We start from the raw sequence: 134693 nt of genomic DNA, 5'->3' as shown, positions 1-134693 counted from the left end.
TCTTACGTTTAGATCTTTAATCCAGTTTTTTATTTTTGTGTATGCTGTTAGAAAGTGCTCTAGTTTCATTCTTTTACAAGTGGTTGACCAGTTTTCCCAGCACCACTTGTTAAAGAGATTGTCTTTAATCCATTGTATATTCTTGCCTCCTTTGTCAAAGATAAGGTGTCCATATGTGCGTGGATTTATCTCTGGGCTTTCTATTTTGTTCCATTGATCTATATTTCTGTCTTTGTGCCAGTACCATATTGTCTTGATGACTGTGGCTTTGTAGTAGAGCCTGAAGTCAGGTAGGTTGATTCCTCCAGTTCCATTCTTCTTTCTCAAGATAGCTTTGGCTAATCGAGGTTTTTTGTATTTCCATACAAATTGTGAAATTATTTGTTCTAGCTCTGTGAAGAATACCATTGGTAGCTTGATAGGGATTGCATTGAATCTATAAATTGCTTTGGGTAGTATACTCATTTTCACTATATTGATTCTTCCAATCCATGAACATGGTATATTTCTCCATCTATTAGGGTCCTCTTTGATTTCTTTCACCAGTGTTTTATAGTTTTCTATATATAGGTCTTTAGTTTCTTTAGGTAGATATATTCCTAAGTATTTTATTCTTTCCATTGCAATGGTGAATGGAATTGTTTCCTTAATTTCTCTTTCTGTTTTCTCATTATTAGTGTATAGGAATGCAAGGGATTTCTGTGTGTTGATTTTATATCCTGCAAATTTACTATAATCATTGATTAGTTCTAGTAATTTTCTGGTGGAGTCTTTAGGGTTTTCTATGTAGAGAATCATGTCATCTGCAAATAGTGAGAGTTTTACTTCTTCTTTTCCAATTTGGATTCTTTTTATTTCTTTTTCTGCTCTGATTGCTGTGGCCAAAACGTCCAAAACTATGTTGAATAGTAATGGTGAAAGTGGGCACCCTTGTCTTGTTCCTGACTTTAGAGGAAATGCTTTCAATTTTTCACCATTGAGGATAATGTTTGCTGTGGGTTTGTCATATATAGCTTTTCTTATGTTGAGGTATGTTCCTTCTATTCCTGCTTTCTGGAGAGTTTTTATCATAAATGGATGTTGAATTTTGTCAAAGGCTTTCTCTGCATCTATTGAGATAATCATATGGTTTTTATTTTTCAATTTGTTAATGTGGTGTATTACATTGATTGATTTGCAGATATTGAAGAATCCTTGCATCCCTGGGATAAAGCCCGCTTGGTCATGGTGTATGATTTTTTTAATGTGTTGTTGGATTCTGATTGCTAGGATTTTGTTAAGGATTTTTGCATCTATGTTCATCAGTGATATTGGCCTGTAGTTTTCTTCTTTTGTGGGATCTTTGTCAGGTTTTGGTATTAGGGTGATGGTGGCCTCATAGAATGAGTTTGGAAGTTTACCTTCCTCTGCAATTTTCTGGAAGAGTTTGAGTAGGATAGGTGTTAGCTCTTCTCTAAATTTTTGGTAGAATTCAGCTGTGAAGCCGTCTGGACCTGGGCTTTTGTTTGCTGGAAGATTTTTGATTACAGTTTCAATTTCCGTGCTTGTGATGGGTCTGTTAAGATTTTCTATTTCTTCCTGGTCCAGTTTTGGAAAGTTATACTTTTCTAAGAATTTGTCCATTTCTTCCACATTGTTCATTTTATTGGCATAAATTGTTGATAGTAGTCTCTTATGATCCTTTGTATTTCTGTGTTGTCTGTTGTGATCTCTCCATTTTCATTTCTAATTTTATTGATTTGATTTTCCTCCCTTTGTTTCTTGATGAGTCTGGCTAATGGTTTGTCAATTTTATTTATCCTTTCAAAGAACCAGCCTTTGGCTTTGTTGATTTTTGCTATGGTCTCTTTTGTTTCTTTTGCACTTATTTCTGCCCTAATTTTTAAGATTTCTTTCTTTCTACTAACCCTGGGGTTCTTCATTTCTTCCTTTTCTAGTTGCTTTAGGTGTAGAGTTAGGTTATTTATTTGACTTTTTTCTTGTTTCTTGAGGTATGCCTGTATTGCTATGAACTTTCCCCTTAGGACTGCTTTTACAGTGTCCCACAGGTTTTGGGTTGTTGTGTTTTCATTTTCATTCGTTTCTATGCAAATTTTGATTTTTCTTTTTATTTCTTCTGTGATTTGTTGGTTATTCAGCAGCGTGTTGTTCAGCCTCCATATGTTGGAATTTTTAATAGTTTTTCTTCTGTAATTGAGATCTAATCTTACTGCATTGTGGTCAGAAAAGATGCTTGGAATGATTTCTATTTTTTTGAATTTACCAAGGCTAGATTTATGGCCCAGGATGTGATCTATCCTGGAGAAGGTTCCATGTGCACTTGAGAAAAAGGTGAAATTCATTGTTTTGGGATCCATGTCCAGTTCTAACTGTTGCTTCCTGACCTGCATACAGGTTTCTCAAGAGGCAGGTCGGGTGGTCTGGTATTCCCATCTCTTGAAGAATTTTCCACAGTTTATTGTGATCCACACAGTCAAAGGCTTTGGCATAGTCAATAAAGCAGAAATAGATGTTTTTCTGGAACTCTCTTGCTTTTTCCATGATCCAGCAGATGTTGGCAATTTGATCTCTGGTTCCTCTGCCTTTTCTAAAACCACCTTGAACATCAGGAAGTTCACGGTTCACGTATTGCTGAAGCCTGGCTTGGAGAATTTTGAGCATTACTTTACTAGCGTGTGAGATGAGTGCAATTGTGAGGTAGTTTGAGCATTCTTTGGCATTGCCTTTCTTTGGGATTGGAATGAAAACTGACCTTTTCCAGTCCTGTGGCCACTGCTGAGTTTTCCAAATTTGCTGGCATATTGAGTGCAGCACTTTCACAGCATCATCTTTCAGGATATGAAATAGCTCAGCTGGAATTCCATCACCTCCACTAGCTTTGTTCATAGTGATGCTTTCTAAGGCCCACTTAACTTCACAATCCAGGATGTCTGGCTCTAGGTCAGTGATCACACCATCGTGATTATCTGGGTCGTGAAGATCTTTTTTGTACAGTTCTTCTCTGTATTCTTGCCACCTCTTCTTAATATCTTCTGCTTGTGTTAGGTCCATACCATTTCTGTCCTTTATCGAGCCCATCTTTGCATGAAATTAGCTTAGGTGTGGTGTTTTGGTTTTGCTAAAGGTGGCTCCCCACAAGGGACTCCATCTGGGGTCGATTTAAAGGGACCTCCGTGACCTCCTTGTAGCTCCTCGCTGAGCTCAGGTAACCCCTATTATTTGCATAAGTGGCTCCTGTGTTTCCAGAGAAGTGCATTTGGGGAACACACTTGGGGTGGGGGTGTGGGCACACAGCTCCCGGCACACAGTTCTAGAAGCTTGCGCTCCTCAGGTGCAGGATCCTGGGGTTTAAATCAACTACCAACTGATTTGCTAAAAGAAGTAGAAACCCAGCCTGCATTAATTCCAGACCTCAGCTCTTTTCGTTACTTGCAGGAGGAGGATGTCTTTAGGTGCGGCTGCTAAAATCCGAATGTGCCTTGGCCTCCAACTGTGTTGACTGAGGGAATAATAAGACCAGCCACATGTGGCCTTGTCACCTTGGCCTGCAGGCCTAATTTAGCAATCTCACTCGGGCAGGACTAGACCCGCCGCAGCCGCACTTGCGGCGGTGCTCCCGCCCCGCCACCGTCACCCAGGCCGCGTGGAGTTTCTGCTGCTTCAACCCTCGCTCCCTCTCTCCCGCCGGCCGGCTGCCCGCGTGGAGAGAGCTCAGCCGCACACCCCAGCGCCCGCTGCACACTCACACACACACATCGCCACGCTCTTCCGCGGTCGGAGGTGCGTGCCACCGGCCGGGACCCGCTCTGGGCTCTGCAAGCCCAGCGGCGCGTGCCCCGCTCCATGAACTGCACTTGGCCAGGCTCGGAGTTTAATCACAGTGTCAGGTTTCCTATCCTCATCCCCTACCCACCCCCCACCAGCTCCCGCCCCATTTCCCTGGCCCCTCCCTCTCCCCGGCCAGATCCGCCCGCCGGCTCCCCCTCCCCCCATGCCTAGGGTCCAGGGATGGGGGGCCCGGTGAGGCAGGCACAGCCCCCGCCCCGTGGCCACCCGTTGGATCCAGATGCTCCAGACGTGGAGGGAGCGCCGAGAGGAGCCCGGCACCGCCCTGCTGGCCCTGCTCATGCTGGGCCTGGGCCTCCTGCTGGCCCTGGTCAGCCTGGGGAGCTGGGCATCGCTGTTTGCCCAGGTGAGGCCCGGCTGCACACCCCTCCCTGGGACTGTGCCGAACATCTGATGGGGCCGGTGGGCAGGGGGGAAAAGGGGCCAGGAATGTGGGTGGAGGGTGAGATGTCAGGTGGAGAAGGACAAGGTAACGCTGCCTCCTTCCCAGCAGGAGCCTTCCCAGAGGGACCTGGTGGCAGAGGAAGACCCGGACCCAATGGTGAGTGGGAGGTGGGTGCTGACTCCATGGTTGCTCGGCATGGGAAGTGTGTGCCCTGCTTGTGCCAGCCATGTGTGTGTGGGGGGTGTGCATCAGCCCTCTCATGCCTAGGTACATGAGTGACAACTGTGTGTAAGGGGTTTGTGCCCCCTTGGTGTCAACCAAGTACAAAGTGTTTATTGGCCTTAGGGGATGTGGGAGTGTGAGATGCAGGAGCCTGCTATGGAAGAGGGATGCTGGCTGTGTGCGCAGGGTGTGTACTCATTTTGCACACTTACTGGGTGTGGGCGTGTGTGTGTGATGTTCCAATTGCTGGTTGAGGGGAGCAGACTAGGGGGATGTGGCTGGTTTTGGGGAGAGGGGTGAGCCCTGACCCCAAGAACTTGCCTCCAGGTGGCCTCGGCCGCTCTTGGCTGAGACTCGGTCCTTTCGCTGACTGGGCCTCTCCTGACGGGCCCCCTGTTGGTCTTAGCTTGTGTCTTTGGAGTCCCTGGTGAGATCCTGGTTTAGCTCTGCCCTTAACGCCCTTAGGACCTGAACCCCCAGCCCGAGGAAAGCCAGGATGCTGTTCCTTTCCCGAAACTGGTTTGCTTTGCAGAAATGGTGAGCAGCCCTTTATCCCAACCTTAGGAATCATATCATGGTGGCTTCTGGACTCACTGTTTTGTTCATCATAACAGCCCTGTGAAGCAGGCAGAGCAAAACCCATTATCCTTGCATATGGGTAGAGAAACTGAGGCACAGAGAGTAAAAGAGGGGTTCGGAGTCACAGAGACTCAAACCTAGAATTCTGACCCTCCCTCTGAAGCTCCTTCCATTGCATAGACCTGCTTCTCACTCAGACCCCACCCTGAATATGAAGGTGGGTGGCCAGGAGTTAGGAGAGCTCCTGAGGTCCTGCTGAAGACAAGGTAGGGGAATCAGAGGCCCGAACCCCCTAAAGCAAAGACTTATGACTGGGATGACCCCGTGACCATGTATCCAGGCTTGCAGGCTTACACCTGTGGGCTCAATGTGATGATTAATAATCCCCTCTTGCGCTCAGAAGCATCCCACTTTGGATGATAAATTATCAGTGGCTATAACTGTGGAGGAAGATACAGCCTGAGGTTCTGAGACCGGGAGACTGAACAAGAATAAAGATGCCAGGGTACTGGGGGGAACAGGGCTGAGAGAGTAGCTCCTGGCCACCAAGCCCCCAGAACTGGGGACTGCTTGGCCCATCTGTCTTTCCCTGATCCTCAGCATCTAAAGGCCAGAAACCACGGGCGCGCAGAGCAGTTGCAGCCCACTATGAAGGTGGGTGATGGGGAGCCATGCCCAGGGAGAAGGGGTGGCTGGGCGCAGGGCAGGGCTCACCACCCCTTTCCTGTGTCTTACAGTTCGCCCACGACCAGGACAAGATGGAGCACAGGCAGGTGGGGCCCCGCCCCACCTCTGAGCTCTTCTCTTACCCTCACAGCCCTGGCCTTCTGGACAAGGGACCCCCTCCAAAACCTTGATTCCCAGCCCCATCCCCACCTTCAACATCAGAAACTCCAAAAGCCAGTTCAGGAAAATGCTTAGGGCTCGCTTCTCTTGGCTCCCCAAACTGGACTTTGTCTGCGACTCAGACATGGGACCCCAGGGAGACCCCTTCCCCTTTCAGAGACCAGGCAGATCCCCCCAGCAAAACACCAGCTGGGCTTCTCCTCCAGTCCTCGCTCATCTCCAAGAAGCATCCTTGATTTTTTTCACTCTTCTTTCCCCTCCATATTCCAAGAGTTTTTGTGCTCTGATCATTTTTCTCTAAATATTTCCAATCTCTGATCTTCTTTTCCATCCCCACCCCACCCCACCCCCACCTCAGCACCATGATCTCAAAACCTCAAACTCAGTCTCCAGCTCCTTCCCCATTCTAGACTTTCCCCACCCCTACCATGTCCCACCTGTGTTGCCAAGTTCAGCCTCCTTAAGCCTGTCTCTCATTCTTCTATTGCTTTTCTGCTTGGCTTTCAGCCTCTCCACGCTCTGGTCTCAACCTCCTTTCCTGGCACATCCGTATGCCCTCTCCACACTTGTTGGCTGACACCCCCTCCCCACCAATGTGCTTCTTCTGGACGTTGGACATACTGTTCGTTCACCTGGAATTCCCTTCCATGTGACAGGCCAGGAGCCAAGATACGAGAGTGACTTAGTCTTGGGTTGGCAGCTGAGACGGAGAGAAGTCAATGGATTGAGTGTGTAGTTTGAAGAGAAGGACTTGGTGGAGCAGGATTAAGGGGTGGGGGGGAAGGAATGACTTCTAGATTTTTAACTTGGGCATCTTTGAGAATAATGGTGTCTTTTATTAAAGTGGTGTTAACCAGGAAGGAAATAAGTTGGGGGGGGCATGTAAATTAATAATTGAATTTGAGAGCTAATAATAACTAAGTGGATAAATAATAATAAACAAGTGAGTTTCACAAATAGTTAGCTGGACTTGGTGAGTGGCTCAGGCCTGGGCAGGGTGTATAGAGTCAGGAGTCATCACCAGATGGATGGTATTTAAAGCTACAGGACTGGATGAGACATCCACGAGGGAAGGGGGCTCCGCAAGGAAAGCCCTGAGGCTCTTGGGGCAGAGTGGGAGAATCCAGCAGAGACTGAGAAGCAGCCAGAGAGAGGGGAAGAAACCCAGGGAGGGCAGTGTCCTGGAGTCTCAGAGAAGACATAGTTTCAAGGAGGATGTGGCTGTCTATGTTGAATGCAGCTGAGTGGTCACATGAGATGAGAACAGAGAAATGACCGCTGCATTTAGTAACATTCAAAGTCAACTGGTGACCTTGACAAGGGCGGTGGCTGGTGTGGTTAGGTTGGAAGCCAGTGTGGACTGGGTTAAGAGAAAATCGGAAATAGGAATCAGAGACAGTGACAACTCTCTGCACAAGTTTCTCTGTGACAGGAGCAGAGAAATGGGCCAGGAGGTAGAGAAGGATGTGAGTCCAGGCAAAGTTCAGTCCTTAAGCAATACTGCCTAAATCATAGCTACCTATTCAGGTTTTAATCTCACCTAATCCTTGAAAGAGTCCTAAAAGGAAGATAATCCAGCCATCTGCTTTTTACAGAGAGATGACGGTAACCTGTCCAGGTCATGATGATGCTAAGAGGTGGGGCCAGGATTTGAATCCAGCTATCTGTGCTTGTGTTCCAGACATTGCGTGAGAGGCGATTGCCAGTGCAGGGGTGGGGGCACCTGCAGGCAGCATCCAAGGAGGTGGGAGGGGGTGGACTCCAGAAGGAAGAAAGGCACGGGACGTGTCATCTCATCTCCATAAGAGGGTCAGTGGTGACCACGAGAACAAGTCGGTTTGTGGTTTGGGTGGGAGGACAAATGGTAGCCCTTACCTGATGCCTTCGGGGTCCTCTGGAGATCAAGGGAGATGGGCAGGAGGGACAGTGAAAAGCAAGCCTAGCAGGGAAAAAAGGATGGTTGCTGGGCAATAAAGAATGAAATTGAGTGATACCATGGTCTCAGGCACACCATGCCCTTAGCCACAATGAGCTCACACTAGTTCCCTAGCCAGGAATGCCCTTTCTCCTTCTCTCCCCTACTCTTCATGCCTCAGGCCAGCTTTCCTCCCTTCTGACTGGACCATTATTTCAGCAGTTACCCAGACATTTACTTATTCGTTGACTCAGCACACATGAGCTGAGATGCTACTGTTTGTATGGACCCAGCTAGGTGCCCACACGGAGTAATATCCAGACCTATTTGCAAGGAACTGCTGTCTAGGAGAGGAGGCAAGCATATACATTTGTAAATTACAATGTGATATGACAAGAATAATAATGAAAGTAGCAAGAGACACATGGCCAGTACAGAGGAAGACAACTTTACAATGGAGTCAGGGACTCTTCCCCAAGGAGGCATGGGCTCTTACCCAAGTGTGAGTATAAGATGGACAGAGGGGCAGGGCCACTTGTACAAAAGCCCAGAATTTGCCAAGAGTCTGATGAGGCTGGAGGACGGGGAGCAAGCGGCTCGATGTGATTGAGGAGACAGATCCAGAAGAGCAGGATGGGGTGAGGCTGGAGAAGCATATGGAGCCAGGTCACAGTTGGAGTCTGGAGGTTATTCTGAAGTCAAAGCAGGACGAAAGTCTCGCGTCTGCATTTGAGAAACATCACTATGCCTCTGTGTAGTGTGGCGAGTAAACTGGAGCAGGCAGTTTACTCCCGGTGGAAACAGGGAGCCTAAAGAGGAAGGAGCCTGAGAAGAGTCCCAGTGAGAAATGGCCGAGTCCACACACACAGGGGAAGGAGACAGCTACTTAGGTGGCAGGCTTGCTAGGAACTGGTGATCAGAGGATAAAGCTGGTGAAGGAGAGAAAGGCTTGGGTGCTTGATAAGAGGTAGGACCAGGAGCCCAATGTGGAATGCAGACAGTCAAGCAAATTTGGGGTTGGGGGTGGGCAGGCTCAGTTTTGGTCTAGGTGAGTTTGCAGTGGGGAGCATGGGGAGGTTACTCTAATGGCAGGCAGGTAGCAGTGTCAGGAGGGGCAGGCAGGGGCAGAGCTGGAGACTCAGATTGGAGTCTTGCGAAACAAAAGCCAAGGCACCCATATAGGTAGGGATGAAAATGCCCTGTGAGCATTATGTTCTTGAGAAAGGAACCAGGAGAGCGCCCCGGGGCAGGCAGAAGATGGGGGTGCCGGGAAGGAAGCTTCCCAGGCTACTGAGACGAGGTGCCGGAAGCCCCTGAGAGCAGCCTGCGGACCCAAACAAGAGACAGCTGCCTCTACAGCCTCTTCCTCCCCTGTTTTCTTCCCACCAGCATGTGCTTGGTGTCTGCTCAGAGCAGGCCCAGCTGCAGGGCCTGGGGTGCGGTAACCAGACCAATTCCCCTGCTCCTTGGGGGAGGCAGACCCCAAACTATCACAGAAGGAAATAAAGATGATTTCTGTCCTTGGTGACTGCTATGAGAGAGATGCGGTGAGTGGAGGAGAGTTTAATGGAGACTAGCTATTAATATTTCAGACTGGGAGGCCTGCGGAGGTCACTCAGAGCGACCAGACTGAAGGGAGGGTGGAATCCTGCGGGGAGGCAAGAGCAGTAAAACCCTGTGGAAACAGTGAGCTTGGTGCCTGGCAGGAACAGAAAGTGGGCCTGAGGGCCTGGAGTCTTGTGACTTGGAGGAATGTGTGAGATTAGATCTGAGAGGTAAACAGGGGCGGCTCATGGAGGACTGGGAAGTCACTTGAGACCCTGCTTTGTCATTTGATTATTTGTCTTCTTTACACTTTGCAATTACCTTTACTCTGGTTTTGTTGTTGTTAACGGCTTTATTGAGATATAATTCACATACTATACAATTCACCTTTTAAAAATGTACAGTTACGCTTTTAGTATAGTCACAGAATTGTATGACCATCACTACAGTAATTTTAGAGAGCTTTCATTACCTCAAAAAGAAACCCTGTATGCTTCACCCACCACACTGTATTTCCCTGATCCCCTCCAGCCCTAAGCAACCACTAATCTACTTTTTGTCTCTATGTATTTGTTTATTTGGAAATTTCATGTGCATGCGTGTTCAGTCGCTTAGTCATGTCTGACTCTTTGCGACCCCATGGACTGCAGCCCTCCAGGCTCCTCTGTCCATGAGATTCTCCAGGCAAGAATACTGGAGTGGGTTGCCATTTCCAACTCCAGGGGATCTTCTAGACCCAGGGATCCAACCCCCATGTCTTGCGTCTCCTTCATGGGCATGCAGATTCTTTACCATTGCGCCACCTGGACAGTCATAGAACATGTGATCCTTTGAAAGATCCTAGCTTCTTTCACTTAGCACGGCGTTTTCATGTTTCCTCCACATTGTAGCATGCATTAGTACTCCATTTCTTTTTATGGCTGAATAATATCCCATTGTATGGACTTAACGCAATTTTCCTTATCCATTCACTAATGGACATTTGGGTACCATTTTATTATTTTTAATTTTTTGTTTTTATCTTTTTCCCTTTTGATTATTTTTTATTTTAGTAACCCAAGTTATATATGATTTAAGTAATGCATGCATACCTTCTCCAAGTAAAAGAGCAAATGGTGCAGACACAACCTATAAAAGCCCCCGTGCTTCTTGAGTCCTACTCCTCTCTCCAGAAGCAGCTGGTGAGAACTTGCTGTCTATCATTCTAGTCCTCTAGGTCGGGTTTCTTCCCTTCCTATCACACTCCCAGCTCCCCAGGCCGCGGCTCCTCCCTTGCCCTGGGCCTCCTAGGTATCTTCTGGGTACAGTGGGCCCAAAGGTTGATATACTCAGTGTCTCACTGGCCAGTGTGAGAAAGTTCTATAGAGGGATTTCCCCCTGTCTCTGAACACCCACATTCAGGTGTGGACGGGACGGTGAGTGGCTGGGAGGAGGCCAAAATCAACAGCTCCAACCCCCTGCGCTATGACTGCCAGACCGGGCAATTTATGGTCACCCGGGCTGGGCTGTACTACCTGTACTGTCAGGTAAGCCCCACCTGGCTCCACGGGTAAAGCCGGAACTGAAGGAGAAGGGCTGGGCTTCGGGGTTGGGGGCAAGTTAAAGGTGGGGAGGGGAGGGTGGGGTTTGGGCTGAGAGGAGCCTTGGGCCTCTAAGGACACCTGAGATGAAGCCCAGGGCCAGCAGAGGCCTGGACTCCGCCCCTCCCCTGCCCGCCCCAGGTGCACTTTGATGAGGGGAAGGCTGTCTACCTGAAGCTGGACTTGCTGGTGGATGACACGCTGGCCCTGCGCTGCCTGGAGGAATTCTCGGCCACTGCGGCCAGTTCCCCTGGGCCCCAGCTCCGTCTCTGCCAAGTGTCAGGGCTCTTGCGCCTGCGGCGAGGGTCTTCCCTGCGGATCCGCACCCTCCCCCAGACCCAACTCAAGGCTGCCCCCTTCCTCACCTACTTTGGACTCTTCCAAGTTCACTGAAGGGCCCTGGTTTCCAGGTGGCTTGTCCCCATGGCCGCTCTCTGAGCACCCCTGTCCCCTCTGCCCAACCCTGAGCTGCTCCTCCCCCAGACCTGCCTCTCTCCCCGGAAGGCTGCCAGGGCTCACGTGAGGTCCATGCCACACCAATATTCCCAGCTCTTCCCACCTCCAGCTCTCCACCTCACTAGCTCCCCAGCCCCATTTATCTCCTGACTCCCCAACCCCGGCTGCAGCCCCCCAGGACACTGTGTTGACTGTACTCTGGGTGATGATGGGTCCTCCATACCCCCTCTTCAGCCACTAAGAGGGGCCGGATGCCAGAGAGACAGGGACTAGGCCAGGAGTTCCCGAATGTGAGGGGTCAGAGACCAGGACAAGCTCCTCCCCTGATAATTCCCTGTGAATTTTTAAAACAGATACTATTTTTATTATTATTGGGACTAAATGTTGATAAGTGGATATTGAAGAGAATAAGTCATGGTTGCTCTCTTTATTGGGGCTTAGGGGGTATCCTCAGGGTAGCTGAGGGCCAATGGAAGGGCGGTCTGGGAGGTGGGGGTGTGGGGGCGACAGTCACCTGAATTCCAGGTCGACATCCAGGCTTGGGCACGGAGACCTACGTGCCTTGAAGCCCCAGGCAGGAGAAGAGAATCAAAAGGCAAACTGCCAGGGGAAAACAAAAATCAATTCTCTGCCCAAGGTCCAGCAGAAGTGGCCTGATTTACCTAGGAGGCGGGCTTCCTCCTGTGGGGAATCGCTGGGCTGGGAGGAGCAGCGGCCCTTCCCTTGGCAGCCTGGGCACCTGCAGCAGGTGCTGGCACCAGCTTAGGCTGGGACTTGGCGCAGGGAGCGGGGGGGGGGTGGGCAGGGAAGCAGGCGCGATGTGGGGGCTCAGGGTCAGGAAGTGGGACACTAGGGCCCAGGAACATGGGAAGCTGCGCCCCAGGGTCCAGGCAGGAGTCCTACAGTGGTGGGGCGCTCTGGCTGTCTCTTTCTCATTTGTCCAGAGCCTTATGTAAGAGCGTTTCTGGGGAAACAGGAAGTCCCGCTTGCCAAGTTCAGCAGAGAGAGTAGTGCAGGCCTCCTTCCAACACACCCGGCCTGGCCCTAACCCCGTAACTCAGCCAGTTCCTTGCTTCCCCGACCCTGGTTCTCCTCCCCACTGACCCCCTCTCCTCCCCTCCTCGCCCACCTTCAGTCACGGTGAGCAGACTGCCCCGGAGATCTCACCTGTGCCTGGGCGCGAGGGTCTTCCACTCTCCGCCCTTCACCCTCGGTTTCCCTTTTTCTTCTTCTTCCCCCGAAACCTTTTCCTTTCCCTTCCTCATTTTTGTCTTTTTGGGAGGCGGAAAAATCTCCGGAAGGTCGGAGGAGAGCTCCTTTCACCCCTTAACGTTCCCCCGCCTCCTTCCCTCCCCGACCTTTCCCTCCTCCGGCTTTTTCTTCCCAAATCGGGTAGATACTACCCAGCCGCCGCCCGGACGAGGTCTGAGCGCTTAAGTGGAGGCGGCGCAGGCTTTTTGTACTGAGGTTTGCGCCTGCGCAGCGCGCCTGCGTCCGCCATGCATGGGGGGTGGCCCCCGCTCCGGGGGCAGCGCATGCCCGCTGCGCACCATCAAGAGCGTGCAGTTCGGAGTCCTCAGTCCGGATGAACTGGTGTCCTCCCACTACTCCTCCCTCCCGCGTTGCGGGCGGGGCTTGACGATAGCCGTGGAAACTTGGCACTTCTCCTGCCCAAGGGGACCGGATGGGTTAGTGGCGCCAAGGCAGTGCTGGGTCCAGCTTTGGCTGCTGCTGCTGCTGTTGCTAAGTCCCTTCAGTTGTGTCCGACTCTGTGCGACCCCATAGACGGCAGCCCACTACGCTCCTCTGTCCCTGGGATTCTCCAGGCAAGAACACTGGAGTGGGTTGCCATTTCCTTCTCCAATGCATAAAAGTGAAAAGTGAAAGTGAAGTCGCTCAGTCGTGCCGGACTCTTAGCGACCCCATGGACTGCAGCCTACCAGGCTCCTCCGTCCATGGGATTTTCCAGGCAACAGTACTGGAGTGGGGTGCCATTGCCTTCTTCGCCAGCTTTGGCTAGCCAGAGTTAAATTTCCTTGGGGGTCAGCAAACTTAGTGCTGTGTCCGAGCTGGGGGCCTGGCAACAGGAGGGGCTGGAGGGTGAGCAGGAGGGAGAGAAGTGGGGGTGATTGGCTCCACACCCCAGACACCAACGTTAAATGAGATGACACGAATGCTAAGAGGTCTTTACAAGTTTGGATGAGAAGTCGAGCCCCCAATTTTTTTCCCTCCCCCTGCTACAAATATTAACTGAGTACCTGCTACGCAATAGGCAGAACAGACACTGGGGATACAGAACTGAAAAAGATGAGGACCCTATCTTCTAGAATCTAGAGCACTTTCTTTGAGAAGGGCCAGGGAAGACAGACGATAAACACGAATAAATGAACAAGATAATTCTGTTAAGGGCAAGTGCCTTGAATAAAGTGAAACGGTGTTATGCGATGGATAGTGAATGAGGTGAGGCTTCTTTAGATGGGGTGGTGTCAGGGTCTGGAAAGGCCTGAGATGACATTACCCGAATAATGAGAAGCAGCCAGTCTCTTAGTCCATAGGTTCTCGGACAAGAGCTTTTCAGACAGAAGAAAGAGTAAGTGCAAAGGGCCTGAGGGAGGGTGTGCCCCGGAAGCTGAAAAGTGACCAGGGTGGCTGGGGTTTAGTGGTGAGAAGGAGAGTATTATTCAACCATTCCTGAAGACGCATGAGGTGGGGCAGGCCAGGTGGGATATTGTAAATCATGGTAAGGAATCCGGATTTCATTCTGTTTTCTATTGGAAGCTATTGGAGAATTTGTAAGCAGGAGAGGGATATCAAATTTACATTTAAAAAACAATGACTAGTTTGATTGTTCTGTGACTGGGGAGGACAAAGAGTGGAAGCAGGAGGGACCAGGGAGGAGGGAGGGCTATGGGCGAATCAAACTCCTTTGTGGAATGAACTGGAGGAAGCCAGCGAGCTGGAAAGAATGGAATTGAATAGCTCTGTGATGGAGACAATTTTGCTAGAGGCAGGGGCCCAGCTATAGAAAAGTTGTGTCAGGAATTAGAACATCCTGAACTCAGACCACACAGAATACATTCCAGATGGAGTGAGGTTGACGTCTAAAAAGCAAAACTATAAAGCACTCAAAAAGTATAGACAGCTTTTGGAGGATGATACCAGGGGAAAATCCTTAGAAGGAATGAGTGAATTATGGGTAAATTTTATTGAGTGCCTGTTATGTGATAGGCACCCAGCTAAGCATTTTATCTACAAAAAAAAGCAAGGCAAACTTCACTACATAAAAACAAGAGCCACTTCTGTTTGTCAGCGACACCATGAACAGCTGAAAAACAGATTGGGAAACCGTATTTGCAACGTGAGGGACAAGGTTAGGTTCCTTAATGTATAAGGAACACTTAGAACTCAGGAAGGCACAAATCTAGATAAGAGGGTCAAAGATAGGAATAGGCAGTGCGTAGAAGTACTACAAATGGCCAATAGAAATATTCAACTTACTAATAGAAATATGCAAATTAAACACAAACTTTTTTTTTCTTACCTGATTTTTCCCTGTTGACAAAAGCACTGGGAAGTAGGCATGCTTACACAATTTTTGGTAGGGACAGATGGGTGTATAACCTTCTTGGAGGACAGTCTTGACAGTATGGATTGTTTAATATGCATATTATTTGGCCCAGGGCTGCACTTCTAAACATTTATCCTTAAATAAAAGACTATTAATGTCTCTCCTCAGGTATGCCCCTGCCCCAGTCTTGCCTGGTTCAGCAAGCAGGGAGGGCTCCACAGTGCCTCCAGTGGCTCCCATCCTAAACCCAAAAGCCATCTTTTTGACTCTTCCCTTTCTCCCAGCCTCTGCTCAGTCTGCCCGCCAGTCTGTTGGTTCTGCCTTTCCAAATGTGGTGGAATCCAGTCATTCATGACTGGCTCAGCCACCATGGTTCACCCCACCGTCGTCTTTCCCACGGGGTGCCATGGTAGTCCCCGACCCTAGTTGTTTGTGTTAGAGTTTGCAGAGCAGCTAGAGACATCTTTTAATCGTATCTCTCCCCTGCATGGAATTCTCTTCAAAGGATCCAGACTCCTTACTCTGTTCTGTGAGGTCCTGTGCTTTCTGACCCCTGCTGACCTCTCCATCACATTCCTAATCTCCTTTTTGCTCTTTAACTTCCCTGACCTGCTGGTTGATCCAGAACTAGGAGCTCATTCCTGCCTCAGGGATTTTATTATTCACTGTTCCTGCTGCTTAGAAGAACATTGCTCAGACCTCAGCAGGTCTGTTCCTTTATGTCAGTATGTGTTCTACTCAGATGTCGTATCCTTAGCCGCTGATCCCCAACCACCCTATTTAAGTAGCATCTTTTTGCATTCTCTAACCCCGTCTTGACTTTATTCTACTTCATAGCTGCTCAGTACTTGAAAGGATTCGTTTTTTTTTTTGTTTCTTACTTCCTGAATAGAATGTAAATTTCAGTCAGCTCAGTCGCTCAGTCGTGTCCCACTCTTTGCGACCCCATGAATCGCAGCACGCCAGGCCTCTCTGTCCATCACCAACTCCCGGAGTTCACTCAGACTCACGTCCATCGAGTCAGTGATGCCATCCAGCCAACTCATCCTCTGTTGTCCCCTTCTCCTCCTGCCCCCAATCCCTCCCAGCATCAGAGTCTTTTCCAATAAGTCAACTCTTCGCATGAGGTAGCCAAAGGACTGGAGTTTCAGCTTTAGCATCATTCCTTCCAAAGAAATCCCAGGGCTGATCTCCTTCAGAATGGACTGGTTGGATCTCCTTGCAGTCCAAGGGACTCTCAAGAGTCTTCTCCAACACCACAGTTCAAAAACATCAATTCTTCGGTGCTCAGCTTTCTTCACAGTCCAACTCTCACATCCATACATGACCACAGGAAAAACCATAGCCTTGACTAGACGAACCTTTGTTGGCAAAGTAATGTCTCTGCTTTTGAATATGCTATCTAGGTTGGTCATAACTTTCCTTCCAAGTAGTAAGCGTCTTTTAATTTCATGGCTGCAGTCACCATCTGCAGTGATTTTGGAGGACTTTGTTATTCACCTCTCTTCCTCCAGCATCTCAAATAGTGCCTGGCACATAATAGGCATGTAGTAAAAGTTACTCAAATAAATGGGTGAACGAATAGTTGGATAGGTACATAAAAATACACATAGAAGGATTTGTACTGCAACATTGTTTCTAAATGATACTGTTTGAAACTATAAGTCACGTAAGTATTTACTAATTCAGTTCAGTTCAGTCGCTGGAATTCTATTTAATAACACAGGGTTTATTATAATAGAATAAAACTCTCTTAATAGGTTAAGTCCCCTGACTCCCTATTGGCAAACTCCTGAGGCACCGCAGCACCCACAGGGATCCAGTGGGAGATTTTTAAATTTTCAGGAGAAGCAGAGCTCATCTGCTTGATGCCTTGGGAACCACTCGATTGGGCAGCTTTCTTTTCAGCATTAGATGGCGCCAGATCCCTTTCGATGACGTCATATCTTTGTGAAGCTGGGGTTTTAGCTGTTGCTAAATACTGGGCAAGAATCAGTGTGGAACCAGAGATAAGAGTGGTGTCTGATTCTAAGATTTGAGAAGCATGGTGCGCAACAGGTGTCATACATAAGTAATTGTGGTTATTCTGGATAAGGAAAAATGTTATTTTTATTTTAATACATTAAAATAATATTTGTCTCAGTTTTTGTGTATTGTTTTTTCAAAGGGCTGTTAAGTTGCTCTCATATAAATCGTTACTAGGTTGTTTGGATCCGGGTATTTAACAAGTGGATCTCTCTTGGCTGTGAGAAGTAGTGAGGCAGTAAGGGCATTGTGAACCGCTAAAGTTTAGGAATCTGGAAAAAGGAAAAGGTTCCTCAACAGTATGCAGAATGAGGCTCCGTTTATGGAAGAATGGGAATATATTTGTATTTTTTGAAAAGCATGGAAGGCTGTGCACAAAATTTCACAGGCATCATCTCTGGTGTGTAGGCTTTATCGAGACTGATTTTGGTCTGCAAGGCTTACTGGCTTACCATTTATATCATACTTCGTCTTAGAGGGAATAACAAAGTTCCACCTAGGCCTGGAGAAGCCTCTTGGGGCACAGATAGTATTAAAGGTAAATATTTTCCAGACGTCTTGACAGTAGTGTATGTGTTGAAATAGACAGGGCTCTTAGGTTGACTGTAAGAAACAGCAGTCTTTGCTGTTTGAGGAAGGTTTTGGCTGTTGTTGCCAAGGGCTTCCCTGGTGGCATAGAGGATAAAGTGTCTGCCTGCAATGCAGGAGACCGGGGTTCAATCCCTGGGTCAGGAAGATGTCCTGGAGAAGGAAATGGCAACCCACTCCAGTACTCTTGCCTGGAAAATCCCATGGACAGAGGAGCCTCGTAGGCTACAGTCCATGGGGTCACAAAGAGTCGGGCACTTGGCTGTTGCCAAGTGAGGGGAAGGAAGCAAGGAGGGTTGCTGCTGAGGCTTTATGCAAAGCTTGTACAGAGTCCAGGGAAGTGGGCTCTTGATTACTTGAAGGCGTTTCTCCCATTCATTAAAAGCAGTTGTCCACCGTGGAAAGCATAAGTCAATTTGTTAATCCTCCAACTTATTCCAAGAAGAATTTAAAACAGTATAGACTCTTTTAGGTGGAGTGTGGGCTACAAGGGTGAATCAGAAGGTTATCCTGATCCTCAGATTGTTTATAACTCAGTGAGGGGTTTCCTATACATGCAGTAGGTGTTCACTGAGCCCCTACCCTGTGCTGGTTACTTTACCAAACAAATGAAACGTGATCCTTGCCCTCAAGGATTACAGTCCAGTGGGAGAGACAGATGTGTAAACAAGTAATTAACGTTGGGCTGAGAACTTTGCTGGGGTGTAGATAAGGCTAGGAAGAGTTGAGAATGCTCTCTAAAGAGGTGACATTTGAACTGGGCCTTGAGCATAAGTTTGCTGGAAAGGAGAGCATGTGAAGAAAAGGAATTTTGAGAACTCTATTGTAGTTGGAGCAGAAGTGTTGAGCCCTTAGAAGTCAAACCTTTACCATATGGGCAGTGCGAACCGATAGATGAAGGATTGGGGGCTGAAGTATTTTGTGTGTAATCCAAAGTATAACTTAGGTAGAGGGGCTAGTCCAGAACATTCCAGGACAGCCCCTGGCCCACTCTCAATGCCTGGAGGCAGAGGGAGTCTTTAGAAGGTGGCTGGCTTGGTGAGCATGGACTTGGAGCAGAGGGACGTGAAAAGCCTTGAGTGTGATTTCCGTTGGGCCTGTCTCTAGTGACCTCTGGAAGCCAGATTTAAATCTGCTCCTGCTTCGATGTGTTTGATTCAAGGCAAGCAAACACTTCTGTTGTGTTTCTCACCGGACACGATGCAGCTGATGGGGTCTGGCTTCGTGAATTTAGTCAGCACAGGACCTGTCTCCTTGAGATTTCATCAGGTCATCTGGATGAACATTGTGGATGTTCAGAACCTCTTAGCCCTATATCTGTAGAGCACTACCCAGCAGTGGCTAATCAGATTTCATTATGAGAGGATCATTGGTTTGACTATAAGGGAACAACCTTTCTCTTTTCAAGTTCTTTGAGGGCACTTCCCTGCAGTGGAGGGTCCTAAGCAGTTTAGATCAGTTTCACATGATCCAGTATAATAGAGGAATGCTACCTGCCCAAGAGATGCTTAGAATCTATGAGGAAGACAAACCCCAGTAGATAACTTCATTGTGTTATGAGATGTGCAGTGTTGGAAGGGTGTGGAAGCATGGGAGGGGCACCAGTCTGCCTGGGGAGACTGTGTAAAGGCTTTCTGGAAGAAGTAGTGCCTGAGCTGAGTCTTTTATTTTTTTAATTATTACTTTTTGGTCTTTGTTGGCGTGCACGGGCTTAGTTGCCCGGCAGGATGTGGGATCTTAGTTTCCCAACCAGGGATCGAACCCGTGATCCCTGCACTGGAAGGTGAATTCTTAACCACTGGACTACCAGGGAAGTCCCTGTATCATATTTTAGATTCCACATATACGTGATATCATATGGTATTTGTCTTTCTGTGTTTGACTTCACTTGATATGATGATCTTTAGGTCCATTCAGGTTACTGCAAATGGCATTGTTTCATTTTTCATAACTTAGTAATATTCCATTATATATATGTATCACATCATCTTTAGCCATTCATCTGTTGATGAGCATTTAGGTTGTCTTGGCTGTGGTGAATCGTGCTCTGGGTGACCTTGAGTTTAATTGTTTCCGCTGCAGTACCGTAGGATGATGAGCATATGTTTGGAATCAGAGAGAGCTGGATTTGACTTCTGCTGGCTCCTTGAGATTGAGGCCTTGGGCAGTCACTTTATATAGCCTCAGGTTTCTCATGTCAAAGAGATGGGAATTTACTTACAGCAGGTTAGTGGTTAGGGTTAGACAAACAAGGTACATTAGGTATGTTTAGTGCCTGGCATGAAGTTGACACTCAAACTAGAAGCTTTTATTAAATTCTTCTGAGTTATTCTCTGTGCAAGTTTAGTGGACCAAAACTTAACTAATTTTAAAGTTTCTGGTTTTCAGTGTGTGAAAAGTTGCCATGGGTTTCCTTGAACAGCTCAGAGCAGAAGTCTTTTCTTGAGGTTGTACCTGTTTCTGAGCTCTGCCTTCTCTCCCTTTCCTCCCCTGAATTGGTCCCATTGAGTCCTGGCTGTACCTTCCCCAGGATTGTCACCAAGGGCCAAAACTCTCAAGCCATCTCTTGAGGCTCCAGGGTTCACCCTGAACACTTTTTGTGCTCCAGACAATTTTCACCAACCCTTTGCTCTAGTGCTCCCTCCTTCTGTTTTATCTTAAAATGTCTGAACGTAGAAGGGATTCAGGCTGGCCCAAACCCTTGAGAAAGAGGAGGTGACAAGGATATAGGCAGAGTGCCTAACTTTAGAAGGTGAGGTTAGAGTTGACAAGGCATGTCTTGGGGCAGCACACCTAGGCTGTCAGGTGTGGTGGCCATACGGGAAGTTCCTGCCAGGGACCCCAATTCTGGCCTTGGTTTCAGCTTTGGGAAACAAACAAGACATTGATTTTTTCCCTTTTCTTTCCCCCTTTGAAGCAGCTTTATTTCTTTTGTGGTTAAATTCTATGGATGACAGTGGCCTAGAATTCAACCCAGAGGAATGAATAGTGTGTGTGGAGCCCAGAGCTGCCCACACACTGGTCTGCATGCCCTGTCTCACTCAGAAGGTGACTGGAATGAGCTTCTGACTTGTGGTATCTGACTTTGGCATTTTCAGAATCAAATATCACACACACTGACCTCCCACTCCTCTCACTCCAAGCTAAACCTGCTTAGTTCTTTTGTAAGTAGTTGAGGGTCCTTTGAAGCCTTGGTATAGAGCTCCCCAGCCATGAAATCTGAAAACTAGGGATTCAGTTAAATATTGGCCTTTCTTTTCCACAGAAGCAAATGTCTGTGACAGAGGGCAGCATAAATACCCAGAGACGACCGAGGGAGGCCGCCCCAAGCTCGGGGGGGCTGATGGATCCGAGGCAGGGGGTGATTGAGAGGACAGGCTGCTGCCAAACCTGTGCAGGTGAGCAGAGGGGGGCTGGCATGGACCCTGGAGGGAGGGAGAGGCTTGACCTCACAGAGAACTGGGGCTGAGGGTGGAAGCACAGAGACCTGGTCTCTGAGGTGAGTGCTGGAAGGAACATGTCGCATATGTTTTCCCAGCTACTCCCCGACATCGCCTGCCTATGAGCCCCGCTCCCCTGGAGGCTACACACCCCAGAGTCCCTCTTACGCCCCCACTTCCCCCTCCTACTCCCCTACTTCTCCGTCCTACTCTCCAACCAGCCCCAACTACAGCCCCACGTCACCCAGCTACTCCCCGACCTCTCCCAGCTACTCACCCACTTCTCCCAGCTATTCACCCACGTCTCCCAGCTACTCTCCCACTTCCCCAAGCTACTCTCCCACATCACCTAGCTACTCACCCACATTACCCAGCTACCCGCCCACCTCTCCCAGCTACTCGCCCACTTCGCCCAGCTACTTGCCCACTTCGCCCAGCTACTCACCGACATCTCCAAGCTATTCACTGACATTGCCAAGCTACTCTCCAACTTCTCCAAGTTACTCACCCACCAGTCCTAACTATTCTCCAACCAGTCCCAATTACACCCCAACATCACCCAGCTATAGCCCAACGTCACCGAGCTACTCACCTCCTAGTCCCAACTACACACCAACAAGCCCCAACTACAGCCCAACCTCGCCAAGCTACTGTCCTTCAAGCCCACGATACACACCACAGTCTCCCACCTACAGCCCCAGCTCGCCCAGCTACAGCCCGACTTCACCAAAGTACACCCCAACCAGTCCTTCCTATAGCCCCAGCTCACCAGAGTACACCCCCACCTCCCCCAAGTACTCACCTACCAGCCCCAAATATTCCCCCACCTCCCCCAAGTACTCACCTACCAGCCCTACCTACTCCCCCACCACCCCAAAATACTCACCCACATCGCCTACTTACTCACCAACCTCTCCTGTCTACACCCCAACCTCCCCCAAGTATTCACCCACTAGCCCCACCTACTCCCCCACCTCCCCCAAGTACTCACCCACCAGCCCCACCTACTCCCCCACGTCCCCCAAAGGCTCTACTTACTCGCCCACCTCCCCCGGCTACTCGCCCACCAGCCCCACCTATAGCCTCACCAGTCCAGCCATCAGCCTGGATGACAGTGATGACGAGAACTGAGGGTGAGCTGTGCGCAGTGGCACCTGGCGAGGTGGAGGGCGGCCCTGAGGTACCCTGCCGCTCCGCTCCCCTGTGGGGTACAGCCCCAGTCTGGCTCCCTTGTACATAGCTCCTTGTGACCGTCCCCTGTTGAGGTTCCAGGCCCATTTCTGCTGGGGATTTTGTTTTGTTCTCTACTTGCGCTATCTCAGAACCCACTCACCCTCTGTGGTGGTCTCCTTCCTGCCCCACTACCCCAGGCCTGTCCCCAAATCAGACATCCTTCTCGCTGTGGCTTGAATGGGGATAAAGGGTATTTTCACTTCTTAGGGGTAGGTCCAGCTCTGGATCGTCACATCTGATCCTCGGGAAGAACAAAGCGAAAGCTGCCTTTTGTCTGTTATTTTATTTTTTGAACTTTAAATAAAGTTTACTAGTTTTGACCAAAAGTGTGTCTGTTGAGTGGTTTAACGGGAGGCAAGAACATCCAGGCTGCTATTGCATTTCCAGTGTCAAGGCTGATCCCTGCTAATGGGCAGGAGCAGGAACCAAACACAGTGCATTCTTTCATCGAACAAACTGTGCACCAGGCATTGCTCTGTCTTGGCTTTGGGGTCGAACAAATAGGCCTCGTCCTGCTTTAAAACAATATTGACATAACATCTTTTTCAGCAGTTCTACTGATTGTCTTATTATAAGGGCTTCCCTGGTGGCTCGGTGGTAAAGAATCTGCCTGCCGATGCAGGAGACAAGAGTTCAATCCCTGGGTCAGGAAGATACCCAGAAGGATATGCAACCTACTCCAGTATTGTTGCCCGGGAAGTTCCCTGGACAGAGGACCATGGTGGGTGATAGGCCATGGGGTGGCAAAAGAGTTGGGCACGACTTAGCAATTAAACAACGTAATTTTAGAAAAGTACAGAGGTGTAGTACAGAGGCAGAAAAGTTATTACCCTTACCATCGCCACCAGGAGGCATATTTTCTTTGGGTATTTTTCTTAGAGGGTTCTCAAGTCACTTCTGATGAGTCTTTGTTTTGGCCTCAAACCAACAATGAGATTATGAATACTATGGTATTTTTTAAAGCTGAAGTTAAAGGAGTTGCTGATAATTTTCTATTTTCAGTTGGCCATGTCATATTTTGTTTCATGAGTTCTTTTTTAAATTCTTACTTTGGCCTCACAGCTTGTGGGATCTCAGTTCCCTGACCAGGGATTGAACCCCAGGTCCCTGGCAGTGAAAGGCCAGAATCCTCACCACTAAGCCATCTGCGAACCCTCTGAAGTATTTCAAATAGTTTGGAAAGTAACATGGCCAAGATCTATTTACTAAGATTATAGATGGTAGATACCATTTTGCAATATTTAATCCAGGTCTTAAATTGTTTTGATAGATGACTTTTTAGTGACTTTAAAATTTATTTTTTATTGAAGGATAATTGCTTTACAGAATTTTGTTGTTTTCTGTCAAACCTCAATATGAATCAGCCATCAGATCAGATCAGATCAGTCGCTCAGTCGTGTCCGACTCTTTGTGACCCCATGAATTGCAGCACGCCAGGCCTCCCTGTCCATCACCAACTCCCAGAGTTCACTCAGACTCACATCCATCGAGTCAGTGATGCCATCCAGCCATCTCATCCTCTGTCGTCCCCTTCTCCTCTTGCCCCCAATCCCTCCCAGCATCAGGGTCTTTTCCAATGAATCAACTCTTCGCATGAGGTGGCCAAAGGACTGGAGTTTCAGCTTTAGCATCATTCCTTCCAAAGAAATCCCAGGGCTGATCTCCTTCAGAATGGACTGGTTGGATCTCCTTGCAGTCCAAGGGACTCTCAAGAGTCTTCTCCAACACCACAGTTCAAAAGCATCAATTCTTCGGCGCTCAGCCTTCTTCACAGTCCAGCTCTCACATCCATACATGACCACAGGAAAAACCATAGCCTTGACTAGACGGACCTTTGTTGGCAAAGTAATGTCTCTGCTTTTGAATATGCTATCTAGGTTGGTCATAACTTTCCTTCCAAGGAGTAAGCGTCTTTTAATTTCATGGCTGCAGTCACCATCTGCAGTGATTTTGGAGCCCAGAAAAATAAAGTCTGACACTGTTTCCACTGTTTCCCCATCTATTTTCCAAAGGTATACATAGATCCCCTCCCTTTGAACCTCCCTCCCATCTCCCTCCCCATCCCACCCCTCTAGGTTGATAGCACCTGTTTGAGTTTCCTGAGCCATACAGCAAATTCCTCTTGGATATCTATTTAGTGACTTGTTTTTATAAAAGGAAATGTTCATTATCGAAGATGCAAGCATGGCAGAACATCTCCCGAATCCTCTGAATTACACTTGGTTGTTGGTGAACATAATCCCAGACAGGTCTTTCATCATATGGAAGGATAGGAATTTAAATAGAAATGGCTCGTTTTTAGGTGGTAACTCAGGATTTACTCTTTTTTTTTTTTTTTTTTAAGATTTATTTTATTTATTCTGGTTGCCCTGGGTCTTTGATGATGTACAGGCTTCTCTAATTGCAGCGAGTGGGCTTCTCATTGCTGTGGCCTCGTTGCGGAGCGCGGGCTCAGGGCGCCTGGGCTTCAGTTGTTGCTTCATGTGAGCTCGGTAGTTGAAGTTTGCAGGCTCTGGGGCTCCGGCTCAGTAGTTGTGACACCTGGGCTCAGCTACCCCGCAGCGTGTGGGATCGTCCCAGACCAGGGTTGAAACCCATGTCCCCTGCATTGGCAGGTGGATTCCCAACCACTAGACCACCAGGGAAGCCCAGGATTTACTCTTAACAACTTTCCAGTATACCGTATAGCCGTCGCCATGTTGTATACGTGACATTCCCAGTACTTTACTTACAACTGGAACTTTGTACCTTTTGACCACTGTCATGTAATTCCTCCATCCCCCTGGCCTCACCTGGTAATCACAAATCTGATTTCCTTTTTGATGAGTTTAGTTTTTGTTCTGTTTGGTTTAGATTTGGCATGTAAGTAAGATTATGTAGTATTTATCATCATGACTTTTTTGGGCTGTGCATGTGGCATGCTGGATTCTAGTTCCCCATCTAGGAATCGAACCTGTACCCCAACCTCTAGGAAAATCCCTACATAATATTTCTGTTTGACTTATTTCACTTTGCATAATGCCCGCAAGATCCATCCATCTTATTACAAATGGCAATTAGATAAGTGAACTCTTTGCCAGGGCCAACCTCAGGAGAGGCAAACAGGGCACTCTCCACAGAGACCAAATTTAAGGGACAACAAAAATCTCATAAGTAGTACTTTAATGCAGTATTTTAAAAATTAAAATTAATGTAAAAATCCATGATGGAGTAAAGAGTACCAGTTTTTAAAGATTTTTATTTTTTTTGGATGTGGACCATTTTCAAAATGTTTATTGAATTTGATATAGTATTACTTCTGTTTTATGTTTTTTGGCCCCAAGGGGATCTTAGCTTCCTGATCAGGGATCAAACCTGCACCCCCTACATTGGAAGGTGAAGTCTTAACCACTGAATTGCCAGAAGTGGAAGTTGCTCAGTTGTGTCCTACTCTTTGCGACCCCATGAACTGCAGCCTGCCAGACTCCTCTGTCCATGGAATTCTCCGGGCCAGGATACTGGAGTGGGTAGCCATTCCCTTCTCCAAGGGATCTTTCCAACCCAGGGGTTGAACCCATGTCGCCTGCATTGAAGGCAGATTCTTTACCATCTGAGCCACAGATCAGATCAGATCAGATCAGTCGTTCAGTCGTGTCCGACTCTTTGCGACCCCATGAATCGCCGCACGCCAGGCCTCCCTGTCCATCACCAACTCCCGGAGTACGGGGATGCCCCTAAAATTGCCAGGGAGGTCACCAAATAGTAACATTTGAAATTTTGAAAGGATCTATATGAATCCCCCACCACGGCCCCATCTTTGCCTCTGGCCCCACTGTGACTGGACACAGCGCTGGTCTTCACAGGTGTCATTCTGTGGTCTCTTGTCTCCTGCGATGACTCTTGATGCCTCATTTAAGGCTTGTGTGTGTTTTTTCTTTAGATTGTGCGCTGCTCTCTTTCCTTGGAACTTAATCTTTGGGAGAACTTTGAATCTTTGATGGAAGTGGCCTACCTATAGAGAGAATGTATATTTGCTTTCTCCCAGCCGGAGGCTGCACTAGCAACCTGGGAACCCTTTGCATTTTGTGAAGGTTTTCTTAAGCTCCTCAAGTGGGTGAATTGCAGCACAAACTATGGAAGGGCTGGGTTGTAGTTTCAGGTTTTCGAGAAAGATTATTTTTTCCTTCCATTCAAGGTTGAGCCAGGCAAGTTCCCTTGCTCCTTCCTTCCTAAAATGGATTTTGGATTTGGTTTTCCTGTGTCTTTATACTGAGCTTGCAGGAGGCCCTGATTATGTGCCGAAATCTCCCACTATCTTGGTGGAGCCTTGGGCTTTAGCTCCTGTCCCCTGTAGCCCAGAAAACAGTCTGGACAAAACTCAAGGTCTCCTGTGTTTCACAGAAACCCTTGGGGAGAAAAGCTGACTTAGGTGCTCGCTTACCTCCCAGGCTTCCTGAGTTTACTGCATTTTCGGCCTCTGTAGAAATATTTCTATTTATTCCAGCTCAGTAGTGTTTATTTTCTGTTTTGTTTTGTTTTGTTTTGTTTTTTTACAAAATATTTAATCCACAAATTTAGTCTTTTCAATTAGGAAAGCCATGTAGGCTAGCTAGTCAGCTGATGGCCATCCTACCTCGCAAGTATGGCTTTTATCCTTTTTTGGTCAGGTTTTATAATATTTACTTTCTGTTCTGCAAATATAATCCCTGCAGTTATGCCCTCTTATTGATGTATTTAAATGGCTCATCTTTAACTTATCACGGCTCCTTCCCTATCATCTTTTTTATTCACCTCTCTAGGATGTTTTTCAGAAAGGGCTCATAACTGCTTCATTATAATCCCTGAATCTTTTATTTTTGAAACTCTTCTGTAGCCTTCAAAACTGAAAGCATATCTTGGCCGGATATTTCTTTCTCTCATACTTTTGTGGACTTTGCTTGATTTTTGTATTGGTCAGAGTTCGCCAGAGACTCAGTAGCATGAATATGTGTGTGTATATGTATATATTTCGGAGGCTGAAAATGGATGATTTTCATGAACCTCCACTTGCAAGTTAGATACCCAAGAAAAATAGGGGTGTAATTCAGCCCAAGTTCAAAGGCCTGAGAAGATTAGATGAGATGTCCCAGCTCAACCAACTGAGGCTGGAAAGAAAAGGACTGAATTTCTCCTTCCTCCATCTTTTGTTCTATTCAGGCCTTTGATGGATTGAATGATGCCCACCCACACTGGGGAGTGCCATCTGCTTAACTGGGTCTACCAGTTCAAATGCTAATCTCATCAAGAACACCTTTACAGACATACTCAGAAATAATATTGAACCTGGGCACTTTGTGGTCAGTCAAGTTGACACATAAAATAATCACGACCAGTCTACCCCTTTTCAATTTGTACCCCAATGCATCTCTTTAAACCATATTTAATCTCCAAATAAAGATAATAACAAGATCATAATTCCATGATACAACTGTCATGTGTACAGCTGAAAATACACTAACCCCTTCCCCGGCAAAAGAGCTAAAGTCCTTGAGTGGTATTTACTCTTCTTGATATGCCCTAACTTAAATACTATGATGTAAAATTAACAATACTTAAAAGCTATGATAGCTTCCCTGATAGCTCAGTTGGTAAAGAATCTGCCTGCAATGTAGGAGACCCCGGTTCAATTTCTGGGTCAGGAAGATGTGCTGGAGAAGGGATAGGCTACCCTCTCCAGTATTCTTGGGCTTCCCTTGTGGCTCAGCTGGTAAAGAATCCACCAGCAATGTGGGAGAAATGGGTTTGATCCCTGGGTTGGGAAGATGCCCTGGAGAAGGAAAGGCTACCCACTCCAGTATTCTGGCCTGGAGAATTCCACGGACTGTATAGTCCATGGGGATGCAAAGAGTTGGACACGACTGAGCGACTTTCACTTGTCACTTAAAAGCTATGATGTAAAGTCAATACATCTTCAGTTACATGATAAGACAATAAGAGAGGAAAGAAAACAGAGATACACATACAAACACATATGCATCAAAAATAAAATATTCACAACAGTTATAGCTATAACTAGCCATGTGTTCATGTGAAGTCGCTCAGTGTTCATAGCTGGCATTTATAACTACCTTCTTCTAACCATTCTGTAATGTCTACCTTCAGCAAGCACCTCAGGTGGTTGTGATTCTTTATTTAGTAGGATGACCCAAACCTTCATTTTTGAATATTTTTATTTATCTATCATATTTATTTATTTATTTATTTTGCCACACCACACAGCTTATGAGATCTTAGTTGCCTGACTAGGGATTGAATCTGGCAGTGAAAGCTCTGAGTCTTAACCACTGGACCACCAGAGAAGTCCCCAAACCCTCATTCTTGAAGGGTTTTAGACCATTACTAATCCTTCCTCCGTTGGATTGTTGTCATTTTCCGTTGACTTGAATTGCAGGACATGGTAATACTAAGAGATGCCCACACACACGCTTCCTTACCTCCATTGTCGATAGTAGTCCAATTTCTGCTTGGCAGTCAGGATCTATGACTGTAGCCAGCCAACATCATAACTCCCTTCTTTGCCTGTTGAGTCATGAGATGCCCAAAGTGGCTGGGTGGCAGTCTTAACTTCAAGTGCAATGAAATCTTTATTGTGTCTCCTGGTGGAAGCATCCTTCCCTCTGGAAGAAGGCCTCTAGGTCAGCAGAGCATAAAGTCACAGGAACAGGAAGCAAAGGTCTTGCTGCTGAGTCATTAGGGGAAATAGGGTGCCACTCCCTTGATTCCTGGACCCATGAATCCTGGCTATCAGAGAATCAGCACCATATATCTAATGCTGATTCAGAGCACACACAGCCTCCTGGAGAACCTTGCCCCAGTCCCAGAACTGTGAAGTGAGTTCTTCTTTTTCTTTTCTTAATTGTATTGTTTATTTTTGCCTGTGCTGGTCTGTGGCTGCATGAGGGCTTTTCTCTAGTTGTGGTGAATGAAGGGCCACCCCCTAGTTGCGATGTGTGGGCTTCTCATTGCAGCGGCTTCTCGTTGCAGAGCAACAGCAGTAATTGTGGTGCCTGGGCTTAGTTCCCCGTGTCGGGTCTTAGTTCCTGGACCAGTGGTTGAACCCACGTCCCCCGCATTGGCAGGCAGATTCTTTACCACTAGATCACCAGGGAAGTGCCCCACCACAGTTTAAACTCATCTGACTCTGGTTTCCATGCTTGCTCTGTCTCTTCAAACTGTTTTAACTTTTAGTATGCCTGTAAATTGCTGCTGAAAGCCAGACAAGATGCACTGGATAAAAGGAATTGCTATAAACAAGGCTTCAGTGATGTTGCCTTGAAGTCTGTGGGTAGAGGAAGGGAAGCATTCTACAGCCTATGAGTAGGTCTCACTATTTTAGTGAGCCGATGCCCTGGGCGACAAACTTCACAGGTGTTTCTCCAGTTTTGGGGATGGGATTGTTAGAGAGCGCTGCTGCTGCTAAGTCGCTTCAGTCATGTCTGACTCTGTGCAACCCCACAGACGACAGCCCACCAGGCTCCCCCGTCCCTGGGATTTTCCAGGCAAGAACACTGGAGTGGGGTGCCATTTCCTTCTCCAATGCATGAAAGTGAAAAGCAAAAGTGAAGTCCCTCAGTCGTGTCTGACTCTTAGCGACCCCGTGGACGACTACAGCCCACCAGGCCCTCCATCCATGGGATTTTCCAGGCAAGAGTGCTGGAGTGGGGTGCCATTGCCTTCTACAGTTAGAGAGCGCTAGGATTGGGTATTTCCTTTCTCCCAGGTGGGTTAGGCTCTGGTAAAATAGCTTCTCTTGAGGGCAGATCTCATTAAGAACAGAATGCTCTGAGGGTGTCTCAAAATGGCTGCTTTTCCTCTCCTCCTGACAGAAGCAGATTTCTTTCTGATCTTCACTTTAAGAATCTGGTGGAGTTCCTGGAGGTAAAACTCACAAAGAAAGGGCCACTCCATCTAAGCCTGGGCCCCCTGGAGTTTTAAACCCTTAGGTTTGTCCACACTGAGCCTCCAGCAATTCAATGGCCAGGGGTGTTTTGTTTGTCTTTCTTTAAAATTTTGGCTGCATTGTTCAGCATGCAGAATCTTAGTTTCCGTACAAAGATTGCACTCGAGCCCCCTGCAGTGGAAGCGTGGAATCTTAAATTCTGGACCGCCAGTGTTTTGATATTCCGACCCTAATGGGGTTCTAGTGGAGGCGTCTGTTCACATGTTTCTGCTCTGGTTAAGTTGTAATTCTTTGTATGTTCCTGTCTCTCTCTCCAACTGGGAGGGTGGGCAGGCAGAGGTTTATGCTCTGACCTCAATTCTCTAATGGATCTAAAAAAAAGGTGTTGATTCATTTTGTTCAGCTTTCTACTCTTTAGGATAGAGTGACAACTTCCAAGCTCCTTACATGCCAGACAGGAAACTGGAAGTCTCTCTCTCTTTTTAAATGACAGCTTTATTGAGATATAATTCATATATAACAAAACTCACCCTTTTAGACTGTAAAATTCAGAGGTTTTTAGGATAGTCACAAAGTTGTGCAATCCTCTCTGTTTTGTTGTGCTCAGTTGTGTCCAACTGTTTGCGACCCCATGGACTGCAGCCCGCCAGGCTTCTCTGTCCATGGGGATTCTTCAGGCAAGAATACTGGAGTGGGTTGCCATTTCCTACTCCAGAGGATCTTCCCGACCCAGGAAGATCGTGTCTCTTGCATCTCCTGCATTGGTAGGCAGATTCTTTACCACTGAGACACCTGGAAAGCCCTTCAGATCAGATCAGATCAGTGACTCAGTTGTGTCCGACTCTTTGTGACCCCATGAATCGCAGCACGCCAGGCCTCCCTGTCCATCACCAACTCCCGGAGTTCACTGAGACTCAAGTCCATCGAGTCAGTGATGCCATCTAGCCATCTCATCCTCTGTCGTCCCCTTCTCCTCCTGCCCCCAATCCCTCCCAGCATCAGAGTCTTTTCCAGTGAGTCAACTCTTCACATGAGGTGGCCAAAGGACTGGAGTTTCAGCTTTAGCATCATTCCTTCCAGAGAAATCCCAGGGCTGATCTCCTTCAGAATGGACCGGTTGGATCTCCTTGCAGTCCAAGGGACTCTCAAGAGTCTTCTCCAACACCACAGTTCAAAGCATCAATTCTTTGGCGCTCAGCCTTCTTCACAGTCCAGCTCTCACATCCATACATGACCACAGGAAAAACCATAGCCTTGACTAGACCGACCTTTGTTGGCAAAGTAATGTCTCTGCTTTTGAATATGCTATCTAGGCTGGTCATAACTTTCCTTCCAAGGAGTAAGCGTCTTTTAATTTCATGGCTGCAGTCACCATCTGCAGTGATTTTGGAGCCCAAAAAATAAAGTCTGACACTGTTTCCACTGTTTCCCCATCTATTTCCCATGAAGTGATGGGACCAGATGCCATGATCTTCGTTTTCTGAATGTTGAATTTTAAGCCAACTTTTTCACTCTCCACTTTCACTTTCATCAAGAGGCTTTTTAGTTCCTCTTCACTTTCTGCCATAAGGGTGGTGTCATCTGCATATCTGAGGTTACTGATATTTCTCCTAGCAATCTTGATTCCAGCTTGTGCTTCTTCTAGTCCAGCATTTCTCATGATGTACTCTGCATATAAGTTCAATAAACAGGGTGACAATATACAGCCTTGACATACTCCTTTTCCTATTTGGAACCAGTCTGTTGTTCCATGTCCAGTTCTAACTGTTGCTTCCTGACCTGCATACAGATTTCTCAAGAGGCAGGTCAGGTGGTCTGGTATTCCCATCTCTTGAAGAATTTCCCACAGTTTATTGTGATCCACACAGTCAAAGGCTTTGGCATAGTCAATAAAGCAGAAATAGATGTTTTTCTGGAACTCTCTTGTTTTTTCCATGATCCAGCGGATGTTGGCAATTTGATCTCTGGTTCCTCTGCCTTTTCTAAAACCACCTTGAACATCAGGAAGTTCACGGTTCACGTATTGCTGAAACCTGGCTTGGAGAATTTTGAGCATTACTTTACTAGCGTGTGAGATGAGTGCAATTGTGCGGTAGTTTGAGCATTCTTTGGCATTGCCTTTCTTTGGGATTGGAATGAAAACTGACCTTTTCCAGTCCTGTGGCCACTGCTGAGTTTTCCAAATTTGCTGGCATATTGAGTGCAGCACTTTCACAGCATCATCTTTCAGGATTTGGAATAGCTCAACTGGAATTCCATCACCTCCACTAGCTTTGTTCATAGTGATGCTTTCTAAGGCCCACATGGAATGAGGTTCGTGACATTGTACAGGAGACAGGGATCAAGACCATCCCCATGGAAATGAAATGCAAAAAAGCAAAATGGCTGTCTGGGGAGGCCTTACAAATAGCTGTGAAAAGAAGAGAAGTGAAAAGCAAAGGAGGAAAGGAAAGATATAAACATCTGAATGCAGAGTTCCAAAGAATAGCAAGAAGAGATAAGAAAGCCTTCTTCAGCGATCAATGCAAAGGAATAGAGGAAAACAACAGAATGGGAAAGACTAGAGATCTCTTCAAGAAAATCCGAGATACCAAAGGAACATTTCATGCAAAGATGGGCTCGATAAAGGACACAAATGGTATGGACCTAACAGAAGCAGAAGATATTAAGAAGAGATGGCAAGAATACACAGAAGAACTGTACAAAAAAGATGTTCACGACCCAGATAATCACGATGGTGTGATCACTGACCTAGAGCCAGACATCCTGGAATGCACCTTGCTAATTCTTACTCATTTTTTTGTGGTTGCTCTTGTTAACATGTATTTTCTTTCTTTTTATTTTTGCCTGTGCTGGGGCTTCGTTGCTGCTCGGGCTTTCTCTAGTTGCAGAGAGCGAGGGCTGCTCTCTAGCTGTGGTGCAAGGGCCTCTCGTTGCAGTGGTTTCTCTTGTTGCCCAGCGTGGGCTATAGAACGAGTGGGCTTCAGTAGTTGTGGCGGCTGCTGCTAAGTCGCTTCAGTCGTGTCTGACTCTGTGCAACCCCAGAGACGGCAGCCCACCAGGCTCCCCTGTCCCTGGGATTCTCCGGGCAAGAACACTGGAGTGGGTTGCCATTTCCTTCTCCAGTGCACAAAAGTGAAAATTGAAAGTGAAGTCGCTCAGTCGTGTTGGACTCTTAGCGACCCCATGGACTGAAGCCTGCCAGGCTCCTCCGTCCATGGGATTTTCCAGGCAAAAGAGTACTGGAGTGGGTGCCATTGCCTTCTCCAGTAGTTGTGGCACTTGGGCTCAGTAGTTGCATTTTGCAGGCTCTAGAGCACTTGCTCAATAGTAATGGTGCACAGCTCAGTTGCTCCGCGGTACATGGGATCTCCTCAGAGCAGGTATCGAGACTGTGTCTCCTGCGTTGGCAGACGGATTCTTTACCGTGAGCCACCAGAGGAGCTGCCTGACTCATTTTTAACAAGTCAAATCAAACATCTTCCTCAGTGGTGCCTTCCCGACCATCCTGCCTCCCTCTGCACCCAATTAGTTAAGGCTTTTGTAATGTCATCCCCAATCCTGGTTCACAACCCTCTGTATGTAATTATTTACCTCCCTCCTGCTCCATGTCTGACTCTGTAGATTCAAACCCTCTGAAGTCACTGTAGCATTTGAGTGCCCTGTATCTGGGTCCCTATAGGATATCCTCAGCTCTTTTTTTTTTTTCTTTTTTTGGTGCAGGATCTTGGTTCCCCAACCGGGGTGGAACCTGCACCCTTGGCAGTGAAAATTTGGAGTCCTAACCACTGGACCACCAGGGAATTCCCAGCTGCTGCCCTTTTGAAGGAAGGTTTTCTTTGTGGATCTGGTTTTGCCTTTCTGGGGTGACCAGATCGTCTCTATTTCCCTGGCACTGGAAGTCCGGGGTCCCAAGGAACACCTCAGTCCCAGGCAATGTGGGTGGTTGGTCAGCTGACCGTTCGTGCTCCAGGACAGATTTAGGTCCTGGGTGGAGGCTCTTGCGCCCAGGCCTGAGTCCTTGTCATGCTCCTCAGCTCTCCCCGGAGTCTGTGAACCTGACTCCTCCTCCATGTCTGTAGAAAGCAGAGTCTATGCTCCACTGACCACGGGGTTTCCTGGTGACCCTGTCGCCACCTCACTGCCACTTGTCAGGCTCCAAGGTCTGCAAGAGACAGAATCCGAGAGGTAGAATTCCTCGTACACCTCTTGTTCTCCTAGACCGCCCGGGCCAAACCCAGAGTCAGCGAGAGGTCAGGGCTCATCACTGATGTCCAGGCTGCATCTACCAGACTGTGCTGCAGGCCACATGGAGGGCTTTTTAAGAACTACCCATGATTCTTCCTCTCAAAGCTTCATGAGGAGGTCAATTCCTTTTTTTATTTCTACTTAAAAAAATTTTTTTAATTCAAATTGAAGTATAGTTGACTTACAATGTTGTGTTAATTACTGCTGTACAGCAAAGTGAGTCAGTCATATATATATATATATTCTTTTTTATATTCTTTTCATTATGATTTATCATAGGATATTGAATATGGTTCCCTGTGCTATACAGTAGGACTTTGTTGTTTATCCGTTCTCTATATAATAGTCCCCATTTGCAAACCCTCCCCTCCCACACCATCCATTCCCAAGCCCCGTCTGCTGTGGCCACCACCAGCCTGTTCTCCATGTCTGTGATTCTGTTTCTGTTTCACTTAGGCTCGTTTGTGTCATATTGTGTCATGTTTTAGACTCCACATGTAGGTGATATCATATGGTTTTTGTCTTTCTCTTTATGAATTAATTTACTTAGTATGGCCATCTCTGGTTGCATCCATGTTGCAGCAGATGGCATTCTTTCATTCTTTTTGAGGGCTGAATTGTATTCCATTGTGTATATGTACTGTACCTTCTTTATCCATTCATCTGTCAGTAGACATTTAGGCTGTTTCCTTGTCTTGGCTATTGTGAATACTACTGCTAGGAACACAGGGGTACATGTATCTTTTTGAATTGTAGCTTTGTCCAGATATGTGCCCAGGAGTGGGCTTGTGGGATCATCTGATGCTTCTATTATTAGTTTTCTGAGGACCCTCCATACTGTTTTCCACAACAGCGTAGGAGGGTTCCCTTTTCTCCACATCCTCTCCAGCATTTTGTTATTTATAGACTTTTTAATGATGGCCATTGTAATTGGTGTTGTACCTCATTTTAGTTTCAATCATATTTCTTAAAAAATCAGGAATGTTGAGCATCTTTTCATGTGCCTGTAGCCATCTGTCTTCTTGGAGAACTGTCTTTTTAGATCTTCTACACATTTGTGAATAGAGTTGTTTGTTTTTTTGTTCTTGAATTGTGAGCTGTTTATTTATTTTGGAAATTATGCTCTTGTCAGTCTCATCATGCAAATATTTTTCCCATTCTGTAGGCTGTCTTTTTGTTCTGCGTATGATTTCCCTTACTGTGCAAAAGCTTGTAAGTTTAATGAGGATCCATTCGTTTATTTTTGTTTTTATTCCTATTGCCTTGGGAGTCTGACCAGGAGGTCAGTTCTTTACCCAACCTGCTAGGAGGATCTCAGGAGAAATGTCTCCATGGATTGATCCTAAGACCAAGAGCAGAAGTTTCCTGAGCAGTTGGTTGGTTATTAATCTCAGAGACTCTTAGAACCGTGTTATTGAGCGAGTCATCCTTCCTTCATCAGCTGTGGGGGATGTCTGGAGCACACTTGTGTTCCACTCCCCCAGTGCAAAGCATTTAGGACATCGTGGTCCCCACTTTGTCCTTGTTCCTGGTGTGTGATGGCCCCACCTTACTATTTCATTCCTCTTTCCCCTTCTTTGCTTTATTGACATAAAATTACATCCAGTGAAAATGCACACATCTTACGCATACAACTGGATGAGTTTTGACAACTCAAATGTTGACACCCATGTACCAACGCCCAAATCAAGAAAAAGCACATTTCTATCACCCAGAAAGTCTACTCATATTTCTTTACGGCCAACTTCTCACCCTGAAACTATCCTTTCCCTGCTTTTAATACATTTTCTTACTGCTTTTCATGTAGTCTCCCCCACCCCCACTGGTTGTAGTTACTTTATATATATATATATATATATATATATATATATATATATATATTTTATTTCCTTTTTGGTAGTTCCCTGACTGGGAACCAATCCCAAGCCCCTTGCAGTGAAAGTATAGAGTCCTAATCACAGGACTGCCAAGGAAGTACCCATGTAGCCTTTTGAATATCCTAAATCTTCTCTTGCAATGAGAAAGAGCATGAGTAAGGAGGGTATTGTAATGAGGGTGATGTCCCAGCCCTGGCTCAATATTGTACAGACTTCCCTCCCACCTGGGAGAATGACAGAGCGTGGAGTGCTGAAGAAGCTCAGATCCCACCATCTGAGGCCTTCTGACCACATTCAGGTTCCCTGCCACACCCTCCTCCCCTCTGTGTGTCTGGAAGCCTCCTCCATGTGGTGCTGCCCAGCCTGGGGGTGCTTCCCAGGACTCCTCCTCGTGGGTGACTTGTGTCTTTGTTCACTGTCTCCCCCCTTGATAACCATCATGGATGCTCCCCTTCCTTCAATCCAGCCCCAAACTAGTCTTCACATTTCATCCTGCACCAGTGCCTGCCACTGTGCTGAGTGAGGGAGACGCATAGACAAGGCTGAGATGGTTTTGGCCCTCTGGGAAGTAAGGGGCTTGCTCACGCATACATGGAGAAGTCACCTCACAATACAAGACTGCGTGTGACCTCAGGAGAGGAGAATTACTGTGCATTTATGCACACGAATGTCTGCAGCAGTCTAAGGTCCTCGAATTTATTAAGCCATTCAAAAATATTTATTTAATTTTGCTACATGCAAAGCACAGTTCTATAATTTTTTTACTTTTTTTGGCCACGTGGCATGTGGGATCTTCATTCCCTGACCAGGGATTGAACCAGCAGGCCCTGCATTGGGAGGGTGGCATCTTAACCACTCAACCAGGGAAGTCCCCAGGCACAGTTCTAGACACATCAGTAAACTGTGAGGTCCCCTGCCCTTGGGGAGCTTGTACTGTCATGGGAGAAAATACACAATAAATGTGAGAAATCAGTAAATCGTGTAGACTGTGAGAAAGTAACCATTGCTATGGCAAAAAGGAAAAGAACAGGATCAGGGATCAGGAATTTGGGGCGGCGGGCCTGATGCAGGATTAAATGAGGTGGTCTGGGTAGGTGTCACGGAGCAGGTGAGATTTGAACAAAGACTTGACGGGGGAGGGAGAAAGCCAAGTGGGTATCTAGGAAAGCCCATTCTAGGCCAGGGGTTCTCAGTCTGTGGTGATTCCTCCCTAGTACTCAGGAGACTTTTTGCCAACGTCTAGAGACATTTTTGTTGTCACAACTGTGTGTATGTTTGGGTGCTGCTGGCTTCTACAAGGGAGAGGCGGTAAACATCCCACAATACACGCAGGACAACTCCCACGACAAAGAATTAGCCAGACAGCCAATGGTGCCAAGGTGAGGAAGCTGGTCTGTAGCGGAAAGAGCCAGCGCAAAGGATCTGTGGCAGAAGCATGCCTGGCATCCATAGAAGTGCCGGGAACCCATATGGCTGGAGGGCGGAGACAGAAGCCAAGGTGAGAGGCAGGCATGCCAGCTGACATAGGGCAGGGAAGCAAGAGATGACTGACATGAGTCGTCACTGCAGGGTTTGAAGTGGAGGTTGATGTCATCTCACTGAACATGTTTGAGTCTCCATCAGGCTGCTGTGCTGGGAACAGGCTGTGAGACCGAAAGCCAGTGACCTGAGAGCCAGTTTGGACTTTCCCCTCTTTCTTCCCCATCGTCTGCCCCCGCTCACTCCCAGCTGCCTCAGAGCAAAAGCAGCAGCTGTGAGATGTGCCCCCCTCCCCGGTCCCCACCCCCGTCCTGTCCTTTCCCGGCACAGGGCACAGGCCAAGCCCCAGGCAAGGGCTCAGGATTCCCCTCCAGTGCATCCCTTCAGTGCGCAGGCGCACGCCCACGTCTCCCGGATGAGAGAGACACTGCCCAACCAGCCCCAGACGCAGAGCTGTCCTTCAACGCAGGAGAGTCTGGGAGGGGGTCACCATCATCAAGTGCCAGCCTTTCATAAATTGAATCTCTTTCTTATGAAAGATCCTAGGGGTTCCCTGTACCTTACTGTATGACTTCTTTATGAGCAGCCATTCCTTTTCCAGATAAAACAGAAGCAAAGAATTAAAACTATGTAACAAAAATAACTAAAAAACACCCTCCACTGGCCCTGGAGCCCCTCTTCAGCTACCATCCCCCCTCCTCTCCTCCCTACCCCTTTGCATCAAACCTCATCTTCACCCACTGCAGTCTGGTTTCTGCCTCCCCCACTGCACCCAAACTGTTCTAACCTCTGTGTCCTTAAATCAACACAGTTGACAACCTCCTTGCTCCCTGACAGCCGGTCTTCTCCTCCTGCCCTACCTGGGCTCCTCTTCTGGTCTTCTGGAGTTCCTCAGCGGGATCTTAGTCCATGACAGGGACTGAACCCAGGCCTCCTGCATTAGCAGTGTGGAGTCTTAACCACTGGACCGCCAGGGAAGTTCCCAAACAGCCTCTACTTCTCTCCCTCTGGGTGATCACCTCCCACAGATCCAAATAGCATTTACATTCATTTAAAATATCATTTATAGGGGCTTCTCTGGTGGCTCAGTGGTAAAAAATCTGCCTGTCAATGTAGGAGACAAGGGTTTGATCCCTGGTCGGGGAAGATCTCACATGCCTCGGAGCATTTAAGCTCGTCCACCACAACTAGTGAGCCAATGCTCTAGAGCCCAGGAGCCACAGTGACAGCCCATGTGCCGCAACTACTGAAGCCCACGCACCAAGAGCCCATGCCCCACAGCAAGAGAAGCCACTGCAGTGAGAAGCCCGAGCACCACAGCTAGAGAGTAGCCCTGGATTGCCACAACTAGAGAAAAGCCCGAGCAGCAAGGAAGACCCAGCACGGCTTAAATAAATAAACATTTTTTAAAAATATCATTTATAGCATCAGCCTGACTCCAACCTGAAATATCCAAGCACTAGGCTTCCCTGCTTGGGCATCTCACGGGTACTTCAGACCTAGCAGGATGGGATGGAACTCTGTCTCAGACTTGTTCCTCCCTGGAGGTCCCCATCTCAATGCATTGCACCCACATCCACCAGGTGCTTGTTCTGTCTTTATGATTTTGAGTACTCTAGGTCAAAACTAGTTGCTGCTTAGCCTCTTGGGGTGATCCTGTTTCTGGCACCAGTCACGCAGGTGAGTTTGGCCATGAACACACAACATCTTTGTTCTTGTCATCTGCTGTCCCCACACCGCACTGCTGGACGCACAGCAGCTCCTGAACTGACAGGTCAGGTGAATGAAAGCTTCAATGAGGCATTCTTCCTGCTCCCTGAAAAATGGGGCCTGCTCCTCCACTGCAGGGAGAAGCCTGAAATGCTTTTTCAGAATCATGCCTCGTCAGACTACAGAGTACATTTCTTATATCCAACTACAATTTCCTCTTTGTATAATGAAAATTGCTTTCAATGCTCCTTGCATCCAAATGAAGGCTCAATAACTATTTGTTAGCAGTGAACAGAGAGTGATACCTCAGTGATTGTTAGCTGATGGGCGTGAACATGACTTAAGTATAAGCAAAATGTAAAGAAACAAGCCTTAACCTCCACCAAAAGGCTAAGGACAAAGCTGCCACCAGCGTGGGCATTAGGTCTCATTTGGAAGCCAAGAATCTGATCATCCTGTCTGGGCAATTTCCTACCATAGGCACGTTGCTAGGAGGTAAAGCCTTCCACCCTCAGTAGAGACCCTATGGCCAGAGGTTCACTTTCCTAGCACCCCTTGCAGCTGATGGGGGTGACACATGACCCAGGCTGAGTCAGGTGGACCACTGCCCCCTGAGATTTTGGTTTGAAGACTAGAGAAACAAAGCCACATGAAGCGTATCCATCTCAGGGCCAGCGGCGGCCTCCAGCGTCCAGGGCCAGTGGTGCTGGCAGTCCTGGCTGTGCATCTGTGTCCTGCAGGGCCTGTGGCGGGCCTGCCCTCAGCAGGCCAGATCCGCAGTGAACGTTGGTCCCTGTCCATGCTGTGACTCCCTTGACTAGGTTTGTTTCCTGAGCCTGGCTATCCAACCTTCCCGGAGATTCTGGGAGCCTATGGCCTTCTTTCTGATTGATTTTTGCTGCACCGCACAGCTTGTGGGATCTTGGTTCACCTACCAGGGATCGAATCTGCACCCCCAGCATTGGAAGCTCAGAGTCTTCACTACTGGACCGCCAAGGAAGTCCCCCTATGGCCTTCTGATAAACTCCTTTCCGGCTTGTAATCACCAGGGATGGTTTTTATTGCTAAAAACTCTAATAGCTCGCCACAGACAAGAACTTAAGGGTGAGGTGGAGGCCTTATGTCCTGCTCATCTGAGAGCCACGCATCAACTCCAGGCTCAGGCTCTGACAGGGGACTCCTCCAGCAGAGCCTGAGCAGGACCCTGAAGTGGTGGGGTCAGAGGCTGAGAAAGTCCTTCCTAGAGTGAGGTCCCCAACCAGCAGTGGAGGCGTTATCAGAAATGCAAATCCCCCTTCCCGGATCAACAGAACCAAAGGTGCCGGTGGGGGCTTCTTGGTAGTCCAGTGGTTAAGACCCTGCCTTCCACTGCAGGAGGTGTGGGTTCGATTCCTGGTCAGGGAACGAAGATCCCACATGTCACAGGGTGCAGCCAAACATTAAAAAAAAAAAACAAAAAATGCTGGTGGTGAGTCCCAGCAATTGACACTTTAAGGAGCCCTGTAAGTGACTCAGATGTACCCTAAAACTTACCCTGGAACTTCAAGGAGGAGCCATGTGCAGCAGAAAAAGCATCAGATAGAAACTAGAGACCTGGTTCTAGCTCTTGACTAGTTGACTTTGGACTCATTTGCCTTTTCTGAGTCTAGTTTCCTTTCATCTATAAAACGGGGCTTGTGACATCACCACAGAGGCTTTGTGTGAGGATCAAATTAAATAACACTGTACACATACGGTGCCAAGCCTGATAACGGGCCCCAGGAGACGCCCAGGAAACGACAGCCGTCACTGTTCAGAATGGTTGCAACTCGTTCTCTTAGTAGACATCTGTGCAAATTTGGGCGGGGACCCTAGTGTCTCAGCCTCTTTTTCTCTCTGTAACATGCAGATAACAAGCCTCTCCTCCTAGGCTGGTTAGGAGAATCAAGGAAGATAATATATGAAAGGAACGTTTTGTCCAAACTGAAACATGAAACTGTGAAAACGCAAAATGAAATAAAGTTCAGATATATTCTACCTAGGGGACGTCCCTGATGGTCCAGTGTCTAAGATTATACGCTCCCACTGCGGGGTTTGATCCCTGATCAGGGAACTAGATCCCACATGCCACAGCTAAAGATTTTGAATGCCACAACAAAAATTGGAGGTCCTGTGTGCCACAACGAAAACCTGGTGTAGCCAAATAAATAAACAAAAATTTTAAAAATAAACCAAAAGTATTCCACCTAGACAGCAAGACACCAACACAAGGCGAGGAAGGGCTTTCTTAAGGGTTTCTCATGAGGCCTGGGCTCCCACTGTGGGTGGAGGCTACATTAGGCATGGAGGATCCAGCAGTGAACTGGCAGATAATAGTCTCTGCCCCTGAAATTGTTCATAATTTAACTTTCAACTCATTCAGGCCAGAGTGCTGCTCATATTTCTACAGTAAAACATTCATGTAGAGTTATGCCGGAGAATTGATGCTTTTGAACTGTGGTGTTGGAGAAGACTCTTGAGAGTCCCTTAGACTGCAAGGAGATCCAACCAGTCCATTCTGAAGGAGATCAGCCCTGGGATTTCTTTGGAAGGAATGATGCTAAAGCTGAAACTCCAGTACTCTGGCCACCTCATGCGAAGAGTTGACTCATTGGAAAAGAGTCTGATGCTGGAAGGGATTGGGGGCAGGAGGAGAAGGGGACGACAGAGGATGAGATGGCTGGATGGCATCACTGATTTGATGGACGTGAGTCTCAGTGAACTCGGGGAGTTGGTGATGGACAGGGAGGCCTGGCTGCTGTGATTCATGGGGTCACAAAGAGTCGGACATGACTGAGCAACTAAACTGAACTGAACTGATGTATACGTGTGTGTGTGTGTTAGTCATTTAGTTGTGCCCAAATTCTTTGTGGCTCCATGGACTGTAATCCACCAGGCTCCTCTGTCCATGGAATTATCCAGGCAAGAATTACTGGAATGGGTTGCCATTCCCTTCTCCAGGGGATTCTCCCAACCCAGGGATCGAACTGGCGTCTCCTGCATTACAGGCAGATTCTTTATTATCTGAGCCACCAGGGGAGCCCAACATATTTATATATACACACATGTATATTTATATATATTCATACATATGTGCTTGTATGTGCTCAGTCGCTTCAGTCATGTCTGACTCTCTGCGACCCCACCAGGCTCCTCTGTCCATGGGATTCTCTAGGCAAAAAGACTGGAGGGGGTTGTCGTGGCCTCCTCCAGGAGATCTTCCCGACCTAGGAATCAAACCCGCATCATCTCCTGCATTGCAGGTGGATTCTTTACCCACTGAGCCACCTGAGATAACATATAAACCTTTGTTTCTCTGCATGTGAGTGTCAAATTTGTGTGCGTATATATAATTACATAGACGAGTTAAATTTAAACTGAAGAAAGATTTGAAAACACAGATTTTAAAAACTGTGGTGCCAACTCCTTCCTTACTGTATTCATTTGTTTAGACCAGATGACACATACACATGGCTATAGAAATCTATGGCAAAAATTCTCTCTCACTGCTGACACTCAGATTCCCAGCTCTTCTGCTGCAGGAGGAACCCTGGTACCAATCTCCTGTGTCTTCTTCTAGAAACATAGGCTGCGCTTATGCAAGTTACATGTGTGTGTGTGTTTACATGTGAGTTTCCATATTTGCTCTTTTAATGATATATAATAGAGCTTGTTCCTTAAACAGCTGCATGCGTAAATTAGGTTTTGTCCACGATATCTTGACCTCAAGCAATTCAGTTCAGTTCAGTTGCTCAGTTGTGTCCGACTCTTTGTGACCCCATGGACAGCAGTACGCCAGGCTTGCCTGTCCATCACCAGCTCCCGGAGCTTGTTCAGGCTCATGTCCATCAAGTTTTTGCAAGCAATTCTTCGACAACAAAACACACTGCTTGAAAGTCTGCCATGGACTGCTTTGGTGGTCCAGTGGCTAATACTCTGCACTCCCAATGAGGGGCCGAGGTTTGACCCTGGTCAGGGAACTAGATCCCACATGCTGCAACTAAGGATCCGGTGAAGACTGAAGCCTTCAGTGAAGACTGAAGCTCCCACATGTGGTACGGTAAAATACATAAATAAGTTCAAGAACAGAATGCCATGATGTGATCCCAGCTCTCCCCTCTAGCAAGGTTCCCCCTACCCACCTGGCTTCAGGCCTGATTTCTTTCAGCGCGTTTTACCATTTGAGACTCCGAAAGCTGGACGGTTCATCTGAGGCCTTACCAAAGATCTGAAGCCAGTGGAGACCAGAATCCAGGTTTTCCATTTCCAGGCCCACTTCCAGCCAGGGGCTCAATGGCTGTTGGCAGACACCACAAGTGTATTTTGTTGTTTTTGACTGACTGATTCGTGCGTTTACATTTGCCTTCCCCAAGAGGGTCTGAGGTGGCTGCCAGTGAAGTATCAGGACTTGTGTTTGCTTTTACCGTTTTCTCCTGCTTGGAGGGAGGCCAGATGGTCTGAGCCATTGCAGAGAAGCTAGAACTGAGTCAAGCTGCAGCTCAGGGCCAAGGCTGAGGTAGGTGCCAAGGGCCAGGGGCCAAACTAGATAGACCATATTAGTTATCAGGTCAATCTCCATGTTGCCGACATAGCCAAGTCTGAGCCTCAGGCCACAGAGCTAGGCCAGAGAGTGGTGTCCTGAGCGCACACCACCCAGGAGCCTGGCCCCCTCCTGACATTCAGTACCATCTGGGCTGAGTCTTACGCTGAGGCAGCTATGAAATGGACGGAGAGCTGAGGATAAAAGTAAAAGCCTTGTGGGGACTTCCCTGGCAGTCCAGTGGTTACGAATCAGCCTTGCAATGCAGGTGATGCAGCTTCGATCTGTTGTTAGGGAACTAATTTCCTGCAAGCCTTGGCGCAACTAAGCCTGCATGCTCCAGGACCTGAGCACCACAGCAAAAGGTGTGGCATGAGGCAAGGAAGATCCCGTGTGCCCCAGCTAAGACCTGATGCAGCCAAATAAAACAAATGTAAACAACAACAACCATGACCTTATGACTGAAACCCTGAAATAGAGAAGGTACAAAGTCAAAGGCGCAGATGACAGTCAGGCTAATCATTGCTCATCTAACCTTGGAAGGCTGATCCTTCTTCTCTACTCATCAAATCCTACCCAGTCTTCAAGGCCAGTACTTCTTTCCCCTCCTCTGAGAACTGATGGGACACATAGGGCAAGGGGTCACCTTGGAGTCCCAGGTTTGAATTCTGGTACCTTCACTTCCTGGCAAAATCACTCATTCATACAAGGAGTATCTATGGAGCATCTACTATGCGTGCGGCATTAGCTGGGGTAGGGAAACAAAGATAAATTGATCACAGCCCCTGTACGCATGAAGCTGACAATAGGGAGTCAGATGAGACAACAGACGAAAATGTGGAGGGATAGTGATGTGATAAGATAAGAACAGGCAGCTGGAAAGCAGAGCGAGGCCCTAACCGTCAAAGGATGCACAGGGACCCAAAAGGTCCAGGCAGAATCCTTTGGAGAATTCCCTGGGACCAACCAAGGAAAAGTAGCCATTTATTCAACAAATACATGGAGTGCGTTACTGTGTGCCTGGCAAGAAATAAGGCACTGGAGATACAATGGTCCTTAGCACAAAGAACTTCACACTCCAGTGAGGGGATGCCCAATGCCTATGACTTTTGCCTGGACCTCCCTGCTGGTCCAGTGGTTAAAACTCCACGCTTCCAACTCAGGGGACCTGGGTTCGACCCCTGGTTGGGGAACTAATATTCCCACATGTCACATGGGACCACCAATAAATAAATCAGTTGGGTCAAGTGCAATGATAGAAACACAGCATTGTGATCAAGAATAATGCTGGGGATGTGAAGGGGATACAACTGTTGGAGGGAGGATGAGGAAGAACCTTGTGGTGTTAGATCGCAATGAAAAGCGTCATAGGAATTTATTATAAGGTATGTATCCTATCTATGTCTGATAAAGGGTCTAGAAACAGTGGTATTTCCCAAACTGCTGACTTTACTTTGTGCTTAGATCTTGGTTTCTCATAGCCCTCTGTGTGATAGGAAACAGAATTCTTTGAAGAAGTCCCAGGGCTGGTAGAGAGGAAGTACAAAGGGCACCTGGAAGAGAGAGGTGCAGGGGTTGGGGAGAAGAAAGAGAAAGGGGAGGAGAAGGTGAAGAGGAAGAGAATAAAGACAACAAGAAGGAAAGGCTCAAAAACTAAAGAGGGTGCAGGGATCAAATGGAAAAATCTCCCACTGGATGAATCTGGACAATATAAATATTGAAATGGAGGATGACTTAATAGGTTATAATACATGAAACAATACATAACTAATGGGTACATGGTTATCCTAAAACTAAAGACAAATAAGTTGGGGAAGGAGAGAATTTATAGTATACCGTAGTTTATAAATACAGAGGGACAATTACGAAGTTCACGTCTTTAAACCAACCTAGTATTAATTGATTCAGGCAAGAATCATTAAAGGATGTTAAAATCTTCAGACAAAAGTTTGTTGGAGGACAGGATATTTATAGGGTCTCAAATGTCTTTCCACAGATTTTTTTTTTTCCATGTGGCCTGTGGGATCTTAGTTCCCCCAGCAGGGATCAAGCCCGTGACCCCTGCAGTGGAAGCAGAGTCCTAACCATTAGATCATCAGGGAATTCCCTCTACAGACTATTCATTCATTTCAAAAATGATAAATGTAACTTTAGAGTGGAGGAGCCTGGCACACATGACTTTAACCAAGGGATCAAAGTTAACATCACCACTAATGGGATGAATTATGACCTGTGCCTCCTGGTATGAGGCACCAGGAAGGACACTACAGCATTTCTAGGTCTTCGCTGCCAAAAATGTGCAATCTGATTTATTCCTTAAAATAAAGAAAAAAATAAGGGATGTTCTGTGATATTTTGTTTTATAATAAGAAATATATATTTCATGTTTGTCTCCATTTCTGGCCCAGTGTGCCTGAAGCCCTTGGAATTTCCCAATCCATAAGAGCAATGGGAATATCTTTTCTTTCAGCATTTGGTCTTTTGTCCTTGGGCTCTGAAAAAATGCCAGGGCCATAAAGGCGAAAAGAATGTGTCATAACAAGTGTCAGCAAACCCCTTTCTACCACACGTGAGTTTATGTTAATGGAGTGACTTTTGGAAAGCCTCTGGGGATGGGGGCGGGTTACCAGGGAAACCAGTCATGTGATTAGAGGGTTGGACTTTCAATCCCAAACTTCCAGGGAAAGGCTAGAGATGGAGTTCAAGCACCCATGGCTGATGATTTGATCAATCATATCTATGTAAAAAAGTCTCCATAAAACTGCAAAAGGACCAGGTTTATAGAGCTTCTGGGTTCAACGGACATTTGGAGGAGCTGGGAGGGTGCATGCCCCTTCCTACATACCTTGCTCTGTACATCTCTTCCATCGGCTGTTCCTGAGTTGTATCTTTTTGTAATAAACTAATAATCTAGTAAGTAAATGGCTCTCTTGAGCTCTGTGAACCTATGTAGCAAATTAATCAGTGATTAATCAACGACTGCTTCATAGCTGGTTGGTCAGAAGCATGGTATCAACCTAGACTTTCCCTCAGTGTCTCAAGCATATGGGGAGGGGATAGTCTTACAGGACTGAGCCCTTAACCTGCGGGATCTATGCTATCTCTAGGTAGATGGTGTTGGAATTGGAGTTAAATTGTAGGAAACTCAGGTGGTGTCACGGAAATGCCTGATGTGTGGGAAAAGTGCACATCTGGTGTCAGAAGTGAAGTGGAGTAGTAGGAGTACTGACAGTAGAGGAGACACACAACAGGAAGTGAGTTTTTCCTCTACACCATCTGTAAACCAGCAACCTGGACACAAAAAACAACAATGTCGTGAAAGACAAAACAAGGCCAAGAAACCAGTCTCAATAAAAGGAGCCTAAAAAGGCATGACACTGTGACCTGTGATCCTAGATCAGAAGAAACAATTGCTATAACACAGATTATTGAGACAATCAGGGAAACTTGAATGTAGATTTTATACAAGATAATGATATTGTGTGTGTGTGCGCGCTCAGTCGCTCAGTCACTCAGTCGTGTCTGATTCTTTGCGACCCGATGAACGTAGCCTGGCAGGTTCCTCTGTGCAGGGAATTTTCCGGGCAAGAATACTGGAACAAGTTGCCATTTCCTACTCCAGGGGATCTTCCCGACCCAGGGATCGAACCCAAGTCTCTTGAGTCTCTGGCATCTCCTGCGTGAGCAGGCAGATTCTTTACCACTGTGCCACATGGGAAGCCCCAGTGGTGTTGTCCAGATATTAAGTATCCAGATTTGATAGTTACATTGTAGTTAGGGAAGAGAAAACCTCTGGGAGGTCCCTAGCCATCCAGTGGTTAGGCCTTGGTGCTTTCACTGCCATGGCCCGGAGTTCAATGCCTAGTCATCTGGGAACTAAGATCCTGCAAGCTGCATGGCACGGCCCCACAAATAAATAAATAAAAAATAAAAGAATTTATTTAAATAAAATCTTTGTTCTTAGGAGAGCCAAGCTGAACTATGCAGGGTAAAATCTTGCAATACCTGTTACTTACTCTTACATGTATCAATAAGAATAAGAAGATGAAGTATATTAATGTATATATATGAAGAGAAAGGTAAAATAAGTGTGGGAAAAGCTGGCCACTGGTGAATACAGGGGGAAGGTCTAAGGGTGCTCATTACACTACTGTTGTTTAGTCGCTAAGTCGTGCCTGACTCTTTTATACCCCGTGGACTAGACCTGCCAGCCTCCTCTATCAGTGGGATTTTCCAGGCGAGAATATTGGAGTGAGTTGCCGTTTCCTTCCTCAGGGGCTCTTTCTGAGTGGGTTCGAACCCACGTCTCCTGCATTGGCAGGCGGATTCTTTACCACTGAGCTGTGAGGGAAACCCTCATTGTACTATACTTGCAACTTTTCTGTAGGTTTAAAATTGTCCAAAATAAAGTTTCAGAATAAAAAGCTGGACTTCTCTGGTGGTCCAGTGGTGAAGAATCCACCTTCCAATGCAGGGGACATGGCTTCAATCTCTGGTCGGACAACTAAGATCCCACACGCTCCAGGGCAGCTAAGCCCTCGAGCCGCAAGGAAGACTCAGGGCAACCAAAAATAAATGAGTACTAAAAATAAATCAAAAGCTAAAGCCAGTTCCAATTTAAAACACTTTGGAGTGAATTCAGTGATCAAGTGTGAAATTTCTGTATCAGCTCAATTTATGATACCAAGTTTGGTAAAAGAAATGAATGAACAAACTTAAGGATAGTGCATTTATCTTCCTTAAAATGACTAATGAAGGAAATGAGAAGCCAAAGAGGTAGAGGCCAAGGAAAGAGGGCTTCAGAATGAGAGTGAAAAACAAAGACGCTACAAAGAAGTAAGATGTGGGCTAAGGTTGGCACCCCACTCCAGTACTCTTGCCTGGGAAATCCCATGGATGGAGGAGCCTGGTAGGCTGCAGTCCATGGGGTCGCTAAGAGTCCTGCACGACTGAGCGACTTCACTTTCACTTTTCACTTTCATGCACTGGAGAAGGAAATGGCAACCCACTCCAGTGTTCTTGCCTGGAGTATCCCAGGGACGGGGGAACCTGGTGGGCTGCCAGACGTCTATGGGGTCGTACAGAGTCGGACACAACTGAAGCGACTTAGCAGCAGCAGCAAGGTATATCTGCTGAGATAAGTAAAAGGGAGTGGTCTTCCAGCTATCCCATGACTGGGGGTATACCCTGAGGAAACCATAATTGAAAAGGAAAAATGTACCCGTGTTCATTGCAACACTATTTACAATAGCTAGGACATGGAAGCAGCCTAGATGTCCATCAACAGATGTATAGATAAAGAAGGTGTTGTACATATATACAATGGAATATTACTCAGCCATAAAAAGGAACACATTTGAATCAATTCTAATGAGGTAGATGAACCTAGAGGCTATTATGTAAAGTGAAGTAAGTCACAAAGAGAAAAACAACTCCTGCATATTAATGCATATATGTGGAATCTAGAAAGATACTACTGATGAACTAGTTGCAGGCCAGTAATGGAGATGACTGAGCTCCTTATTGCCAAATTCAGACTTAAATTGAAGAAAGTAGGGAAAACCACTAGATCATTCAGGTATGACCTAAATCAAATCCCTTATGATTATACAGTGGAAGTGAGAAATAGATTTAAGGGACTAGATCTGATAGAGTGCCTGATGAACTATGGACTGAGGTTCGTGACATTGTACAGGAGACAGGCAGGGATCAAGATCATCCCCATGGGAAGGAAATGCAAAAAAGTAAAATGGCTGTCTGGGGGGACCTTACAAATAGCTGTGAAAAGAAGAGAAGCAAAAAGCAAAGGAGAAAAGGAAAGATATAAGCATCTGAATGCAGAGTTCCAAAGAATAGCAAGAAGAGATAAGAAAGCCTTCCTCAGCGATCAATGCAAAGAAATAGAGGAAAACAACAGAATGGGAAAGACTAGAGATCTCTTCAAGAAAATTAGAGATACCAAAGGAACATTTCATGCAAAGATGGGCTCAATAAAGGACAGAAATGGTATGGACCTAACAGAAGCAGAAGATATTAAGAAGAGGTGGGAAGAATACACAGAAGAACTGTACAAAAAAGGTCTTCACAACCAAAATAATCATGATGGTGTCATCACTCACCTAAAGCCAAACATCCTGGAATGTGAAGTCAAGTGGGCCTTAGAAAGCATCACTACGAACAAAGACTAGTGGAGCTGATGGAATTCCAGTTGAACTATTCCAAATCCTGAAAGATGATGCTGTGAAAGTGCTGCACTCAATATGCCAGCAAATTTGGAAAACTCAGCAGTGGACACAGGACTGGAAAAGGTCAGTTTTCATTCCAATCCCAAAGAAAGGCAATGCCAAAGAATGCTCAAACTACCGCACAATTGCACTCATCTCACACGCTAGTAAAGTAATGCTCAAAATTCTCCAAACCAGGCTTCAGCAATACGGGAACAGTGAACTTCCTGATGTTCAAGGTGGTTTTAGAAAAGGCAGAGGAACCAGAGATCAAATTGCCAACATCTGCTGGATCATGGAAAAAGCGAGAGAGTTCCAGAAATCTATTTCTGCTTTATTGACTATGCCAAAGCCTTTGACTGTGTGGATCACAATAAACTGTGGGAAATTCTTCAAGAGATGGGAATACCAGACCACCTGATGTGCCTCTTGAGAAACCTGTGTGCAGGTCAGGAAGCAGCAGTTAGAACTGGACATGGAACAACAGACTGGTTCCAAATAGGTTGTATATTGTCACCCTGCTTATTTAAATTATATGCAGAGTACATCATGAGAAACGCTGAGCTGGAAGAAGCACAAGCTGGAATCAAGATTGCCGGGAGAAATATCAGTAACTTCAGATATGCAGATGACACCACCCTTATGGCAGAAAGTGAAGAGGAACTAAAAAGCCTCTTGTTGAAAGTGAAAGAGGAAAGTGAAAAAGTTGGCTTAGAGCTCAACATTCAGAAAACGAAGATCATGGCATCTGGTCCCATCACTTCATGGGAAATAGATGGGGAAACAGTGGAAACAGTGTCAGACTTTATTTTTTTGGGTTCCAAAATCACTGCAGATGGTGACTGAAGCCATGAAATTAAAAGACGCTTACTCCTTGGAAGGAAAGTTATGACCAACCTAGATAGCATATTCAAAAGCAAAGACATTACTTTGCCAACAAAGGTCCGTCTAGTCAAGGCTATGGTTTTTCCAGTGGTCATGTATGGATGTGAGTGTTGGACTGTGAAGAAAGCTGAGCGCTGAAGAATTGATGCCTTTGAACTGTGGTCTTGAGAGTCCCTTGGACTGCAAGGAGATCCAACCAGTCCATTCTAAAGGCGATCAGTCCTGGGTGTTCTTTCGAAGGAATGACGCTGAAGCTGAAACTCCAGTACTTTGGCCACCTCATGCAAAGAGTTGACTCATTGGAAAAGACTCTGATGCTGGGAGGGATTGGGGGCAGGAGGAGAAGGGGATGACAGAGGATGAGATTGCTGGATGGCATCACCGACTCGATGGACGTGAGTTTGAGTGAACTCCAGGAGTTGGTGATGGACAGGGAGGCCTGGTGTGCTGCAATTCATGGGGTGGCAAAGACTCGGACATGACTGAGCGACTGAACTGAACTGAACTCAACTGTACTGAATGGAGATGAAGATATAGAAAACAGACTTGTGCACACAGTAAGGGAAGGAGACGGTGGGATGAATTGAGAATGTAGCATAGAAATATATATATATATGACTATATGTAAAATAGGCAACCAATGGGAGTTTGCTCTATGACAGGAAGCTCAAATTCGGGTGCTCTCTGACAACCTAAAGGGGTGGGACATGTGTATACCTATGGCTGATTCATGTTGCTGTATGGCATAAACCAACATAACATTGTAAAGCAATTATCCTCCAATTAAAGATAAATAATTTTTGTAAAAAAGAAGGAGAGGTCTTTGGTGGAGCATCGGTTCAGCTGGCTGGTGGGTGGGGGGATGCATAGGAGGGAGGGCCAGGAATCATCAGCAAAGGGATGGTTTTGAATGTCTGGGGAAGGCTGAGGATGGGGAATAGGAGTGGAAGATTTCAGTTGTTTTCTTAATTTCTTAATTGATTAGGTTTTAAGCATACAAATTTTGACCAGAAGTGTGTGGGGTGGTGGCTTGGGAGGGTGGTTATGAATAGCTAGTCCTCTCCTAGGCTTGGTACCAATTCATTCCTGTTGCCTGGGATTGTTCCAGGTATAGCGTCACAAGTTCCCCCTCCTAGGAACCTTCTCAGTCAGGCTTGTTACTCTCCACTCCCAGGCTGCTCCCACCAATAAATATTCCCTGGTCACTGCCAGCCCAGGAGGTTAGATTGTATATATTCTTTCAGCAAGCTTTTGCTGGTGCTGAAAATATGGTGGCCAGCAAAGCAGAGAGCCGCCACCCTTACAGACCATGTGAAATTCCTTCTTTGCACTGAAGTGGTATTAATAAAACTGGGCCTCTTTAAAAAAGAAAATCTCATTTCCCCTCATCATAATTGTAAGAAAATTTGAGAAGAAAAGCGTAAAAAGGCAAAGGAAAAAAAACCCACACTGGCAGATTTCCTCTCAGTATTTTTCCTACACATTTCCCAAGTCACTTCCGATCAGTGTCCAGAAAAATGCAAGTTAATTTTAATTTTGGCCGCAAACCAAGAACAAAAAGGTTAAGTGCATTGAATTAATTTTTCAAGCTCAAGTTAAAGGCTCTGAGGGTGATCTGCTGTCTCCAAGGTTCCAAACCTGTTTTTTTTTTTCCTCTAGCAGGTGTGATCACAGACCTGGCCCAGGTGGGAAATGACTTTCTCTCCTCAGCAAGGCTTCCAGATTTGCAATTTCTCTCTTTTTCCAAATAAAATGCTGCATTCACTGATAAGGAATCAAGCAGAACAGAGGCCATTACCCTGAGAAACAAAAGAGCCTCACCCCTGCCCATCCTGTTCCAGCCCACCCCACTCCCTCGACCTAGAGGCAACCCTTTTTAACAGTTTCTATTTTTGTTTCTTCTGGAAGCTATTTCCAAAAATCCTAGCTCAAATGCCCATACTTTATTTCTTTGTATTCTGATTTCAGTGACTATTGACGTTCCAGTATAAAACATGAGGCATTGAACTCATTTACATTCCCTCTTGGTCTCTTCTTCCCAATGATGACTATCTATATTATTATTTTGTTTTCATTTTTATTATTATTTTTAATTTAATTTTTTGGCCAGGCCTCACGGCTTGTGGGATCTTAATTCCTTGACCAGGGATTGAACCCCTCGCCCTTGGTAATAAAAATACAGGGTTCTAACCACTGGAAAGTGAAAATTTTAGTCCCTCTTTGCGACCCCATGGACTGCAGCCTGCCAGGTTCCTCTGTCCATGGAATTCTCCAGGCAAGATTACCGGAGTAGGTAGCCATTCCCCTCTCCAGGGGATCTTCCTGACCCAGGGATTGAACCCAGGTCTCCTGTCTTGGGCTTCCCTCATAGCTCAGTTGGTAAAGAATCCACCTGCGATGCAGGAGACCCTGGTTTGATTCCTGGGTCGGGAAGATCCACTGGCGAGGGGATAGGCTACCCAACCAGTATTCTTGGGCTTAGCTGGTGAAGAATCCACCTGCAATGTGGGAGACCTGAGTTCGATCCCTGGGTTGGGAAAATCACCTGGAGAAGGGAAAGGCTACCCACTCCAGTATTCTGGCCTGGAGAATTCCATGGACTAAGGCCATGAGATCACAAAGAGTCTCAGACACGACTGAGAGACTTTCACCTTCACCTTCACCTTCATCGATCCCTCACTTCCTGTGTTGCAGGCAGATTGTTTACCATCTGAGCCATGAGAGAAGAAGCCCCCTAACTACTGGACCACTAAGGATTTCCCTATTTTTGCTTTCAAATAAATTATTATATTTTGGTTCCATCTCTTTTCCTTGGTATCTCTAGTGAGAGGCCAGTTTATAACTCCTCATTCTCTCCACACTTCCACATGCAAACTTTTTCTCAGCCTTTCATTTACATATTCAAGATTTTGACTATTTACAATCATTCCAGCCACCAAAACAAAGTCTTCCAGATTTTTCTACATTGATTCTAAAGGTTGAGGTCTAATGAACAGTACTTGTGAATACTGGTCGCACTCAGGCCAAACAATGGGCAGGATTATATTTTCTATACCTTGCCTTCAATTCTACAACCCAGGAGAATGTTTCAAGCACATGGTCAATTAAATTAAATTAACACTAGGTCAGTTAAACACCATCATGTCATATTATATCTTGCCTATCATTTACATTAAGAATTTCTGTTTCAGCTTTGGCCTTTTCCTAGAGATTCTGATGACTTTTCTTTCTTCTTGTATTCCTTACATATACCATATCTTTTTTTTTCCCCAAGTGATTGTTCACATCATTTATTCAGTTCAAGCTCCATTTGCCTCTTCGTCGAATTAGAACCCATTACTCCTTAAGTTTGCTCCACAGTCATCATCCTGGCATCTTCATGCACTGATCTTTGGGCTTAGATCCACTGTTTCCTGTGTCGTATTTTGTCTTCTTTCTGGTTCGCTACCACATTTCCTGGTATACACCCTCAACTTTCTAGGAGTGTAGAAGCCAACTCTGCATGTCAAAACAAGCCTTTATCTGTTTGACTGGATATAGAATTCTAGATAGAAATTCATTTCTCTCAAAATTGTGTAGGCATTTCTCCATTTAATCTTCTAAGATTCAGTGTTATTGATGCAAAGTTTGTGGCCATTTTGATTCTTGTTCCTTTAGAGATGAATAGTTTTTCTCTTTAGAATGTTTATCATCTTCCCTTTATTCCTGATATTCTGAAATTTCATGAGGAAGTATCTAGATACAGATGATTTTTCATTCATTATCTTGAGCACACAATAAACCCTTTCAGAATGGAGACATTAGTTTTAGTCTTGAAGTTATCTCTTATTCTTTTCTAAGATATTTTCCTTCCCTTCAATTTATTCATTATTATTTTTCTGGGGTTCCTAATAGCTGTATGATCCTTCTGGATTTATCCTCTGTGTTTGCTATCTTTTCTCTGATTTCCATTTGTCACTCTTTTGCTCTCTATATTTTTTCAAGTTTTATTTATTTATTTTTGGCTGTCCTGGGATTTCATTGCTGAGTGCAGGCTTTCTCCGGTTGCAGTGAGCAGGGGCTACTCTAGTTTGGAGTTCGGGCTTCTCATTGTGGTGGCTTCTCTTGTGGCTCGTAGGCTCTAGGGCTCGTAGGCTTCAGTAGTTGCAGCACATGGGCTTAGTGGCCTCCCAGCATGTGGAATCTTCCCAGAGCAGGGAGAACCTGTGTCCCCTGTGGACCACTGGACCACCTTGCTCTATTATTTTTAGAAATCCCCCCCCAACTTTATGTTTTAATCCTTCTACTGAACATTTTACTTTTGCAACCACATTTTTAGTCCCTGCAAAATAATTCTTGTTCTCTGTTTCTCTTTCATACAGTATCCTGTTTTGGTTTTATGGATGTTTTGTCTTCCTGAATCTCTAAGTATATTAGATCTTTCTCTTTATACTCTGGATTATCTCTGTTTTCTTGTGTTACCTTTTGTTTTGTTTTCTTTTGCTTATTTTGGTCTTTCTTTGCATGCAGATTCTCCTTATATGCCTGGTGATCATTGGTAATATGTGATAAAGAACCACCTAGGTATCCTCAGTGATGGCATCATCAACTCGATGGACATGAGTTTGAGTACGCTCCAGGAGTTGGTGATGGACAGGAAAGCCTGGCATGCTGCAGTCCATGGGGTCCCAAAGAGTCGGACACAACTGAGCGACTGAACTGAGGTATCCTCAATTATATTATTTCTTCTCTACATTTCTCCCTGGTAGAAATTTGGCCTAGAAATTCTTTGTGAATCAAGATAGGATATATCAACTGAAAGGCTTCAGTAGGGATAGGGAGAGTTGGTGGTCAATTGTCAGTTTATTTTTCCTAGAGACTTTTGCCCAGGAAGATGAATGTTCCTAATTAACTTTACTGCTTATTCCAGGAACTTCCGGTAAGACCCATTAGCTCTTCAATAGAAGGCATCAACTGATGAAGAAGGAAACAGACAGAGCTGGACTCCATCTTAGGCCTGGCTGTGAGCATTAGGCTACACGCATGGTCATCCTCCCAAAGGACTCTGAACTTTGTGCCCAGTGTCTATAGAAATGGCATACCCATGGAACACCAGACCCCTGGATAAAGGAGCCTCAAGACTTGTACTTGGACTCTCCTTTGCCTGAAAGAGTATGCTAATTATCTCTGTAAGAGAACAAAGTGGTAAATTCCATTATGTTTATCCGGATATGACCCCAGGCCTATTGATAAACATCCACTGTTTATCTAGTCTTGTGACACAGGAATCATGGGTTAACTTTGATCCTATCTCTCTTTACCTTGTCCAGACTAGTTTCAAGGAATTTGGGGAGGTGGGTTTGAGCAAGTACACTTAGGGTATATAAGGTTTTCACAAAAACTGGTTGGGGTCCTTGGCTAAGAAGAGACTGTGCCTTGGGCCCGCTGGTGTAATAACCTGCACTCCACTATCTGCATTGTCCTTCTGAGTGAGTTTGTTTCCCGGAACGTGTAGCTACAACATTTGGTGCATTGGCCAGGAAACTCCTCACTTTGAGGAGACAAGTCCCATTTGGGACTTCTCCTAGGCCTTGCAGCTTGAATCTTCTAGAGGGGGGAAGATGCCTTGCCCTTCTGGAAGGTTTCTGGGTCTCAATGCCTGGACCTTTCACGTTAGCAGGTAGTGGACGGCAGCAGGGAAACTGAGCGCTCAGGTGAGGAGGAACCCAGGTGGAAGAGGGGGCCTGATCACCCCCCTGGGAGGGACTAGAAGGAGCGAGGACCCACAGGAGCCTGGATTAGGTAGCCGGCGATTGCTTGGTACACAGGTCGACCAGTGTGCTAGGGCTTAGGAAGGGAATTTGCCAAGGTCATTAAGGAGGTGTGTCCACTCCATCTCAGCGAAAATTATTACCAGTGATCGCCAGGGGATTTTTAGGATGGGAAACTGGTCCTTGTATGTTCATATTCTGCCCTCCCCCAGGAGGTGTCCCGTCTGCTGTGAAATGCTTGACCCCTTTGGAATTGTCAGGCTAGAAGGAGGGGGATACATAAGTGAGTATGAACTGGCTTTTCCGGAGACGGCCTGGGACATGGGATATTTAACCCATCTATGTTTTCATCCGCACCTGATCAAGCCCACCAAGGCAGAACGGACTTTAAGGTAGAAACAGTCTTGGACCACGTTGTGTTCTGGTTCGGCCTTGCTGACCGGCAGGTGAAGACACGCCGATCCCCCTTCTCCCTCAGGGATCTGGCAGGATTTGGACAAGGATGACCTGCCCCTCCCCCATAATGGACGACGACTCACCCACCGGCCCAGTGCTCCACCAGGATCGGAGGCTGCCTTAATGCCTGACCCAGGGCCAGGTGAAGTACCTGCAGCAGCCGCTGCTCCTCCACCAGCTCTCCCACAGGTCGTAGAGACGCCACCTCGGCGGGCTCCGATCTGCTGGCAGAAGCCTCTGGCCAACACTTCCAGGATCCGGCTCCAGCCGAACAGCCCAAGCTATACCCACTTTTCCCGGTGAGTATGACAGGAAGGGGAGGGAGACGTTGGAATTAAGCAGAGACTGAGCTCTGCCAGAGAGCCGGAGGGAACAGACAAGAGGTTTGCAATGCTAGCTGCTGCTCTGGGAGTCTATCTCTGGCCCTCTGGAAACCTCCTCTGCCCCAGGGACAGGACAGTCCTTCAACCGGTTATAACGAAGGCCCCGTTACAGACAAACCAGTGTGCCTAGTGTGGAGGTTTTGGCCACTGGAAGAATCAATGCCCTAAGGCAAGAAAGGAAGAGGAAGCTCCCGCAGTTGTGGGGCTTGCTGACTTGGAAATTAAATAGGGCTGCCAGGGCTCAGAGATATCAGGTCCCCGAGAGCCCACGGTCAGTAGTAACAAAACCTGTGGCACCGCTGTCCAAAAAGACTATCGCTGTAACTGGGGTATCGGGAGAAGAGATGATTAAATCGTTTTGCCAGCCCAGAAAATGTCGGATGGCGGGGCACCAAGTGATTCAAGAATTCCTCTACATTCTGAGTGCCCAGTACTCCTGTTAGGAAGAGACTTGCTCTCTAAACTAGGAGCACAAGTGACTTTCTCCCGAGGAGAGGCCCACCTTCCAGATGGGCACTATGACTTATTTGCTCTCTCTCTCAAGACCCCCCCAAGATGACTGGAGGTTGCATGAGCCTCTGCAGGAAGAACTGGGTGGGCCAGAAGAGCATGAGAGAGAGCTAACTCAATTATTCCCTGAGGTCTCGGTGGAAGATAACACCCCCTCCCCCCAGGCTGGCTAAACATCAAGCCCCAGTGATAATAGAACTCAAACCAGGCACCATCCCAGTTACAAAGCGCCAGTACCCGCTACCGATAGAGGCTTGGGCTGGCCTACTGCCCCACATCAATAGATTAAAACAGGCAGGCACTCTAGTAGAGTGCCAGTCGGCTTGGAATACACTGATCCTGCCAAAAAGGAAGAAGGATAGGACTATAGGCCTGTAGAAGATCTCAGGCTAGTCAACTAGGCTACTGTGACTTTACACCCCACTGTTCCAAACCCCCATACCTTACTTAGCCTCCTCCTGCCAAGGACTAAAGTTTATACTCGCATAGATCTCAAGGATGCCTTCTTCTGCATACACCTCACCCCAGCGTCACAGCCCATTGTTGCCTTTGAATGGGAAGATCCAGTTGGGGGCACCAAATAACAGCTCATCTGGACTCCCCCACAAGGGTTTAAAAATTCCCCAACCATCTTTGGGGAAGCCTTGGCTTCTGACCTGAACTCATCCCATCCGGAAGAGTATGGATATTGGCTCCTACAATACGGGGATGACCTGCTGCTGGCTGCTGAGACCGAGGAAAAATGTTGGGAAGGCACAAAAGCACTGCTCCAGCTGCTGATGGAAGCAGGTTACCGGGTGTCGAAGAAGAAGGCACAGATCTGCAAGGAGGAGGTAAGGTATCTGGGGTTTGTTTTAAAGAAGGACACAAGGTTCCAGACCCTAGTTGGGTCCTATATACTGATGGCACTAGCCTCATAAAACAAGGACAACGGCTGTCAGGTTAGCCAAAGCGGAAGGGGCCACCAAGACTAAAAAGGGATGGTGGGAATTGCCAAGTGGCAAATTATTGGTACTGGAGGAGCTGGCACACACTCTGGTAAGCCAAACACACCAAGCAACCCACCTAGGCCATGCTGCCTGCTCACAGGTTAATGCTTCCTCTCGGGTATTCAGACAAAATCCTCCGGGTATTCAGCTGAAAGGCACTCTGCCCTTTGAACACCTGGGAGTGGACTTCACTGAAATGAAACCTCATCGACATTACCGTTACCTGCTGATCATGGTATGTACGTTTTTGGGATGGGTAGAAGCTTTCCTACCTGGACTGAAAGAACATCAGAAGTAGCCCGGTGCCTGCTTAGGGAAATAGTTCCTAGATTTGGATTTCCTACCAGCATTGGATCAGACAATGGCCCGGCTTTTGTAGCTGATTTAGTACAACAAATGAACAAAACTATAAACATCAAATGGAAACTGCACACTGCATATAGGCCCAGAGTTCTGAGATGGTGGAATGAACCAACCGGACATTAAAGAGACTCTCCAAGTGGATCATAGAGACTGACTGCTCCTGGGTGGACTTGCTTCCGACGGCTCTGCTCAGACTCAGGGTGACCCCACAGTCCCAAGGCTATTCTCCGTACAAAATTGTGTATGGGAGGCCCCGTCCCATAATAAGACAGGTGTTAACAAATTTGCCTCAGGTAAGGGGGGATAGGATTTCACAGCAGATGGAACTGGGTACAGTAATAAATCAGGTAACTAAGTTTGTACAAGAAAGGGTGCCGTTCCCCCTTGGGGAACAGATTCATGAGTTTATGCCTGGTGACCAAGTATGGGTCAAAGTTTGGAAACTTGATTTGCTAGCCCCTCAGTGGAAGGGCTCTTATACTGTTATTCTAACTACCCCTACTGCAGTTAAAGTTGCAGGTATTGTCCCTTGGATCCATCATACGAGGGTGAAGAGAACATATCACGCAGACCCAAAAAACGCTGAGTTGACTGCACAGATGGAACCCGCTGACCCTCGAGAGACTAAGACCATCCTTAAGAAGAAGGAAAAGACGATCGCAGATGAGCCCCTTGAGGATGAAGCCACATAATCAACTCCTGCTGCTTGGTCTCATCAACGTGCACATTCCTATGCCAACTTCCACAATACCTCCAACTGTTGGGTATGTGGGGCTATGCCTCTGTCTGTGATGGATGGACTTCCCTGGTGGCTGTCACTGCTCCGCCAAAGAGATTTTAAACCACTCTGCTCTTTTCTGGGACACAATCATAATCGTTCCCTGCTCTCTGGGTGTAAGCCAGACCTACAGTCAATAGACTCAGGTCATAGGTTTACATTTGATATAAATGCCAATGCAACAAAAGCCTAACCTATAATAAGCTCTGGTAAATCTACCTTATTTACATGCTAGGTGGCCAAGATCTGTGTTTCAATGGTATAAGTATGTTGCTGCCTTATTCATACCCTCTATAGGGACAACAGATATTATGATTAAAGTAGAAGCCTTGACTAATTTCACAAAACAGGCCCTCCTAGATAAAACAAAAGCCATCTAAGCCTTAAATGAAGAGCAAATCCAAATGAGAAAAGCAGTAATTCAAAATAGAATGGCTTTGGACATACTCACAGCTGCTCAAGGAGGGACCTGTGCTATAATTAAGGTTGAATGTTGTGTATGCATTCCTGACTTATCTGGCAATGTATCAACTGCTTTAGATGTCATGAAAAACCAGGTAAAAGCAATGTCAAATGAAAACATTCCTTTATGGACTTTGGTCCTATCTTGGGTGAAGGGCGATTGGTGGAAAACTATATTTACCATTGTTATATTTGCCTTGATAGTTCTGCTTTGTGAACCCTGAATTTTACAATGTATTCAATGTATCCCTATGAATGATGCTCATAATATGAATTAAGAGCATCAAGATGGGAGAATGAAGGAGGAAACAGACAGAGCTGGACTCCATCTTAGGCCAGGCTGCAAACATTAGGCTACATGCATGGTCACCCTCCCAAAGGACTCTGAACTTTGTGCCCGGTGCCTATAGAAATGGCATACCCATGGAAAACCAGACTCCTGGATAAAAGAGCCTCAGGACTTGTACTTGGACTCTTCCTTGCCTAAAAGAATATGCTAATTATCTCTGTAAGAGAACAAAGTGGTAAATTCCATTATGTTTATCCGGATATGACCCCAGGCCTATTGATAAATATCCACTGTTTATCTAGTCTTGTGACACTTGAATCATGGGTTAACTTTGACCCATCTCTCTTTTACCTTGTCCAGACTAGTTTCAAGGAATTTGGGGAGGTGGGTTTGAGCAAGTACACTTAGGGTATATGAGGCTTCCCTGGTGGCTCAGACAGTAGAGCATCTGCCTGCAACGTGAGAGACTCAAGTTCAATCCCTGGGTTGGGAAGATCCCCTGGAGAAGGAAATGGCAACTCACTTCAGTACTCTTGCCTGGAACATTCCATGGACTGAGAAGCCTGGTAGGCTACAGTCCATGGGGTCGCAAAGAGTCGGACACGACTGAGCAACTTCACTTCACTTAGGGTATACAAGGTTTTCACAAAAAATTGGTCGGGTTCCTTGGCTAAGAGGAGACTCTGCCTTGGGCCCGCCGGTGTAATAAACTGCACTCCACTATCTGCATTGTCCTTCTGAGTGAGTTTGTTTCCTGGAAGGCATGGCTACAACACTGACAGGTTGCATCCTAGACTATTTGAATCCCTTACCTGAAAACCTTCATTTTTCTGGTGTTGATTCTAAGTTATTATATTACAACCCTTCCCAACCCTACCAATCCCTGTTCCTACCCTAGCATGCAAAGACCTGCTTTAAACCAGATTTCAAAGTCTTAAGAAATGGCCTGGCCTTACTTATCTCCCTGTGAAGTATTGTCAGACTGTCAAGGGGTAAGTAATAAACTTGGCTTTGGGTGGTCCAGGGTTAAGACTTAACAAACTGGAGGTCCAGTGGTTAAGAATCCACACTCCCAATGGAAGGGGCATGTTTTCCATCCCAGGTCAGGGAGCTAAGATCCTGCAGGCTGTATGGCAGAGTGTGAAAAAAAAAAAAAAAAAAAAAATTCCACCAAGTAAATTTGAAGATCTAATTGGCTTTATTCAACATTCACGAATCAGGGATCAGAAAACATCCCATTTAACAAGCAGACAGGCCCTAAAGGAAATAGACGGATCTTTTATAGAGACAAGGTGTTTATCAGCAAAAGAAAAGAAAGAATTGTTTCAGGCAAGGTTACCTGGTCACCTTTCCTTTGGGGCGAGGAAGGGCAGGGGTCTTATCCAGCAGACTACCTCCTCATTAGTATGCATCAGGGAAATTCCAGACTAATTGGTTTAAATCTCTGCTCCTAGGAGAGGCTGAAACTTCAATTAGCTTAGACATGGTGTTTTGGTTTTGCTAAAGGCGGCTCTGCACAGGGCACTCCATCTGGGGTCGATTTAAAGGGACCTCCGTGAGCTCCTTGTAGCTCCTCGCTGAGCTCAGGTAACCCCTATTATTTGCATAAGTGGCTCCTGTGTTTCCAGAGAAGTGCATTTGGGGAACACACTTGGGGTGGGGGTGGGGGCACACAGCTCCCGGCGCACAGTTCTAGAAGCTTGCTCTCCTCAGGTGCAGGATCCTGGGGTTTAAATCAACTACCAACTGATTTGCTAAAAGAAGTAGAAACCCAGCCTGCATTAATGCCAGACCTCAGCTCTTTTCGTTACTTGCAGGAGGAGGATGTCTTTAGGTGCGGCTGCTAAAATCCGAATGTGCCTTGGCCTCCAACTGTGTTGACTGAAGGAATAATAAGACCAGCCACATGTGGCCTTGTCACCTTGGCCTGCAGGCCTAATTTAGCAATCTCGCTCGGGCAGCACTAGACCCGCCACACTTGCGGCGGTGCTCCCGCCCCGCCACCGTCACCCAGTCCGCATGGAGTTTCTGCTGTTTCAACCCTCGCTCCCTCTCTCCCGCCGGCCGGCCGCCCGCGTGGAGAGAGTTCAGCCGCACACCCCAGCTCGCCCGCTGCACACTCACACACACATCGCCCCGCTTTTCCGCGCTCGGGAGGTGTGTGCCTCCGGCCGGGACCCGCTCTGGGCTGTGCAAGCCCAGCGGCGCGCGCCCCGCTCAGTGAACTGAGCTCGGCCCAGCTCGGAGTTTAATCACAGTGTCCGGTTTCCTGTCCTCATCCCCCACCCCCCCGACCAGCTCCCGCCCCGTTTCCCTGGCCCCTCCCTCTCCCCGGCCAGATCCGCCCGCCGGCTCCCCCTCCCCCGATCCCTTGGGTCCAGGGATGGGGGGCCGGTGAGGCAGGCACAGCCCCCGCCCCATGGCCACCCGTCGGATCCAGAGGCGGAGGGAGCGCCGGGGGGAGCCGGGCACCGCCCTGCTGGCCCCGCTTGTGCTGGGCCTGGGCCTGGTGCTGGCCTGCCTCGGCCTCCTGCTGGCCGTGGTCAGCCTGGGGAGCCGGGCATCGCTGTTTGCCCAGGTGAGGCCCGGCTGCACACCCCTCCCTGGGACTGTTCCGAACATCTGATGGGGCCGGTGGGCAGGGGGGAAAAGGGGCCAGGAAGGTGGGTGGAGGGTGAGATGTCAGGTGGAGAAGGACAAGGTAACGCTGCCTCCTTCCCAGCAGGAGCCTTCCCAGAGGGACCTGGTGGCAGAGGAAGACCCGGACCCGCTGGTGAGTTGGGGGTGGGTGCTGGCTCAATGGTTGCTCGGCATGGGAAGTGTGTGCCCTGCTTGTGCCAGCCATGTGTGTGGGGTGTGTGTGCATCACCTCTCTTATGCCTGGGTACATGAGAGAGTGACAACTGTGTGTAAGGGGTTTGTGCCCCCTTGATGTCAACCAAGTACGAAGTGTTATTGGCCGTGGGGGACGTGGGAGTGTGAGATGCAGGAGCCTGCTATGGAAGAGGGATGCTGGCTGTGTGCGCAGGGTGTGTACTCATTTTGCACACTGACTGGGTGTGGGCGTGTGTGTGTGATGTACCAATTGCTGGTTGAGGGGAGCAGACTAGGGGGATGTGGCTGGTTTTGGGGAGAGGGGTGAGCCCTGACCCCAAGAACTTGCCTCCAGGTGGCCTCAGCCTCTCTTGGCTGAGGGACTCGGTCCTTTTGCTGACTGGGCCTCTCCTGACCGGCCCCCTGTCGGGCTTAGCTTGTGTCATTGGAGTCCCTGGTGAGATCCTGGTTTAGCTCTGCCCTTAACGCCCTTAGGACCTGAACCCCCAGCCCGAGGAAAGCCAGGATGCTGTTCCGTTCCTGAAACTGGTTCGGCCTCGCAGAAATGGTGAGCAGCCCTTTATCCCAACCTTAGGAATCATACCATGGTGGCTTCTGCACTCACTATCGGTTTTGTTCATCATAACAGCCCTGTGAAGCAGGCAGAGCAAAACCCATTATCCTTGCTTATGGGTAGAGAAACTGAGGCACAGAGAGTAAAAGGGGGGTTCGGAGTCACAGAGACTCAAACCTAGAATTCTGACCCTCCCTCTGAAGCTCCTTCCATTGCATAGACCTGCTTCTCACTCAGACCCCACCCTGAATATGAAGGCGGGTGGCCAGGAGTTAGGAGAGCTCCTGAGGTCCTGCTGAAGACAAGGTATGGAATCAGAGGCCCGAACCCCCCAAAGCAAAGACTTAATGACTGGAGTGACCCTGTGACCATGTATCCAGGCTTGCAGGCTTACACCTGTGGGCTCAATGTGATGATTAATAATCCCCTCTTGCGCTCAGAAGCATCCCACTTTGGATGATAAATTATCAGTGGCTATACCTGTGGAGGAAGATACGGCCTGAGGTTCTGAGACCAGGAGACTGAACAAGAATAAGGATGCCAGGGTACTGGGGGGAACGGGGCTGAGAGAGTAGCTCCTGGCCACCAAGCCCCCAGATATGGGGACTGCTTGGCCCATCTGTCTTTCCCTGATCCTCAGCATCTAAAGGCCAGAAACCACGGGCGCGCAGAGCAGTTGCAGCCCACTATGAAGGTGGGTGATGGGGAGCCATGCCCAGGGAGAAGGGGTGGCTGGGTGCAGGGCAGGGCTCACCACCCCTTTCCTGTGTCTTACAGTTCGCCCACGACCAGGACAAGACGGAGCACAGGCAGGTGAGGCCCCGCCCCACCTCTGAGCTCTTCTCTTACCCTCACAGCCCTGGCCTTCTGGACAAGGGACCCCCTCCAAAACCTTGATTCCCAGCCCCATCCCCACCTTCAACATCAGAAACTCCAAAAGCCAGTTCAGGAAAATGCTTAGGGCTCGCTTCTCTTGGCTCCCCAAACTGGACTTTGTGACTCAGACATGGGACCCCAGGGAGACCCCTTCCCCTTTCAGAGACCAGGCAGATCCCCCCAGCAAAACACCAGCTGGGCTTCTCCTCCAGCCCTCGCTCATCTCCAAGAAGCATCCTTGATTTTTTTCACTCTTCTTTCCCCTCCATATTCCAAGAGTCTTTGTGCTCTGATCATTTTTCTCTAAATATTTCCAATCTCTGATCTTCTTTTCCATCCCCACCCCACCCCCACCTCAGCACCATGACCTCAGAACCTCAAACTCAGTCTCCAGCTCCTTCCCCATTCTAGACTTTCCCCACCTCTACCGTGTCCCACCTGTGTTGCCAAGTTCAGCCTCCTTAAGCCTGTCTCTCATTCTTCTATTGCTTTTCTGCTTGGCTTTCAGCCTCTCCACGCTCTGGTCTCAACCTCTTTTCCTGGCACATCCGTATGCCCTCTCCACACTTGTTGGCTGACACCCCCTCCCCACCAATGTGCTTCTTCTGGACGTTGGACATACTGTTCGTTCACCTGGAATTCCCTTCCATGTGACAGGCCAGGAGCCAAGATACGAGAGTGACTTAGTCTAGGGTTGGCAGCTGAGACGGAGAGAAGTAAATGGATTGAGTGTGTAGTTTGAAGAGAAGGACTTGGTGGAGCAGGATTAAGGGGCGGGGGGGGGGAAGGAATGACTTCTAGATTTTTAACTTGGGCATCTTTGAGAATAATGGTGTCTTTTATTAAAGTGGTGTTAACCAGGAAGGAAATAAGTTGGGGGGGGCATGTAAATTAATAATTGAATTTGAGAGCTAATAATAACTAAGTGGATAAATAATAATAAACAAGTGAGTTTCACAAATAGTTAGCTGGACTTGGTGAGTGGCTCAGGCCTGGGCAGGGTGTGTAGAGTCAGGAGTCATCACCAGATGGATGGTATTTAAAGCTACAGGACTGGATGAGACACCCACGAGGGAAGGGGGCTCCGCAAGGAAAGCCCTGAGGCTCTTGGGGCAGAGTGGGAGAATCCAGCAGAGACTGAGAAGCAGCCAGAGAGAGGGGAAGAAACCCAGGGAGGGCAGTGTCCTGGAGTCTCAGAGAAGACATAGTTTCCAGAAGGAGGATGTGGCTGTCTATGTTGAATGCAGCTGAGTGGTCACATGAGATGAGAACAGAGAAATGACCGCTGCATTTAGTAACATTCAAAGTCAACTGGTGACCTTGACAAGGGCGGTGGCTGGTGTGGTTAGGTTGGAAGCCAGTGTGGACTGGGTTAAGAGAAAATTGGAAATAGGAATCAGAGACAGTGACAACTCTCTGCAGAAGTTTCTGTGACAGGAGCAGAGAAATGGGCCAGGAGGTAGAGAAGGATGTGAGTCCAGGCAAAGTTCAGTCCTTAAGCAATACTGCCTAACTCATAGCTACCTATTCAGGTTTTAATCTCACCTAATCCTTGAAAGAGTCCTAAAAGGAAGATAATCCAGCCATCTGCTTTTTACAGAGAGATGACGGTAACCTGTCCAGGTCATGATGATGCTAAGAGGTGGGGCCAGGATTTGAATCCAGCTATCTGTGCTTGTGTTCCAGACATTGCGTGAGAGGCGATTGCCAGTGCAGGGGTGGGGGCACCTGCAGGCAGCATCCAAGGAGGTGGGAGGGGGTGGACTCCAGAAGGAAGAAAGGCACGGGACGTGTCATCTCATCTCCATAAGAGGGTCAGTGGTGACCACGAGAACAAGTCGGTTTGTGGTTTGGGTGGGAGGACAAATGGTAGCCCTTACCTGATGCCTTCGGGGTCCTCTGGAGATCAAGGGAGATGGGCAGGAGGGACGGTGAAAAGCAAGCCTAGCAGGGAAAAAAGGATGGTTGCCGGGCAATAAAGAATGAAATTGAGTGATACCATGGTCTCAGGCACACCATGCCCTTAGCCACAATGAGCTCACACTAGTTCCCTAGCCAGGAATGCCCTTTCTCCTTCTCTCCCCTACTCTTCATGCCTCAGGCCAGCTTTCCTCCCTTCTGACTGGACCATTATTTCAGCAGTTACCCAGACATTTACTTATTCGTTGACTCAGCACACATGAGCTGAGATGCTACTGTTTGTATGGACCCAGCTAGGTGCCCACACGGAGTAATATCCAGACCTATTTGCAAGGAACTGCTGTCTAGGAGAGGAGGCAAGCATATACATTTGTAAATTACAATGTGATATGACAAGAATAATAATGAAAGTAGCAAGAGACACATGGCCAGTACAGAGGAAGACAACTTTACAATGGAGTCAGGGACTCTTCCCCAAGGAGGCATGGGCTCTTACCCAAGTGTGAGTATAAGATGGACAGAGGGGCAGGGCCACTTGTACAAAAGCCCAGAATTTGCCAAGAGTCTGATGAGGCTGGAGGACGGGGAGCAAGCGGCTCGATGTGATTGAGGAGACAGATCCAGAAGAGCAGGATGGGGTGAGGCTGGAGAAGCATATGGAGCCAGGTCACAGTTGGAGTCTGGAGGTTATTCTGAAGTCAAAGCAGGACGAAAGTCTCGCGTCTGCATTTGAGAAGCATCACTATGCCTCTGTGTAGTGTGGCGAGTAAACTGGAGCAGGCAGTTTACTCCCGGTGGAAACAGGGAGCCTAAAGAGGAAGGAGCCTGAGAAGAGTCCCAGTGAGAAATGGCCGAGTCCACACACACAGGGGAAGGAGACAGCTACTTAGGTGGCAGGCTTGCTAGGAACTGGTGATCAGAGGATAAAGCTGGTGAAGGAGAGAAAGGCTTGGGTGCTTGATAAGAGGTAGGACCAGGAGCCCAATGTGGAATGCAGACAGTCAAGCAAACTTGGGGTTGGGGGTGGGCAGGCTCAGTTTTGGTCTAGGTGAGTTTGCAGTGGGGAGCATGGGGAGGTTACTCTAATGGCAGGCAGGTAGCAGTGTCAGGAGGGGCAGGCAGGGGCAGAGCTGGAGACTCAGATTGGAGTCTTGCGAAACAAAAGCCAAGGCAACCCATAGGTAGGGATGAAAATGCCCTGTGAGCATTATGTTCTTGAGAAAGGAACCAGGAGAGCGCCCCGGGGCAGGCAGAAGATGGGGGTGCCAGGAAGGAAGCTTCGCAGGCTACTGAGACGAGGTGCCGGAAGCCCCTGAGAGCAGCCTGCGGACCCAAACAAGAGACAGCTGCCTCTACAGCCTCTTCCTCCCCTCTGTTTTCTTCCCACCAGCATGTGCTTGGTGTCTGCTCAGAGCAGGCCCAGCTGCAGGGCCTGGGGTGCGGTAACCAGACCAATTCCCCTGCTCCTTGGGGGAGGCAGACCCCAAACTATCACAGAAGGAAATAAAGATGATTTCTGTCCTTGGTGACTGCTATGAGAGAGATGCGGTGAGTGGAGGAGAGTTTAATGGAGACTAGCTATTAATATTTCAGACTGGGAGGCCTGCGGAGGTCACTCAGAGCGACCAGACTGAAGGGAGGGTGGAATCCTGCGGGGAGGCAAGAGCAGTAAAACCCTGTGGAAACAGTGAGCTTGGTGCCTGGCAGGAACAGAAAGTGGGCCTGAGGGCCTGGAGTCTTGTGACTTGGAGGAATGTGTGAGATTAGATCTGAGAGGTAAACAGGGGCGGCTCATGGAGGACTGGGAAGTCACTTGAGACCCTGCTTTGTCATTTGATTATTTGTCTTCTTTACACTTTGCAATTACCTTTACTCTGGTTTTGTTGTTGTTAACGGCTTTATTGAGATATAATTCACATACTATACAATTCACCTTTTAAAAATGTACAGTTACGCTTTTAGTATAGTCACAGAATTGTATGACCATCACTACAGTAATTTTAGAGAGCTTTCATTACCTCGAAAAGAAACCCTGTATGCTTCACCCACCACACTGTATTTCCCTGATCCCCTCCAGCCCTAAGCAACCACTAATCTACTTTTTGTCTCTATGTATTTGTTTATTTGGAAATTTCATGTGCATGCGTGTTCAGTCGCTTAGTCATGTCTGACTCTTTGCGACCCCATGGACTGCAGCCCTCCAGGCTCCTCTGTCCATGAGATTCTCCAGGCAAGAATACTGGAGTGGGTTGCCATTTCCAACTCCAGGGGATCTTCTAGACCCAGGGATCCAACCCCCATGTCTTGCGTCTCCTTCATGGGCATGCAGATTCTTTACCATTGCGCCACCTGGACAGTCATAGAACATGTGATCCTTTGAAAGATCCTAGCTTCTTTCACTTAGCACGGCGTTTTCATGTTTCCTCCACATTGTAGCATGCATTAGTACTCCATTTCTTTTTATGGCTGAATAATATCCCATTGTATGGACTTAACGCAATTTTCCTTATCCATTCATTAATGGAGATTTGGGTACCATTTTATTATTTTTAATTTTTTGTTTTTATCTTTTTCCCTTTTGATTATTTTTTATTTTAGTAACCCAAGTTATATATGATTTAAGTAATGCATGCATACCTTCTCCAAGTAAAAGAGCAAATGGTGCAGACACAACCTATAAAAGCCCCCGTGCTTCTTGAGTCCTACTCCTCTCTCCAGAAGCAGCTGGTGAGAACTTGCTGTCTATCATTCTAGTCCTCTAGGTCGGGTTTCTTCCCCTAACTTCCTATCACACTCCCAGCTCCCTAGGCTGTGGCTCCTCCCTTGCCCGGGCCTCCTAGATATCTTCTGGGTAAAGTGGGCCCAAAGGTTGATAAACTCAGTGTCTCACTGGCCAGTGTGAGAAAGTTCTATAGAGGGATTTCCCCCTGTCTCTGAACACCCACATTCAGGTGTGGACGGGACGGTGAGTGGCTGGGAGGAGGCCAAAATCAACAGCTCCAACCCCCTGCGCTATGACTGCCAGACCGGGCAATTTATGGTCACCCGGGCTGGGCTGTACTACCTGTACTGTCAGGTAAGCCCCACCTGGCTCCACGGGTAAAGCCGGAACTGAAGGAGAAGGGCTGGGCTTCGGGGTTGGGGGCAAGTTAAAGGTGGGGAGGGGAGCGTGGGGTTTGGGCTGAGAGGAGCCTTGGGCCTCTAAGGACACCTGAGATGAAGCCCAGGGCCAGCAGAGGCCTGGACTCCGCCCCTCCCCTGCCCCCCCCAGGTGCACTTTGATGAGGGGAAGGCTGTCTACCTGAAGCTGGACTTGCTGGTGGATGACACGCTGGCCCTGCGCTGCCTGGAGGAATTCTCGGCCACTGCGGCCAGTTCCCCTGGGCCCCAGCTCCGTCTCTGCCAAGTGTCAGGGCTCTTGCGCCTGCGGCGAGGGTCTTCCCTGCGGATCCGCACCCTCCCCCAGACCCAACTCAAGGCTGCCCCCTTCCTCACCTACTTTGGACTCTTCCAAGTTCACTGAAGGGCCCTGGTTTCCAGGTGGCTTGTCCCCATGGCCGCTCTCTGAGCACCCCTGTCCCCTCTGCCCAACCCTGAGCTGCTCCTCCCCCAGACCTGCCTCTCTCCCCGGAAGGCTGCCAGGGCTCACGTGAGGTCCATGCCACACCAATATTCCCAGCTCTTCCCACCTCCAGCTCTCCACCTCACTAGCTCCCCAGCCCCATTTATCTCCTGACTCCCCAACCCTGGCTGCAGCCCCCCAGGACACTGTGTTGACTGTACTCTGGGTGATGATGGGTCCTCCATACCCCCTCTTCAGCCACTAAGAGGGGCCGGATGCCAGAGAGACAGGGACTAGGCCAGGAGTTCCCGAATGTGAGGGGTCAGAGACCAGGACAGGCTCCTCCCCTGATAATTCCCTGTGGATTTTTAAAACAGATATTATTTTTATTATTATTGGGACTAAATGTTGATAAGTGGATATTAAAGAGAATAAGTCATGGTTGCTCTCTTTATTGGGGCTTAGGGGGTATCCTCAGGGTAGCTGAGGGCCAATGGAAGGGGGGGTCTGGGAGGTGGGGAGTGGGGGGCGACAGTCACCTGAATTCCAGGACGACATCCAGGCTTGGGCATGGAGACCTACGTGCCTTGAAGCCCCAGGCAGGAGAAGAGAATCAAAAGGCAAACTGCCAGGGGAAAACAAAATCAATTCTCTGCCCAAGGTCCAGCAGAAGTGGCCTGATTTACCTAGGAGGCGGGCTTCCTCCTGTGGGGAATCCCTGGGCTGGGAGGAGCAGCGGCCTTTCCTCTTGGCAGCCTGGGCACCTGCAGCAGGTGCTGGCACCAGCCTAGGCTGGAACTTGGCCCAGGGAGCGGGGAAGCGGGGGGTGGGCAGGGAAGCAGGAGCGATGTGGGGGCTCAGGGTCAGGAAGTGGGACACTAGGGCCCAGGAACATGGGAAGCTGCGCCCCAGGGTCCAGGCAGGAGTCCTACAGTGGTGGGGCGCTCTGGCTGTCTCTTTCTCATTTGTCCAGAGCCTTATGTAAGAGCGTTTCTGGGGAAACAGGAAGTCCCGCTTGCCAAGTTCAGCAGAGAGAGTAGTGCAGGCCTCCTTCCAACACACCCGGCCTGCCCTTAACCCCGGAACTCAGCCAGTTCCTTGCTTCCCCGACCCTGGTTCTCCTCCCCGCTGACCCCCTCTCCTCCCCTCCTCGCCCACCTTCAGTCACGGTGAGCAGACTGCCCCGGAGATCTCACCTGTGCCTGGGCGGGAGGGTCTTCCACTCTCAGCCCTTGACCCTCGGTGCTGCCCAGCATGTCTCTCCATCCCGGCTCCTGGCACCATGCCCCAGAGCCAGCCAACCTTCCCTCCCCCACTTCTGGGGCCGCCCCGGGGTTCCTGCGCTCTGGCCGCTCCCCCTGGGTGTCACTGGCAGCCCTGTCCTTCCTAGAGAGACTAACACCAAATTCTTCTGAGGCTGGAGGAGGTGAGGGGCTCGGGACAGTGCTGGCCCCGCAGCAGGGTGCCAAGAGCACCAGCAGTGCCCCAGCTTGCTTCCCGCCTCCCTTCTTTTTATTCTCAAGTTCCTTTTTATTCCTCCCTTGCGTAACGCCCTTCTTCCCTTCTGCACCACTGCCTGCACCCCCACCCTCCCCGTCACCTCCTTGCCATCCCACTCCTGAGACCACAGCTGTTGGCAGAGTCCCCAGCTCATGCCGGCCTCATCTCCTTCCTTGCTAAGCCCGAAAGGGCCCCAGGGAGACATGGGGGGCCCCGTCCGAGAGCCGGCGCTCTCAGTTGCCCTCTGGTTGAGTTGGGGGGCGGCTCTGGGGGCTGTGGCTTGTGCCATGGTTCTGCTGACCCAACAAACCGAGCTGCAGACCTTAAGGAGAGAGGTGACCCGGCTGCAGAGGAATGGAGGGCCCTCCGAGAAGGGAGAAGGGAATCCGTGGCTGAATCTCCAGGAGCAGGTGAGTGAGGGGAGAAGCATGTCTGGCAGAAAAGGATGCGTGGCAGGGCGGTCTCTGGGTCTCTCGGTTCTAGCTGCTTGGTCGGCAAAGTTTGGAATGGGTGCAAGAGAGGGTCCCAGGGTTTACAGGTCAAGGGAGCAACCATTCCAGGAAAGGAAATTGTTAAAGATTAATGCTTCTCATACCTAACAGATTCTGGAGGAGAGCCAGTACCCAGACTCAGGTTGCTGGGGAAAGGTGCAGGAGAGATGTGAGGCATTCCTGGGGCAGGTGGGAGGTGGGGGGTAGGGCTGGGGAAAGGCTTTCTGGGACCCTTACATCTTAGCCTAACCCTGACCCTCTTTCCATGAGCAGAGCCCTGATGGCACAGAAGGCCGGGAGAATGGGGAGAGATCCCGGAGAAGGAGAGCAGTGCTCACCCGTAAACAGAAGAGTGAGGCCTCCGGGGTGCAGCAGGGGTGGGAGGTGATCCACAGCAGGGGGATCTGGAGACTGCAACCCTGAGCCAGGGCGAGGGCGGAGGGCTGACAGCCTTGCAACTGCTGAGATCTCTCTCTCTCCCCAGAGAAGCGCTCAGTTCTGCATCTCGTTCCCATTAACATCACCTCCAAGGGTGAGCACTATTTCCAATCACGGCTTTGGGGTTGGGGGCAAGATCTAGGAAGTGTGGGACTGGCACATTGGCCAAAGAGAACCTTAGAGAATAAGTGTCTGAGTGTGCACAGAAATCGTCACTGCCACATTCTTTGCCTCCAGAGGACTCTGATGTGACAGAAGTGATGTGGCAACCAGCTCTCCAGCGTGGGCGAGGCTTGGAGGCCCAAGGATATATTGTTCGAGTCTGGGATGCTGGAGTTTATCTGCTGTACAGCCAGGTAACCCCAAATATCCCCTGAGCCTCACCTGAGGGCCTGGAGGTCTGTTTTCCCAAAGCCTTGTACCCCAGCACTGAGGTTTCTCAACCCCTATTTATACCCCACTTAGAGGGCCCTTCTTCATTCCTCTGCTCCTTTGTCAGGGCTCCTGAGGCTGTCCGGACCCAAGCCATGCCAGCCCACTTTCTTCAGCATCCCCTCCCTTCCCTGTCAGGTCCTGTTTCATGATGAGACTTTCACCATGGGTCAGATGGTATCTCGGGAGGGACAAGGAAGGCAGGAGACTCTATTCCGATGCATACAAAGCATGCCCTCCAACCCTGACTGGGCCTACAACAGCTGCTACAGTGCAGGTGAGAGGTGGGTGGGCGGTGGAATGTGCATGTGAGGGGAGCAGATCCCTGACCTGGGGCAACAGTGGGGGAGCTATGGCAGGGGCTTGGAAGCTGGGGTATAGAAGAGGAGGTGAGGAATGAAGGACAGAATGCCTCCTTACAGGAGGCAAACATAAGGTTGAGCTGGATAAGGGAGGGGAAACAATCAGATTATCTGTATGGCTGTGCTTCACTGAGCATCTGTTTTCTCCCCTTTCTCAGGTGTCTTCCATTTACACCAGGGGGATATCTTGAGTGTTGTAATCCCTCGGGCAAGGGCCAAACTTAGCCTCTCTCCACATGGAACCTTCCTGGGGCTTGTGAAACTGTGACTGTGTTGTAAAAGGTAGTTCTGAGCTTGGAAGACCAGGGTGGGTACACTTTGGAGATGGCCAAGAGCTGATTAGACAAAGGACAGGGAACAGTCAGGAACAGAGGCCTGCCTCTGCCCCCAGGTTTGACAGCTCATGACTCTCCCTTCTTCCCACCCTCACCCCCAGGACTTTGAATTCACGGATATTAAAGAGGTAGAATAGCTTCTTCTTATTCTCCATCCAGCCCCAAATTCTTGAGGGAGTCGGGTAGGGGTGGGGGTGGGAAATGCTAGGCTTTGTCTAGACTTGCTCTGGGTCCCACTGGAATGCTTCCAGAACAGCACCACCATCTAGCGGCGGTTTGAGACAACCATCCTGTTGGCAAATGTCCACGAGTTCTTCCTCCGCTCAAACTCCTGGTTCTTAGGTACCCTCTGCCTCTTCACCCCACAAGAAGCCCCATCTTCACTTCGCTCTCTCCATCTACTGGGCTCCAGTTTCCATCACTATCTCCAGAGGTGTTGTTAGGCGCCGGTCTGCAGAGGGTGCCCGATGACGACGGCCCCCTTTCAGTGAGCCACACCATAACTCTTCAGGTCCCAAGTTTTGCCTTCACTCCGTCCACTATCGTGGCCCGGCAGGCCGGGTCGCCTTGGCTAAATCTTACGCCCCAGTCCTGATCCTGACTCACTCCTCTGATCTCTACTTTCTGCGCAAGCCCTGCCTAAAATTTAAAAATAAAGAATAAATAAGACCTTGGATCCATTTCCCCCACTGCTGTGCCTCAGCCCCGTCCACGCACCGGGACCTCCCAGCCCTCTTCCGACGCGCTTCACTGGACCCACGTGTCAGGGCCCCCAGTTCAGGCCGGGGTGCGTGGAACACCAGGATACACGGCACGGGAGCGGAGGGCGGAAGAGCGGCACGGGACACGCAGGCGCAAAAGAACTAATGGAGGGGCTGCCTGGCGCAGCTCGGGTTCAGCGGGTGTGCGCAGGCGCATCCCTGCGTGGGGCTTGTGGGCTGGACGGTCCCGGGGCGTCTACGCTCTCGGGTAGGCGGAGCTAGGCGCGTGGTGGCCCCGCCGGCGCTCTTCGCCGGGTGTGACGCACTAATTGTGCGCCACCGCGGCCGGTGGGCCTGGGGCTAGAGGGAGGGGAAGGAGGAGGGGGAGGTGGAGGTGGAGGCTGAAGCAGAGCAAGAGGCGGCCACGGCGGGGCGGCGCGGAGCGCGGCCCAGAAGCGTTGGAATCCTAAATTGAGACGGCTGCGCCTGAAGACAGCAGAAGTGGTGGGGCCGCCGCCGCCGGAGAGATGAGCCGGGAAGCCTGAGGCCGGAGACGCCCGTCCTCGGGCCTGTCCGCCCGGCTTCCCCGCTCTGGGTGAGGACGCCCCCTCCCCTCCCCCCAGCTCTGCCACGGCCTCTCCCATTTCTGGACCCCATTCCCACCTAATGGGGACCCAGGAGGCCCTCGAAGGGGCTTTATAAGGCCCTTGCACGCGGAGTCTCCCTATCCTGTAGGACCACACCGGTGCTGGGACGTATTCTGGTCCCCAGGACGGAGCAGGAAGGGGGCTGGGCCAACCTGGCTCGGCTGAGTTCCGTCTCAGCGCGCCTTGACTCGGCTCCTTAAGCGCCATCCGGTTCTCTTTCAGTTTCCTCTAAAATCCTTCCCTTCTCATTAGATTCTATGACCTGAACCGTAGCCCTCGTATCCCCATTCCCTCCTGAGACGACCCGAGCATGCCCCATTCATTCCACGGTGATGGAGAATTCTCTTCTCACTCTCGTTTACGGATTCCCGGCGGAAGTTGTGTTCTCACGTATCTCTGTACCATGTCAGTATTCCCGTACTGAGCCATTTCCCTTGTTAGCTCTCAATTAGGATATCCCTTGTGCCAATAGACTTGTGTTAGTGCTCAGTCGTGTCCGACTCTTTGCTACCCCATGGACTGTAGCCCGCCAGGCTCCTCTGTTCATGGAATTCTCCAGGCAAAAGAATACTGGAGTGGGTTGCCATTTCCTTCTCCAGGAGATTTCCTGACTCAGGAATAGAACCTAGGTCTCCTGCATTGTAGGCGGATTCTTTACCGTCTGAGCTACCAGGGAAGCCCCTGGTGGTATTCAAGTAGAGAAGTGGAGCCTGAAAATACTAGGCTTGATGTGGGGATCTGAGAAATAAGAGCCCTGAGGCCTGTTGCTTAGCCATTCTTCCTTGCCTCAGACTCTAAAGGGCAGCTTGTGGACCATGTTAACTATAAGGAAGATCTGAAGTTAGGAGTAGGCAGAGGAGGGGGTGGGGAGGGCTAAGATTCTGGGAGAGCAGGAGTCTCTTGCTGTGTTAAGAGCTGGGTCTAAGGAAAGGGAGTCCTGGTTTAGAAAAGCCGGTCGTGTCTGCTTGAAATCTCTCTTTTCAGTAGTTTGTGTCTGATTGCAGAAGACGCATGCTGAGAAAGAGAGGTGGGATCTGGGGTGTAGGATGTTTGGATTCTGACACTCCAACTTTTGTTTTCCAGGCCATTGGAAGATGAAAGAGACTATACAAGGGACTGGGTCTTGGGGGCCTGAGCCTCCTGGACCCGGCATAGCCCCAGCTTTTTCAAGTCCCAGGCGGGAGCGTCTTCGTTGGCCCCCACCTCCCAAACCCCGACTCAAATCAGGTGGAGGGTTTGGGCCAGACCCTGGGTCAGGGACCACAGTGCCAACCAGACGCCTCCCTGTCCCTCGGCCCTCTTTTGATGCCTCAGCTAGTGAAGAGGAGGAGGAAGAAGAGGACGACGAAGACGAAGATGAGGAGGAGGAAGTGGCAGCTTGGAGGCTGCCTCCCAGATGGGGTCAACTGGGAGCTTCCCAGAGGCCTCGCCCTCCCCGCCCTACTCATCGGAAAACCTGTTCACAGCGCCGTCGCAGAGCTATGAGAGCCTTCCGGATGCTGCTCTATTCAAAAAGCACCTCTCTGACATTCCACTGGAAGCTTTGGGGGCGCCACCGGGGCCGGCGGCGGAACCTTGCACACCCCAAGAACCATCTTTCACCCCGGGAAGGGGCTGTGACACCACAGGTGCCATCCCCCTGCTGTCGTTTTGACTCACCCCGGGGACCACCTCCACCCCGGCTGAGTCTGTTAGGTGCTCTCATGGCTGAGGATGGGGTGAGAGGGTCTCCACCAGTGCCCTCTGGGGCCCCCATGGAGGAAGATGGATTAAGGTGGACTCCAAAGTCTCCTCTGGGCCCTGACTCTGGTAAGGTGGGAATGGGGCAGAGGAGAGGGTGGAGAGGGCTAAGATCCTGGGAGACCAGGAGTCTCTTGCTGTGATAAGAGCTGGGTCTAAGGAAAGTAGGAGGGCAGAGAGAGAGGTTGCAGAACAGTTGTGCAATGTTTTAAGCCCCACTCAGAGCAGGAACTAAGTCTGGGAAGAGAGTCAAGGCCTGGAAACAGGATTCCTAAGTAGGTGCCCTGTGCATAGATGAGAGAGGGAATCATGGTTTAGAAAAGCCAGTCATGTCTGCTTGAACTGTCTCTTCATTTGGCCTCTGAGGGTGAGTGCCCCATGCATGTACATCTCATTTTTAGAGTGGTGGGATGGACCTCTCTGGGTAGAGGAGTATGTCACCTGGACAGTTGTGTGTGACATTCTCACTCAGAATGTTTCTCTTTTGGAGAACCCCAACTAAACAACATCAGGCTCTGTCTTTATTAATTATTTGATTATTTATTGAGTCTTTGCTGTATACCAGGTACTATGCTAGTATGCGAGGCATTATGAGAAATATCTTTGAAATTTACATCTCTCTGAAACCTAATGTTTTCTTGCTTTCCTCCTGTTTTTGAGTACAGGCATACCTCATTTCATTGCGCTTCACTTTATTGTACTCCAGAGACATTGCATTTTTTACAAATTGAAGGTCTGTGGCAACACTGAGTAGAGCAAGTCTTATCAGTGCCATTTTTCCAACAGTATTTGCTCAGTAGCATGTCTGTGTCACATTTTGGTAATTCTTGAAATATTTCATTGCCTCCACCCCTGAAAAGATTACTGCTCACTGAAGTTTCAGATGATAGCATTTTTAGCAATGAGATTTTTTTAAAATATTTTTATTTTATTGGGATATAGTTGATTTACAGTGTTGTGTTAGTTTCAGGTGTACAGCAAAGTGATTCAGTTATACATATATTCATTCTCTTTTAGATTCTTATGCAGGTTATCACAGAATATTGAGTAGAATACCCTGTGCTATATATACTAAGTCCTATATTATATGTAGTAGTGTGTATATGTTCATCCCAAGCTCCTGATTTATCCTTCCCCTCCACATTTCTCCTTTGGTAACTATAAGTTTGTTTTCAATATTTCTATAAGTTGGTTTCTGATTTGTAAATAAGTTTATCTTTTTAAAAAAATCAGGTTCCATATACGCGTGATAGTGGTTTGTTTCTCTCTGACTTCACTTAGTATGATAATCTCTAGGTCCATCCATGTTGCTGCAAATGGGAGTTTTTTCACTCTTTATTTTATGGCTGAGCAACATGCTGGTGTTTACATGGGCCGCGTCTTCTTTATCCATTCATCCATTGACGAACGTTTAGGTTGTTTCCATGTCTTGGCTGTTGTAAATAGTGCTGCAGTGAACATCAGGGTGCAGGTATCTTCAGATTAGGGTTTTCTCCAGATGTATGCCCAGGAGTGGGATTGCTGGGTTACCACGTAGTTGCTGTTTTTAGTTAAGGAACCTCCATACTGTTCTCCGTAGTGATTTTACCACCTTATATTCCCACCAACAGTGTAGGAGGGTTCCCTTTTCTCCACACCCTCTCCAACGTTGTTTCTAGACTTTTTTCTTTTTAAGAAGACAGAGGGGTTTATTTATTTTTTTGACTGTGCTGGGTCTTTGTTGCTGTGCATGGGCTTTCTCTAGTTGTTGAGAGTGGGGGGCTCTTCTTCGTTGTGGTGGCTTCTCCTGTTGTGGAGCACAGGGTCTAGACACACGGGCTTAGTTGCTCTATGTCATGTGGACTCTTCTCTGACCAGGGATCACATTGGCAGGTGGATTCTTATCCACTGTACTACCAGGGAAATCCTCGTTTGTAGACTTTTTGATGGTGGCCATTCTGACCAGTGTGAGGTGATACCTCATTGTAGTTTTGATGTGCAGTTCTCTGATGATTGGTGATGTTAAGCATCTTTTCATGTGTAATAAAGTATTTTTAAATTAACTTTTTGGATATAATGTTGCACACTTAATTATAGTATAGTAAAGGTAAGTTTTATATGCACCAGGAAACCCCCAAATTTGTGTGACTCAGTTTATTACAATATTTGCTTTATTGTAGTGGTCTGGAAGCAAACCTGCAATATCTCTGAGGTATGCCTGTAATAACTCTTCCTCTCTGTCCCTTATAACCTCTTGAACATAATTATCTCATGCTTTAGGGTTTTCATTCTTTAGTGTTTGTACTGGTAGATTTTGTTTCCGTTCTTCCTCCTCGTGGTCTTATAATTTGCGTGCCTCATTTACTCTTCCCATTGTTCTTTGATCTGAGCGAGTTTCTTGCCTCTATCCTATTTCCCCTGCTTTGCAGGTCTCCTCTCTTGTACTCTGCCCAATGGCTTTGGGGGACCACTTGGGCCAGAAGGAGAGCGAAGTCTGGCACCCCCTGATGCCAGCATCCTCATCAGCAACGTGTGCAGCATCGGGGACCACGTGGCCCAGGAGCTTTTTCAGGGCTCAGATGTGGGCACTGCAGAAGAAGCTGAGCGGCCTGGGGAGAAAGCTGGCCAGCACAGCCCTCTGCGGGAGGAGCATGTCACCTGTGTGCAGAGTAAGGAGCCCTCCGTGATCTCGTCTTTCCCCTCAGCTGACTGTGAGATCGGAGTCTGGAGTCTCACTTTTCTCTCCTCCCTCCACTCAGGCATCTTGGATGAATTCCTTCAGACTTACGGCAGCCTCATCCCCCTCAGCACTGATGAGGTAGTGGAGAAACTAGAGGACATTTTCCAGCAGGAGTTCTCTGCACCTTCCAGGTGAGGCATGAAAGAGATGCCCTTTGGAAGAGGGCTGGGACCTGAGAGATGGGGAGAAAATGCTGCTGCCTTTTCTCCCATAGGGATGTAGTCGGGGAGGAGGAGGAAGCTAGAACTGAAGGGGAGGAATCTGCAGACAAGGTGCCAAGCTCCCGTGAGCCACCCGGGAGGGCCTTTACCTGGGACCCTGAAATACCACGTGGACCTAAGTATTCCTGTGCTTCTTACAGGGGAGTGTGCCTTTAGCAAGTCCTCAAAAGGACCCATGACCCAAAGAAAAAGTTTTAGATTTATTCTAGGCAGTAGAAGGTACTTCCGTGTGCCCAAGCCACCGCCCCGTCCCCAATCTGTTGCATGACTCAACCCTTGGCCTATCCAGGAAGGGCCTGGTGCTGCAGTTGATCCAGTCATACCAGCGGATGCCAGGCAATGCCATGGTGAGGGGCTTCCGAGTCACCTATAAGCGGCATGTGCTGACCATGGATGACCTGGGAACTTTGTATGGACAGAACTGGCTCAATGACCAGGTAAGGAGGTGTGGAGAAACAGGCCCAAGAGTGGGTTTGGGGAACAATGTATTTGGGGCCCTCTCTGTGGGGAAGCCCTGTACCCATGCCACACCCTCCATGGCAAGTGGCCTCCCATCTTCTCCTTAGGTGATGAACATGTACGGAGACTTGGTCATGGACACAGTCCCTGAAAAGGTAGGCCTAACTAGATACTTCAGTCCCTGGAAAAACTTTTGAAGTTTTAAGCAGCTTTTTCAGTCTCTCATGTCTTCCATTTTACGTAAAGAGGGTCTTTCTTTCTGGGAAGAGGCAGTAGAAGGTAATTTGTTAAATTCAAATTTGTAATCTTGGTCCTGAACTTTTCAATTCTAGTCCTTTCCCCTAGTCTGTAGTGTTTTTCCCCAATGGCTAACCCCACAAATCAGGGTGGGAACTTATGAGGTTGAAAACAGTTTGTGCTTTTTACCTTTAGTAAGTTGGACTGGAGTTTGTGGAAACCAGTCCTTAGAGCCGTGATGAAATGGAATGGGCGGGGGAGAGGACATGTGGCAGGAGGCCCTGCGGTCTGTTGATTCCACCTGGCTCTTTTGTATCATTGGCACAGGTGCATTTCTTCAACAGTTTCTTCTATGATAAACTCCGTACCAAAGGTTATGATGGGGTGAAAAGGTGGACCAAAAACGTGAGTTATGAATTCACATCTTATGTAACACCTTGCCTCTAAAGAAGAGTTCTGTTTCCTATGAATCCTTTCCCCAACCCTGTTCATTCAGACTTTCAAGTATTTATTAAATGTCTTTTGTGTGCCAGGTACTGTTCTGGGCATTAAGGATACAGTATTAAATAAGGAAAACTTATTGCCTTTTAGGGGTGAGAATCAATAAGCCAGTTAAAGTACAGCTAGTGATAATTTGCTGTAAATAAAACAGTAAGGTGGTAGCATGGGGCTGGGTACTTCAGATAGGGTAGTTTGGGAAGGCTTCTCTTAGCTGATACTTTAGTGAGCCAGCCCTGTGCACATCTGGGCAAGGGTATACTAAGCAAAGGGAACACCAGGAACATGGGACACAGAGCAAGAAAGAACATTTGAGGATCAGAGGGCCCGTGTGGCTGCCTGTGTGGTTGGAGCAGAATGAGCAAAGGAAAAACCATAGAAAATTTGGTCAGAGAGTAGATCATGTGAGGCGTGGAGGGCAGGTCAACCAGGGTAGATTTTATTCTTTGTGGTCTAAGAAGCCATTGAACAGTGTCGAGCAATCTGGGAAGTGACTCATGTTTTAAACTCCTGTTTCGGCGATGGAAAGGGGGCAAGAGTGGAAGCAGGCAGACTAAACAGAGTAGCTGAGAAGTCCTGATGAGAAACTTGGACCAGAGTGGTCAATGTGGAAATATTGATAGAAGTAGTTTTATTTAGGGTAGCTCTTGCAGGTAGAACCAATAGGACTTTCTGATGGATTGGACATGAGAGATGAGGAAAAGATATGATGTCTAGGTTTTTGGCCTAAGTTACTGGGGAATATAATTAAGGCGGAGGGCAGCAGGTTTGGTGGGGTGGGAAAGAGTTCTTTTCTCCATTCTGATTAGTTTATCTGTCCTCTGATTCAAAGGCCAGGAAATTCCAATAGTGAGGTAAGGCCATTGCCTCTAGCATTTCTTAATTCCTGTTTCCCTGTAGAGGTGGGGTGACATGCATTGGAAAGAACTTGGCTTTCTATATGCCTGTGTCCTGTGTTTAAATTCCACCTCTGTCATCTCTCATTTCTCTCACCTTGAGCAAGTTGCTTTACTTTTCCAAGCCAGTTTCCTCATGAGAACTTTGTTTCAGGATTGTTGTGTTAACTGAGCATCTGTTAGGTGCCATGCATTGTTCTTAATGTATTGTGGATATTAACTAGTTCAATCTGTGTAACAAACAGGTGAGGATAGATACTGTTATTTTCAGTCTTACAGAAAAAGGAATTGAGGTATAGAGTTACTAAGTAACTTGCTTAGTAACCCAAATAACTTAACTAAGTAACTTAGTAACCCAAGTTACTTAGTTACTTGGGTCATACATGGAGGAGCTGAGTTTGAACCCTGAGAGTCTGGCTCCAGGATCTTGAACCTACTAAGCATTTGTACCTTTAATGCGTAAAAAGTACCTGGCCTATCCTGGGCCTTCCAGTGTTTGTTTTGTACCACCTCCTCTGTCTTGCTTTCCTCCTTAAGCCCAAGAATCCAGACATCCAGATGCTGGGCCTTGCCTCACGGTCCAGGGGCTGGGAGTTGAGTTCTTCCACTTAGCTCCTTGCCTGCTTCTCCTCCTGTGCTATCTTACCTGACCTCCAGCCCTGCCTCCTTAGGTGGACATCTTCAATAAAGAGCTCCTGCTAATCCCCATCCACCTGGAGGTGCATTGGTCCCTCATCTCTGTTGACGTGAGGCGGCGCACCATCACCTATTTTGACTCGCAGCGCACCCTGAACCGCCGCTGCCCTAAGGTTTGAGAGGGGAGGCAAAAATGGGCAGAATGTGGGGAGGAGATCCAGTGGCAAGGCATTTCAGGCAGAAGGTTGGGTTTTGGGTCTCTGATGAGCAACCTGGGCTTGGTGCCTGTGACCAGCATAGCTTGGGTTCAGTTGGGAAATGCAGAGGCTCACTTCCTTTCCTCCATCTACATAGCATATTGCCAAGTATCTGCAGGCAGAGGCAGTGAAGAAAGACCGGCTGGATTTCCACCAGGGCTGGAAAGGTTACTTCAAAATGGTAAGTTCCTAGAGGAGGTTTAAGTAGGGTTGAGGTGGTGGGGGGTGTGGTAGGAGGCAGAAGCTGAAGCTATACCCATAGGGTCTCCAGGAGAAGGGCTTACCTTCTTCTTCTTCTCCAGAATGTGGCCAGGCAGAATAATGACAGTGACTGTGGCGCCTTTGTGTTGCAGGTAAGCAGACACTAGGTGGGTTAAAGAGTTGGGAGGGAGGGGAAGCTGTTCGGCCTCCTTCACTTGACTTAGAACCACTTATGTAGCAGGAGTAACCCTATGTGTTCGAATGCAGAAAACCTGATTTCATTGGTCATCTCTTGGCTTCTCCATACCATGTTGGGACTGGATCCTTGGGCTCTGGCCCTGATACAGCTGCCTCTGATCCCCAATGCAAAGTGTTTTCTGTTAACATTTGATATTTTATGTACCAAATAGGAACCTTGGCTTTACAGTCAGACTTTTTTTGAACCCCAGCCTATGGGACCTTGGTTTCATTTGTTTTTGAAATGGGAATATTCTTGGAAAGATCCAGTGAGAGGTGTATCAGAAGAAATATGTAGCACAGGTCCTACTAGGGGTGGGGGAGCAGGGGAAGGGGCTGTGCTCAGTAGGTGGTTCTCATGGCCTGCTTTATTAACCCCAGTATTGCAAGCACCTGGCCCTGTCTCAGCCATTCAGCTTCACTCAGCAGGACATGCCCAAACTTCGTCGGCAGATCTACAAGGAGCTGTGTCACTGCAAACTCACTGTGTGAGCCTCGTATCCCAGGCCTCAAGCCCATTTGTTAATGGGCAGGGGAGCATGGGAGACCCTTCCCAAGAAACTCAAGTTCCTTTTGTCTTTAGCCTCTTTCCACCCAGTTCCCTTTGGTTTTTCATATTTAAATGTTTTGATTTCTGTATTTTTTTTTCCCTTTGAGAGAATACTTGTTGATTTCTGATGTTCAAGGGGTTGGCCATGGAAAATCCCCTATTTCCCGCTGTCTGCAAGGGAGTATGGCCTTGTGGCCTGGGTGGCCAGTCATCTCCCTTCCATGTGCAGGGGCGGGGGTGGGGGGGTGGGGGGCAGAAAAATCTAGGGGTGGTGGGCGGGCAATGGGATTACTGCCTGCCAAATCGTCAAACATTTTTTATATATATATATATAAATGCCACGGTCCTCCTCTGTCAATAAAGGATCCTTTGGAGATAACATAGTGGTGGTCTTCCTTAAGGGGCCTCAACCTAGTGGATATGCTCTCAGGCTTACCTCCAGCCAGTGCTGTTAGCTTCCCCTTATGGGATTTAAGACTCCTGGGGCGAGCTTTCCATTAGTGGCTCAGACAGCACCACCATGCCGTCCACAAAAAGAATCCCCCAGTGAGGGGCGCCAGGCTGGAAGTACGGAGGGTTGGTAGGCCTCAAAAATAAGGGAGCTTGAGAGGTGCTAAAGTTGGGGAAACAGCACACTTAACGGGGCCGGCAGTATTTATGACAGCAACCCCAGATGCTAGTAAACTCATACATCAGTTTACTCCATCCCTTCTTCAAGCCCAGGAACCCTCCTAGCCGCTGGGGTATGGTTCTTGATTCCATTATCTCTGCACATTCGGGGTTGGGGTCCGACTTATCGTTGGTGCAGGAGAGAACAAAATTAAACGTAGGTCCAGTGGAGACCTGGAGTAGAGATGGACGAAAGTGGTAGTCCCGGGAGCCCGGAAGTCCTTGGAGGCTGAAACCTCGCCCCCTTTGCCTGATAGGGCGCGCTAGGCCACATGACCAGGGCACTATCGCCTCCGCACGTGTAGGGGTGCAGGGCCCCAAGATGGCTGCCAGGCCTCGAGGCCTGACTACCGTATGTCACTTCCGTACCGGCAAGAAAGGCGGGTCCTTTAGCCAATGAGGCTGCGGGGCGGGTCTTCATCTTGATAGGCGCTCAAGTTATCCAATGGTGGCTGCGTGCCAGGGCGCCTACGAATTGACGTCACGCCGGGTTGCTCAGAGGCGGCAGGCGGGGCCGAGGCGGTCAAGCCAATGTGATGGCTGGGGCGGGGTCGGGCGCTCTATAAGTTGTCGATAGGCGGGCACTCCGCCCTAGTTTCTAAGGATCATGTCTGCGAGTCAGGATTCCCGGTAAGAAAGATATTTGCAAGAGGTTGTGGCTACTTACCTTGCTACCCTTGCCGAAGACTCCAGTGGGGGGAGCTCAGGCCCCCCAAGCCCCAGGCCCCCCAGGGTTGAGGGGAGACTCAAGACGGGAGGACCCGTCGCGTGGGGGGGGGGGGGGGGGGGGGGGCGGGTCCACGACCGACGTTGCCGCCAGGCCCTGGGAGAGGCCGAGGACAGCTCGGCTTTCGGGACCTAGCTCGCGAGGTTAGTGAGGGACCCTCGACCGACGCAGTGCGCGAAGCCCCATCACTGAGTCGGGCGGCGAGGTCGCGACTTTTAGTGGGGAAAGGTAGAGGCGGGCGTGCGTGGCCCGAAGCCGCCGGTCCGATTGCCTCACTGCCGGAGGGAGGGCTCGCGCGCTTGGGGTTCCGGGGATTCTGACGGTACCACTCGCCGAAGGCGGGAGTCCGTAGGTCTATAAATCCAGTCGCTTACTCGCGTGGAGCTATGGGTCGGGGGAGAAGAAGCCGGCCGTTCAGTGTGCTGGTTTTCTTGACGGCCAGGACCGAGCCTAATCCCGAGGAGCGGCCGCGTGAGGCACCGGGAGCCCACCCGGCGCCGGGCGGGCGGGTCCATTTTGCCGCACAAGTCGGGCAGTTGGCAAACTGCGGATGGGCAGGTCCACTTTCCTTCAGGGGTGAGCGGCCTGAGGTATGGGAGGGCGACGCTATTTCGCGACGGGGGCGGGCGGGATGTGGATTGTTCCCTGTAGTGTGTGTGGGGGGGGGGGGGGGGCCGTCGCCGGGTGGTCGAGGGAGCAAGCACATGGCTGCTCGAGGCGTTCCCCTCCCCCAGTCCGCTTCGCTGCTAAGTGTTGTGCAATCTCCCCCTTTGCTAGCTCGGCTGGGGCTCATTGTGCGTGAGGCCGCCACCGCCCGCGGCCTCCCACATCCGGGCACTGCGAGGGGGGGAGAAGGGCTGGAGGGAGTGGGGGAGGTGCGGGCGGTGTGACGTGGGGGGAAGGGGATGTCCTACCCCGGCGTCTGGGAGGTGGAGGGCGGGATTTCCGGCAGGCAGGGGCCACGGTGGGAGGTGCACGCGCTTGGGTTTGGAGCGCCGGACCCGGGACACGTGGGCCGGGAGGCAAGCACCACCTCCGCGCCCCTTAAGCGCAGCGCAGTTCCTTCCAGCCTTTGGGTCTTCACGGAGCGTTACTCCATCGTGTCGGGGGTGGCTTCTCCTGAGCCGCTCCCGGGATGGGGCAAAGGCTTGACTCAGTTGTAAAATGACTTGCGTCTTACGGGAACTCGTGGGGGTTGGAATAGGGAGTGCAGGCTGATGGCATCATGCAAAGCCGGTTGCTGGTAGGAAGAGATTGCCTGTCAGGATTTCTACATACTCCTGTTTTTAAACCAACAGATCTAGAGACAATGGCCCCGATGGGATGGAACCCGAAGGCGTCATCGAGGTGAGGCTGGATCCCTCCCACCATTATCTTTCAACTCTGGGAAAGCCAGTGCTGGTAGCATTATTTCGATTTTGCACTGGGGGTTTAATGAATAAAACCAGAACCCAGGATTCCACTGTGCTACTTAGCTTAAAACCCCCAGATAGGTGGGAAATTCTAATTCCTTTATGGTAATACATAATACTTAATGTTTGAAACATGTCATCCAAATTCTGTTCTCCCTTAACAGCCAACTTCACTGTTTACAGGTGGGCTGACCCCCTAGGGTGGTTTCCCAGGCTGAGTAGAACCAACCAGCTGGCTTCCTTGGGTTGGAGAGAGAGTGTGGTTTCTGAAGTTTTGGTGCAGGTACAGGGGCTTGTTTGCTCTTATACAGGAGCACAGCCCCATTTCTCTTGATTCTTTGGCTTCCTGCAGAGTAACTGGAATGAGATTGTCGACAGCTTTGATGACATGAACCTCTCAGAGTCACTCCTCCGTGGCATATATGCCTATGGTTTTGAGAAGCCCTCTGCCATCCAGCAGCGAGCCATTCTTCCTTGTATCAAGGGTAAGATCCCTCTGCCCTAGAACAAGTTCTGAACTGTCCCTGACCTGGGTAGAGTGGCACCTGGTTGGTGGCGCCTGTCTCATTATCAGTGAGGGACAAAACAATTCCTTGTTTATCCCAGCTTGGCTTTTGCTCTGTGCCCATGCCTGGTTCATGCCCTGGACACATGGATTGACTGCTGGTTTAATCTCTGAGGTAGTGTTTTGGCCATATCATGTTGGCTTTTTACAGCTATATTTCTAGACTAATTTTGTTGCAGTACTAAATGACTGAAACTTGGCCTAGTTTTCAGTTCTGTTCCTGTTTGGGTACTACGTTGTCAAAAAGTCTGAAGCACTTACTGCTGAGCACATAACATCTCTGTTGGTTGCTTGCTGATCTCATTCAGCAGGGCTTTTGAATGTCCCATGATTCCCAAAAATGCTTTCTACCATATCAAATTTCTCTCCCAATTTGTGTTTAGGTTATGATGTGATTGCTCAAGCCCAATCTGGGACTGGGAAAACGGCCACTTTTGCCATATCAATTCTGCAACAGATTGAATTAGATCTAAAGGCCACCCAGGCCTTGGTCCTGGCACCCACTAGAGAGTTGGCCCAGCAGGTGAGTTTACTTTGCTTCCCTTGAGGGACTCATTTAGAAATGATCTGCAGAAACCAGAAGTATGTACCCTAACTACCACTGTTTCTAGAACTGAAGTAAGGGGAAAACAGGTGATGTGAAGTTGGTTGATGACTTCCAGGTCTCAAGACTTATTAGATTAATTATAAGCTTTTTTCTAACCAAACACTAAAAGCATCCCTTACTCCACCCATTTCCTGAGTCAGATGAAAAGGCTGCTGGGTGGAGCCTAGCTGGCTGGGCAAGTCTGGCCATTTTATGAACAAAACTCCCTGGCAATGGGCAAAGAGGCACCTGGTTGGTGGTGTTGCTCTTATATCAGTCAGGGGCAAAGCAGATGTCTAGTCCTTTGTTCATCCTAGCTTGATGCCTGGATTGGTGGCCAGAGCTATTTCATGCCTGGGGCACATAAAATGTAGGGCTGTTTTCCTTAGTCTTGAAAAGATCAGAAACCCCTGTGTCATAAGTTGACTGCTAATTGAGTTTAAGGGAATGTATTCTTGTACTTCTATGGAGGTGTCATGATCATTCTGTGCCTGACTTCTGAACACACATAATGTAAGCAAGAAGTTACCGTAAAGCTCTCCTCTGGGGCCTTAGGGTCTAGAATATGATTCGAAAGTGAAGATCTAACATAGGTTCTCTGGCAGGAATACAAAAGGATACAGGTGACCATACAGAAATTATTTCAGGGCTGTTTTTGTGAGTCAGTGTGTACATTGAAGAACCATCCTGAGTTCAAATTCTGAGTCTGCCTTTTACCAGCAGAGATCTTAATCTTACATGGTATGTTCACCGGGTTTCTTGCTTGAGGGGGGTTAGCTTAATAGTGTTAGGTCTCAAGAGTTGGAAAGAATGACTTTAAAATGGGGCCTGGCAGTTGGAGCTAATATACAGGCACTGTTCTTATTCTGATTCAGATACAGAAGGTAGTTATGGCCTTAGGAGACTACATGGGTGCCTCGTGCCATGCCTGCATTGGGGGTACCAATGTACGTGCTGAGGTGCAGAAGCTGCAGATGGAAGCCCCCCATATCATCGTGGGTACCCCAGGCCGTGTGTTCGACATGCTTAACCGGAGATACTTGTGTGAGTGCATCAGTTTTCTAGTCCTCTGGGTCACTTCCCTATGCATGCTTGGTTTGGTTATAATTTCATTCCCAATGATATCCTCTGAAAGAGCTGCTCTGTGATGAACTCCATGCGTGTCATCTGAGCCTGGCTTCCCTGTCATCTCAGCCCAGGTAGTGTTCTACTTCCCAAGGCTGTTGTCTGGCCTGGAAAAGGGATCCCAGGCAAAGGATCAACCTTTGTATTCTGAGAGCAGAAGACTGCCTATTCTCTGTTCTTTATCAGGGTAGTTAGGTATATTTCAGATTTTTAAATAACTACCCGTTGGTGTTTCCTTTTTCTTGTAGCTCCCAAATACATCAAGATGTTTGTACTGGATGAAGCTGATGAAATGTTAAGCCGTGGATTCAAGGACCAGATCTATGACATATTCCAGAAGCTCAACAGCAACACCCAGGTGAGGACAGGACATTGGGGTTGTCTTGCTTGTATGGCTGATAGCTTTGCATACAGGTTGTGGTATGCTTGGGGGTGATGATAGGAGCATTTATCAACTGCCAGGGAAACCATGGAATTCTAGAGTATTTCCTACCCTGAAGCTGATTTTATTTTTCATTAGGTGGTTTTGCTGTCAGCTACAATGCCTTCTGATGTGCTTGAGGTGACCAAGAAGTTCATGAGGGACCCAATTAGAATTCTTGTCAAGAAGGAAGAGTTGACGCTGGAGGGTATCCGTCAGTTCTACATCAATGTGGAACGAGAGGTGGGGCCCAGTGCAGGAGGCGGACCTGGTGGTGAGTTGTTGGGTATAGCCCCTGACTGATCTCCCCACCCCCACCCCCCAGGAGTGGAAGCTGGACACACTGTGCGACTTGTATGAAACCCTGACCATTACCCAGGCAGTCATCTTCATTAACACCCGAAGGAAGGTGGATTGGCTCACCGAGAAGATGCATGCCCGAGACTTCACCGTCTCTGCCATGGTGAGGTTTCTCTGCGTCATTTACCAGCACAGTAAAACATGACAGAGTATTACTTACAGCCAGTTCTCTCAGAAGCAACAGACCTACCCTTTACACCATTTCATTTCCTGTTTTAGCACGGAGACATGGACCAAAAAGAACGAGACGTTATCATGAGGGAGTTCCGCTCTGGCTCCAGCAGAGTATTGATTACCACTGACCTACTGGTGAGTAGAGGGGCATTTGGACAAGACTGGAAGGAAGAGGAGAGAATCCAAGATGATTCCCTCTTCCAAGGGGCCTACTAGTGCCCCTCTTCAGGAAAGTAGCAACTTGGAATAAAATCTGGCACGCCTCAGGCTTCTGAGGAAAAGGGGGTGTTTTATTTCCTTTGCCTTCCTTTGGCTGCCTACATGTATGGTTAATTCTGGATAGACTTGTGCTTTCTCATTCACACCCTGAAACCGCCTTCTTTCTTTACATAGGCCAGAGGCATTGATGTACAGCAAGTTTCCTTAGTCATCAACTATGACCTCCCCACCAATAGGGAAAACTATATCCACAGGTAAATGAAAATCTGGTCTTGTTAACCAACCCAGTTCCCCTCTTGCCCAGTCCTCCCTACAGAGAAGCTTCTGATTTTTCTATTTTCCTTATCCTCACTTGTTCCAGAATTGGTCGTGGTGGACGTTTCGGCCGTAAGGGTGTGGCTATTAACATGGTGACAGAAGAGGACAAGAGGACTCTTCGAGACATCGAGACCTTCTACAACACCTCCATTGAGGAAATGCCCCTCAATGTTGCTGACCTCATCTGAGGGGGGCTGTTGTGCTACCTAGCACCAGCCAGGGATGAAACCTTGGAGGGGGCTGAGGAGCAGCAGGAGGGGGGAGGGAAGGGAGCCAAGGGATGGACATCTTGTCATTTTTTTCTTTTTTTTTTTTCTTTGACTCTTTGAATAAATGTCACTTTTTGAGGCAAAAGAAGGAACCGTGAACATTTTAGACACCCTTTTCTTTGGGGTAGGCGCCGTCTTCTCCCAAAAACACTAATCCATTTCCCTAACCTAGTCAACCTCCAAACCCCAGAGGCTCTCCCACCCCAGCTGAATTCCTCTGAAAACATTCATTCAGTAGGGGCTACAATTTTGCTCCACCTCATCTGCTGGGCCAAATCTGGGGGGTGAACCCCTGAGCTAGGTAGCCCAGGGGGTTGTCCTCAGGTTGGGGGAGCAGGGGAGAGAAAATGGTAGCCATTTTTACATTGTTTTGTATAGTATTTATTGATTCAGGAAACAAACACAAAATTCTGAATAAAATGACTTGGAAACTGCCTGCCTTGGCTTCTCATTTCTTCCCTCCCACCTGCTGTTGGGTACATCTCTACTGCCCCCTGCCCCCACTAATAGTTACTTTCTGTTGTGCTTTCTTGTTGACTGGAAAATGGTCATGTTAACTAGCGGGTATGACCTTTCCATAGGGGTTGAGCAAGGACCATCATAAGCACCTCACATGTCTCAGCAAAGAGGAAGTGATGGAGGCAAAAGGGAGTGCTCTGAATTTACATCCTAGTGAGCTCTCCCATAGAGGGGCTGCTGCCTCTGTAATCACTTGTTGCAACTGCCAAGCATATTTTGCTGAAGAAGACAAATCCATAAGGATCAACTTCCCCAAAACTCCCCATCTCGCTACCCACATGATGCAGCTAGCTCCTTTGGTGACACCAAGGCCAATCACTTAATGACTAAGAGATCACGGTGGCTGGGGCTGAGGTGGCTGAGTCAGGCTGGGGGTGGGATCACCTCGAGTTAACAGGAAGTCCGAGATTTCCTCTTTTTTCCAAACAGAAGGCAGAGGGTACAGGGTTGGTTGAGCAGGCAGCTGGTACTAACACTGCTGGACTTGGGGTGAAGGCTGTTCTGTCATGAGGTTGGCTGTGTTCTTCTCTGGGGCCTTGCTGGGGCTACTAGCAGGTAAGGAGGAAGGGGACGGGGAAGGGGGGCCCTGGGAAGAAGCCAGCCCTGGGTTGCTAACCAGTTTTTTCCTCAAAGCCCAGGGGGCAGGGAATGACTGTCCTCATAAAAAATCCGCCACTCTGCTGCCATCCTTCACGGTGACACCTACAGCTACAGAAAGCACGCCAAGCCCTGGAACAACCAGCCACAGAACTACCAAGAGCCACAGAACCACCACTCGGAGAATCACCACCACCACGCATACAACCACCACCACAGGAACCACCAGCAGCGAGTCCCCAACAGCCACTCATAGTCCTGCCACCACCACCAGTCATCAGAATACTACAGTTCATCCAACAAGCAACATCACTGCCACGAGTCCAGGACCCTCCACCAGATCCCCCCACCCAGAACCACCACCCTCTCCAAGTCCTAGCCCAGGCTCCAAGGAGGCAATAGGAGACTACACTTGGAGTAATGGTTCCCAGCCCTGCGTCCGGCTCCAAGCCCAGATTCAGATTCGAGTTCTGTACCCAACCCAGGGTGGAGGAGAGGTAAAGCTAAAAGACAGTGGAGGACATAAAGGGAAGGGGCTGAGGCCTGATATGATTCAGAAGTGGGGGAGGAAGAGCAGAGGAGACAAATACAGATTGAAGACAAAAGGAACATGGAATGGCAGAGCTGTGTAGTCTTGTGACCTCTCATTTTTAACTTCTACAGGCCTGGGGCATCTCTGTACTGAACCCCAACAGAACCAAGGCCCAGGGGGGCTGTGAAAGTACCCATTCCCACTTGCTCCTCTTATTCCCGTCCGGACAGCTCAGCTTCGGATTCAAGCAGGTACTAACCCTCATCCCTCCCTGTCACCCTATCCCTACCAACCTCTTGCCATACCCCTTACTCTATACCTGGATGCAACTCCCCCCTGCTGCCCTGAGTCTTCCTGGTCGCCTCCCCAGGATCCACTGCAGAGCGCAGTCTACCTGAACTATATGGCTGTGGAGTACAACGTGTCCTTCCCCCAGGCAGTGCGTGAGTAACCTTCCCTTTTCACCACTTGCACTAGATATTTGGGTTCCTGAAGGGACCCAGGCTAGTGGGTGGAGATGTGGATATGGAGCTAACTCTTCCTCATTCTTTTAGAATGGACATTCTCAGTTCAGAACTCATCCCTTCGAGATCTCCAAACCCCCCTGGGCCAGAGCTTCAGTTGCAGAAATGCAAGCATCATTGTTTCACCAGCTTTACACCTTGATCTGCTCTCCCTGAAGCTACAAGCTGCTCAGCTGTCCCCCTCAGGGGCCTTTGGACCAAGTAAGACCTACTTCTTCCCTCCTCGAATTTTCCCATTGCACTGAACGCCCCAACCCAGGCTTATAATCTCCCTCCTTGCACCCCCAAATCTCCTCCTCTCAAGCTTGTCACAGCTTGGGTAACTGTCCTTCCTCCTCCATAAGGCTCTCCCCAGGCTCCCCTTTGTTTCCCGCTCCGAGACATCTAGGTGAGCGCCTACCAATCTCTACTTCCCAACATCCCCTACATTCCTTCCTCCCACCTTGATCCCAACCACCACCACTGTGACACCCACTTGACCTGTCTTTCCACCAGGTTTCTCTTGTCCCAATGATAAGTCCATCTTGCTGCCTCTCATCATCGGCCTGATCTTACTCGGCCTCCTCACCCTGGTGCTTGTTACCTTCTGCATCATCCGAAGACGCCCACCCACTTACCAGCCCCTCTGAGCATTTGTCTCAATATCCAGGGCACCAGGAGGTCCTTTCATTTCTCATCACTCAACTGACTTAAAGAGATAAAAGTTATCATCCTTCCCTATCTTGATGAACAAAGAGATAATGCAATTGGGAGGGATGAGGGGAAAGATGCTTATTAAATATGACTGATTCCCCATCTCCCATGGGAAAATAATAAAACTTGCTCAAATCTTTATCCTTGGTTTTCCTTGTCCTTCCTGCCAGGATTAAAAGCCGTTAAGTTTCTTGTCACACACCTTTTGGTACCTTCCATGGTTGAGTCTAAGGGTCCTAGAAACAGCTCACCAGGAGCGATGAATATGTCACTTTGTGGAGCAGTGCCCTCATGGAGTCCTCCTTCAAAGTCTGGCACAGCTGTTGTCAAACTGGCCTTGCCTCCCTTGCTCCTCTTTTCCTGGGGTCTCTGGCTGTTCCAGTTACCTCTCCTCCAATCCAGGGGAGCCACCCATCCCAGCAGCCTGTCAAATGCTCTGCCCTACCCACTGTGTCCGGGCTAGCGAACAACCCAGATTAAACTCTGGCTGCATCTGGGATACTCCTATCTCACCTGCAAAGGATTTTCATCAACAACAGGAGCAATGCGTACTGTGACTTCCATAAAATATCCTTTATGCTCCTGGGCAACCCACAGTCCCTGGTGGTGGTGCCCCCTAGTGGTGGTGGGTGGCACCCCCTAGGACAGCCCCAGTGTGGAATCTAAAAAGGATCTCCCCGACCGCCCTAGCCTGAACGACCAGACCAGGAGTGCTAAATTCCCCTTTACAGTTCATGGCCCTGTGAGCATCGCCAGGACCAGTATGGGGCCCTTCCAATTGTAGGAGCCTTGTAAAGCTACAGAAAGCAGCCGCCGAGACCGGCGGACCCACCCCTTTTGAGGGAGCACGTGGCCGAGACCCAGCAAACACACCACCGCCTTGCGACACCTCATAAGACCCTGCAGACTGTGTGGCGCAGAAGTCACCGAAGGGTGTGGTATTCCCAGCAGGTGCCCAGCCACCAGAGCGCGATGACCAGTGCCATCTCCACCAAGACTTAGTGTCCCGGCACTGGGTGCCAGAAGGCATCGCTACTGCTGGGTAGTCTTGAGATGTCCCTAGGCGAGATGCTAGGGCGCCCCCATCTGGCCCAAATCCTGGCTAAGCACGTGGTGACAGGAGGCCGAGAAAGGGGCCTTGGCCCAGAGGTGGCGCCCTCGGGCCAGTGAGGTGAGAGGGAACCCCGGGGCCTTCGTTTCACAGAAGCGGCCAGGACTGGGCCCATATGGGAGCTAGGGACGCTGCCATCTCCCGAAACCGGGCTCTCCTTCCCCACCACCCCTTCCTCTGCTTCACTGTCCTGGCCCAGCGCACCCATTTGCCAAGGCCTCGGCGAACCTGAGGGAGAAGCATGGGCCTTGCGCCTAAGGTGAGCGGCCTGGCTCACACTGTCTCGCTCCCATCGGCGCCATGTCCTCTGGAGACATCGAGAGTACAGGAGGTGGAAAGCTACACCGCCCACACCCAACGCCATTTTGGAGACTCACGCCCCTTCTCTCTCAACTTCGAACAATGTAGTAAGCTGGAAGAAGACAAGATGGCGCCGAGCAGGAGGAGCGGAGAAAGGAAGGATAAATCTTACTGCGTAAACAAAGGCTCGAAAAATGAAACTGCGCAGGCGTACAGCTTTGGCACGCTTTAAAAATTCGAGCAGCAGGGAGGGAGCGTCCAAAAACGTGGTTTCCAGGCGAGACCTATTTTACGTTAACGAAGGTGGGATGGCGTAAGGAAGAGCTGGGGCGGGAGGCGGGGCGCGGTCCTGCTTAGTGGCGGGAAGGCGGGAGGCGGAGCACTCGGAGCGCGCGTGCGCACCGTCAGTCAATGGCGGTTTGAGGGATTGGCGGAAGTTAGCATTGCAATATGGCGGCCGAGGTAGATGGGCTACTTAAACCGGTGCTGGTGCCGCTTCTTTTACCTGAGAAATGCTACGACCAAATTTTCGTCCAGTGGGACTTGCTTCATGGTAAGTTTTATTTGGCATCGGGTCAAGTTTTGCGCCAGCGCTCTCCGGCCGTAAAGGGGCCATGAGTGCGGACTAAGTGACGGCGCTGACTATTGCCACAGCATTCCGGGCGGAAGTCGTGTCCGAAAGGGGCGGAAGTGTCTCGGGCTCCGTAGAGTGAGGTCTCCATATTTGGGCGAGAGGGAAAGTCGCCAGGTTGGGAGTACTTTGCTTTAGCGACCGAAGAAAGACGGAAAGACTCAAAGTTTACAAAACACAGTTTAAGATCTGATTAGATCGTTCCAACATCTAATAGGTCTGTACACCTTCAGGAGCAATGCTACAAATGATTCAAAGCCTCTTATGAATCAAGGCCTTCTGTGGCACCCCCAAGGCTCCTGCCATCCTAATGGCTTTGCTCCCAGCCTCCACGTTTGCTCACGGTGTAATTTTGGACTTAATTTGTCTGGCTTCCTTTTTCTATCTACTAGGCAACGCCACAGCCAAAACCCGCCTCTGACATCAGACCTTTAGGGAAGCCTTTACAGTCCACCCCCTTCAGTTTTTTGGTACCCCTCTGTTCTCCCGGGACAGTGTTTTTTTTTTAGCTGCGTCCATGACCCATGATAGTCAGACTACCACTGGGGCAAACACTTTGGGGGTGGACTTCCAGGCTAGAGAAGATGTTAGTAGCTAGAACATAAAAGCGGGCCGTGGAAGTTCCTGAGTAGGGGCCAGGGACAGTGTTCGAGAATGAGCGATATAAAGGAAACCTATCCTTGGAGAGAAAAGACGTGTGGATTGCCTACTTGCTCACAGGCGGGGAATAAAGGATCAGAGGACTCTTGGGCCTTGTTCAGCTCTACACAAGGAAGCAGTGGAGAGCCTTGGAAGTCAGATGAAGGAATTTAGGTGTGATGGGCAGGGAATGGAAGAGTGGGTCAGAGGAAAGAAAAGGTAAAAGCTGTTTTGCAGAGTCACCTTGTCTGAACGTGATATGATTTGGAGTAGGAAGAACTAGGCCTTTTTCACCTGCCTTCAGACCACCCAAGATTTCCTTTTGTGGGTATGTCAAGATCTTAAAGCACTTAAAGCCTTTAGGCCTGCAAGTCCTGGCCTGGGTTCCAGAGGTCTCATCTCTGCTTAATTTCTCTTCTTAGTTCCCTGCCTCAAGATTCTTCTCAGCAAAGGCCTGGGGCTGGGCATTGTGGCTGGCTCACTTCTGGGTATGTTTCTTATCATCTTCAAGTCCTGCTGCTGGGAGGTGGGTAGAGTGCTGAGATAACATAAACTGAATGGGTCCCTTAACTAGAAGTGGGGTTAACATGCCTCCAGGTCTGCTCTGTGGCTGTCCTGCTGTGCACCCAAGGGATGTCAGCTCCTCAGCCCTGCCCTTCTCATCGTCTTTTCCCAGTAAAACTACCCCAAGTGTTTAAAATACTGGGAGCCAAGAGTGCCGAAGGATTGAGTCTTCAGTCGGTAATGCTAGAGCTAGTGGCGTTGACTGGGACCATGGTCTACAGCATCACCAATAACTTTCCCTTCAGGTAAGGGGCCCTGCCCTTTATCTCCAAGGGTAAATGCTCAAAACTCTAGTGGGGGTTAGAGGGAGGGAGGTAAAAGGGCAGGAAGACTTAAACCTCTCTGGAACTCTAGTCATCATCTATGGTGATGATGAGAGGAGGTGAGCAACCCAAGAACACCCAGTTTCCAATCCTGAATCAACTGCATGGGGGCTGCCGGGAGGCAGGAGGTAAGGGATCAGTAGGGCTGTGGCGGATAGGGAATAATCAGAGAATTGTGTCCCCAAGATGGACGGGCTCTGGAGGCTTTCCCTGCCTCTTCCAGGCCCATCTTTCTTCCTTCCAACTCTTGACTCTGCAGCTCTTGGGGTGAAGCCCTGTTCCTGATTCTCCAGACAATCACCATTGCCTTCTTGGTCCTGCACTACAGAGGACAGACTGTGAAAGGTGCTGAGGATTGACCCATGAGCTGGCTGCCAGCTCTCAGGAACCTTGCTGGGAAGGCAGGCTTGGGGAAGCCAGGGGACTCAGAAGTTGACACGAACTCCTTATTTCCGTCTCCCAGGTGTTGCTTTCTTAGCGTGCTACGCCTTGGTCCTTCTGGTGCTGCTTTCACCACTGACGCCCCAGGCTGTAGTCACCCTGCTCCAGGCCTCCAACATGCCTTCGGTGGTGGTGGGAAGGGTGGGTGCTGGGAACAAGGGAGAGGATGTTGGGAAGCGGGGTGGGTAAAGAGTAGAGGAGAAACCCAAAGTTTGCAGGGGGTGGGACTGAGAGAAATGACATGGGAACATGGAATGAGTTCAGATGACAGAACAAAGGGTGTCTCAACTCTTCCCTTAGCTGCTCCAGGCAGTCACCAACTACCGCAATGGGCACACGGGCCAGCTCTCAGCCATCACAGTGTTTCTGCTCTTTGGAGGGTCCCTGGCCCGAATCTTCACCTCCATTCAGGTGAGTGCACCTCCTCCCCTCTAGAGGGCACCATAACTTCACCTTACCTCTCCCTGCCCGAGGACTTCAGGCTGCCTCTTTTGGAACCCTTTCTCACTATGCTTAAGTGACCCTAGCTGTGTCTCTCACCCAGGAAACTGGAGACCCCCTCCTGGCTGGAACCTTTGTAGTCTCTTCTCTCTGCAACGGCCTCATCGCTGCCCAGGTCCTCTTTTACTGGAATGCCAAGGCTCCCCACAAGAAGAAAAAGCAGTAGAGTTGAATGGGCTCCCTGAGTACATTCCATGTTTGCATTCATCCACCCAACCATGGGGTCCTTCCCGTCTGGATCAGTTTGCTGCTGTCTTTTAACCATTCCCGGTCTTCTGCAATTGCAACTTTGGCCCAGATCCTTAGGATGGGGTAGAAATTTTCAGGCTGACATTTGAACATTGTGTGCTGTCCTGTGTATATGCTCTGGAGACATTTAAACATTTGGCTGAAATTCTTCCTTTAGCAGAAGTTTCTAGCTAGTTAATATATTCTGGGCAAAAGTCTTACCCTGTCTTCCCCATTTCCCCACTTTCCTTCTGACCCTGAAGGACAGAGCCTGGACAGTGGAAGGGACCAGGTGCTTATGGTTTCCTTCCTCCCCCAGCCTGGCTCCTGGACCCCAGTGCTTGGGGGTGGGGGGGTGGTAGAGGGAAGGGGACAGAAGAATGACTCAGGCAGGGCCCCAGGGTGGGGTGAGGAGGTTCCTGCTCTGGCAGGTCCAGGCGGAAGGGAGTGGAGACTGCTGGTTCCTGCTGCAGTAAAGGGGAACAGAGATGGAACAATAAAAGACTCAGAGACATGGTTTAATTGTACAAAACTGTATTCAGCCTACAAAAAAAAAAAAAAAATCTGTGGGTGTTGTTCCCCCTAGCTTTCTGGGGTTTGAGGAGTACTGCTCATCTCTGAACGGTGGTCCAACACAGTTCTAAAGAATTTGCAGCCTGGGAGTGGGGGTGGTGGTGGTCTGGGTAGAAACATAGAAAAGGAGACTGGAAACCTTTCTGGGTGGTCCACGTCTGTGAGGGTTAGAGGTGGGTTAGGGGCAAGGGGGTCCCTGAGAGGGGTGGGTTGTACAGAGGGGGAGAGCCTGGGGGTAGGTAGGGGCTGTAAGCAGGGAGTAGCTCCCCCTGGAGCCTTGGGTTACTCTGAGGGAGAGAGCACGGCGAGGGGCCCTCCGGTTTACAGTGGGAAGAGCTGCAAAGAGAAACACTATGGTTAGAAGGCATTTGCTCCCTGGATTGGAGGTGCCAAGTAGGGTCCCTGACTCGTACGTGGGGGTAGTTCTGACCAATTCTGCACAGACAGGTGGAATTAATCAGCCACCCATCCATCCCTGGCTATCCGGACCCCCCCGAGTACCAATGGTAGGGAAGGGAACCCCAGGATGGCTTAGAGCTGCACCACCACAACCATGTCCGGGCACGCTCAAGTGCGAGCTTGCGTGCTGCGCGCCTGTTTTTCTCTTTTGGGGCGGCAGGCCAGGAAGAGGTAGAGTTGGGCTTGGCCTGTCCTTGCCCCGGGGCTGGGAGAGGAAGCCGGGTCACACGAGGGCCAGAGCGGGGGCCGGGGCGGGGGGAAGGATGGGAAACTCAAGTAACTAGAACAGAGTCACATCCAGGTTGCTGCTCTTGCGGTGTCACCACCAACAGACTCTGATGGAAGAAAGACCCTGGCTCCCCTGAAGTCTCCCACCCTTCATCGGGCACCCTCCAAATTCCTCCGTGAAGTGTCCCCTACTTGGGTGGGCTCAGGACCCCTGCCAGCCAGGCTCTCTGGTATCTGCCCCCACCCAGACTCTAGGACAGGGGCACAAGTTTCTGTCATCCTGTTCTCGGGTACTCACCCATAACTGCCAGGAAGGTAGGCTGTCGAGTAGTTGGGGGGCTGGTACCCAAAGCCTCTGCTTCCCTGGTTGGCTGCATATCCAGGCCCCCAGACTGGCCCGCCGCCAGCCACGCCGCCGCTTCCCTGGCTGAAGTGGGGCGACCCGGCGCCCGCGCTCTTGGTCTTGCGCCGGGGCCTGTACTTGTAGTCGGGGTAGTCGCGCAGGTGTCGGGCCCGGAGCCGCTTAGCCTCCTCCACAAAGGGCCGCTTCTCATCCTCGCCCAGCAGCTTCCATTGCGCGCCCAGGCGCTTGGAGATCTCCGAGTTGTGCATCTTCGGGTTCTGCTGCGCCATCTGGCGGCGCTGGGCGGAGCTCCACACCATGAACGCGTTCATGGGCCGTTTGACCTTCTCCAAGGGAAGCCCCCTGGAGACAACTGGGCTCCCGGCGCCCTCCCGCTCCTGGGGGCCCGAGGACGAGGAGGTAGGGGCCGTCGGAGTGGGAGGCTCCAGGTTCCAGGCCTGGTCGTGTGAGGAACCCGGTACCGCCATGGGGGTGCCGAAGGGAAGCCTTCAGAGGACGTTTCTACACGCCCTCTCCTCCGAAGTGAAACGTTGATCCCCAAACCCGGTATCCTAAGTGTCTTTCTAACCCGGAGTCGTTACAGAGAAACTCGTGTCCTTTATAAACCGTCCCAAGTTCAGAGTCCTTATAATGGAGCCCGTACTTTCAACCAATCCGGCACTTCTGGGGAGTCCGGCGCAAAAACCGCTGCCTGGTACCCGCTCCTGTACAGGTTGTGCTCTTTCCTTGTGGCTGCGAGGTTCCCGGCGACCCAGTCTGGCGCCCCCTGCCCGCTGCCCGCTGCCCGCCAAGGGCCCGGCTTCGGTGAAGGCGGTAAACCTCTGCGATCGGGGTCCCGCAGCTGCCAGGCAGCGTAGCCCAGGTGCCACAGCCCTCTCTCACCAGGTCTCAGCGTCTGTGGCTGGTGGGTGGGCCAGGCTGGGGAACAGCTTTTAACGACTGACTCCTCCCCACTCCCTCCCAGCCGACCGCGCCTCCTTAAGGGCGCCAACATCCCCCTCCCTCAGGCCAACCCAGGTGTCCCGTTCTTCCCAGCCCCCAACTCTCCCCCCAGGGGACCACACCCCCTCTCCACCCAAGACCCAGAAGTCAAGCCTTCCAGCCCCAATAGCCTGAACATCTACCCCTCCCTTCTTAAGCACAGCGATTTAAAGTCAATATCTTTGCACAATGGGATCAAGTAGAGGGGGATCAAGAGCCCTCAGGGTCAGAGTTGTGCTGGGAAGAAGGTGGGAACATCCAACCCACTAACCCAAACCTTTTTCTGGTGCCTACAACTCCTCAAGCCCCTGACCAGCCCGGGGGCAGAAAAGTCAGGCAGTCAGGAGGCAGGCAGGCAGGCCATTTTTGTTTCCTGAGTCATCCCAGCAGGTGCTTGGGTGGCGATACAACCCCTTGCCAGGTGAGAAAATTTAAACCCTCACCACTGTAGCCCCTAAACCTAGGTTTCTCCACATGTTTTATCTCTAAACCTCAGAGCTGGGAGGCAGGGCACAAGGAAGCCCAGGAAGAACCAAGGCTGAGATCAGTGATATGGATGCTGCAGAGGAAGCCTGGATCCAGAGCAGAGTACCAGCAGGAATGAGGGCTTGACACCTAGGTTCCAGGGGCTGTCTTGAGGGAACCCTGCTCCCCACACTCCCCAAGGCCCAGCCCAAGCCCCAGGCCTCGGGTAATCAGATTAAGCAGCCTGCCTTGGCTCTCAGCTCTTAGCAGGAACAGCTCCAGCTCTGAGCAGCCCTACCTAGCCTGCTGTGACTCAGGGTATAGGAGTGGCCTAGCTCCCTCTACCAGCAAACCTGGGGGAGGGGAGAAGCAGCAAGGCACCAGCTGCTTTTCTCTAGACCAGGAGGGTACCTGGGCCTGGGGAATTCAGGAATGTCAGAAATTCCTAGACGTAGACCATCTCTGGAATGCTAGAGAAGCCAGCTGTGGTGATACAGGAAACAAGGGCCAGGGCAGGTCACTCCTATAGAAACAGATGGACCAAACTGGGCACAAGGAAGGTACAGGAACCGGAGAGCCATTTGGATTTTTTTTATTCTCTTTTTAAATACTGTACAGTGAAAAATAAATACGCCTTCTCATCCACCAGACAAGGTTGGTCCCCCCCTCCCCTGGGGGACCTTGTCACCCCCCTTCATACACACCCCTGGTTCTACTCCAAAACCTTCCCCATGCCTCCCACCCACTTATACCCTTACTATCCCCGTCTTCCACAGTGATGAGGCCCCAGAAATGGGGAGTACAGGATGGGAGGAGGGATAGCAGGGGAGCCCCCCTGAACTGTCAAATCTGGGTGGGTCAAGGAGCACCCCGCACCAACAGGCGGAGAATGGGGGTGTTCAGAGAGAGATTGGGGCATTAGAGGATAAAGGCACATCCAGTCTGATGGGGAAGGAGAGAGGCTCCCCTCACCCTGGGGGTAGGGTGGACAAGAGGGAGGGGGTAGGACCCTGTTACACACCCCTCCACTAGCTCCTGGAGGCTGGGGGGGACCCAAGCTGCTGTGCCACCCCCCTCCCCCCTAGATAAGAGCAGCTCCAGCGCAGGTCAGTCGGGCCTGTGAGGGCCATTGGTGTTGGGCAGCAAGCGAGATGGAGAAGGGAGGGATGCGGGCTGGAGGGTTTATGAAACCCCATTCACCAAACTACCCAACTCCAGGGGGGCGGAGAGCTCCCCATTCTCTGAGGGGCCCTTAGGAAGCTTGCTGACAGAGTCACCCTGAAGGGAGAGTGGGAAAGAAAATGGAGAGGAATGAAAGGAGGTCAGTAGAAATTCAGGTAATGCCATTCCCTACCACCTAAGAGCTCCAGGCATCTGGTGGGACCCAGGGGTTGGTTGCCAGTAGTCACTTTTACTGGGATCCCGAAAATATGAACCAAATGGCCCTTTCTCTTCTATACAAACTTTTCACTATTCTACATGCAGCCTAAACTCCAGCTGCATGCCTTCCCTGCAATTTCACAAGCGATTTCTTAGCGAGTTTTCATGTGCCCCCTACTCCAGAACAACACAAAAGGTAGTGGGAGTAAACTATGTCTTCCTTGCCTACCTTCTGCCCTGAAAGAGAATCCTCTGAAGGTTTAGTGCGTTCCAGGGGTGGCCGCTGGCGGCTCTGAGACTTTGCTCGGGAGATATAGTCAGCCACAGTCACTGGAGAAGACAGAGGATCAAGTTTCAGAAGGAACCCAGGTATCCAGCCCCTAGACCCTCACTGAACCCCTACCGCTAGTTTCCACAGGATAGGAGGCATCCTGTTCTCTGAGGCAGTCTGCTGGAATCCAGTATTAGCTCACCTGGCTGACGGTCTCCACTGATAGAGCCATCAGTCCGGTTACCACGGTTACGGCGGCGGCGGCTCCGGTTACGACGCTGGGGTCTTGACTCATCTTCTGTGGGGCAGGGGAAAATGGAACTGTGCATCAATCGCCCACCCCCTCAATTCTTTCCCAGCTGTAGCCTTTCACACCCTCACACACCCCTTACCCAGGCCATTCTCTGTCATGCCGGGCCCGTCGGATTCCAAGCCTCCGTCCATGACAGTCCTATCCTCGTCTGTGCGGCGGCGGCGCGAGCGGCGGCGTCTGGCGCTTGCTGGGGGGGGTTCCCCCGGCTCTGAATCAACTGGGGGCTCTGGTTCGGATGTGTCCAGTAGGCTGTAGGGATTACTGTCTGGGTCCTTCAGCACTGGTTGGAGGAAGAAGGAGTTGGGAGTCAGGTGTCCACCATCTTTCTTTTTGGCCCACATTCATGAGCCCAGCTGTCTGCTTCTACCTGAGCTAATCGATGAAGAGTTGTATCTTGAGGTGGGCCGGGGGGCAGGTGGGGGTCCCCTACCCCGGCCTCCTATAGGACGCCTCCGGCTTTCTTCCCCCCGGGTTGGGGGATCCCGGTCGCCAGGCCCAGCTCGGGTGGGCTCCTCCCTCTTCTCTGACTCCGTCTCAGAAGCTGTGGATAGGTCTGAGTTGGGGCCTGAAGAACATAGTGGTGTTCAAACAGGGTCCCTCACCCTATCCCAGGATCCATCCCCACCCCCAAGCTGGAAAATTCTCCCTCACTCCTTAGTCCCTTAGCCAATCACTTCATCTTCTCAATCACCCTTTCCTCAAGCTTCCACCCAGGCCTCTGACTCCCACAGCCCACCACTGCTCACCCCCTACTCCCATAGCTGTCTCACCATAGGCAGGACCGCCTGTCCTCCGGCCCCGGCCCCGGCCCCCATAGCTGCCCCCATAGGTTCGTGTGGTATGAAGGGAAGAGGAGGAGCTCTCATCAGTGGTATATCCAGCCTTGTCACTGCTGCCGCTGCCCCGCCCACTTCCAGGAGGCCGAAAGCCCAGCCCAATCTGCCGAAGCTGCTCATCAATCTGCAGCCTCTCCAAGCGGAGCTGCTCCACCTCCTGGTTGGGTAGAAGATGGAGAAAAACAAGGAAGGAGAAGTGTAAGATCAGTAGTCTCTCTTCACACTTCTCTGCCCCCTCAACTGTCCCTAGGGACCTGAACTCTCAGGAACACAACAAGGCTTAAAACAGGGGAAATAATGGGTTCCAACTCCACAGCCCCAATTTTCCACCTAACAGTTTCTGTTCTACTCAGAGACACAAACTGGAAACCACCACTTTTAACTCCATCCAGCATGCTCCTCAGACCCCTGTACACGTGGGTTTTTCCTCTCCCAGGCTCCTGGCTCGGGTACCTGCAGGTAGGAGAGGTGATATTCCAGCAGAGCCTGAGCATTGCTGATGTTTTCTCGGGTGCCAACAAATATGAAAGGAACCATGCCCTGGAGAGCAAAGGACACAGGGATTAGAAACAGACTCAAATCAAGTATTAAGTCCAGCTTGTCTTCTAGAGAAGCCTACACAAAAAGGATCTTTCTGGGCTCTCCATCTACTAGGAAAAACCGAAGTTCCCATGTCCCATCCCCTAGAAATCCCAGCCCTCAAGAGAATGGCTTGGAGAACAATCACATCTACTCTGGAAACCAATCTCTAGGTGTAATTGCCCCATACCTCTTCCCTGGGGTTCTTCTTGTCATTATCACCTTCAACTCGAACCCTCACCACACCAGATTTATCCACAATCTCCTGGATCACTTTCCCGTTCTTTCCAATCACTTTGCCTGAATAGGTAAAGGAGGAGTTAGGCTTTTTTTTTTTTTAAAGGAAAGAAAAAAGAGCAAAAACAGACAAGTTTTCCAGCTTGTATGAAAGAATTCTGTTTAATGAATCTCCTGCTTCTAGGCTTCTAGTGTGTTTTCACAGGACAAAATACCACAATCCCTAGAAATTAGTTCTCCCATTTTTGTCACTCCAACTACAGACTGTTTGGTCTGTCCTCGTGAAAAGAAGTTCACCGGGAGGTGCGAAACCAGAATCATTTTAGAGCATCTCACATCTGGCCCCCAACATGTTCTCTTATATACATACACAACCCTAACTCACCAACCAGGTTCCTGGGCACTTGCACGGAGTCCTCAGAAAACTCAAGATAGCTCCGGGCCTGTCGGCATGCTTCAGGAGTCTAAGAGAAGAATGGGGAGTTATTAATAAAACAGAGGACCTGGATCTCAAACAGTGATCTTCCTGCCACTCTCTGTCTTTGGGAAAATGTGCTGCTGCCAAAGTCTGGGAGGGAGGAAGCAACTATACTCCAGTTAAAGAAAAGAAAAAGGTATGCACATTATTAAAAAAAAGGGGGGAGTGAAGTGAACACGACAGGCTTCCTTTCTATTTCACACACTCTTCTTTCTATCCCCGAAGGGACTTAGATGACAGGTATCTTTTGCTGACCTCCCCATAGATTCGGAAAGTGCAGGTCTCTTCACCCAATTCAATGGCAGTCACCCCAGGTACTTTTCGGGCCTGCTGGATGTTGGCACCATGAGTCCCAATTGCTAGTCCCATCAGGTCCTCTCGCACTGTGAACTCCTCTTGGAAAGCTGCCGCCAGCTGCTTACTTGTCTGAAAGAAAAAAAGACACTGACCTATAGGAATCATGGTGAAATTTCAGACATCTGTCCCGGGAATCTGACGCTTTGCATAACTTCAATAAGAAAAGACTGTGAAAGAAAGCCAGAACTATCTGGAAGTCCACTGACCACCAGGACCTGTGTGGAGAATTTAGGAATGCTTCATTCCATTTCTACCTCCTCAGTACCAATGGCTTGGTGGGCAGGGGAGGTAATGATGGCAGGGTTTGGGCTAGGAGCCATCAAAGTTCTGGATTTAGCTCTAACACTATCTGGTTGTATAATCCCAAACAAAACATACTCTTTGTGCCTCTGTTGTTATCCACTAAATGATTACACCTGACCTCTGTTCCATTATCCACTAAATGATTACATTTGACCTGCGCCATTCCCAGACTAACAAGAGGATTAAATAAGACTGGTGTTTAGAAAGGACTTTTCACATGGTAAATGCAAGTGTAAAGAATATTTACCTTATCCAAACCAATACAAACTCCCAAAATAAAACCCAACAAGTTGAGGAGAAAGCAAGAGGTTAAGAAAAGCATAAAAAGAGGCTATGACACACCATGCTACCACTTCATTTCTCAACCAGTCCTCAGAGGGAGGCCTGAGTACAAGGGCAGGCAAAGGGAAAGGCTCTGGCAGCACCCTGAGGAGCATCCCTGGAGAAGTACAGAGTACCATGGGCCAGAATTTGCACAGGCTCCCATAAAGATCACTTGAGTAAAAGGAAATGGAGGTTCAAATAACACATACACATGTGCACCTCATTTAGGACAGTATAATTCCTAAGGGAATCTGATCATAAGATGTCAGAATTCAAAAAGACCTTGTATAAACACTCTCCTTCAACTACCTCATTGTCACAGATAAGGAAGAGAAAACTCACTGGAATCAAATTATTTGCCAAAGGTCAATTATTTGACAAAGCAAGCCAGGATTGATTCCAAGACCAAGGATCTTTTCCAGTGTACAAATGGCTCTCACAAAGTGGTTTCGTTCTCAGAGGTAATTTGGGGGCACCCAGTGGAGGTAAGACCCACACCCTCTTCCACTTTTAGACAGACTTGTTCTGATTCATCTGTCTTATGCATTGTGCTTTCAAGTAAAATTTCACTTGGTCACAGGGTCCCGTAGCTTAAAAAAAAAAAAATAGCTTCACACTAAAAACATGATGGAGCTCTGCCATCCGGAGGAGTCTGAGATGAAATAGCAGACCAAGGTTTAATGGCCCAGAAAGACCTTAACCTCTGTTCTATAAACATAACAGTATGAGTGGAGGATGAGGTGGGAGGAAGACAGCAATACCATTCAGCAGTAAAAAGTGGAGCCCAAACTTACCTCGAGGTGCTTGGTAGCTTCTTCATTGCGCGACATGAGCAGCAATTTGGTGCGCAGGCTTCGAAAATGCATATCACCCAGCAGGGATGCTCGCTTCACAGGGGCTTCCGTGGTTGACTGGAAAGAAACCAACAAAAAAGTCACTAAAAACTGCCTATGTTTTAGAGGAGAGTTAGGAACTGGGAATCAGGACACCTGAGTCTCTGGAAAAGGGCAGGAGTTTAAGAAACAAAGTTGAGGAAGAGAAAATCATTGTTGGTCTCACAAGGGCCTACTATCTGGGTGCCTGTGGGAACTGATTTTACATGGCAAGCACAAGTGAGATTCATACTGTTCCTGAGAGTCCAAATATGCAAGAAGGGTCCTTGACCCAAACTGCAATATGATGGTCAGGTTGAAAAAAAATTAAGGTCATACATGAGAAAGACTAAGGAATGGTAGGGCTAACCTGGGTCCACAGGAGTCAGGAGCAATAAAGTCCTCTCTGACAAATAAATATAAGCACACTTTAGCTCTTCCCTTCTTGCAAAAGAGTTAAAAGGGGAGAAGGGCTTAGGTGAAGTTCAGGCAAAATAAACTCACCAGGATGAAGAGCTCACTATTTGTGATGTTGAGAAAGATGCAGTTTGCTCCCAACGCTTTCTTGAACTCTTTATGGACGTTTTCATTGGAGCAGCTGCAGAGAAAAGAGAACAGTGCTCAGTGGGCAGAGTGTAGAGTATAGCTGAACATTCAGGGGAGAGAAGGGGACTGCAGTTAAAGAACAGAGATGAGGAAACAGAACTGGGAGCAGAGAGGACTCTAGAGGGCCAAGGGAACACAAAACACACTGGGAGCAGGGCCTGGGACAAACGTGTGCAGAGATGAGGACCATAAAGGGGGTCCCCCACATCCAACATCCCAAACACTCACGCCTCTCTCAGATCCTCAGGCACAGCCATGGTAACCTTGAAGAAGCTGCCTTTGGTTGCAAGGGGATTGGGATTAACTGGCCGAAGCCGTTCCAGGGTGACAATCTCATTGTAAGTGGCATCGCAGGCAGCATATTCAATAACATAGAACTGGCAGAAGGAAAGAAAGAAGAAGGTGTGGATAACATGAGCTTCTATCTCCCAGCTTTCTCTGACAAAAATGTTTCAGCAGTTCCCCCAAAGACCTTGACAATCAGTCACTCACATCTCCCTTCATCATCCGCACCCGGGCCAGCCACCAGCCACAAGGCTCTTGCTCATTGGCTCGAGAATAAACCTGAAGAGAAGTTGAAAATAAAAGAGATCTTGAGGCCCATCTAAAACCATCAAGAATAGAATGAGCATTAAGACACTTGGGAGGCATCCTAGACCAAGATGAAGGAAATTAGACGAAGGAGCTGCTAGTTAAAATCAGAGGACACTGGAGTTCAGATGCTGTTATCGTAAATGGAAGAAAAGTGGATCCCCTGAAACTGGGAAGCTCCCTAAAGGCTTGATTGATCACAATGGTGATGGACAGAAAACTGCTGCACTTCACTGCTCCACAGACTGCCTAGCTGGATGGAGGAAGGAGAGTGAAACAAGCAGTAAGGAGCCTATGATACCTGTATCAGGGTAAGGGAGATGCAGAATCCTGGGAAAAGTGATGTTTAGAAAAGGTGGACTTCAGGCCCTTACCTCCACTTCATCCCCTTCTGTGATCTCCTTGTTATAGTCAGCTGGAGGTGGTAGCCGGACATCCCCAAAAGGAATCTGTCTCTCACTCTGCCAGCTGCAAGGGAAACAGTGATATGATAGCTATTCAGGCTAGTGTGGTTGCCTGTTTCTTCAGAAAAAGGTAACTTCCTCCACTGGACATTTTCCACCTTCCCTGGTGATTAGAAGCTAAATTCCAGGCTCTGCTCCATACCAGTGTCTTCCATCTCTTGCTAGAACCTAAATACTGAGTCAAATGCCCCTACCAGCACCATTTCCTCTCCTAGGATCCATACAAGTCGCCCACCCAAACCCCTGGCTCTCGCCCACCTATTACATGCCTCATGGGACTCAGTCGCCCCTTCTCCACTCTCCTTCTAGGACCTAGTATGCTGGATTCTCTATTCCCAAGGTCTTACTTGTTTTCAAAGAAGATGGTGACAGAGTCTTCATGGACATCCTTCACAAAGCCCTAGAATGGATTTTAGAACCAAGTGAAAAGACAAAAAAAAAAAAAGACAATTAACCACCACCTCAGCCATTAGAGGAACAGACACCTTTGCAGCATCTTATACTAGAGGTTGGGCTTCTCCGGTGGATCAGTGGTAGAGAATCCGCCTGCCAAGCAGGAGATGTGGGTTCGATCCCTGGGTGGGGAAGATCCCCACGAGGAGGAAATGGCAACCCACTCCAATATTCTTGCTTGGAAAATGCCATGGACAGAGCCTGGGGGGCTACATACACTCCATGGGGTTGCAAACAGTTGGACCCGACTCAGCAACTAAACAACAAAACTAGGGTTTCTTTTTCTGGCCGCACCACACGGCTGGTGAAACAGTTCCCCGATCAAGGATTGAACCCAAGGCCATGGCAGTGAAAGCCCAAATCCTAAACACTAAGCCACAAGGAAATCCGCCCCCCTCTTTTTTTTCTTTTGTAAAACTAGTTTTAGATGGGAACACAAGCAATCTAAAAACCGGGCTAGGGAAAGCTGCACTGGGGAAAGAACACAAACGGTGAGGTAGCAAGAAAAGAAATAATACTGGCATGGACAGAGATGTTACAAAATCCAGAAATAAGATGAGACAGAAATTAAGTAGAAGGGAAAAACATCACCTGTATCAGAACAGCCTGGAAACTAGTGGTCTCCTATAGCTCCCACAGGGGCCTCCCTATCTGTCTGCCTCCTGCTGTACTGAGCAGCTTGCCAGAGTTCAATTAAAATACCAACAACATTCAGCAAAGCTAAGAATATCCCATGAGACAGTGTGAGGCTGTCCTGGAACACCTAGAGGACATCAGGATCTGCCAAGAAAGGGTCTAGCTCCTAACACAGCAAGAGACCTGAGCAAACTTGCTGCTTTGATGCCTGGGCCATACAAAAATAATCAGAACACTGGAGAAGTTCAAAATCCAAAAACAACCTACAGAAAGAAAAATTAGGATTTAAAAGACATGAGGGAATTCCCTGGTGGTCCAGTGGTTAGGACTTTCACAGCTGTGGACCAGGGTTCAATCCCTGGTAGGGAACTACAATCCTACAAGTCATGTGGTACAGCCAAATAAATAAAGATGTAAGATTTTTTAATGCTAGACTATGACACTACCTTTTCTATTTTTCAAATACTCAAAATTAGGGATTGCTAATTTTGATAAAGTCCAATTTATCAATTTGCTCTTTTGGTTTCATATCTAAGAAATCTTCACCTAATCCAAGACCACAGAAGTTTTCTCCTATGTCCTTGTCTAGAAGTTCTATGGTTTTTATTTTACATTTAGGTCTATGATGCATTTTGAGTTAAATTTTTTAATATGGTGCCAGATATGATTAAAGTTCATTTTTAACCTATGGATATGCAGTTCTTTAAATACCATTTGTTGAAAGACTATTTTTTCCAGTAACTGCCTTTTCATGTCTGTCAAAAATCAGAAAATTCAAACTAATGTATAATGACAGAAAGCACGTTAATGGAAGACTTTTGGGAATGACAGAAATTGTGGTGATGGTTCATTTTATATATATGTCAAAACTTTGTATGCTTTAAATTTGTATGCTTCATTGTATGTCAATTATGCCTCATTAAAGCTTTAAAAAAAATTAGGGGTTTCAAAAAGCATATATATATAAGAACTATTCCTAAGGTTTGCAGATAGGAACAAAACATGGGCTTAGGAGAGAAAACACCAAAAATGCACACCTGTGTCACTCCCACCTCAGGGAGAACTGTTCAATCATAAACACTTAATTCACTGTTCCTTCCTTAAATCTAAACCTAAAATTTCCCTCTTTATATGAGCCATCTTCCTCTTCTTTTGAGAAAGGATCTCATTATGGAGTCTTACTACTGCCCAGGACTCCTGGTCCTGCCTAGCCTTACATACCCATGCTTTAGATTTCTCTGCCATTCCCTTCCTCGGAAACATTTTTCCCACTCTTCATTCAGCTCCATCAATGCTCACTCTTCCTCTTCTCCACTCACAACTGACGCACTTTTACTTTTCACTGTTTGCCCAAGTTCCTCTTCTCTTTTGGGTTCTTCCCTTTAACTCCTCTCCCACCCCCCCACCCACCCCCACTTCTTTTTTCCTTAGCTCTTTTAAGTGTCCTCATCCCCTCCTCCCACAATGACTATTATATCTCTTCCCTCTCTTTTCTTCCTTTATAAGGGTCTGTCTGGATTTCTCTAAAAATTTCATCCAGCCTCTGCAGCTGACTTTATCCAAAATGTCTATCTCTAAGCTTTAGAAACAGTTAATAAAGAGAAAGTTAGCTATTTTCAAAACATTTCTAGGATGAGATAAAACACTGTGGAAAAGATAGAAGAGAGTCACTTGCCTGCCTTTTTTGTGAAGAGATTCCCGACTCCTAGATATAATCATTCACAAAAAATGCACTTTTCCCTCACATTACTCAGCAGTTCAACAAAACATCACTCATTCTTATATTTCTAAGGTCTTTTTTTGGTCAAAGATTCTCCAAAACAAGCTTTCTCCTCAATTCATATTCCAATTCACTCTCTGCTCCTTAATTCCACTCATATTATCCCAGTTTTTTCCTTCATAGATACCAGTGGTAGAAAGTGAGTTCCTCGTTCTGCTCAGTCCATGCTCACTGAGAAGATAAGCAAGGGAGGGCAAGAGCAGTTGAGTGAATCTCTAGAAGGCTACCTAGATCCAAAGGATGACTCAATTCAATAGTCATGGCAAATGGGCTTTGGCTTATAGGTGGATGCTGTATCCTTAACAAAGGAGTAGGTATTGGGATATCCAGGTAAGGTCTGGAAAGTTGGATGGCCGTGCCCTGGAAGATGAACAGGTATTTCACTTGGGAGAGTACACCTTAAGGAATAATGTACATTAAGTTCTGACAGAAAAGGAAGAGTTGATGGGATAGCTACAAGATAACTTCTGATATTTTCAGTTCTAGCCTGTAAGAAGAAAAACAACAGGACCCAATTCTGAGAGGGATGAAAGGAACCTCCCCAGATTTATAGTTCTAGAAGCAATGTAAACACTCCTTGAACCACACCGAAGTCTGCTGAGTCATGAATATTAAATCAGCAGCAAGGTCAGATTCGGTAAGTATATGGCACTGAAAGTTGAAGAAAGATTACTGAATTTAAGGATGTTTTTGTTATTCAAATGAGACAAGGAGCAGAAAGTGCTAAAGTGGCCAAAATACAAACTCCATATTACCTGGCTTTTAGCTGAACTCCAAACTCTATTCTCCGATTCAAAGCATCCTATCTTTAACTCACTGAATCAAGTCTATCACTGCCATATAGCCCACAGGAGAAAAGGGAAAGATTCAGAGACAGACTTTCTACTGGATACTTATACGTGGAAAGGGAAACATGCCCCTTCCCAGCAGTCTCACACAGTTAATTCGAACTGGATACTGATCTTTCCCATGCTTCCTGGAACAAAAGCAAACATTATATCTTGATCTCAGACTCAATTTAAGACGCACTTTCTTGGGGCTGGGAAGGACCCTGATGAAGGACAGGATACTGTGGGAAATGAGGTTAAAATCTTATGAGAAAGGGTATTTCAACAAAGGTAATGCAAGCTTGAGGGGAAAGGATATAAGAGACAAATGTACTCTATCAGAATCAGAAAGGAACCAAGAGACTTTGCCAAAGAAAACAAATGCTATGGAGGCACGCTAGAGAAAAAAGTCCCATGAGTTAGGAAAGTATGTAGAAAAAGAATGAAAGAAGGGGTAAGTTGGGAGCTTCCTTCTTCCATGTTAGCTGGGTCATGGGAATAGGTAGTTTTGGGGGATTATGCAGAAATACTAGGATAAAAAGCCACAGACTTAAATTGAGAAATTAAGACAGATGTGGGTACCCATAGGCACTGAAGAATATAAAGAAATCTGGTTGAGGGGAAGTCAGGCAGGAATGAATAGGCATTTAGAGTGGGTCAAAAATGACTACACTGAACTTATCAATTAAAGCTGGGGCAGAAACCTACTCCAAGGGCTAATATGAGACCCTTTCCAGTTATAGCAAGATATGACTTCACATGGAAGGAGTTGGAAAAAGTCATTTCCCAGGTACGAAGGTGGAGAGGTCCACTATGGGAGGAAAAGGCTTGAGGGGAAGTGGAGGAAAGGGGGCTCTTATCCTCACAAATAATGGATGAGAAGGTAACTGTTCCTGCTCCTCAGGGCAAAATGAGAGAACAAGACAGGAAGCAGGAAAGTCTCTGAGACAATCCCAGGCATAAAGTACAAAGCGGTTCAAAATAACAATATAACAACAGTGGCATAAAGAAAAATTCCTGAGAGGCAAGACGGGTCTCCCTCTAGCTTAATATAAATGAAGGGGGAAAAAAGTGTCCTAAAAAATAGATTCAGGGGACTTCCCTGGCAGTCCAGTGGGTAAGACACTGCATTCCCAATGCAGGGGGCATGGGTTTGATCCCTGGTTGAGGAACTAAGATCCTGAATGCTGCACAGCCAAATAAATAAATATTAAAAATGTAAAGACAGTCCTCTTCTCCTTAAAAAAAAAAGAATAAATAGACTATTGGGTTTCTGAATTGGGCAAGTTGACCAAAAGTCTTCTAGAAGTGGAAATCCTTAAGAAAAAGATAAAACAGAAGGAATCCTCATGATATCTCATTTTAGACGGAGAGTAGGAGTATGAAGCTTACACTCCTCAAAATGAAGAAACTATATGAATGATCTAAATGTATGAGGTCAAAGTGAGATGACAAATACAAAACCATCCTCCAGTAGAAGAGCAGACCAACTAGTCTTGGAAATAAAGGGGTGGGGTGAGAGAGACTTGTGAAAAGATGCCACCTTACGGCTAGGAGGCAACTAGACTGATACAGCCCAGAGTTCCTGAGGTCAAAGATACTAAATGTCATAAACAGCTTCTGACCGTTTCTCCTTGGGGTGGGAACAGAAATATAAGATGAAAGTGGAGTGAGTCTTCCAGAGCCAGTAGGCAGAGGCCTCTCCGAGGAAGATGAAAGGATCTAATATGGGACGGCCTTCCCAAGGGGGTAATAGGGGAGAATAAAGAGAATTCTCCATGTGCTTGGACTGTGGGGAAGAGGTGATTAAGATCCAAGGTATGCCTTCTATTAGGAGAGAGGAAAAGTCAACGAGACGCTGGGGTAAATGGGGTCTCTCCTGGGGGCTGCGGGGGCGCTGATCCAAGCACAATAATGCCCTGATGTCCATTACCAGAGATGCGGGTAAAAGCAGGTGTAACAGAGGGGCCAAAAATAAGAAGGGGTTAACTTCCAGAGGTCTCTCCCAAGGAGGGCCGCGGGTGGGATCGTGGGTCCAAGGTTCTAAGGGTCAGGGCTAGCTCAGAACCTCGATCCCACCCCACTCTTCCCCGTTCTGGCTGGAGGGAGAGGGGTGAAGACCGCGTCCCTGGCCGGCGCGCCGCCTCACCTTGTAGAAGGCCCCGTTGGAGCCGCGCACCTCGACGGGCAGTCCAGGCTCCACATCCCCCCCCGAAGCCAGGCCGCCCATGGCGCCGCCACCGCCTCCGACTCCCCCGGCGGCGGCTGCAGCAGCGCTCTGAGTACGGGCCGGGCCAGGTCCCCGGCGTCTCCCCGGAGGAGGAGCTGGAGGGGGAGCCGCGGGGGGCGGGAGCCGGGCCGGCCCCACGGCGGCCCTGCCACAGCCAACGAGCAGGGGGCCGGGGCCGGGCCGCTCCCCGTCCGCCGCCGCCGCCTTGGTCTCCGCCACCGTGAGGAAAACGGCCGCCGCCGCCGCTGCCTTCGTCACCTCAGCTTCCGCCCGCCGCCGCCCCCGCTGCAGCCTCAGTCCCGGGACCCACTGCTGCCGCTGCCTCTACACGGCCTCCTCCTCCCTCTGCCGCCGCCGCCACCTACTGCGCAGACGCACCGGGCACCCGCCCGCCGCGCGCGGGCCCCGAGGGCCACGGCGCACGCGTCAAGGCTGGCGACCCAGCTCTCGCTGGCCAGCGCATCAGGGCTTCCACACTCCTCTTCCCTCTCTCACGCCCCCTCCTGGTCGCTGATTTACGCTTGCGCAGAACCAAACTGATTCTCTTTCTTCGCCACCCAACCATTCCACCGCCCCGTCTCTTCCTTTCCCCGCCCCACAACACAGAGAGCTAACCAATCATGGGGAGGGAGGGGCAGAGCTCACTCAATCGGATTGGGCTTCTGATGCTCCTTGGTCAGACTACAGCCACTTCACCGCTGTGCGCTCCACCAGGCTTGGAGAAGTTAGGGACGGGCATGCGCCTGAATGATTGCTTGGTCACTTTCTCCACCTTTGTCTTTTTTGGTGCGCACGCTCCGGGGGAAAAAAAAAGGAGGAGTCGAAAAGCAAAAATGGGCCTAGCGCGCGTGCGCTGGGCCTTACAGTCCACATGCCGATATGGACTCTTGAGTGTTTCTGTTTCTAAGCGTTAAGATTTAAATTAAGAGTCACTTTCTTGCCTTGAGAAGATTCTGATGCTGCATATGATGAAAGGTTAAAGAAAGATTTCAAGACACTACCGAAAGGCAAATGCAATTTGGCACAAGATTGATATCTAAATGCTGAGAGATTTCAAAATGGGAAAAATTGTTACTGAGAAAGGATAGTTGAGGGGAAATTTAGGGATTCATAAACTAAGTAAGAAATTTAAGTAGAAGTGAATAAAATAGCCAAGAAATTAGGATCATGTGTGTGCAGCTAATCATTTAGCAAATATTTATTTAGCCCTCACTGTGTTCCAATTGGAGAAGGCAATGGCACCCCACTCCAGTACTCTTGCCTGGCAAATCCCATGGACGGAGGAGCCTGGTAGGCTGCAGTCCATGGGGTCGGTAATAGTCGGACACGACTGAGCGACTTCACTTTCACTTTTCACTTTCATGCATTGGAGAAGGAAATGGCACCCCACTCCAGTGTTCTTGCCTGGAGAATCCCAGGGATGGAGGAACTTGGTGGGCTGCAGTCCATGGAGTAGCTGGGAGTCGGACACGACTGAGCGACTTCACTTTCACTTTTCACTTTCATGCATTGGAGAAGGAAATGGCAACCCACTCCAGTGTTCTTGCCTGGAGAATCCCAGGGACGAGGGAGCCTGGTGGGAGGCCGTCTATGGGGTCATACGGAGTCGGACACGACTGAAGCGACTTGGCAGCAGCAGCAGAAGCAGTGTTCCAATTACCCAAAACAAGAATTTTATAATATATTGGAAACAGTGCAGACAATCACATTTAAGTAAATAAAGTGATTAGAGTTCATCTGAAGATGTGTTAAAGATGAGGACTAGGATAGAGGGAATCCCAAAGACACAAACAATGGTCAGTTGCCCTTCAGCATGATAGGGAAAGACCACTGCAGGGGAGGTGATGCAAATTGAGATTAGAGGGATAAGCAGGCATTTGCTAGAGGAAAAATGCAGTAAAAATATTTTTAAGAGAACAAGGAATAAACAGTGCAGAGGAGCAGAAACAAAACAAAACAAAACATGTCCTTTGGGGAACCACAACTAGTTCAAATAGCATTTGGCTTGAAGTAGGGAAGCTAAACTGTGAAGCACTTATAAATCAGGTTAAGGAGAATAGCCTTCACTTTATCAATACTACAGAGTCACTGAACAATTTTAAGCAGTAGTGTAAATGCAGTGGCTCAGCAGTAAAGGGTCTGCCTGCAATGCAGGAGCCCCAGAAGACACCGGTTCAATCCCTGGATCGGGAAGATCCCCTGGAGATGGGAATGGCAGCCCACTCCAGTATTCTTGCCTGGCAAATCCCATGGACAGAGGAGCCTGGCGGGCTACAGTCCATGGGGTCACAGAGAGTCAGACACAACTGATCATAAAGCACACGTCATACATGTCCATCCCCAACTCCCTAACTATCCCTTCCCCACATACTTCCCCCCTGCAACCATAAGTTCGTTCTCTGAGTCTCTCTTTTGTAACTTCATTTGTATCATTTCTTTTTAGATTCCACATATAAGGGATGTCATGCAATATTTCTCCTCTGTCTGACTTACTTCACTCAGTATGACAACTAAAAATAATTTCTTTAGCCTTCCATTATGCTCACACTAGGTTAGGTCTTCTACCTCATGCTGCTAAAGCATCGTATACTCTTTTACGGTACTCATCGTAGTTGCACTTTTCATCATTTCTCCAATGTTTGTCTTCTGCCGTCACACTATAAGTAAACCCTGTGAGATCAGAGACTGGGTTCCACGAGTCTGTTTGTCCCCAGTATTGTATACCCAGTACTTAGCACAGTTCCTGGCATAGCAAGTAATAACCAAAGGAACCAGTGTCCTGTAGGTCAATGGATGTAGCCCAAGACAGGTCTGGGCTAGAGAGGTAAATGTGAGAATTATCATCATATTGGTGGTTTAGTCGTTGTGTCCGACTCTTGCGATCCCATGGACTGTAGCCCACCAGGCTCCTCTGTCCCTGGGATTCTCCAGGCAAGAATACTGAGTGGGTTGCCATTTCCTTCTTCAGGGGATCTTTCTCACCCAGGAATTGAACCTGGGTCTCCTGCATTGCAGGCAGATTCTTTATCAACTGAGCTATGAGGGAATTCCATCAGCACATTAGACATAGTGAAAGCTATAAGAGAAAATTAGATGTCTAGAGAAAAGTGACTTAGAAATGAATTGGATCCATGATAGAACTCTCAACTACAACAGTGTTTAAAGGACTGGCAGGGAATTCCCTGATGGTCCAGTGGTTAGGACTCTGCACTTCCACCGCAGGGGACACCAGTTACTTATTTTTTGGGCTGCACCGCACAGCATGTGGGATCTTAGTTCCCAGACCAAGGATCAAACTTGTGTCCCCTGCATTTCTGCATTGTAAGCACGATATCTTAACCACTGGACGACCAGGGAAGTCTTAAGGAGGCACCAGTTAAATCCCTGGTCCAAGAATTAAGATGCTATGTGCCATGCAGTGCAGCCAAAAATTACAAAATAAAAAAGTAAATGAAGGGCTGGCAAAAGAAGAGGTGCGTTCAAGAGTGCCTGAGACAGAACATCAGTAACTAAGATGGCAGAAATGCTAAAGTGATTAGACTATCAGCATTGATTCTGATGGGGCTTCCCAGGTGGCACTAGTGGTAAAGAGCCTGCCTGCTAATGCAGGAGACTTTAGAGATACAGGTTCGATCCCTGGGTTGGGAAGATCCCCTGGAGGAGGAAATGGCAACCCATTCCAGTATTCTTGCCAGGAGAATCCCCATGGACAGAGGAGCCTGATCGGCTACAGTTCCTAGGTCACAAAGAGTCGGACATGGCTGAGTGACCTAGCACACAGCGCAGTGATTCTGATAAGGAGTGCTGCTGCTGCTGCTAAGTTGCTTCAGTCATGTCTGACTCTTTGCGACCCCATAGACGGCAGCCCACCAGTCTTCCCCATCCCTGGGATTCTCCAGGCAAGATCACTGGAGTGGGTTCTGATAAGGAGTAGAGCGGGAGAATCAGAGAAATTAAATTATCAGGAGGGCTGGCTGTCAGACTAAAAAGTTTGGTTTTGGATCCTGAAGCCACAGGAGTGTCAGAATTTTGTTTTGGAAATGGCACCATCATAACTTCCAAGCATCTGGCAGCATCAGTCCTCTCAGATTTGACTTGTACTCTTTTTCATCTCCTCCTATCATTGTCCAGAATGGCCAAGGATGAGAGTTGGAAAACAGGGGACAGCATTTCAGAAGGGGGATGGCATGTGCAAAAGGCCTAGAGGGGAGAGTACAGTGCATCTGAGAGTACAGTGCATCCAGTCTCCACGAACTGTCTTAAAGAGGACACAAGGCTGGAATAATGTTTCAGATGATGGAGGTTTGGGCCAGAGCCTGGAGGGACTGGCAAGAGGTTTGGACTTTGTGCTAAGAGCAGTGGGAACGGTGACTGGATTTTCAGCAGACTTGCCTTTAGGTGATATTATTTTAGCTGGACTATACAAGATGTGCAAGACGTGTCAACAGAATGCCACAGGCTGCCTTAGGATTTTTTTTTTTTTTTTTTTTTTGCTACACCATGTAGTATGTGGGATCTTAGTTCCTAGCCAGGGATTGAACCCGCTGCCCCTGCAGTGGAAGCATGGAGTCTTAACCATGGACCACCAGGGAAGTCCTGCCTTAGAACTTCTAAATACTTAGAGAGTTTGGGAGGAAGATAGAAAGATGGATAGATTGATAGATAGCTAGAGAGATACGAAAAATGGGGATTAAATGAAAGTTTACAGATTGAATGTTGAGACTTGCCCCAGACTCCCTCTTCACCCAACTCTGTGTACAATCAGATTTATACCCTCCAGGCAGGAGTTTGGAAGCATCTCTTCTGGGAAATCTGAGCAGACAAGGAAAAAGACCTAAGGGTTCTGACATTAGGGGTTCCTCAAGGAAATGGCCTCATGAATCACCCTATAGTAAAAGTTCGAAGTCCACATGCCTCTCTACCTCCTATACAGACACAATCACAGTTGCTGATCAGTACCTCATTGTATAGATCTTAAATATGAGCAGACAGCTGAGGATTACCAGACATTTGAGGAAAGTCTTTAAAAGAAAGACAAAGGCTAAACAAACAGAGAAAGAAAAAAAAAAGCATAGAGGAAATAAAGACTATGAAAGAAGGAAAACACTATTTTAAAAACCTATGAATATTCTCAGACAAGAAAAGAACATTTATCCATGAAACAAAAACAGAACATTCTTAAAATGCAGAGAACAAAAGAGAGCTCTTAGAAATTAGAAACATAAAAGCAAAAATAAAAACTCAATAGGAGGCATGTAATATATGGCATGATAAATATAATTAACACTACTGTGTGTTACATATAGAGCTTCCCTGGAGGCTCAGTGGTAAAGATTCTACCTGCCAATGCAGAAGACTTGAGTTTGATCCCTTGGTGGGGAAGATTCCCTGGAGAAGGAAGTGGCAACCCACTCCAGTATTCTTGCTTGGAGAATGCCATGAACAGAGGAGCCTGGTGGGCTATAGTCCATAGAGTCGCAAAGAATCGGACACAACTGAAGTGACATAGCGCAGTACAGCACTTCAACTCTCTAGACACCATACAATCTGTTTCTTACAATTTACACATTTATGTCACCTGCTTATCCTTGTCCAGTGTCTAAATCATGACCATTTAACCAATGGTTATTCCACAGAAGGAATAATAAGTCACCATTGAAAGTGACGATGTGTTTAATAGCATGGGAAGATGTTTCTGGTTTATTGTTAAATGAAAAATGTTTGCAAAGGAGTATGATCCAGTAAAACCACACACACTTAACTAGTTATATGTATGTTTATATGTATACATATACATTGAAAAAAGTCTAAGGAATTGATACCAAAAGGTTAAGAGTAATGATGTAAGTAAGGCTATGGATTCTATTTTTATCAGTTCAGTTCAGTCACTCAGTCGTGTCCAACTCTTTGCAACCCCATGGACTCCAGCAAGCCCGGCCTCCCTGTCCATTACCAACTCCCGGAGTTTACTCAAACTCATGTCCATTAAGTTGGTGATGCCATCCAACCATCTCATCCTCTGTTATCCCCTTCTCTTCCCGCCTTCAATCTTTCCCAGCATCAGGTCTTTTCCAATGAGTTAGTTCTTCATATCAGGTGGCCAAAGTATTGGAGTTTCAGCTTAAGCATCAGTCCTTCCAATGAATATTCAGAACTGATTTCCTTCAGGATGGACTGGTTGGATCTCCTTGCTGTCCAAGGGACTCTCAAGAGTCTTCTCCAACACCACAGTTCAAAAGCATCAATTCTTAGATGCTCAGCGTTCTTTATGGTCCAACTCTCACATCCATACATGACTACTGGAAAAACCATAGCTTTGACTAGATGGACCTTTGTTGGCAAAGTAATGTCTCTGCTTTTTAATATGCTGTCTAGGTTGGTCATAACTTTTCTTCCAAGGGGCAAGCGTCTTTTAATTTCAAGGCTGTGGTCACCATCTGCAGTGATTCTGGAGCCCCCCAAAATAAAGTCTTTCACTGTTTCCACTGTTTCCCCATCTATTTGCCATGAAGTGATGGGACCAGATGCCATGACGTTAGTTTTCTGAATGTTGAGTTTTAAGCCAACTTTTTCACTCTCCTCTTTCACTTTCATCAAGAGGCTCTTTAGTTCTTCTTCACTTTCTGCCATAAGGGTGGTGTCATCTGCATATCTGAGGTTATTGATATTTCTCCTGGCAATCTTGATTCCAGCTTGTGCTTCATCCAGCCCAGCATTTCTCATGATGTATTCTGCATATAAGTTAAATGAGCAGGGTGACAATATGCAGCCTTGACGCGCCCCTTTCCCACATTTGAAACCAGTCTGTTGTTCCATGTCCAGTTCTAACTGTTGCTTCTTGACTTGCATACAGGTTTCTCAAGAAGCAGGTCAGGTGGTCTGTTAGTCCCATCTCTTTCAGAATTTCCCACAGTTTATTGTGATCCACACAGTCAAAGATTTTGGCATAGTCGATAAAGCAGAAATAGATGTTTTTCTGGAACTCTCTTGCTTTTTCGATGATCCAGTGGATGTTGGCAATTTGATCTCTGGTTCCTCTGCCTTTTCTAAAACCAGCTTGAACATCTGGAAGTTCACGGTTCATGTACTGTTGAAGCCTGGCTTGGAGAATTTTGAGCATTCCTTTGCTAGCATGTGAGATGAGTGCAATTGTACAGTAGTTTGAACATTCTTTGGCATTGACTTTCTTTGGGATGACCACTGCTGAGTTTTCCAAATTTGCTGGCATATTGAGTGCAGCACTTTCACAGCATCATCTTTTAGGATTTGAAATAGCTCAACTGGAATTCCATCACCTCCACTAGCTTTGTTCATAGTGATGCTTCCCAAGGCCCACTTGACTTCGCATTCCAGGATGTCTGGCTCTAAGTGAGTGATCACACCATCATGATTATACTTACTTACAAAAAAGTAAGTATACAAAACTATACTTTTTTTGTATGGTTATTCTGTGTATTCTTGCCACCTATTCTTAATATCTTCTGTTTCTGTTGGGTCCATACCATTTCTGTCCTTTATTGTACCCATCTTTGCATGAAAAGTTCCCTTGGTATTTCTAATTTTCTTGAAGAGATCTCTAGTCTTTCCCATTCTATTGTTTTCCTCTACTGCTTTGCATTGATCACTGAGGAAGCCTTTCTTATCTCTTCTCGCTATTCTTTGGAACTCTGCATTCAAATGGGTATATCTTTCTTTTTCTCCTTTGCCTTTTGCTTCTCTATTTTTATATGTCCCTTCAAACTTCTCTACAACAAACCTGCATGACTTGTAATAAAATAGCATGAAAGTGGGAAATGAGTCTGTTTGCCTTCTTGTCTCCATGGGTCCTAAAGGTTTATTTTAGTTCTACTAAACTGAAAATAAAGACTTTGTGACTTTTGAAAAAGAAAAAGCACTCCCTAGCTGCGTGGATTTTTTTTAAAGTTGGGGCAAGTGGTCCTTCCTGCTGCTGCTGCTAAGTCGCTTCAGTCGTGTCCGACTCTGTGCAACCCCATAGACAGCAGCCCACCAGGCTCCCCCATCCCTGGGATTCTCCAGGCAAGAACACTGGAGTGGGTTGCCATTTCCTTCTCCAATGCATGAAAGTGAAAAGTGAAAGTGAAGTTGCTCAGTCATGTCCGACTATTAGCGACCCCATGGACTGCAGCCCACCAGGCTCCTCCATCCATGGGATTTTCCAGGCAAGAGTGCTGGAGTTGGGTGCCATTGCCTGCTCCAGTGGTCCTTCCTAGTGTCCCTGAAATGCGGCCACCAGGTGGCAGCCTGCTCCATCTATTGAGTTGGTGGGCCTGGCTCAGTCTTAAATTCCATAAGTCCAGGCCAGATGTGGCAGGCCTTTGTCCAGATCCCAAACCTGACCAACAAGCCTGATGCGCAAGCTGATTGATCCCTTCCCTTCTTTTTCTATATACCACAGGCCAGAGTCAGTACTCCGGTCTATTGAGGGTAAAAGTCATCTTGTTGTTTAGTCATTGAGTTGTGTCCGACTCTTTTGTGAACCCATGGACTGTAGAATGCTAGGCTCCTCTGTCCATGAGATTTCCCAGGCAAGAATGCTAGAGTGGGTGGCCACTTCCTCTTCCAGGGAATCTTCCCCACCCAGGGATTGAACATGCTCTCCTGCATTGGCAGGCGAGTTCTTTACCACTGAGCCATCAGGGAAGACCAGAAATCATCTTAGGCCCACTTTTACCCCCAGGAGCAACATCCACTGACCAGAATGCTGAGGAAGGGGAGCTGAAGCTTATAGAATCCTCAATTCTTCTACCCAACACCACATCAACATACAGGAGGAATTCTCATTTATTTTTCACGCTTAACAAGGAGGTGGGAAGGCCTGCCTCTTCCTCACTTCTGCTCTTTCTATCTGGGAATATTCACCTCTGACCCTCCTTCCCTTCCTTCAGGGAGGCTTTGGTCAGTGGAGACAGTCTCTAAGGAGTGTTCAGTTTGTGGGGATGGAGAAGCTGAAACAGCGATCCCCCAGGGGTGGCATCACTTTCCTGCCAACTCCCTCATCGCCTCTCCTTCAAAGCGAAAGCAGTGCCAGCCCTCAGCTTCTGTCAGATCTTGGGCTCCAAGGGCCTTGTACAAGTCCATAGCCCTCTTGTTCCAGTCCAGGACTGCCAGGCGTAACTGGGAGCAGCCCTTATCCAAAGCCACCTGTGAGAGAAGACACTGCTCACTTTCCTGGGGTCAAAAAGGAAAAGACTTTCTCACCCTCCATTCAACCCAGGTGCCTCCCATACAGCTTGGCTTTGCCAGGGCCCAACTCCTAGTGCCATCCCTCTCCTCACCTCAGCCACTTTTTTGATTATTTTGGAACCAATCCCTTGACCTGATGTGGGGAGAAAAAAACAAGGATTGTTTGAGTTGAAGAGGTACTCCTCTTCAGGTCATAAGCTAGGATTAAGAGACATGGTCCCTTTATGGGTTGCTTTTCTCCCATCTTGCCCTCTTCCCAGTACCTCGATATTCTGGCTTCACATAGATGTCTTCTAGATAAATATTTCGTCCCTTCCATGTGCTGTAGCTGAAGTAATACAGGCCATAGCCCACCACACAGGGCCCTGCGAGAGAAAAAAAGAAGGATCAGGCCTCTGGGCACCTGGGGGAGAGACCTTTGAGGCTGATTGGAGAGGGCACCTCTAAAGTCGGGGTATTCTTACCCTGTGGCTCCCCTGGTGCAGAAAGAATCTCTGCCACCAAACAGTGATAGAAAGGAGTCTCTCCAAAGCCATCTGCTCTCAGGGCTGCAGAGATCGGGTTTGGGATAAAGAGATAGAGAAAGAAGGATTGGGTGTGTGCCCAGCCTGTAGTTATTGCCTGGGGAGCCCATCCTTCATTTCCTCCCCAGCTTCCGTCAGGACTCGAGTTGGGTCCCTACCTTCTTCACTGATCTTCACTTGGTCTGAGAGTTTCTCGTACTCAGCGAGTTCCTACAGCGCGGGGGCAGAGGCTAGATGAAGGCAGGAGGGCCTCGCTGCTCCCTCAGCAAGACCTCAGGGCGCGCTCCTCCCTCTGCTCCCACTTCCTCTTCCTCCACGCCCCCCACCCCAGCCACTCTGACGCCCCTCTTTGGACCCTGGTTTCCAGCCAGCAGCCCTCACCCGAATCAGCCTCAGGATATTTCCACAATCTCCCTCCTTGGCTTCTCGGATCATCACGAAAGCCATCCTGTTCCCCAACGTCAGAGACCGAAGTCCAGGATCCCCACTTCCGTTCTGCTGAAAGGGGAGACGAGCAATTCGGACCCTTTAAGGGGCCTACAAATTCCGATCCCCGAAAGCCCCGGGAATGGCGGGGAGCGAGGCGGTGGGGGCTCCGGGGGCTGGGAAGCTGAAGCCCGATTCTGGCTACTGCGGAGAGAGAGGTAGGACGAAGTGGTCCTCACTGTCTGGGCGCCCCTAATTTCGGCCCCAGCCAGCGCGCACCTGCCAGCCAATCAGCTTGCAGAACGGGTATGTCCCCACCCCCGTCCCCCGTCCCCCCTCCCCCGACTCTGCCCGACCCTGGCCGAGTCTCGTGACCGCGCCCGTGGGCAGGGGTCAAGGCTGTACTGCAGAGGCTTTCTCGTCCGAGTTATCTGGGTGTTCCAGCCTGCAGTGGAGAAACCCCACGGCTCCAAAGTTACCTCTTTGTTTAACTGAAGAGTGCAGTGATTATCTGCTCTTCCCTTCGCTCAAATTCACCCATTCCAGCCCACCCAGACTCCAGATTCGGGGTGAGCCCCAAGACCTCCAGCCCTTTCCTACTGGCTCAAAGTGTGACTTCTTCTGGGGGCATTTATATTTTTAAATGGGTGAGGGAGAGAGGGATGAATTTCTGTTGGTTAGGCGTTGTGATAAACGGATAAGAAGATAACGGGGTGGGAGGCAGAACTCCTAGTATCCACTGAATCACACTCGGAAACAATCCCTCCCTAGAAGGCAAGCCTCAGAGGCCTGGGAAAACACCGAGGGAGGAGCTCAGAGCAGATACCAGGCTTTGAATCTGCATTATCTCCATTCACCCTCCTTCACATTAACCCCAGAAAGTAGCTATTATTTTTCACATTTTGCAGACAGGACACTTAAGCACACTGGTGGGGTGACTCACCCACAGCCAGCCAGCTGGTGTTGGGATTCCATGTCTCAGCTCTAGACCTTATAGAAGATGCTACTTGGGTAGCCCGGCAGGATTGTTTCTAGATCTCGTGTTTGTCATCAAGGCAGCCTCTGCAGGTAGGCTTGGAGGACCCAGGAAGGAGAGTGCAAGTGAGGTGTCCTCTCCCAGCTCATAAACTTGCCCAGCAATGGGGGAGGGTAGTGGAGAAATTCTGTCCCTCACTCCATTTGTCCTCAGAGGGGCCAGAGGGTCAGTGGCCCTGTCTCCTGCCTCCCTTCTTCCCCCAGGGCAACCTTTAACCCTCCAACAACAATGTGGAAGGCTGCCTTCCCCCACGCATTTGCCCCGGAGTCATTGGAGGCTAAAAGAGGACCGCAGCTGATTATGGTGAGCAGAGGTCCACTGGCCATTTGGCACGGGCTACTGCTGCTGCTGTTGCTACCACTTCCAAGCCACGGAGGACCGGCCCTGAGACCTCCTCTCCCCAGCCAGGTGCAGGAGTGGGACAGGGTGCTATGCCCTGCATGTGTTTCAGTGAGCTACGCTGGGGCTTTGCCCTCTTCTTTGCTTTCCTCCTCTGGCCTGGTAGCAATGCCTCTCCCTCCATCTGTCTCTGGCATGTCCTTATTTCGGCTTACTTTTTCTTCAACAGACAGCTGAAGACTCTCCTGCTCTGCACCTCAGCAATGGTCCTGGACAAGAACCTGTTACCATTATGACCTTTAACCTCACCAAGATCACAAAGTATGAGATGGACCTAATTCTTTGACCTAGTCTCCTGACATCACCCTCTCTCCATCAGCTCTTCTTTTTTTGCTTTATTTAATTGAAGTATAGTTGATTTACAGTGTTGCATTTCTGGGGTACAGCAAAGTGATTCAATTATATATATTTATAAAACGTGATATATATATATTCTTTTTCAGGTTCTTTTGTATTATGGCTTATTATAAGATATTGAATATAGTTTCCTGTGTTATGCAGTATGATTTGTCAACTATCTATTTTATATATAATAGCTTGTATCTGTTAATCCCACACTCCTAATTTATCCCCCCACCTTTCGCTCTTTGGTAGCTGTGAATTTGTTTTCTATGACCGTGACTTGGTTTTGCAAATAAGTTCATTTGTATCAGTTTTTAAATTCCACATGTAAGTGATAGCATATGGTGTTTATCTTTCTGTCTGATTTACTTCATTTAGTATGATAATCTCTAGGTCCGTCCAGGTTGCATTGTTTCATTCTTTTTATGGCTGAATAATATTCCATTGTGTGTGTGTGTATACCATGTACATATATATATATATGTACGTGCATGTATATATATACCATGTCTTCTTTATCCATTCCTCTGTTGATGGACCTTTAGGTTGCTTCCAAGTCCTGGCTATTGTAAACAGTGCATCAGTCCCTCTCTTTTCCTTGTCTCTCTGTCCTCTACCTGAACTCCTCCTCCCTCAACCTCAAGTCTATGCTCAAAGCGCACGCCCCCTACACAGTCCTTCCTTTCATGTCCTTCCAGAATCTCCTCCTCTTTTGAGTTTCGGACTTGGGATCCAGAGGGAGTCATTTTTTATGGTGATACCAACCCAAAGAATGACTGGTTTATGCTGGGGCTTCGGGATGGCAGGCCTGAAATCCAGCTTCATAATCACTGGGCTCAGCTTACAGTGAGTGCTGGACCCCGGCTGGACGATGGGAGGTGGCACCAGGTAAGCCAGATTTGGTCCTGAGGGAGGCATATCTTGAGCTGGTCTGAGGGAAGGAATGGAACCAAGTCATTAGGCATCCCTCTGCCATTGTCACCACATTGAATCCACACAGGAGCCCTATGAAGTGGCTATTCTTGTCCGCATTTTTTTCAGAAGGGAGTTCTGAGGCTTAGTCAGTTTGTAAGTGACAGGTCCAGAGTGAGCTGGGAGTACCAGCTCACCCTTCAAGTACATATTCTTTCTGCCAGACTAGACTGCCTCTCTTAGGTTCCAGGTTTGGTTTGGTTTGGTTTTGGTTGATGATTGTTCAGCAGTTAGTTGTGATTTGGGATAATCGTGATAGGAAGTGAGCTTGAGTCCTTCCACTCTGCCATCTTCAGTATGGCATATTCTAGATCACCTCTGAATAAAGCGGTAGAGGCAGGCTCCAGGGACCTCTGATTCCTCTTCTCATTTTCTTCTCACAGATGGAAGTGAAGATCCATGGGGATTCCTTGCTACTTAGGGTGGATGGGGTGGAGGTGCTGCGTCTGAGACAGGTCTTTGGACAACAGGCCAACAATTCCCAGCTCATCATGAGGATTGCACTGGGAGGACTGTTGTTCCCTGCCTCCGACCTCCGATTGCCGGTAACTGCATCCCAGGGTCAGGAACCGTGACCAAAGCTGATAAAGCATTGCTGGCTGGGTGGCCATAGGGATCTGCATCTACACATTTCAAGGAGAGGGGATGGGGTGAGAGATGCATGGGGGAGGGCAAATGCTTGGGTCTTAGAGGGGAATAAACAGGGTGGGGAGGCTGAGACTGGGGCTCAGATATCCTGATTCCAACATTCTCTGCATCTTCCCTCCCGCCATGGGCTCCAGCTGGTCCCTGCCCTGGATGCCTGCCTGCGCCAGGATGACTGGCTGGACCAACAGGCCCAGACCTCGGCATCTGTCCCCACTAGTGTCAGAAGCTGTGCTGTAGAGTCTCAATCTGGAATATTCTTCCCTCCAGGGACTGGTGCAGAATTTGGTCTCCAAGGTAAAGGCTATTTTTCCCTCCATGACCAGCTCTGTGTCTATCTCCCTCCACCACTAGCCCCTTCTCTCCATGAATCCCTAACCTTAAGACCTCAAGAGGATCGTTTCTCCCCCCAGAAATTCCTCGGCCTCATGCAGAGCCCTGGGCTTTCTCCTTGGACCTGGCACTCCAGCTGGCAGCAGGTTCAGGCCGCCTCCTTGCTCTTGGGACGCCAGAAAACCCTTCTTGGCTCAGCATCCACCTCCAAGATCAAGTAAGGCGGGGGATGCTGCCTGTACTCAGTGGAGCCTAGGAGCAATGGGAGAAAAGGAAATTCCAAAATGTCAACAGTATGAAGGCTTCGGGAGGTTGGGGGGGGCATGGTTTGCAGAGACACATATTAAAGCTGCCCACAGCAAGCAAATGACCTTTACTTAAATTATATATTTTCTTGGGGGTGGGTATGGTTTTATAGAAGGCCAAGACAAGACAGCTGAGGCAGGACTGAGGTGGTGGGAATGGCCAGAGATGGATAGACTGGATAGACATAGATAGTGTGGCCGAGAGGAAGAATCCAGGCAGCCAGGGATGGGGCTACGAGGAGTGGATGCAGTTCGTTCTTCCCTCCCCCACTTATGTCCCTTCCCACACACTCTGCAGAAAGTGGTGCTGTCTTCTGGGTTGGGACCAGGGCTGGATCTGCCCCTCGTCTTGGGGCTCCCTCTTCAGCTGAACTTGACTGTGTCCGGGGTGGTTTTGAGCCAGGGGGCAAAGAAGGAGATCCTTGCTCTGCCTCCCACGGGCCCTGGCTCCCTCCTTGATCTCTGGGTCCAGCCGCAGGGGCGTCTCTTCCTAGGGGCTTTGCCAGGTAAGAACGAGCAATGGTGAAGATTCTCAGCACACCATGGGAAACGGCTAAGGGCAGGGGGAGAAGCGGCAAGGGGCACATTTTTAGGGGAAGGAAACCTCTGGGAGGGAAGAGAAGAGAGAGAATAAGGGGGTAGTGGGAGGAAGTGCTTTCAAATATTTAAGTTGGAGAACTGAAAAAGTGGGGAGGAGCTTCTGGATCCAGGTTCCCCCACCCTCAGTGTCCCCTCCATGCTCCCTCTCTCTAGGAGAGGCCACTTCTGCCTCCTTTTGCTTGGATGGCCTTTGGGCACAAGGCCAGAGTCTGGACATGGACCGGGCCCAGAGCAGAAGCCTGAACATCTGGACTCACAGCTGTCCCCAGAACCCAGGCAATGGCAGTGACACCACCCATTAAATCCCCACCTAAGAACCTCCTTTGAATGTTACTCCTTCATTTATTCAGCAAATGCTTAAGGTGTGTCTGCAATGTGCCAGGCACTGTGCTGAGCACTGAGTCATACTAAGGAGCCAAACTAACCCTGCTTCCTGTCCTCTTGGTGCTGTGGTCCCCTGGGGGAGGCAGGCATCCATCAAAGACTAACAAGTGAGTAGATAATTGGAAACTCTGATAAGTACCGTAAAGGAGCAGTCAGAGAACTGAGAAAGCTCAAGGGCCAGTGGCCTTGACCTACACTAGGGATCAAGGAGGGCTTCCTGAGCAAATGATGACTTCTTAGGCTGAGACCCCAGTAACAGCACCACAGACACACACCCAAATACCAGTCACCTTCTGGGAGCCAGGAGCCCACCTCCCTCTCCAGCAGCAGCTGCCTTGGAACTTGAGCTTTGTTGCTCTGAGGCTGGTTCCCAGAAATCAGGAGGGAAGGGAAGACATGGGATTTTTCTTGTCCTTTAGTCAGGCCACTGCTGTCCCAGACAGGAGCAGCAGGGGGCGTGACTGGGTCACAGAGAGATGGTGGCCTTCTGGGACAAGGGGTGGAGGCAGCAGGGAGAAAGAAAAAGGGGTTGGGGGGCGGGGTTCGAGCAGAGGGAGAAAGACGCCTCTATCTCTCCTCGTCTCGGCCCACTAGCTTCGTTCCCAGAAGAATTTGTCTTTACTCCATTAAACAAGAACTGGCTTGTGCTGGTCCCACCTGGAAAGAACAGACAGATTCAGGAGTATCTCTGCCTTCAAAGAATATATGGAGACCTAGCCCTCAGCCCCCAGACCCCTGGAGATTCCTGGTGCCCCATCTCCTCCTTGGGGTACTCTCCTGCCTCAGTCCCCAGCTCCCCGGGAAACTTCATTCCCATCCACCATCTCCAGATCCCATGGGGATCTCAGTGTCCCAGCTTCCTAGGTTACGAGGATCTGCCTACCAGTAACCCAGGCAACAGGGTGAGTCACTCATTGGACCTGCTGTTCCTCTTCTACAAGGATTAGCCAGGACCTGAGTGACCCCAGTGTAAGAAAGCTTCCAGAGAGTCTCTGGGTTGGAAGACACATCCTAGGTCCCTCCTTGAACCCTTACGGTCTGAAGTTTGCAAGGTCTACACTGTCTCCATCCAGTCAGAGTGTTTTACAGGAATGTACTCAGCATGGCCAGGGAGTCCAGATTCAACTCTGGTCCCTGGGCAGTGTTCAAGGTCAGCCTGGGCCACTGGGATAAGTCCATTCAACTGATATTTATAGAGCACCTATTGTGTACCAGGCACTGTTCTAGACCCTGAGAATGCCTTGATGAAAAGGGTAGTCATGAGGACCTCCCTGGTGGTCCAGTTAAAACTCTGTGCTCCCAAAGCAGAGGGCATGGGTTCAATCCCTAGTCAGAGAACTAGAGCCCACATACCACAGCTGAAGGTCCTGTGCACTGCGAGGAAGATCCCGCATGCCTTGATGAAGACTGAAGATCCTGCATGCTGCAAATGAGACCCCCAAAAAAAAGAAGAGAGAGAGGGGATGGTCAGACAACCCATAAACCGAAACAAATAAGCAAGGTCATTTCAGGTAGTGATTATCTCAATAAAGAGAGTAAAATCCTGTAGTCAATCAGAGGTGGTAGGGGAGAGGCAGCATTAGCCAAGTGGTCAGGGAAGGTCTTTCTGAGGCAGTGTCACTTCAGCAGAGACCTGAATAATGAAACCAGTCCTGTGGGGTGCCTCAGGTATGAGCAAGCCAGTAGGGGCAAGAGGCAAAAGGGCCTGAACACGCCTGGGTCCCCACCAAAGGGGTTGTTCTGAGTGGCAACTTCTTGGCCCCGGGTCCCTGAGGAATCTCCTGAGGGTTGGTTTTTCTCTCCTCCCTCCATCCCATCCTGTCCAGGACACTGTGCCCTCAACCTCTCTTTCTTCAGCCTGCCCTAGATTCCAAGATTCCTGATTACCATCCAGAGCTGTCTACACTCTTTCATTAAGACTGATTCTGCTTTGACACAGACTCTGCCAGGCTCCCACCAAGGGCACCTACAGTGCCAGTCCAGTGTCCCTGCCTCTCTCGCACCCCTAAAAACCTTTCTGGAGCTTGGCAGCATATGGTGTAGCCTCCAGACCTATGCCATCCACTCACTCCACCATGTGTGTTACCTCTCTCCCCTTCTGTCTTTCCTTCTCTCTCTCTTTTTCTTTCAACTAACATTTATTGGCCCCTGACAGTATGCCAAGGGGCTTCCCTGGTGGCTCAGCAGTAAAGAATCTGCCTATAATGCAAGAGACTTGGGTTCAATTCCTGGGTTTGGAAGATTACCTGGAGAAGGAAATACCCACTCCAGTATTCTTGCCTGGGAAATCCCATGGACAGAGGAGCCTGACGGGCTACAGTCCGTGGTGTCACAAGAGAGTTGGACACGACTTAGTGACTACACACAAACACACACACGACAGTATGCCAAACACTGAGTTAGGCAGTCTACAGGGACTCCAAAAATAAATAAGACTTGGTCCTGGCCTGGAGAGTAGTGGTCTGGGGAGAGAAACCCGACATGTAAAATGCTTTCATAGGGATCTCCTAGGAAGTGCGAGGAACTCGAACAAATGACTAGTCCTCTTTACTTTCAGTTTCCCCATCTGCAAAATGGGCAGGTTACCCTACTCAGGGTTGCTGGGAGGGTTTGATGGAATCACATAGGTTGGATGTGTGGCATATAGAAAGTGTTTCACGTACCAGAGGTGTTGCTTTTGTTGATGTCATTACCTTTGTGTATAATTCTTGAAATGTAAGTCTCAGCCTTCTGGGTACGGAATATAAGGAAGGGTGTGTGATGTGACTGAACTGGGGGCAGGCTGAGATGGAATGAGGGCAGACTGGGGAGGCTCCTTGTGCCATGGCGGGAGAGGCCTTGTATGTCCTCCTGGGGAGTTGGAGCTTGATATGGTTAGCAGAGGAACTTCTGTGTCTCTTTCCTGTTTGTTTGTTTGATTGTGATAAAATACACATAACAAAATTTGCCATCTTAAATGTTTTGTTTTGCCTCACCACATAGCTTGTAGAACGTTAGTTCCCTGATCAGAGATCAAACCTGTCTTAACCATTGAACCACCATGGAAGTCTCCCATCCTAACCTTTTTTTTTTTTTTAAGATTTATTATTTATTTATTTTGGGTTGTGCTGAGTCTTCGATGTAGCAGGGGCTTTCTCTAGTTCTAGCAAGCAGGAGCTTCTCCTTAGTTCCAATGCACAGGCTTCTCATTGTGCTGGTTTCTCTTGTTTCAGAGTTCGGGCTCTATTTGTGTGGGCTTCAGTAGTTTCTATGCAGGGGCTTAGCTGCCCCAGAGCATGTAGGATCTTCCTGGAGTAGGGATCAAACCTATGTCCCCTGTATTAGCAGGCAGACTCTTAACCACTGGGCCACCAGGGAAGCCCCCATCTTAACCATTTCTAAGTGTCCTGTTTAGTGACAATAGACTTCACAGTGTGTGGAACCATGAGCTCCAGAACTCTTCTTGTAAAACCGAAACTCTGTACCCACTAAATAATAACTCCCTGCTCCCCTCCCCCTTTCCTTGTTCTTGTCTTTACAAAGACCCGTCTTGTTGGGAACCCAAACAGCTGAGTCCCTGGGATTTGATTGAGAGGTGGAAGGAAATCACTGGGCACAGACCTCAGGACAGGCTCTGGGTGTGGGTGAGGGGAGATGGGAGCTCTTAATCCCTTCCTCCTTTCTGGAGGTGCTGGAGGAAGGCCTGAGTTCCAGGGAGAGGCTGGAGGTTGTAACGGCTCTTTGCCCCCACACCCTTCCTCGGCTTGTTGCCCTGTGAACACTAGTGCTGCATGGTGTCGGGGGTTCTTCCCCCCCAACTCCCAACCCTCCTCATGTTGACCCTCACCTTGACGAGCAGGTGTGGAAGGGAGCAACATTATCTAAACATATAGAAGATACTCGTTCTTTCTTTTTCAAGTGACCTTGGGGTTCAGGCAGGGCAGAGACTGAACCAACAGTCTTGAAGCCACCCCTGGGCCTGTTTGCCAAGCTGTGTGTGTTGAGGGTAAGATCCAGGCTCATCTCTCTAGATTGAGGCTGGCCCATTACTCTGCTCCCTATCTGATGAATGGGACTTC

At 48.7% G+C, this 134693-nt stretch overlaps 11 protein-coding genes, 4 long non-coding RNA genes and 4 other non-coding genes across 35 annotated transcripts; 15 read left to right on the top strand and 4 right to left on the bottom strand.

Annotated features, from left to right (window-relative positions):
- The first annotated feature begins 3141 nt into the window (after positions 1 to 3141).
- LOC123332657 lies at positions 3142 to 3543 on the top strand. The gene is made up of 2 exons (XR_006549592.1): positions 3142 to 3205; positions 3436 to 3543. It is a non-coding gene; the product is annotated as an uncharacterized LOC123332657 (long non-coding RNA).
- A 450-nt stretch (positions 3544 to 3993) lies between these two features.
- On the top strand, positions 3994 to 11527 carry LOC102405747 (tumor necrosis factor ligand superfamily member 12). The gene is made up of 7 exons (XM_044939342.2): positions 3994 to 4192; positions 4340 to 4387; positions 4919 to 4990; positions 5633 to 5686; positions 5770 to 5805; positions 10740 to 10864; positions 11060 to 11527. The coding sequence occupies exons 1-7, from the start codon at positions 4009 to 4011 to the stop codon at positions 11309 to 11311; spliced, it is 771 nt and encodes a 256-aa protein (XP_044795277.2). The 5' UTR covers positions 3994 to 4008; the 3' UTR covers positions 11312 to 11527.
- A 259-nt stretch (positions 11528 to 11786) lies between these two features.
- Positions 11787 to 13147, bottom strand: LOC123332656. Its single transcript, XR_006549591.1, has 2 exons — positions 12542 to 13147; positions 11787 to 12338 (listed from the first exon to the last, which is right to left on the bottom strand). It is a non-coding gene; the product is annotated as an uncharacterized LOC123332656 (long non-coding RNA).
- A 15605-nt stretch (positions 13148 to 28752) lies between these two features.
- Positions 28753 to 56386, top strand: LOC112583740. Its single transcript, XR_003107928.3, has 3 exons — positions 28753 to 29076; positions 55637 to 55830; positions 56037 to 56386. It is a non-coding gene; the product is annotated as an uncharacterized LOC112583740 (long non-coding RNA).
- Positions 56387 to 56603: 217 nt separating this feature from the next.
- On the top strand, positions 56604 to 62876 carry LOC123332655. Of its 2 annotated transcripts, XR_006549590.2 has the most exons (3): positions 56604 to 57632; positions 58836 to 60342; positions 62006 to 62876. It is a non-coding gene; the product is annotated as an uncharacterized LOC123332655 (long non-coding RNA). The 2 variants fall into 2 exon arrangements; XR_006549589.2 differs by lacking the exon at positions 62006 to 62876 and having other exon boundaries at positions 58836 to 61284.
- A 528-nt stretch (positions 62877 to 63404) lies between these two features.
- On the top strand, positions 63405 to 71293 carry LOC102394692 (TNF superfamily member 12). 5 transcript variants are annotated; one of them, XM_025280672.3, is made up of 7 exons: positions 63405 to 63685; positions 63830 to 63880; positions 64417 to 64489; positions 65136 to 65189; positions 65273 to 65308; positions 70243 to 70256; positions 70563 to 71293. In XM_025280672.3, the coding sequence occupies exons 1-7, from the start codon at positions 63527 to 63529 to the stop codon at positions 70812 to 70814; spliced, it is 639 nt and encodes a 212-aa protein (XP_025136457.1). In that variant the 5' UTR covers positions 63405 to 63526; the 3' UTR covers positions 70815 to 71293. The 5 variants fall into 5 exon arrangements, with proteins under 5 accessions (XP_025136457.1, XP_025136454.1, XP_025136456.1 ...); XM_025280667.3 differs by having other exon boundaries at positions 63410 to 63685; positions 70243 to 70367; XM_025280668.3 differs by having other exon boundaries at positions 63411 to 63685; positions 63833 to 63880; positions 70243 to 70367.
- Positions 71294 to 71427: 134 nt separating this feature from the next.
- LOC102396194 (TNF superfamily member 13) lies at positions 71428 to 75085 on the top strand. Of its 2 annotated transcripts, XM_025280666.3 has the most exons (7): positions 71428 to 72763; positions 73118 to 73196; positions 73329 to 73376; positions 73520 to 73638; positions 73853 to 73991; positions 74235 to 74358; positions 74754 to 75085. In XM_025280666.3, exons 1-6 carry the CDS (start codon positions 72506 to 72508, stop codon positions 74342 to 74344), a joined length of 753 nt encoding a protein of 250 aa, XP_025136451.1. In that variant the 5' UTR covers positions 71428 to 72505; the 3' UTR covers positions 74345 to 74358; positions 74754 to 75085. The 2 variants fall into 2 exon arrangements, with proteins under 2 accessions (XP_025136451.1, XP_006062911.1); XM_006062849.4 differs by having other exon boundaries at positions 74235 to 75085.
- Positions 75086 to 75446: 361 nt separating this feature from the next.
- SENP3 (SUMO specific peptidase 3) lies at positions 75447 to 84789 on the top strand. Of its 2 annotated transcripts, none has more exons than XM_006062855.3 (11): positions 75447 to 75707; positions 76843 to 77568; positions 79908 to 80147; positions 80238 to 80349; positions 80729 to 80876; positions 81006 to 81053; positions 81463 to 81540; positions 83201 to 83338; positions 83520 to 83603; positions 83725 to 83775; positions 84242 to 84789. In XM_006062855.3, the coding sequence occupies exons 2-11, from the start codon at positions 76854 to 76856 to the stop codon at positions 84350 to 84352; spliced, it is 1725 nt and encodes a 574-aa protein (XP_006062917.1). In that variant the 5' UTR covers positions 75447 to 75707; positions 76843 to 76853; the 3' UTR covers positions 84353 to 84789. The 2 variants fall into 2 exon arrangements, with proteins under 2 accessions (XP_006062917.1, XP_044795275.1); XM_044939340.1 differs by lacking the exon at positions 75447 to 75707 and adding an exon at positions 75748 to 76164.
- Positions 84790 to 85598: 809 nt separating this feature from the next.
- On the top strand, positions 85599 to 91691 carry EIF4A1 (eukaryotic translation initiation factor 4A1). Its single transcript, XM_006062856.4, has 11 exons — positions 85599 to 85709; positions 87105 to 87153; positions 87571 to 87703; positions 88167 to 88306; positions 89245 to 89413; positions 89743 to 89852; positions 90015 to 90158; positions 90241 to 90378; positions 90495 to 90584; positions 90843 to 90922; positions 91030 to 91691. Exons 1-11 carry the CDS (start codon positions 85687 to 85689, stop codon positions 91172 to 91174), a joined length of 1221 nt encoding a protein of 406 aa, XP_006062918.1. The 5' UTR covers positions 85599 to 85686; the 3' UTR covers positions 91175 to 91691.
- Positions 87738 to 87873, top strand: LOC112584140. The gene has a single exon (XR_003108484.1). It is a non-coding gene; the product is annotated as a small nucleolar RNA SNORA48 (small nucleolar RNA).
- On the top strand, positions 88592 to 88736 carry LOC112584141. The gene has a single exon (XR_003108485.1). It is a non-coding gene; the product is annotated as a small nucleolar RNA SNORA48 (small nucleolar RNA).
- On the top strand, positions 89509 to 89649 carry LOC112584162. The gene has a single exon (XR_003108505.1). It is a non-coding gene; the product is annotated as a small nucleolar RNA SNORD10 (small nucleolar RNA).
- LOC112584117 lies at positions 90630 to 90774 on the top strand. The gene has a single exon (XR_003108463.1). It is a non-coding gene; the product is annotated as a small nucleolar RNA SNORA67 (small nucleolar RNA).
- Positions 91692 to 92169: 478 nt separating the features above from the next.
- On the top strand, positions 92170 to 94261 carry CD68 (CD68 molecule). The gene is made up of 6 exons (XM_006062857.3): positions 92170 to 92329; positions 92408 to 92868; positions 93035 to 93154; positions 93274 to 93346; positions 93458 to 93628; positions 93923 to 94261. The coding sequence occupies exons 1-6, from the start codon at positions 92281 to 92283 to the stop codon at positions 94054 to 94056; spliced, it is 1008 nt and encodes a 335-aa protein (XP_006062919.1). The 5' UTR covers positions 92170 to 92280; the 3' UTR covers positions 94057 to 94261.
- Positions 94262 to 95349: 1088 nt separating this feature from the next.
- MPDU1 (mannose-P-dolichol utilization defect 1) lies at positions 95350 to 99375 on the top strand. 3 transcript variants are annotated; one of them, XM_044939341.2, is made up of 7 exons: positions 95350 to 95834; positions 97224 to 97289; positions 97478 to 97610; positions 97948 to 98033; positions 98152 to 98270; positions 98430 to 98540; positions 98674 to 99375. In XM_044939341.2, exons 1-7 carry the CDS (start codon positions 95726 to 95728, stop codon positions 98794 to 98796), a joined length of 747 nt encoding a protein of 248 aa, XP_044795276.2. In that variant the 5' UTR covers positions 95350 to 95725; the 3' UTR covers positions 98797 to 99375. The 3 variants fall into 3 exon arrangements, with proteins under 3 accessions (XP_044795276.2, XP_006062924.3, XP_045020796.1); XM_006062862.4 differs by lacking the exon at positions 95350 to 95834 and adding an exon at positions 95929 to 96084; XM_045164861.1 differs by lacking the exon at positions 95350 to 95834 and adding an exon at positions 95929 to 96084 and having other exon boundaries at positions 97399 to 97610.
- On the bottom strand, positions 99376 to 100952 carry SOX15 (SRY-box transcription factor 15). Its single transcript, XM_006062861.4, has 2 exons — positions 100417 to 100952; positions 99376 to 99767 (listed from the first exon to the last, which is right to left on the bottom strand). Exons 1-2 carry the CDS (start codon positions 100947 to 100949, stop codon positions 99599 to 99601), a joined length of 702 nt encoding a protein of 233 aa, XP_006062923.4. The 5' UTR covers positions 100950 to 100952; the 3' UTR covers positions 99376 to 99598.
- A 56-nt stretch (positions 100953 to 101008) lies between these two features.
- FXR2 (FMR1 autosomal homolog 2) lies at positions 101009 to 115946 on the bottom strand. 3 transcript variants are annotated; one of them, XM_025280663.3, is made up of 17 exons: positions 115385 to 115946; positions 109887 to 109939; positions 109450 to 109543; positions 108977 to 109048; positions 108713 to 108861; positions 108383 to 108476; positions 107801 to 107917; positions 106278 to 106448; positions 105930 to 106008; positions 105498 to 105607; positions 105182 to 105268; positions 104663 to 104885; positions 104260 to 104457; positions 103972 to 104172; positions 103782 to 103877; positions 103538 to 103638; positions 101009 to 102451 (listed from the first exon to the last, which is right to left on the bottom strand). In XM_025280663.3, exons 1-17 carry the CDS (start codon positions 115463 to 115465, stop codon positions 102446 to 102448), a joined length of 1932 nt encoding a protein of 643 aa, XP_025136448.1. In that variant the 5' UTR covers positions 115466 to 115946; the 3' UTR covers positions 101009 to 102445. The 3 variants fall into 3 exon arrangements, with proteins under 3 accessions (XP_025136448.1, XP_006062922.2, XP_006062921.1); XM_006062860.4 differs by lacking the exon at positions 101009 to 102451 and adding an exon at positions 102505 to 103206 and having other exon boundaries at positions 104260 to 104433; positions 115385 to 115945; XM_006062859.4 differs by lacking the exon at positions 101009 to 102451 and adding an exon at positions 102505 to 103206 and having other exon boundaries at positions 115385 to 115943.
- An 8303-nt stretch (positions 115947 to 124249) lies between these two features.
- On the bottom strand, positions 124250 to 125874 carry SAT2 (spermidine/spermine N1-acetyltransferase family member 2). The gene is made up of 6 exons (XM_006062868.3): positions 125575 to 125874; positions 125352 to 125403; positions 125134 to 125217; positions 124933 to 125034; positions 124762 to 124802; positions 124250 to 124627 (listed from the first exon to the last, which is right to left on the bottom strand). Exons 1-6 carry the CDS (start codon positions 125638 to 125640, stop codon positions 124460 to 124462), a joined length of 513 nt encoding a protein of 170 aa, XP_006062930.1. The 5' UTR covers positions 125641 to 125874; the 3' UTR covers positions 124250 to 124459.
- SHBG (sex hormone binding globulin) lies at positions 125787 to 130572 on the top strand. 6 transcript variants are annotated; one of them, XM_025280661.3, is made up of 10 exons: positions 125787 to 125925; positions 126528 to 126687; positions 126859 to 127063; positions 127224 to 127315; positions 128095 to 128284; positions 128752 to 128913; positions 129151 to 129310; positions 129427 to 129563; positions 129950 to 130157; positions 130405 to 130572. In XM_025280661.3, the coding sequence occupies exons 3-10, from the start codon at positions 126884 to 126886 to the stop codon at positions 130551 to 130553; spliced, it is 1278 nt and encodes a 425-aa protein (XP_025136446.3). In that variant the 5' UTR covers positions 125787 to 125925; positions 126528 to 126687; positions 126859 to 126883; the 3' UTR covers positions 130554 to 130572. The 6 variants fall into 6 exon arrangements, with proteins under 6 accessions (XP_025136446.3, XP_025136447.3, XP_006062928.3 ...); XM_006062864.4 differs by lacking the exon at positions 125787 to 125925 and adding an exon at positions 125973 to 126188; XM_025280662.3 differs by lacking the exon at positions 126528 to 126687.
- The last annotated feature ends 4121 nt before the right edge of the window (positions 130573 to 134693 follow it).

Source organism: Bubalus bubalis, chromosome 3 (assembly GCF_019923935.1).
Source record: "Bubalus bubalis isolate 160015118507 breed Murrah chromosome 3, NDDB_SH_1, whole genome shotgun sequence".
In the NCBI taxonomy this organism is placed as follows: Eukaryota; Metazoa; Chordata; class Mammalia; order Artiodactyla; family Bovidae; genus Bubalus; species Bubalus bubalis.
This window is presented reverse-complemented; position numbering and strand designations above follow the sequence as displayed.

Excerpts from the sequence above, each read along its gene's own strand:
- LOC102405747 (XM_044939342.2), top strand. The coding sequence starts at position 4,009 with ATGGGGGGCCCGGTGAGGCAGGCACAGCCCCCGCCCCGTGGCCACCCG. Across the intron at positions 5,687-5,769 it reads AGTTGCAGCCCACTATGAAG|TTCGCCCACGACCAGGACAA; the intron begins GTGGGTGATGGG and ends TGTGTCTTACAG. Across the intron at positions 5,806-10,739 it reads ACAAGATGGAGCACAGGCAG|GTGTGGACGGGACGGTGAGT; the intron begins GTGGGGCCCCGC and ends ACCCACATTCAG.
- CD68 (XM_006062857.3), top strand. The coding sequence starts at position 92,281 with ATGAGGTTGGCTGTGTTCTTCTCTGGGGCCTTGCTGGGGCTACTAGCA. Across the intron at positions 93,155-93,273 it reads TCAGCTTCGGATTCAAGCAG|GATCCACTGCAGAGCGCAGT; the intron begins GTACTAACCCTC and ends TCGCCTCCCCAG. Across the intron at positions 93,347-93,457 it reads GTCCTTCCCCCAGGCAGTGC|AATGGACATTCTCAGTTCAG; the intron begins GTGAGTAACCTT and ends TCATTCTTTTAG.
- LOC102396194 (XM_025280666.3), top strand. The coding sequence starts at position 72,506 with ATGCCGGCCTCATCTCCTTCCTTGCTAAGCCCGAAAGGGCCCCAGGGA. Across the intron at positions 73,197-73,328 it reads GCTCACCCGTAAACAGAAGA|AGAAGCGCTCAGTTCTGCAT; the intron begins GTGAGGCCTCCG and ends CTCTCTCCCCAG. Across the intron at positions 73,639-73,852 it reads TTTATCTGCTGTACAGCCAG|GTCCTGTTTCATGATGAGAC; the intron begins GTAACCCCAAAT and ends CTTCCCTGTCAG.
- EIF4A1 (XM_006062856.4), top strand. The coding sequence starts at position 85,687 with ATGTCTGCGAGTCAGGATTCCCG. Across the intron at positions 90,585-90,842 it reads TGATTACCACTGACCTACTG|GCCAGAGGCATTGATGTACA; the intron begins GTGAGTAGAGGG and ends TTCTTTACATAG. Across the intron at positions 90,923-91,029 it reads AGGGAAAACTATATCCACAG|AATTGGTCGTGGTGGACGTT; the intron begins GTAAATGAAAAT and ends CACTTGTTCCAG.
- LOC102394692 (XM_025280667.3), top strand. The coding sequence starts at position 63,527 with ATGGCCACCCGTCGGATCCAGAGGCGGAGGGAGCGCCGGGGGGAGCCG. Across the intron at positions 63,881-64,416 it reads AGGAAGACCCGGACCCGCTG|GACCTGAACCCCCAGCCCGA; the intron begins GTGAGTTGGGGG and ends TAACGCCCTTAG. Across the intron at positions 65,190-65,272 it reads AGTTGCAGCCCACTATGAAG|TTCGCCCACGACCAGGACAA; the intron begins GTGGGTGATGGG and ends TGTGTCTTACAG.
- SHBG (XM_025280662.3), top strand. The coding sequence starts at position 126,884 with ATGTGGAAGGCTGCCTTCCCCCACGCATTTGCCCCGGAGTCATTGGAG. Across the intron at positions 128,914-129,150 it reads CCTCCGACCTCCGATTGCCG|CTGGTCCCTGCCCTGGATGC; the intron begins GTAACTGCATCC and ends CATGGGCTCCAG. Across the intron at positions 129,311-129,426 it reads TGCAGAATTTGGTCTCCAAG|AAATTCCTCGGCCTCATGCA; the intron begins GTAAAGGCTATT and ends TTCTCCCCCCAG.
- SENP3 (XM_044939340.1), top strand. The coding sequence starts at position 76,092 with ATGGAGAATTCTCTTCTCACTCTCGTTTACGGATTCCCGGCGGAAGTT. Across the intron at positions 80,877-81,005 it reads AGAACTGGCTCAATGACCAG|GTGATGAACATGTACGGAGA; the intron begins GTAAGGAGGTGT and ends TCTTCTCCTTAG. Across the intron at positions 81,054-81,462 it reads TGGACACAGTCCCTGAAAAG|GTGCATTTCTTCAACAGTTT; the intron begins GTAGGCCTAACT and ends TCATTGGCACAG.
- MPDU1 (XM_045164861.1), top strand. The coding sequence starts at position 95,998 with ATGGGCTACTTAAACCGGTGCTGGTGCCGCTTCTTTTACCTGAGAAAT. Across the intron at positions 96,085-97,223 it reads CCAGTGGGACTTGCTTCATG|TTCCCTGCCTCAAGATTCTT; the intron begins GTAAGTTTTATT and ends TTCTCTTCTTAG. Across the intron at positions 98,541-98,673 it reads GAATCTTCACCTCCATTCAG|GAAACTGGAGACCCCCTCCT; the intron begins GTGAGTGCACCT and ends TCTCTCACCCAG.
- SOX15 (XM_006062861.4), bottom strand. The coding sequence starts at position 100,949 with ATGGCGGTACCGGGTTCCTCACACGACCAGGCCTGGAACCTGGAGCCT. Across the intron at positions 99,768-100,416 it reads TACCTTCCTGGCAGTTATGG|CTCTTCCCACTGTAAACCGG; the intron begins GTGAGTACCCGA and ends TTCTCTTTGCAG.
- SAT2 (XM_006062868.3), bottom strand. The coding sequence starts at position 125,640 with ATGGCTTTCGTGATGATCCGAGAAGCCAAGGAGGGAGATTGTGGAAAT. Across the intron at positions 125,404-125,574 it reads ATATCCTGAGGCTGATTCGG|GAACTCGCTGAGTACGAGAA; the intron begins GTGAGGGCTGCT and ends CCCGCGCTGTAG. Across the intron at positions 125,035-125,133 it reads TGCACCAGGGGAGCCACAGG|GGCCCTGTGTGGTGGGCTAT; the intron begins GTAAGAATACCC and ends TTTCTCTCGCAG.
- FXR2 (XM_006062859.4), bottom strand. The coding sequence starts at position 115,465 with ATGGGCGGCCTGGCTTCGGGGGGGGATGTGGAGCCTGGACTGCCCGTC. Across the intron at positions 105,608-105,929 it reads AGTGCCCAGGAACCTGGTTG|GCAAAGTGATTGGAAAGAAC; the intron begins GTGAGTTAGGGT and ends TTACCTATTCAG. Across the intron at positions 104,458-104,662 it reads GACAGGCGGTCCTGCCTATG|GCCCCAACTCAGACCTATCC; the intron begins GTGAGACAGCTA and ends TATGTTCTTCAG.